The 126744-nt window shown below is 48.8% G+C and overlaps 1 protein-coding gene across 1 annotated transcript; it reads left to right on the top strand.

Moving 5' to 3' along the window:
* The first annotated feature begins 16328 nt into the window (after window positions 1–16328).
* Window positions 16329–92067, top strand: LOC106498557 (gamma-aminobutyric acid type A receptor subunit alpha3). The gene is made up of 10 exons (XM_067303893.1): window positions 16329–16365; window positions 26214–26341; window positions 30941–31062; window positions 59718–59785; window positions 63945–64165; window positions 73202–73284; window positions 77653–77796; window positions 79471–79623; window positions 83218–83429; window positions 91578–92067. The coding sequence occupies exons 2-10, from the start codon at window positions 26223–26225 to the stop codon at window positions 91905–91907; spliced, it is 1452 nt and encodes a 483-aa protein (XP_067159994.1). The 5' UTR covers window positions 16329–16365; window positions 26214–26222; the 3' UTR covers window positions 91908–92067.
* Window positions 92068–126744: the final 34677 nt, after the last annotated feature.

Here is a 126744-nt window from a genome sequence, read left to right as displayed (position 1 = left end):
GAGGCAGCATGGAGGGTGTTGGAGCTGGGATATCTCTTTGGGCAGGGACCCGCTAGAGATGTGGACATGGGCAGCATCTATTGCAGTGAGCCCAGGACTGAGGGAGAAGGGGTGTGGGATTTTTTTTCCTCTGAAAAACAGACCTTGCAGCCCCAAGCTAGTCTGTCTGTGCAGTGATGATGAGGAAAAGGTCTGCTTCTCCCTTGCAGGCAGCCCTGTGGCTTGTTGACCCCAGGCTGCCCTAGGATTGGGACAAAGTCCTGTCCCTGGGTGTGGAGACAGGATGGCAACCAGCAAGGGCTGTGGGGTAGAGCCTGAGCACTGGCAGAAGCAATGCAAAAGAAAGGTAAGCAGGGGGGAAACTTCGTGCTGCTCTTGGATGTGTTGCAACCCCCTGGGCTTCCCTGCCTGTACTGCTCCCTCCCTATGTGTTGGCCAGGCCCCTGGGGCGCTGCTTCTCGGCCCCGGGGCCGGCAGGCAGAGACTGGCCTGGGATTGCCTCTGGATGGAGCTTTTTTTCTCCAGAGTAGCTAACTCCAGCCTCACGTTGATTTCCATTTGAGTCGGACACCTTTCAAAAGCCCCAGAGGGAGCTTGCACAGCATCTGTATCTGCAGTTTTCAGAGCGAGTGTCTTGCCAAGTATCTCTGTGCCTCAACAGCTAAGGGAATCCCTCTGTAACCTGCTTTTTACAAATGCTGCTCTAGACTTTCTGAAACAGGGTCCTCCTATGCCATTTACTTCCAAAATATATATATAGTGACAAGTTTGACAGGTCCCTCTTCAAAAAAAGAGGCCTTGATCAGCACAACGTAATGCTGCCTCAGCTGTGGCTTTCCTTCCCTTCCCTCTGCATTTTAGGAAGGCTTGGTTGCTAGCTACTTCCTCCCAATATCTGAGTAACTTCTGGTGGTGTTCAATCCCTTCCTGAAACACTGCTTGCAGGTGGTGTGCCTCTTAGGCCCTGTCCCTGTGGCCAGAACCAGTACTGGGGGCTGTTCCTTGCAGCACAGCAATCAGTGCACCCCACTGCCTGGCTTTTGGGACCCTCGGTGTTTTCTGCAAGAGAGTGAGATCAGATTTTCTGTTTCTATAAATCACAGGGCTCTGTCCCACAAGGTTTAAAGACAAACTAATTGATATTAGTAGCCCTGGTAAAAATACACCTTTAGCAGCGAATGTTAAGCCCTCTTTTTCTTTAGGGGAAATCTTCTTGCACAAGAGTTGGAGCTAGTTCAAATGGGTGGTTTCTTGGTGAGAAATAGTCTTTCTTTGAAGTTTCTTATCCACTTTCACAAGACAAAAAGCTCTTCTGTTCTGGTTCTATTTTTTTATTTTGTACTCAGACTTATCAGGCTTTTAATCCTCCTCTCCACCCCTCATAACTTCTAGTTGGTAAAATAGGAGCAGAGGAAGGGACTAAGGGGGTAACTACTCAAAATTATTCTGACTTTTTGGCTTGGGTGAAGATAGAAGGATAAAAAGGGGGAGAGAAATGAGAAATGGTTCTTTTTCTCTGAAAGTTTCATCTTACTGCTTTTCTGGTTGGGGGAGAGATTGAGGTGGAAAATATAAGAACTTCAGAACAAAAAATGCTGGTTTTTGAAAACTTCATTTTATTTTTTCAGCCATTGATTTGCTGATTTTCAAAAAGGTGGACTTAAATCCAGAATAATCTGTTCTTAACTGAAAAAGTTGCTAGCAACAGATTTTTGTACCTTTGATTCTTGCTAACATGGCAATGCTGAAGCGTGGTGAGGCTTGCTTAGTTCTTGACAGTAGCTGCCTTGCCTCCTTGAAAGTAAAAACTAGCTGAAAAAATAGCTCAGTCATATCTCCCGTCATGGCAGGCAGGAAAGGCATCAGATAATTTACTTATAAAGGTGTTAAGCAGCATCCCTGAGTGCAAGCTTGAGTCTTCTCATGCTAGTGGCTAATGAGATACTCAGATGGAGGCAAAGAGCTGTTGTTAGAGACAACTCTGACTTGTGCTGCCATTTTGTAAGTGTGAACTGCTATTGGCTTTCATGAGATGAACCTTATATAGGAAGCAAAATATTGGAAGAGAAACTGAAGTCATGGGCAAGACCCTCTGATCCTGGGACTTGAGGTCAAACAGCTGGTAACAAATCAACCTGCCTGACAAAGAAATGGGTTGGGAAGGAGAGGAGTCTGACTGCTTGCAAGAGATTTGGAAGACAGACTAAATTTGATCTGCAAACCAAGAGTTGCAGGTGGTCCAGCCTGTCCTGCTGCAAGGGCTCAGGGGCTCCCCAGCACTGAAAAGCGCTGTGCCCAGCCCTGAGCCCAACCAGCTGGCTGCATAGGTGACCAGAAGCCAAAGTGTGGCTGCCTTATACTGCTTGCAATAAAAACATCACATGCAAACTAGTAGGGAAGGAAATCCATGTGGCTGGCAGTCTCCTTCCTTGGCCAACAGCAGTTTGCAACCTGTGGCCCTCAGATGTTCTCTCCCACGGAGAGGTTAGCAGTGGGAGAGGTTAGTGGTGCATCCCGAGCCTGCCATGCACAGCAAGAGGGATGCCTGGAGCCTCTCCAGTCTTGGCTTTCACAGATGGGCCTTCCCTGTCCCTAAAGGCTGTCCGTTTGAAGGGGCTGCCCTAGTGAGATGCTTGCAGGGACAAGTGTCTCTACTCATCTGAGATCCACATTCATCCCTGCTGGTGACTGTGAAGGATGCCTATAGACATTACCTATTGCTGTCAGTACGTTTTTCTTCCTGTTTACCCAAAAACATGCTCAGCTTTTGGGGTTATTTTGGCATATCTTCTTATCCCTCCTCTCCTGTGAGAGGGAGGGTGTGTGTTGGAGTAACCAGGCCCTTCATTTTCTCTTATTTAAACAAGAAGAAAACAACTGATAGAGGAAAAGAACATTTTGATTTTTTTTTGAATTCTTGAGCCTATTTCTCTTTAATGAAGTTTTGTGTCAGAAATCTCTAGAACTTCAGACAATGAGGTTTTCATAGACACCTCTCCTCCTCTTTCCTTTCCCTGACCACTCTCTACCCTTTTTTCTTTTACAACAGTAGTTTTTAGAGGAAATGAATTATCTTCTCTTAGAACAGCCTTTTCAAGCGGTCACACTTCCCTGTAAGCAGCAAAGTGAGTAGATTTCTAAGTGTTTTGCTTACTGAATGTTAAGGGTTTTTTTAAACCTGGTATTCTCTTCCTTAATTCCATTACAGTCTTTCTAGTGTGACTCTCTTGTTTTTCTATCTTCATCTTTAACCTTCTGCTCTTTACCAAGCTTATCTATCTGTACTATGCATGCTTGATGTTATTGAAATGTTCAAGCTGTGAAGTTGAATGTTCAAGAGTTTGGAGAGATAAGAATTAAATCTCCCTGTCTTACATTAAACACCTGCACTGCTTATACTGTGCATATGTATTGTGGCAGTCCAATTACCTGACCCCCCACATGGCTCTTCTCCAAAGCTCTTCTGCCTCATTCAGTGCACAGGATACCTTGTGCTCACATTCGTATGGCTCTTCAATAGGATTTTTTCTCTTTGTACCCATTGTAGGATCTGCTTCTTTGCCTATTCAGGTGCTGCACAGTAGTACTCATCACTATTGTATCAGATTGCTTCACACATGGTCATGAACTTTAATTTCACAACACCCCTACTGGAAGGCAGGTTATTTTTATCCTCTTTTTACATTTGTGAGAATTGACATGAAGAGCTTAAAGCAGAAAAGCAGTGAATGCTTTTGGCTGTTGATTTGAATATATCTATGGTCATAGTTTTGGAATATTTAACCCCAGAGGGCTGTCTGCAGTCCAGCTTCTCCTGCGTAACAGCAATGGGTGCTCAGTGTGTCCATAAGGCAGACCTAGGATCTCTCTTCTGCCTTAGGAAACTGAAGAGCACAGAATAAGTGGCTTCCTGTGGAAACGTGGGTTTGAGTGGCTTCTTGATATTGTGTAAGAGCTCAAAGGCAGAGGGAAAGCCTGATCCCACAGCATGCCTTCACTAGATGAGTATCCATCATCTTCCTGCAGCTTTCTATCTGTCCCTCACCTGCATCAAAGGAGGTCCCCATACACAAGAGCTGCTGGTACTTTACTGCACTAATTCACTCCTGAATAGGTGTGTCTGGCTCGCTGAAAGAGCTGGAGATCCTGTAGTGAAATGACTGGGACTTTGCAATTAAACAATACTGCAATTTGCTCTTCTGTCAGTATGTTAGGGCTATTCTGAACTCTGGCATTCCTGATTTGAGTACTTGACTCTGCAGCCTTGTAGTTATCACCTCTGGAGAGGTTTCACAGACTACTGGCAACACACTTGTGGCCACAGCATTTTTATGGACTTTGGTCCCCTCCCCACGTGCTTCAGCCACACATACTTAATAAGTGCTTATGCCCTTGCTCTTTGAAAGGGGTTCAGGAGGGTTGCTTGGGGGCTGAGCCAAGTGCAGCTCTCTGGAGCAGCACAGGAAATGTTCATTTTTGTTCGTCCTTTGTTTCAGCTAACGCTGATGTCAGCCAACACTGATGTTAACAATGGTGATGGGCAAGGCAAAGATAGTGACTTTAACCAGTATCGTGGGATTTTCTTTGTGGGAAGATGCTTGGTTTGGCTCAGCAACACAGCTACAGAGTGTGTGTATGAGCAGCAGAGCAATACATGGGATAGAAGAAAGGTGATAATTTCTGCTGGAGTGAGTGAGTAATCGCTATGCTGTGACTTGAATCCAGGGGTCTGAGAAATGTCCAGGACAGAGGTGGAATTAAGTGGCTGTGAATGTAATTTTAATAGCAACTCTGGGGCAGACCAGCCGGAATACCACCTTTGGACATTTGATATAATGTTCAACACAGTAATCTGCATTTTTAAAAAAGTATGTGTGGCAAGTTTGACACCTATAGCAAAGTTGGAAATGTTGCTTCTGCATTTGGGCAGAGGCCTATTGCATTGCAACCAGACAGAAGAGTGTCTTTTGCCTGTCTGAACTAGGGTAGTCATTCGGGCTCCCCGAGTATACCCCTGTCCTGGGCCAGGTGCTGGCATCACCTGGCTGGCCTGCCTCTCAGTGAGCACTTTTCTACAGAATGCCACCTCCTGGCTTTTCCCCCCTCTGAGGACTGTTTCACTAAAATCCTTTTTTTTTTTTTTTTTTGGTAGCTTTTGAACCTTTCTTAAAGAAAAAAAGGCAACATTTTTCATGCTTGGGGAGGAACAGTTTTGCAAGCAATTTTGTGCTGGGCTATGTGCAAGGTTGCAGTGCTGCACTTTATTGCCCTGCAGTGCAGTGAGAGACTGGAATTCATATGAATCTTTGCAGCTTCCCAAAATGGCCCTTGTCTCAAAGTGGGCAAAAGTTTCCCTTCTGTTTTGGGGACAAAGCTTCCATAGTTCCCTTCTGCTGGTAGTATTAAAGCAAGAAACTTGGAAGGAACTGTCTTCATATAGTGGCTTTCCAAAACACTTTCTCCCTGGGAGTTGCCTAGGCTTTGGATAAGGAAGCTGAGATAAGTAAGGGACTTCTTGGGGATAAGGGGGTTAAGCAGTCTTGAACATCCTTCTCCCCATCCTTCCTGTGTGCCTTTTTCCTGGCTGATGCGTTGTTCTGCTTTCTTCTCACCTGATTTTTCTTGCTCCTCTTTATATGATTTTTCTATTCTCCATGTTATTGGCAGCTCCTCTTTCTGATCCTCTTCACATTTAATTAATGTGCTGCTTATTCCCTCTCTTAGATCAGTAAGTATGATATTTAAGACCAGATCTAGTCCTGATATGTGCATTACCCCCCTCTCTACACCTTCCACTCTGAACACTTTCCAGCTTACATTACTGTAAGCTGTAATATAATGGCAATAGTGCATCAGTCCATGTGAGGAGGTCTCTACCAATCTGATCAGAATGGGTTTCTTTTCAAGAACAAAACTATATCGGACCTAGATAGAGACCCCTGCTTCTGCATTTAAATAGATGACCTGCTGTTAAACAGGAGTGGAAAGAAGTTGCTGTAGCGGTGCTGTTCTTAGTGCAGCTCCCAACAACTTGGATGGCTTCAGTTGTGAAATCCATGGGGTGAAGCTGGGTCTGCAGCTTCCGGCAAACTATGTGAGCCTGTGCCCTCTGTGTAAACTGATTGTGGGCTCCAGGAATTTAGCAAAGCTCTTTCTTTTCTTTCTGCATTCCTAATTATCATCTTTGCATCTGCAAATTATCAGGTTTCATCAAAATCTTGTGGTTTTGTATGTGGAGAAATTTCTGCTTATGAAAGAAAAAACATCTTATTGAAAACCTCTGGCTGGACACCTTTCAGATTTGCTCCAGAACATGTGCCCTCTTAAACACCACCTCCACGTCTTCCCTCCAGACAAGGGAAGCTGTCTGGAGGTTGTGTATCTAATGCCTAATATTTTCCACTGATCACTTACCCTTTTGTATAAGAAATATAACAAAGCATCCTGATTAACTGGGATTGAAGGAATTAAACCTGTGTTTGTGGAGATAACAATCAATGAGGTCTCTCAACATACTTGTTACTCTGGGTTTCCTTTGATTGGCATATCAGTGGCTGCACACTGTAAGTTACCTTGATGGATTCCCCCATGCATCCAAATTTAAGAGATGTGGCACAAGGTTATTTTAGTTAATATTCCAGTGTGTGATTTGCCAGGTCATTTGCAGGCTTCTGTCTTGACTCATAACCTCTGTGCTTTCCGTTCTGAAGTTTGGCTCTGGTTTTGGTGCCCCCTTTCTATGGAAATAACACTGCAGGCAGTCCTTGAACCTGCCTCCAGCTTTTCCGTAGCTACCATGACTCTTGGTCAAGAAACCTTTCTGCTGGGATCCTCCCTTAAATAGTGTGTGCTCATGATGCTTTGAAGAGGAAGCAAGGGCTGAGGGATAGATGAGGGACAGAGGCAATTTAATTATTGACACAGCTCTCTTGGCAGGAGCTGTCAGGTTCCCCCAGGCTGGGGCTACTGGCACCGGTCCTGGAGAGCATTAGCTGAAGAGGTGTTCCCAGAAGTATGTGGGTCCACAGCAGAAATTTTGGTGCTTCCCATTGCAGCCCATTAGTGGTGAAGTGAGAGGCTGCCTGCCTTGGATTAGAAAGCACTTGAGGATGTCATTTAGTCAGGCAAATTTCCCAGCTGACTGAGTATTCTTATTCCACTAATTACAAATCCAGAGGGTGGTGTGCACAGAGGTTTCCAGACAAGAGGTGCTTTCCTGCCTAATGGTTGGGCTGGTCGGGCCAAAAAAAGCAGAATGGATCCTGCTAACTTTGTTACCCTCTCCCCATCCTATGCAACCAGTGGGAACAAAGTAAAGCTTGCACAGGTAAATCCTGCAAAGTTTGGTGCTCAGATGCTGTAGCTGGTCCTTCTAACAGCCTGGATCTAAGTTCAGACCTGTGGCTGACGTGTATCACAACTGGGGGTGTAATTCAGAGCCAGGACCCTGGCTCAGACTGGCCTCTCCCTTGAACTCCCCTGAATAGCCAAGGACTGGGGGGCTGTGTGAAGGCAATGATTACCCTGAATGGTTGGCAGGAGTTGGACCAAGCCAATGTAGGACTGTTTTGTTCTGATGCTTTCAGCTTGTGTGGGAAGGAGAAGGCTTAGGCAAAGATGCTGTTGCAAAGCTGTGGGTAGTGGAAGCTGGGAGCAGCATCCGTGTTTGGGGCATGGGGCTGAGCAGAAGTGGTGATCCTCCATGGTCCAGCGGCCTCAGGGCGGCTCTGGGCCATGTGGGCTGGCCTGATCTCCAAGTGCTGCTGCTTTGGGGCAGTTACTGCATCCCACTTCTTGTCTTGCCTATCCTTTGATTCCCTGGTCCAGTGTTTCCCTTGTGGCTTTGGGCCTGATAGTGCTCCCCAAGGCTCTGCAGCCACTGCCAGGCAGCTGACAGCAGCAGCACAACATCTGCCTATCTCAGTGCCCTGAGGCTTCTCTTCCTGTGCACAGCTGCTCTACTCTGCCATGCACCTCCTATCAGCAAATGCACAACTCCTTGGTGCTCTTTTTTTTTTTTCTTTCTTTCTTTTTTTTCTTCAGTTAGCCCTCCTCAGGGAGAGCATTGCCTATCAGCGGTGCATTTGTAGTTGCAACCGGATGCTCCAAAGCCATGTGCCAGGGAGGATTCCCAGCCTTGCTGGAGTGCTGCCTGCCCTGGGATCTGCAGCTTCAAAGTCAGTCTTTGGGTCTCGCAGGCTGGGGTGTGTGTGTGTGTGTGGGGGGGGGGGGGGGTCATGATAAAGGGACATGAAGAAGACTGACAGGACCCAGTTCTTGGAGCACATGGGCTTATTTCAGCCTTGGTCAGCTTTGTTCTGGCAGTTTTCAACCGGAGATGTGCACATGTGGCTGAAGGTGTTTCTGAGAATAGGGCTCACAATCAATTGCAATACAGTTAGGGGATGGAGGGGACATGGTGAGCCAGTCCTCTAGGAGATGTCCGGCCCCGACACTGGATTGTGCAAGTGTAGGAGAAGCTGTTTGAGTGACCAGGAGACAGCCTTTGGGCATGCTTTGAACTGCCCCTTTTCTGGCACACCATCGAGCTCCAGGACAGGGCATGCACGTGAGCCATTTCCAAGCAGCGCCTCCTTTCATTAACTGCTTAGTTGGGGCTCAGTCCCGTGTTCCCCATACAGCTGCCTTCAGGAGCAAGAGACTGGATCACCCTGTCTCCCACTGCCACTGCTCGCCTTAATATCATGAAGAGCTCTTATTACCTGGCTCTCTGCTGTTTTGTTTCAGCCAATTAGAGTTAATGAGATTCACTGAGTGTTAGGCAGTCTGCTGTCCCTCCGCTTTCCGTTGTCCTTGTGAAGTTTACCAAATGCGGCAAGATATTAATCCTTTCAGGGACCATAGCACAGGTGATGTGGTGGCATTTAGAGCCCTTGTTAAAGTAGCAGGTTCACTCCTAATCCAGCTGATGTCTTTAGGACACTTCTGCTCTCCTGCTGGCAGGCTCTGGTTACAACCATACTGTGTAGCTGGCTTTCCTGCTTGATGGAGAGGATCTTAAACTTGCTGTTTCCATGGAAGTACAGCCAGCAAAATCCCCATGTTCTCCAAACTTGGTAGGTTCCCAAGTACACCAGAGTTCATGCTTCCCTTGGGGATTTATTCCCCTAATGGCCTTCGCACTCACAGCTCAGCAGTGTCTTTGGGACAGGAGGCTGGCTGCTGCTTGGTGTCCAGCTGCAAACTGAGCTCAGTTTATCAAGCTGTGATGAAACCAGGTTCTCCTTTCCCTTGACATAGGAAGCTGAGGAGAGCATTTGGAGGGGAAGGAGGATTTGGAATAAAGTATTCCATGTGATATGAACATAGGGCACTTTCCAAAATGCTCTGGCTAGTGTTGTCAACTGCAATTTTTTAGTGTGAATCTTCTGTTATTTGGCCCTGTTTCAAGCCCCAGGTGTTGGCTTCAGGTTGAGCATGCCATTCTCTCCACTTCCGTTTTAAAACAAATAAAAACTAACTAGTTCACACCTTTCTGGGTGCAGAGAAAAACACAAACCTAGAAGTTTCACAGATTAGGAAAAAAAAAAAGAAAAAAAAAAAAGCAGGACTCCCAAAGCTAGTCACCTTATGCAGCTGATTTAGATGAGTATTAGGTACCTAAATAGCTTAGGCATATTTGGACTTGACAAGCCTGCATGGTGTTAGAAATAAAAGTGCCAAGTCATCTAAAACCTCTTGACTCTACAGGGGGGGTTTTGAACTGATGCTGCTGTTGTAACTGTGGAAGAAGAGAGGAAAAATATGTGAACAGATTCTTTTCTCCAGGCTCATTTTTGCCCTTGCCAAGGGACTGCAGGACAAATACAATCTCTTTCAGGTCCATTGGTTTTTATGAATTTGTTCCACTGCCAGCTTGTAGGTTTTTGAAATTCAAGACAGTGAACTAGCCCTGCTAATGAAGAGCCCTGGTACTTCTCTGTGTAGTTGGAGTTGGCTACCAGAGATGTGGATTGCTGTGCTTTGTCATGGAACAAGACTCCAGCTGTTCACTCTGCCAGGATGTGCTGGGACACAGGCCTGGAGCTCAGCAATGTCCTGCAAAAAGATTTTTAGCTCTTAGAGTTGTTTGTGTGTGTGTACACATGCTGAGCGTATATATAACTTGGAGATATTTAGCCATCCCAGTGGCCACTTCTGGATTTCCTTGGGCATATCTAAGCTACAGGTAAAACCCCAAATATATTGGAGTCCTTATTTGAAACTGCATGGATCATGTGATGCTATATATAAAGTGTTGAGCCTCAAGCATCCCTTGGGATTATACATGCAGATCAGTACCTTTCAGGGAATGCAGAAAGGTGAGGAACAAATGATCTTTTGTACTAATGCATACTAGCCTTGAGGTCTGTTTTGTCATGGATTTGTTCTGCAATTTCAATGAGCCGTTTGCCTCCTGTGCCTTAGCCCCTGTCCCCCCAACCCAGCCCTGCAATCCCCCTGACCGTTACCAGATAATGCATCCGTTCTCACACACTTTTCCAGCCTTCTGCAGATTGTAAACTGCTAGTGGTGAGCGCCACCTTTGTGCATTTGAGTTTGTGAAATTTAGCCCCAAATATTAAGAGGCCTTGAAACGTACAGGGGAGTTCCTGCTATTGGCAATATGGCTGATGTGGCAAAGCAGCATGTACTGTGGGTTATGAAGTAAAAGCGCTCTGTTCTTACTAAGTGTGTAGTTTGGGGCTGGAGAGTTTCAGCAGTGTGAATGCATTTTTGTGTGTTTGAGAGGGTGGAAAAAGCAGTGTGTCCCAAAACCCATTGCTGGTGCCGCAAGGCAAGTGTGCGGGAAAGGCTGCTCCTCCCAGGGATTCCCACCAGACACCTGGTTTTACCTTGCCAAAATGCGCAAGTTGATGTCAACCTGTGGGTTTACTGGTGAAGTGGATGTCCAAAGGACAGTCCTGAGCAGAGAATACTTCGAAGGGGAGCCTTGTCTTTGTTCTGCACCAGGGTAAAGGTTACTCTTGGGCTGTTTCTGGAAACAAGGGGTTTCAGGTGTCTTTGTCCCCTCCCGGTAGGCTTTGGGGTCTCTGTTGTGGACTGGGAGGGCTGGTTTGCCCTTGCTGGAGTGGGGAGGGGGCAGCCAGGATGCTGCTGCTGCGTGCCTCAGCCCTGCAATGTGCGTGCTGGCCTGAGGCTGGCCCTGCTCCAGGAGCTGACGGGCATCTCGCCCCTCCTGCGTGCCGTGGGGCTGGAGCACCGGGGTCCCCTTGCTCCATGGCCTTGGCGACTGCACCTGCGCCCTGTCTGACGCCAGGCTGCAGCTCCCTGCCCAAAGGAGGAAGTGCACCGCTTCGTCGCTGGACAGCACGGGTGGCTTCGCTTTGCCTGGGAAGCGGGAAAACCAGAAGGTTTTGGGGCTGTTTCTTTGGATTGCTGCTAGGCTCCACTCCAGCAGCGGTGCAGAGGTGGTGCCATGGACGGCACCGTGCCCGCACGGGATGGGTCTGGCAGCGAGGCCGGGACAGCGGCCACGGGGCTCCTGGCGACGCAGGGTGAGGAGCGACCCCAGCTCTGACCGAGGCTGCAGGCAGGCAGCTGATTTACGGCCGCAGCGAAACAGGGGTCTCTCCGAGGTAAGCTGTAGGCGAGTTGCCATGGAGACTGGCTAATAAAGCACCAGGCAGCAGCCGTCTCTGACAAGGCGCCCCACTCGGCTGCCAGGAGCGGGCGGAGAGGAGGCAGGAGGGCCAGCGCAGGCAGGCTGGCGCTCTCCTCTGCAGGGCGAGCACGCTCCGGGTTGAGTTATGTGCGGGGAGAGCGGGCCCCCGCCCTGCCCGTGGGTGGGCAGTGGTGGGTGTCTGCGAGTGAGGCTCTGGGGACCTCTCTCCGCTGCAGCCCCGGTGCCCAAGAGCCTTGCTGGAGCAGGCACGTGATGGGCAGTGCCCTGGGACCCGCGTGGCACTGGGTGCATCACCCTTGGCATGCCGCTGCTCCTGCTGCCCAGCTGCTTAGCCAGTGTGACACCGCTGGTTCCCCAGGGTGCCGAGTTGGGCGGGATGAGCAGGAGCCAGCGTGGGCTGGTCTCCAGGCATGCCAGAGCAGCGCGGCATCTCCTGGAGCCCTCGTTCTGGCCGGCACCTGTGGAAAGGACTGTCCTATCTAAATCTTTTGCTAGACCAGGAGTTATTTAATCTGCAGTCTCATCCTGTTCAAGGGTACCTGTAGCATGGCCCCAAAACAAAGCTTACTTGTATTCTGGTTGCTTGAGCAGGGTGGTGGGAGGGAGAGGCTTAGCTAATTACTAGCAAGACATTCCTAGGCTGCTGTACTTGCATTTTGAGAGATTACCCTTCAGTTATAGGGTGACAGCCTTAAAGTTTAGTCTCGATCATGGTTAAGAAGGGTTCTGCCTCAAAGCCATCTCCCCCCGGCATGTGCCAGAGTTCAGGTGGGCGTTCCAGTAGGTAACGGAGAGTGAGGGAGGGGGCAGGAAGGGAGGTTACATATTTTAAGAAAGAAATAAAAAGCCTTATGATGGAGGAATACATTAAAAGACAATTGCTTACAGGATTCATGAGATGTTTTTATGTCTCTTAAACTGATGGATGTATCCACAGGGACTGTTGCACTTAGTGGAGGGCTACCTTTCCCTCCAGAGAGGGTAGAGATCAAGACAATTACAGCTAGCTTTTGCTAGCTATCAATAACACTTCCTCCCCTCCAAAAAGGTTGCTCAAAAGCTGGACTTACCAAGCTAGGTAATGCCTCTCTCCCTGGCCAGAGTCTCTCTCCACTGACAGCATCCCCTCTTGCTAGCAGCCATGTTGTACTACTGCTGAATAGTCCTTGTGCTTTTATTGACTGCATCACCATAAAGCACCCAGACACCAGGAGTACTTGCCTCCCTTACAAGTTAGTTGGCTTTCTCCGCTCACTGGGACAAGGGAAGACCTCTCAGAAACTGCCCTCCTGGTGCCTGCACAGTACCTGAGTCTCCCTTGCTGCTCTTGCAGCACTAGCTGGCAGAGGGAGCCAGCCAGCTCTTGGTGTTGCAGCCAGACTGTAAGGGGCAGAGCTCAAATGAAGCTTTGAAATCTGCCAGGAGCAGCCTCTGCAATCTAGGAGGGGAGATGACTGGGATTTGGCTAGCAGAGATTTTGGTTACTGCTCTTCGGCTGGCTAGAAGCAGGCCTTGCTATGGAGCACAGGCACCTGCTCTGCCAGATGTCTGAGTGCTCTGATTCGGCCTGGATCCAGTGCACCTGGAGGGGTGGCACAGAGGGAGGGGGTTGCAGTGTGCACATCCACTGACCTCCTCCTCATCTAGGGGGCTTGCAGGCACTGCATCCTGTGCTCTGTTAGCAGCAATATGCTGTTCGTGTGGCTACATCCATGTGATTCTTCAGCCTGTGCTTTCTGTCCTGTCTAATGCCATTTGAGGCCATTTGCCCCACCTTTGCAAGGGGGACTCAGTATTTGGTGTGGCTACGAGGGGAGGGATTTCATTTGATTTTGGATTCTTAGAGAAACTTTTCCAAGGAAAACTCCTCAGGGCTGCATACATCAAGAGCTGGGATGAAGTTTGTCGCTGCAAGGCCATGCCTGGGCTCTCTGCCCTGGGGCACCCCAGAGCTGTCTGGGATTTTGCAATTGTTTGGTGGCCCTGTAGGATAAGTAGATAAAATTTGGGCCTGGTGCCTGAGACTATTTCAGGCTGCTAGTCGTGTCAGAGGAGACCTAAGGCACTGAATGAGCAAAGGAGACAGTCTTTGGGGAGGGCATCTCTGACGGTGGAGTGAGATATGTTCTTCCTGGGGAACTCTGTACAGCTGTTGCTTATGGATGAACAGGCCTCAAGAGGACCATGGTTTCCATTGTCTGTGACTATTGTTAGCACTACTTAAATCTGTAAATCCTGGAATGTTTCTTGATAAGAGCCATTTAAAATCCTGAGTCATTTCTGTCTCCAGATATGCCTATCTTGTTGATTCTGTTTCATGCCTGTTCTCATACCCAAGGTGGTTCATTCCAGCAGCTGAGTCAGTTTGGAAAGGAGGGAGAACAAATACTAGGGCCACCTCTGCTTTGAGCCTTCAGGGAACCAATATTCTTGAGTTAGCCAGGTCCTATCTATAGTCCCACCTCTGTGCATTGTCACCTTGGTGATGTCTGATGGAGTGCCACTTCCTACAAGGAAAGCAGTGGACCAGAGTTGGGGCTTTTAGCTAAGTGAATGTCTGTACCCTGGGACTCCCTTTGGGCTCTCCCCTATTCCTTTCCTACTGCCCTCATGCTCACAAAGCTATATACCAGGAAAGGAAGGACAGGTGCCTTGGAAGAAACTTCGAAATAAGCAGAAACTCATCATGACTAAGTACGGCCAACCTGCGTTGCTCGTCAGGCCCTTTCTTGGATGACCCTGCCTTGAGCAGGAGGTTGGACTAGATATCTCCTGAGATGTCTTCCAGCCCCTGGATTTTCCTAAGATCCTATGATTTAGTACAACTGAGGAGAATAATAAAAAAGCTCCTTCTGCTGGCATATGCACACAGTTCCTTGCATGACATCTTTTTTTTGTTGTTGTTTTGTAAAAGGAGGAATCCAGTGCAGAAATAGACTTTTTTTTCCTGGGAACAGCCCCATACCATGTACTGGTTGCTGTCATTCATGCAGGAGCAGTCTAAGGGCAATGATAATGCCAGCTGTCCACACGGGTTCTCAAATGTAAGGTCTCTGCAGCTCAGACAAAATATCTTTTACAAATCAGAAAATATTTCTGATTGCTGCCATCCTCTGGGTGTTTCACTTCCTTCGGCTAGGGCTGGATGTGGTGTTGAGGGCTGGAGAAACTCATCTCAACCACTTATGGTTTGTGAAAGCCAAAAGGTGCCTCTAAGAGACCCAAGTGTTGTAATAACATTGAAGATTCCCCCTTCTCTGGTCTAAGAACTTGTTGGATTTGATTATGGTGGCACTGTGTTGGTCCAAGCTCAGTCCTTGCTGGCGATGTTGGTCTTGATCTGTGTGGTGAGGCCATGCAAGACCCATCAGCTCTTGCCTGTGGCCTCTATCCAGTAGAAGAAAGCAGAACCCTCCTGGCATTTGAACAGCTGCTAACAGGAAGTAATTCTGGATACTTGGATTAGCAAAGGCCATGCTGGGAACATAAACTGTTGAAATTTTGTTTTGAAAGAGAGCCCATGTTCTCTATTGTCCAGGAACAAGTAATGATGAATGCTCCTTTCTCATAACAGTTGGGATGATTTAGATCTGCAGGGATAAGGTGGGGTAGTCACTGCTCTAACTTTCTCCTAGAAGCAAGAACTGGGTCATGTTTCAGATACCAAAATGGAGAGAACAGATAGTTGGACTAGATTTAACCATTCTTGTCTCTCTCCTTCAGGGCCCCTGCTCTGAAGTGTGCCTGCATGCTATTTATAAGTACTCAAAAACAAGGGTATTTTAGAGGTATTTTTGAGGTGGTCAGAAGTGGTTAGAATTATAGCCCTTTTATCTCATCCCAAATCCTCAGTGATGGAGGAACAGTTATGTAGTGTGGAGTCACAGCTGCGGCTGAGTCTCGCAGTGCATGTTTCACAAGGAGAGCTCTGCAGGGACAGTATATTTTGAGTGTGCCTTGCTGTCAGCTTTCATCTTCCCAGCTCACCGCCATGCAGCTTGGCAAAACCTTCCCAGCCCAGACAGCTCTGGCTGGTGCGGCTCGCGTTACCTTTCCTCTAGGATCCCCACACCACCACGCTGAACGGTCCCTATTTTCACTGCTTATCCCTTGCTGCGTGTTAACCTCTCTTCCTCCTCCCTCCTTCTTCTGAATGTGTCTTTCTCTGCGTGCTGTTTTATTGCAACACAAACCTCGGCAATCCCAAGTTGCGGGCCAAACTTCGCAGCCCCGGGCTTCGGCCAGGCCGCACGGCCCGCTCTGCAGCGAGGTCTCTTGGCTGGGCTAGGGTGCAGCGCTGTTTTTTCGGGGGGTGCAAGGCAGCCCCCGGCCGAGCCCCAGCGCCGTGGGGAGCTTCTCCCTTCAACAGGTAGATGCCGGGAGCCGCCGCCGCGCTGCCTGCCCGCCGGGGCGGCAGCGCCCCGCTGCCCGCGCTGCGGGGAAGCAGCTCCGCACACGGCGGGCGGTTAAACCCTCCTCCGGAGCGCGCGGGGGGAGGGAGAGGAGGAGGAGGGAGGAGGAAGGCGGGGGGAAGCTGCTCCCCTCCCTCCCTCACTCCCTCCCTCACTCCGCGCCGCGGCCGGAGGAGCGCGCAGGCGGCGGCTGGCAGCCCGGCCCGGCGGCGGGCTCGGGGCGCGCAGCCCCGCGGTGCGGTGCGGTGCGGTGCGCGCAGCCCCGCGGCGCGGCGCGGGCCCCGGCCGCCCCCCGCTGGGGCAGCGGTGAGTGAGCGCGGGGCGCGGCGGGCGCGGGTTCGAGTCCCCGCTCCCCCCGGCTGCGGCGCGGGGAGCGGGAGCGGGGCGAGCTGTGCGCGCCCCCGGCAGCTGCGCGGAGTTGCGATAACCGCCCCGGCGGGGGCGGGCGATGGGGGCTGCAAGGGGCCGTGCGGACCCCGGCGGGCATCGGGCTACTGTGTGCTGCTGCGCCCCCTCCACCCCGCCCCCCCGGTTCGGCTATTGTCTGCGGAGCGGGGAACAATAGGGGGGCGCGGGGCGCTGGCCGGCCGGCCCCGGGGAGGGGGCTCTTCCCGCTTGCACCCCCAGCGGGGGCCCCGCCGCGGCGCCCCGGCCCCCGCACCTGCGGGAGGCGGCCGCGGTGCCCGAGCCCCTCCGCTCCCTCGCCGCAGCTCCGGGGCAGAGCGGGCTGCCCCAGAGCCGGGGGCCCGCTCGGTGCCTGCGGGGTAGGAAGAGGGGAGCCCCCGGGGCAGGCGCCCGGGCTCGCAACCTGTGCTGTGGTGGCAGTAGGTTAAGGAGTGGGAAGAGGTGTAAGAGGCTGTAATGGAAAATGCCTGGACGGGGATGATGCTGACCCCCGTTCCTAGAGCAGGATGGTAAATACAGGGGAAGGGTTTAGAGGGGAGAACAGCGTAGTAAAGCAAAGTCAAATTTCCCCCTGAATCCTGCAGCCAGGCCTGATGAGCACTGATGCTGAGGCGGGAGGTAAGGAACCCCCCTTTTCCTTTTCCCTTCCCTCCCAAAGGGACTTTCCAGAGCTGCAAGCTCTGAGGCTGGGAAGGAAGGAAGGGGAAAAGGGCTCCAGATGCTCCCCCTCCCCCGGAGTTACTGGGACTGTGATATGGATCTTTTAAAAGGAATAGTGTAATGCAATTAAGCATTAGATAGTCCCCACTGCAATATTTATCTGTTGTTCCTTGTTCTGCCTTCTGCCAAAGCAATTCTTGTCTGGACTAGAGAAGTATAATTGAACAAATAGTTCATTTTCCTGGCCGGTTACATTCTTAGTCTCTCCCCTGAATCTGCTGGCTGGCTGCAAATGCAGCAGCATCCCCAGGCAGAAACAGGGACCCTCTGGTGAGACCCGTGTTCTCATGGGCCAGCTGGCAAGAGCAGCTCTGAGTCACTGCTCACCTCAGTCATTTTTATAGTGGCAAAAGAGCAGGCTAGTTCCCTAACCTCTGGGTCATCTTATTTTCATAAGGGGAGTGTGAAGAAGAAATATAACAGGTGGTAAAGGCAGGTCCAGCCCACCACTAGTAGATGCTAGGTGCAGTTCAGGCAAGTTCCCTCTGTTGTCTCTTAACTTTGTCTTTACCCTGGAGGATAAAGGATCTCAGACTGTTTTGAGGTGATGCTGCTGTTCTGGCAGAGTTTGTTTGCTTGCCTGCCCTTCAAACTGTCCCTGTGGTGTTTGGGTCCCCTGCAACATGCACGTGCACAGAGGCAGGAGAGTGCAAACCCTACAGCCCTGCTTTTTTCCAAGAACAGAGCAGCTGGAGGGGTAGTGGCTGCACCTGGGTCCTGTCGCACATGCCTGCCTGGAGGCTGCATCCTCTCCCCAGGAATCTGCTCTGGATTTGTAGTGCACAGCAAGGAGCTCAGTGCGTGGGTATGCACAGATGCATTCTCTGCACCGCTGCGAGACTAGCTCAGCACTGGGAAATTGCTGCCTTTCCTTGTTTCTGGAGCTCTTTTTGTAAGTCTGCGTCATGCAGCTTTCCTTTTTCTGTTCCTTCTCCTTTCCTTTCTTCCTCTTTTTCTGTAGGCTGCCACCTGTCCCACTTCCCATTCATCTTCTCCTTCCCCTTTTCCTGCTTAATCCATTCTTTTTCATTAGTTTCTTGTTCTCTAAGTAGACCTTGTCCTCTTCAGTTTGCTCCCTCTCAGCACTAGAGAAGAAGCCCAGCCCCTCATCTCAGTAGGAGTATTCCTGCCAACTGTTTACAAAAAGTAGCACAATACCCAGACTGAATGCTGACATAATTACATACCCAGCCAGAGAGTGTAGTAAATAATCCTGCCTTTCAAGCATTTGCCCAGTGGTGAGTCTTTTGCCTTCTCCTTCGCCCCTGGGCTAAATGTATTATACTTGGCTTGCATTTACTTACATTCTGGAAACACTAAGTCAGCACAGTCAGTGCACATATACATGGTATCCAAGTGAACATATATTGATGACTGACACCGTATGTATGTACTGTGAATGCATGCGTTGCATGTCTGAATATGCATCATACAGTACTGTTCTTGTTCTGGCTTTAACAATAGTGCTTTGGAAATGCAAGGTCTGGGAAGGAATTATTGTTGAGTTGTAGATATTGTTCCATCAGCAAAGGAAACATAGTCATGGGGGTGAAGGTCAAGAACACCAGCAAAATGTGTGGGGTTGTTTAGCTGAATTTGCATGGTCAGGGTGCTGGATAGATTTCCAGGGTTTTGCATATGCACACATTATGATTGCAGACTGTGGGTTTTGCCAGCACTGTTGTATTTCCAGTTGTGCTTGTGAGCTTGAGTCTGTCTGCAGTTGCTTTGATTGTGAGTCAGTCTGTCTGCAGTTGCAGTAGCTGTGAATCAGTGTCTGCCTGTAATTATGTGGGTGAATCAGTGTTGGCTTGTTACACTTGTGAGTGCAAATGGTTTCCTGTAGCGGTTGTGGGTGTGAATCACTCTCCGCAGTCCCTCTGGATGTGTTTTCAAGTAGAGAGATGCAATACTGGGACTAGTTTTGTTTTGATGAGAGAAACTGTCAAGCAGCTTCTCATTTTGAAAAATTAAAGCTGGTTTTGAGTTGGGCACAGAGCTCGTTTAACTCTAGCATCAGCATTCTGCAGAAGAGATCCAGCTTAAGGTTTGCTCTCAAGATTTCTATGTTGCTCTGTTATTTCACTTGTGCCTCCTGTTTTGAGTGTCCTGTTCTCCTGGCATCTCTTGCAGAGCTGCAGACAAGGCATTTGGTAACGGTCACGTGGGCCTCATACCTTATTTGTGTGGCAGATCCTTGGGAGGGTTACTTATGGCATGTGCAGTGTGTTTTGGGGGACTAGTTGATGCGCCTCTCTCTGGTAGGAAAGCACAAACGTTTTTGTGCTAGTGAGTTGAAAGGAAGACTCTGGCTCTTCTGCCATGTGCCTCTTGCTGTGAGCTGGTGCTGCTTCTGTACTCAGACAGTAAACAGCAAGTTTGATTCTGGTAGATAGAGGTACTGCCGCCTGTTTCTTGTCCTCCGATTCTCATAAATGCTGTTGCAGCTTTGTCCTTCCAGGGTGCATCTACGCAGCACAAGGCAGTGCTAAACGGGGAGCCCAGTCCGAGACAGGTGGACTGTTTCAGGTGGTGGAAGCAGAATGCTTCCCTCGGTCCAGGCAGCAAACCAAGCTTTCCCCCTGCGTTTGCTGGTACCAGCAGTGTGGCTACGCTAGTGTGGCTGGATCGTGTCCAGTGCATGTGCCAGCTTGCATGTCCCCGCACCATATTGTGTGGTGTACATGTGCATTCCAGGGAATCTTAGAGCAAAGGGCAAGGAAGAACCAGCAGGCTGAGGGTCCTGCAAAACACCCGGGGTGCCTTATTCTGCCGTTTCCAGGCTGCCAGACAAACCAGGTCTGTTCATTGCTCCTCTTTCCCCCTAAATAAAAAGATAGCTTTGGTCCAAGTGACAGCCCTTTCTAGCTGAAATTATTGAGAACTGAAGCAAAACCTCCCCAAAGGGGAGAGAGCGCAGCATGTCCATCTCCTGCATTTATTGCTGCTGCAGCACTGAGCACTTGCTGGCTGCCCATCTCTGCAGAGAGCTTGGAGCTTTACCCAGAACAGGGACTGGAAGAGGTGTAGCTGTGATCACCACAAGGCTAGTATTTCCGCAGAGGATCGTGGTGGTGAGGCACAGTATCTTATAAAGGTGTTGCAAGTTGGACGATTTTGGAGTCCTTGAGAGATGTCAGAGGACCTATCTTGAAGCCTGGGACCTGTTTTGCAGAGGCTCCAGTGCAGTGAGGAAGGGCTTTAAGGAGCTGCTTGTGCTGCGCAAATGCACCTGACCTACAGGATGAGTATGCAGGCGCTGTGAAGTCACCTAGTGTGCTCTGCTTGGATGTGCCAGCGCGAAGGTGGGTGGATGTTCTTGGCACCTACTGCATCTGGATCTGCCTCCTCTCCCTGTGTGGAAGTGCTTGCATCTGGGGCTCTGGACTGAGGCTGCCTCTACTTCCAAGTCTGTTTTCCAGCTAGCATGCTAGCATCTAATTCCTCTCTGGACAGCCCTCCCAGAGATACCTGATTTGGCAATGATGCAGAGCACCTGCAGGCCCGGGGGCTGTGATGTTATGGGAGCTGTAGGTGCTTGGCACTCTTACAGCTGAGGCTGCTTCCACTGGTATTTGGCATGTGGGCACACTGGCCTGATCACGCTGTATGTACACAGCATTGCTGGTGCAGTAACAGGGGCAGATGAGTCCTTTGGGCCGCTGCTTCATGAATGCCACTTGCACCATGGGGCCATAACTAAGTGAATCAGATTGCTCCCTTGGCCACATATTTTTCAAAGGGGCAATAACGTGGGAGAGATGCAAATGTGACTCCCTCACAAATGCCCACATATGCCCCAGTGGATCTGTGAACCTCTATCTCTTCGTTCCCTTTCTATTGCTTGCAGTCTCCATCTCTCTGGGCTGGTCTCCCAGGTTTTTTGCAAGCCGTACCTTTCAGTCTCCACCTCCAGAGCTCTATCTGTCTTTCCCTTGTCAGCAGTAAGCCTGTGCTAATCACTCTTTCCTAGGAAGGCATTTCAGAATATTTAATGGCTTCTGGAATATGGATTTCTGGAAAGATCAAGCCCACTCTACAAAATCAGGATATACCCAATGTTCGTATAGTGACTAGGGGACCTTGCTGATCTAAAAGGTATCAGCACCTTTATGGTTCCCAAATCCTCATAGGAACAGAGATTGGAGTGTGTTTCTGCCTGGGGGAGGGAAGAAAGAGGCTTTTCCAGTTCTTCATTCCAAAACTGCACCTCAAGCAGGAAAGCTATATCTCTTGGAAGTGTTGTTTTGCTACGATGCTCCAGAGATTGGACAGACTACATGTGTTGGAGAGGACTGAGTATGTTTATGATGCCTTTAGGTATCTGATTATAAAGAGACCTGCCAAAATCTAGACTGCACCGAACTGTAAACTTCAACTATTGCTGAATTCCAGCTGCAAAGTGTTAGCAGGGCTCCTTAGAAAATCTGCATTTGATTCAGCTGTGGAGGTTACCAGCAACTGCAGAATTAGTGATGAATGCATGTGCTGCTAACTGTGCCATTAAGAAATGAGCAATGGGCAGATGGAGGAAGTGCGGAGTTGCTCTGAACGCGCACTATCCTGACAGACTCCATCTTGCGTAGGCATAGAAGGGACCCAGAAGTTATAGGGTGATGCTCTTAAACTTGCTTGTTAGAGGAGTCGGTCTAGGGAACTGTACCAATCTTCTCTGGTACAGAAATCTTAATCTTTGCATTCTGCTTTTTTCTTCACAGATACTATGCAGTTTCCTTTCAGTCAAGGCCTAATAAGAGATTTGGGGTCTTTTTTCTTCCTTGGGACTATTACCATCCAATTAACACTCCCAAACTCTTGCTCTGTTACATGCAGTTATAAATACACATTCCCTGCATCACCCCTGCATCCTTCCTTCCCTTAGAGGATCAGGGATTCCTGCAGGTATTTCAGATCAAGATGTTGACTGTTTTGGAGCCTTCCTGGATGGAAAACCGATGGCTGAATAGCATTTTGCTTAAGCATCTCCTGCCAGGGCGGCGCCAGTTCAGGCTGGAGATGCCCCAGCATTGCTTTTCCCGCAGACAGGCTCATGGGTGTTTCCGTTCCCTGCCTGTGCTGAAGAGATCTCGGCTGAGCGCTGAGGGGCTCCTCACTGCCTTATCTGCCTCCAGCAGTGGCTGTTCTGGGGCAGGGCCTCTCCAAGTGTGACTTTTGTGCTAAAACTGGGGAGCCCAGTTACTGGTCTGCTGAAACCGGGCCAGATATTAGCACACAGCCAGTCCAGAAGCCTTGCCACTGTTGAGGTTGTGCAGGCAGTAGCTACTAGGCTTATAGAGCATTTGAACCAGCTGAGGTTTTGCGTGGCCCTGCAGTTGGCAGAGGGAGCCCCAGAAATGGAGAGAGGCGGCGGTGGGAGCAGTTGTGTCATGGTGATCACTCAAGGCTTTGGCTAAGCTGCGTGTGCATGGGGAGATTTGAAAGATCCCCTAAACCATGTGAAAGGTGAAAAACACCTCATCTGCAAAGGCCTCCTTGTGCCCTCCGGAGTGTGCTGTAGGTGACCCTGCTTGAGCAGCGGGGTTGGACTAGATGATCTCCAGAGGTCCCTTCCAACCTCAGCAATTCTGTGATTTTTTGAGTCCGGGTGCGAGGGTGGTGAGCGGCACCGCTGGAAGGGCGGCCGTTCCCACAGAGGCTGCCCCAGGCAGCAGGCTGGCCGCAGCTCTCCCAGCGCTGTCAGGACAGCTCTCGCTCAGGGTCACAAGGCTGCCAGTCTTCATTGCTTTAACAGTTGTTAAAGCCCCTGCGTTAATCACAAATGTCAACCATGACCCTCAGGACTGGGTCTGCTTCTTGGTCCATCTCTGTCTTTAAGCAGAAGAATAAGAGAAGAGCGAGGTAGCTAAATGCAACATAGCCTCTTCTCTCTGGTTCACCCGGTAAAAATATGAAAGAAGAACCAAAGGAAAGAGGCAGAAAACAGTGCCAGGCTATTTTCCATGCTGTGCAGTCCTTCCTGAGTCCGTAAGAACAGCTTTCCCATAATGAACCATCCATCCATGTAGTCTCATGCCCTACCTTGCCGGCACCCTCTGTGCCAGAAAATGGAGCTGTGGCTGGCAAAGTAGCACCTGGGGCAAGGGGCAGAAGCCGCTTCTTTCCCAGGACCAGGTGTACAGAACTGCTTCCGATGTTTGACATGAGACTTAAGCACATATTTAACTTTATTCAGGCAGCCCTGTTATCCTTGGCTAGCACCTTCCTCAGCAGGACTGTGCAAATGCCAGATCAGCTGTTCACCTCCCTGTGATAACGAATGCAGGCAGCACGAATGAGGTTTGGTGGGACCATGATTGCTGTGAGCTTCTCAGTACAAACAGGCAGGTTAAACCAGAGAAGGGGCAAGCAACTCCTGCTTATGTCACTGTTCCTGGCCGTAACTCAGAATTACCCTGCCGCCTCATTGTCTGGCCCTCTTTTGTGTTAGCTGCTCTGTCCCGTTGTTGTCCCGGTCTTAAATCTGCGAAAGACAATCCAAGATGTCCCAGAGGACAGAAGAGCTTCTGAAGAGCCGGGAGGCACCTGCTGCAGAATGGGAGGGTCCTGGTTTGTATGCATATCGCTAGTTAAAAACTGCTGTCGGTGCAAATTCTGCCCAAACAAACAAATTCTTGAAATCAACAGTTGAATGGGAAAGTGTTGATTTCAATGAAACTTTTCAATGAGGGGGAGGAGAGGGGAGAGGGAAGACAGCAGTGTTTTTTGCTTTTGGCTAGTGTTTGAAATTGCCTGAGAAAAAATATTTTAATTAAATCGTATTGTACAATATGCAAGTTAAAGTGAATTGAAAGGATAAAGTTGAAAGGAAATCTGTTGAGGGAGCTGCTAATTGAAGGAGTTTTGAATTTGCCTTGTAAGAAACATCAACATTTTAGTTCTCCTTATTCTGATTTGGAATGAGTTTCCCCTAACTGTTGGAGTTTCCCACAGAGCAGATGTTCAGTTCCTAATTTGTCCTTTATCAGCAAATACTTCAGTTTCCAAGACTGTGTTCCTCCTTAGCTGGAGGAGCCAGCAAAGCCTTGGCGAGTCAGGGCTCGCCTCTTCCAGCGGTGTAGATATACCCATGCCCAGATGCTCCTACAGCCGCTGTTAGGAGTTTGCTCCTTTGGTGGTGTGAGGGCTGCACTTCCTTAGGTAACATCCTGATTAAATAAGCCCCCGAATCCCCCAATAAATGCTCACACATTAAATTAATCCATGCACTGATATTTGCTGAGGCTTTAAGTGAGTAATGGGGAAGAAAATAAAGGCAACGTACGCCTCTGAAATATGCTCTATGCAAAGGCAACGCTAGGGCCCAATGCAATTTTTTCTGTGCCTGCCACTAGCGAATAACTTGCCAGAAAAAAACCTGGGGTGGGTGAGTAAGAGCTTGCGGTGTCTGGCTTTTATTTTCTGCTTGCATGGCAGCTGACATATGTCCTCTTAGAGCCATACTGAGCTGAACAGCAGGGATTATGCACCACATCCAGGAGAACTGTAGGGCCATAGCATTGCAGGGCGATTGTGGAGTTGCTAAATGCAGAAATGCAATATAGCACACAGCATTTGGGTGATGCAGGAAAGCTGGTCAGTGGATGATCAGGTTTAGGAGCACTGGGAAGATGCTTCCCAGTTCTCTTTGCTCTGGCCAGCATGAGTAATGTATAAGTGTCTGCTGACACGGCGGGTTCGGCACGGATCGCTGTTTGGCCCAGGATGCGTTTGCAGAGGCGCGGAGCTGCCCGGCTGGTGAGACGACTCTCTGTCCCTGCAAAGACCGTAATCTGGATAGCGGTGTGTTTAGCGCAGTGCTCTTCTGCCCCTGCCGTGCGGCTGCTTCCCGGAGGCAGCGGGCTTTGTTCTCACCTTATCTATAGTTAGCGTGTTTGTACTGGAGCTCTTTGCACCTCTTGGCACACTGAGGGGAGGAAGAAAAAGATTTTTGGCAGCTCCTTTTCAGCCTTCTGCAATCAGCGGTTGGGGTAGTGAGCCCACTAGTTGGGCCTGGCCGCTGTGGTTTTGAGCCTCCTCCGGGCTGCATTGCCCAGGTGTGACCCACATGAGGTGTCATGGAGGAGATATGTCATGACAAGCTGCATTTGTGCTGGCTGCTGCTTGGCAGCACTATTCCAAGGTGCATCAACGTAATGAGATACATAAAAGAGAAAAGGCAGTTAAGTGTGCAATAACATCACAATAAAAGTAAAACTGAGCATTAATGAAAAATCTGAACATACTATAAATGTGGTGCAGTCAAACACTCCCACTACCTTGGGCCTCAGTATGCAAACTTAATAATTTCTGGTAGTGTCATCACAGGATGAAGTGAGGGCCTAACTGTCTGGAAAAAGGCACTTGGAAAATGTGGATTTGAGACTTCAGGAAAGCTTCTGCTGTGTGGGTGTCCCCAAGCCGGCATGGGCAGGGGAGCAGGGCAGGAGGTGATGGCCCCATGTGGCTGGGGGTCTCTGCGAGGCAAGGGCAGGCTGGGACGATGGCAGTCCCTTTGGAAGTGGATTTTTGCCATTGCTGGAAGGTGCTGAAGGCCCTTGGGAGCTGCTGGATGTGGTGTGGACGTGGGTGTGCATGTGTGTGTACATGCCTGTGCCATGCAAACCTTCCTGGCTCAATTTGTTGCCCTGTTGAGCTGCTCCTGCCACAGCAGCGTGGCTGGGAGCCCAGTTTGCAGCATCCCCACATGACTTAGCCAGCTACAGGCTTGCAACTGGGTGGGAAAGACCAGATCAGTGTCCATAAGGGGGGTAAAAGGTGTAGAGGTAGTTTATCTTGGATGCTTGGCTTTGCCCCTGCACTGCGAGCTCCGGGGCCAGTGGTGAGCAGAGGGTGCTGCTGCCTTTGGTCGCTCTGGGGTCTTTGGGATGTCGAACACTGGACCCCAGAAATGCTGACTTCTGGCTACCTGAACAGAATGCCATTTGGGTGACCTGCTGGGGAAAAAGTGGAACAAGTTGGTTGATTTCCTCCTAGTAAATAAAACCTCTTTTCTCCTCTGCCCCTGGCAGGTGCTGGAGATGCTGCTGCCCCACCCCCCCATGGAGGCCATGGCGCTGCAGCTCCCGGGACCGGCACCGCTCCCACTCGTCAGCCTGGGCGTCCTGCTCCTGGTCACTGCTCTCCCTGCCGACGCTGGGTAAGGTGGCAAGAGCCTGCGCCCTTCACCGGGGCCGGTGGTTTCCTGCTGAGCCAGGAGATCCCCGACAGGGGCCTGCCAGGCCCCAGCTTGGTCTGCTCGAAGCAGTCCAGGGTATAAATGCAGTCTTGTCCCCATTTCCTCCGAGATCTGCTGGTACTTTGCTTCAGCTTGCCTTTCCCAGGGATGCAGGAGTGGGAGGAGCGGTGGCCGCAACTCCCTGCTGGTGAGGCTCCCGCATCTCTGGTGGCCATGAAACGTGACATGTGGCCCTCCTCCCTGTCCCCGTGCCTCTCGCCTGGGGACGGTGCGCTCCCTTGCCATGGAGCTCACTGATGTACGTTGGCATTATTTGAGGTGCTGTGGAGGCAGGTGCTATACACTGAGGGAGACATGCAAATAATACATGACTTCTGTTAAAAAAAAAAAAAAAATTTAAACCTTGAGTATGCCAGGTGCATACTCAAGACAGAAACTGTCTGCTGAGTACATGTCCAGCAGCAATCAAGGATTTTAGTGTACGAAAAAGTGTCTGTGCTGCCCCTCTCCCTTAACTGTGCACCCTTCTGCATGCACTCGTCCATCCAGGTGCGCCCTCCGGCCAGATCTCACCAGCCCTCCTTCCTCTGCTTGCACCTATTGGTGCACAAGCAAATGTTTTGCATGAGCAAATGCATCCTGGGCGCAGCTGTACATGGCTCCGGTCTCGCGCCGTCCCTGCCACCCCTGCAGCAGCACATGGCTGGGGTCCGCTGCCCGAGCTGCGTACCTGGGTCCGGTTCCCGCCGCACCAGCGGCAGGGGTTGCCCCGCGTGCGGCTGCGTGTCCCGTCCTGGGTGCCGTGCTGCCTGCCAGGCAGCCCGCTGCTCCTGCCAGCCCCGCCACGGCTCTGCCAGCTCATCCCTCCCCCAGCTCCGATCTCTCGTCACGCAGGGAAAGCCCTGGTCGGCTCTGGGATTCATTTCCTTAATTGAACACGAGGAGACCCTTGCTCAGAGGTTAATGCACCGCTGTGGGAGCCGGCTCCCTGAAGAGCGTGTGCGCAGGGGGCGGATGGAGAGGTAATGACTTCTGCCTGAGCCTCTCCTAATTAAATTCATTGCAAACCTCTTCCTTAACTGAAATTAAAAGCCTAAAGGCTTTTAATTATTTTAAAACCATGAGCCACATATAACTACATATAACTTTGCAGTTCCTTTGACTTTGCTGGGGCTTTGCCAGGGATAAATGAGACCCATTTTCCCCCTTGCTAAAGGGCAGTTTTAGCTTTATGTTAAGATGAAGTGAGCCCCTCCAGGCTTCAGCTGGACCAAGGAAGTGCCATAAATCAGTGTAGGTGGAGATGCTGCTGGCTCTTCCCTGTTGTAGCCATTCCCTCTCCCTGCTTGTACTGCTTTTCCCTGGTCCCTTCTGAGCAAATCCCATGGTGCTCATGCTGAAGTTGAAATCTCAATGCGGGGCTAAGTAAAACAGCTTTGAAATTTGTAAACTTGTTTCCCCCATTGCTGCTGAGCCTCCACCAGGAGTTCCTTCACAAAAATCTGTCCTCTTGCTCTTTATATTACAGGAAATTTCTAAAGAAAGCTTATAAAACATTAACGAGTGAGCTTTCATGAGCAAGCTAGGTATTTGTAAGTTATAGACTTTTGCATACCCATCATCAGACACTGGTACTGATCGCTTTTATCCATGGTGTCGTTGAACACTGGTACAGTGCAAACTTCACCAGCTCCAGTCAACATTTGTTGGCATTCCTCAGAATTGTACTTCTCCGCAGAGAGTTGAGATGTTTTCAGTTTGTTTTGCACTCAGTGCCAGAGGGAAAGCCAAAATCACCCATTGTTCTGAATGGGTGGTCTCAAAAGCTGTGATGCGGTTCGTAATACTGAAGTGTTTTGATGTTTAAGAGCTGCCATATTGCCTTGGAGCTGGAGGTTGGTGTTTTCTCCGCCGTGCCTTATGGCAGCTCTAGTTTGAGCACTTCATGCCCTCATTCGGCTTTTGTCGGCTGAGCTTCCTGGCCTGACCACTTCTCCCGTGACAGCAGGGGTTGTCTGGCTAAAAATCGGAGAAGGCTAATGAGAAGTGGGATCTGATCCCTGGAGAAATGGACCTCAAGCACCTGAAATACAATCTACTAAAGTGTTTGGTCACCAATACAGACACAAATTAATGCCAAACTTGCCCCAAATGAAATATTTTAATTAGGTTCAGCATGCTGAATAGTATTGATTCAGTCTGACACTAAAAATACCCACAGCCTTCCCCTCTTCCAATTTTTTCTAGTAGAAAAAAAATATATTTTTTTTTCTTTAGAGGCTGGATTTTCTGTTGGGAAAACATGTGGATAGAAACCTCTGAGCCAGCTCTGCTACTTCTCACCTCTACTAACCCTTCACAGAGTGTTTACAAATAGCCCTGTAATAAGGGTAACTAGTCTGACTAGAGGGGATGCTGCGGGATTAAGTGTTGACCTGCTTAACTGATATTCCCCCTTCCTTTTCTCCCCATTCAATTGTTTCCTGGTTTCCGACTTTTCTTGCTCATAAACTTCAAAATATGACACAACAAAGACTTTTTTTTATATACGTAATCAGATGAGTGCCTCTTGAGAGAACATTTCCTGTGAAATTTTTGGATCGCGACTCCCACAGCTGTAATTTGTGGTGACCCGGAGGTTCAGAGAGACCTTCGCTTTCTAGAAACATGCCCAAATCCTCGTGAGCCCGTCCAGTCACTCTGAGCTGTGACAGCGGGGATTTTGCTGGGCAAGAAGTCATTGCCCCGCGCCAGTGGCTCGTCCAGTGTGCTCAGCAGAGCTGTCGGAGAGGGAAGTGACGGGCCAGAGCGCAGCCCCGCGCCGGGAGCACGGCGCTCCTGGGGCCGCCAGCGCCTCCCGAGCAGGCGCGTGGCGAGGGAGCGAGCCGCATGGATGCCCGGGTTCAGTCATGATGTCCTTCGTCGTGCTCTCCGCGCCGCGGGAGGGAAGTGCCCTTTGCACGGAGCAGTGCTAATATGGCACAGTGCGTGTGCACGCGCATCTGTGCACGGATCAACGGGAGCAAGAGAGGCTCAGGGCAGGGGGATGAGAGGGATGGAAAAGTTAGAAAGCGATGATTTAGCACAACTCTGGGTCACTGTTTGACAGGCTGTGGGGAGTGGGATCCTGCTTGAAAGGGTTGTAGGGCCCTGGTTGGCCGTCACCCCCATGCCTTATACCACCTCTATTGCTGGCACTGGTGCCTCTATGGTTTTTGCTGCGTTTGCTCGTGTTAATCAAGGCAATGCTCCCCTGCCATTTATTTCCCTGGTAGCAGCACGGTGCGGGCCCGCCAGCCCTGCTGCCCCCGACCCGAGGAGGTCCCTGAGCCGCTGCTGGCAAGCCGGCAGCCCTGGCAGCCTTTCGTCCTACCTGGCTCAGTTTCTGCAGCCGACGTGCTGCCCGTCTGTGCTGCTTCATCTTTTTTGCCTTTGTTGGCGTCTCTTTCTTTCCCTTTTCCATCTTTCCTGTGGTGTCTCTAGATTTTTCTTCTGGTTTTCTCTGTTACTTAATCTGCTGCCCGTTCCATCTGGTTTGGTCCTAACAGCTATTTCTGCTGGGGAAAGCTGTGGTTGGAGGCGCAGGACTTTCCAAGAGGCTTTATAATTGCGCAGCGCAGGTACTCTGGGCTGTCGAAATTCTCCTAGCCTCTTCTCTTAGAGACAGCTGGTTTCCACAGGATTTGTAGGCTCCTGTCTAGTTGATTGAAAGGGAGATGCAAAATGCAAATGTGTTATTTGAACCTCTTGGGCTTGCAAAATTGCTTCGGAGATTTTGTTTGGTGAGATGAGTTTTGTTTGAGAAATTTGCTACTTATTTTGTTCCACCTGGGGCAGAAAATACTCTGAGGAAATCATCTTATTTGGGGGCTTCCAGGCTTCTTGCATTGAACAGAGATAGGAATATGAAAACTCATTTGATTTTATAAAGAAGGAAGGTTCACAAACTACAGAAATGGTTCATAGGGAGTTTTAACGGTGGATTCAAGCTCCCAGCCTGCTTTACTTATTTCCTATTTTTCTGCCTGCCTCCCCTCCTCCCAGGAGCAGGGTATTTGAGAATTACTTGATATGGTAAATAACTGGCCCGGTAAATGACTGGCATCATTTATGCCAAGTCTCCTACAAGGAGAAGCTGATACTGGAATAACTCTGAGGTTTGCAAAGCCTCTGGCTCCTAAAATTTCCTCTCTCAGGGTGCTGGCTGAGGGATCCTGGGTCAGGGGAAGGGTGTCTTTAAAAACAGGGCTCCGAGACCGTTCCCTGTGGTGCTGCTCGTGCTGAGCATGGGAGCTTGGGGATAGGAGCTGCAGGACCCTTCAGCCTTCTCCGTGGTGGCCAAGGCAGGGACAGGGTAGATTTGGGGCTCCCTGCGGCAAGTCTCATACACCCATCACTCTGCCGCAGGCGTGCTGCATCCTGCAGTCCAAGGCCACGCCGCAGCGGCAGGCCGTGGCGTGAACAGGCATCCTTTTATTTTCAGTTAAGTGCTCAGAGCGTGTAAAGAATAGGTTTCTCTTCTGATTGTATTTTTTCTCTCCTTTTTCCCTTGTGTGCCAGGCTTTCGCAGAAGCATGTTTCAGACGTTGTTGATGACAGCAAAGATAACATCACCATTTTCACCCGCATCTTGGACAGGCTCTTGGATGGATACGACAACCGCCTGAGGCCTGGGCTCGGAGGTCAGTTGAGTGGAGGGGATGATATTTTCTACTGCACAGCTTTAGAAATGGGTGTCTACACAGACGAGACTTGGAGGCGTTTTTAACGAGTCTGATTCTGCGGCGAGGAGAGGCTGTTTCAGTGTCACAGCCACTCTGTTGCTGAGTTCTCCGTTTTCAGTCCATGCTATCTCATGCTTTGATATTTTGTGATAAGAGAGGTGCAAGTCTCTACAACTGTTGTGGCCTTCTGAGATGTTACATTGATAGGCTTGTAGGTGGAGCAAATATAATATTTATTTCCACTACTTTTATGGGGTTTAGCATTTCAAAAATTTTGACACCCCCAGTTTGCAAGACCTTCAACTCGTGTTGGCGTTTCTCTTACTGAAGGACAGCAGTGGGATTTGCTGCAGAGCTTTACTCTTAATGTCTGTTCAGCTATTTCCTATTTAGCAGTTACCTGGGAAATCGTTCTCTGCGTGTGGATGTGGGTACTGGCCAGTCAGTCTGGCTTCGGTGTGTCCTGAGGTGACTTTAACGTCCCCACCACTATTGCTACTGCTGCTAAGTTTCTCTGCAAGCACCCACAGATGTGTAAGGTGCTTTAAAAAGGCAAGCAAAACCACAGTAGTCACCTTCCTTTCCTTCCTTTCAGTGCTTGTGATGTGCACGTAGCATGAGATAAGGAGGTGGAAGCAACAGGGGGATGTGTGAGGAAGATGAACATAAGCTTTCTTGGTGAGATGAGTGAGTTACTCAGTGAGGCTTGGGCATGCTCAGTTATCTTGGTGTTTTCTTTCCCTGGGGCATTGCCCTAAAATGCCCTTCCCTCTTCCCAGCTCCTTGCCCACTCGTGTGCTGTGGCCTGCTGCCTCTTGTCTGTCTAGGAGTGCTTTAGCCCCAAGCAGACACTATGCAAAATCTAAGCAAGGAAGGTTTCTCCAGTGAGCATCCTTACCCCTGACAGCCTGCCAAGCTGCAGGGCCCGGAAGGGAGGGGGTTACTGTATCTGCATAGGCCATCCATCAGGTTTATTGCTTTTGTTGCTTGTTTCTTTCCCCCAGAATTAACTGCGGTCCTACTAATAGCTTTGCTTCCTCAAGTCTCCCCGATGGCTGTACTGATTTAACTGAAACGAGTGCTGAAAGGGGACTGAGGGGCATTTATGTTCACTCTAGGCTCGGTTGCAGACAACCCTCCCTCCCCACCCCCTATGCAAAGTATTAACAGGAGGACTCCCAGGAGCCCCCTTGCTGGGGAAGTTAAAACCTTCCTTGGAACATCTCTGCTCTGATGCTTTAGATCCTTTAATGGTGTGCTTAACATAATAAATTGCCTTTGCCTGAACCAGACCTCCTGTGTTCAGTCAAAGACTGCTTTCACCTCTCTCTCCTCTCATGGAGGACTCTTGCAGCAGCACCAGGTGGGAGGTTTGGACAGAGGCTGGGGGGACTCTGGGCTGGCAATGAGTTGTCCTCAGTATGTGAGTGTGTATGGAGGAGCTCGGGTAGCCAGGCTTCCTCCACCCTTAGCTGGACCTGCTTCCTCCCTGGGTCTGGGTTCTCGTTCCTTGGAAGTCTATCAGGGACCACTGCCAACACTGTCAGGACAGGCATCAGAGAGACCTCTCACACTGCCTCTGGTGACCTGAGAGGCAGAAATGATTCTATTGCAGACTACAGAGAGACTTAGCGGTTAATCAAATATTTTGGGGTAATGGTCAGAAAAGATGGGCTCCTGTTGTTCCAGGTTAGCTGAGCACTGTGAAAGGGATTGGTTTGCTTCTGTTTAAATTAGTGACTGCACTACTAGTTGATTCAGTGACTTACACGTACTTTGGTTTACTGGTGAGATAGCAATGCGCAGTCCCTGCAGACCTGCCACTGGCTCTCCCCATATTCCCTCAGGAATATCTTCCCCTTGCTTTTCTTTCTCAGATGTCAGCAGAGAGCATTCATTGGTGTCTGTGAAAAGGGACGATGTCATGGTGTTACTGTGCCCATGCACGGGCTGACTGGAAGACGGCCTGACTGAAATAGTGGGTAACTGGAAAGCAGGATGTGCAGGCTCTCTCCTTAGCCTCAGCTTCCCAGTTTTGTAAATGGAAGAAAATGGTGCCTGTCCCCTAGGTCATGGTAATGTGCAGCTGCTGTATGTTGAGAATTTAAAAATTCTCCCAAAAAAGTCAATAAAGTAGTACAGAGTAGTAATTATTCATTATCATTGGAAACATAAATGGACAAATAGGCGGATCTCCAAGTTTTGGCCTCTGAAAAGCTATTTTGAATGTAAGCAGTGGCCCATTAATAAAAATTGAAATCTCATTACAGTGCCCATGGACAAGGGGATAAGTCAACCTTTTTAAAAAGGCCTTTGGAGCCCCGAGTTCACAACCTGGCCACGTGGTGCGGTGCGGTAGCCACTGGGGCTGCGGTAATTGGGACGCGCTGTGCAGGGTCGCTGCCTGGAGGGACCGGGGGCAGGAGGGCTGGCCCAGCACCCGGGGGGACGGAGATGGCTGCATGGAGGGCTCAGCCCAGGACTGCTGGAGTGATGGCTGGATAGCAAAACCAGCAGGAAAGTAGTGCGTGGTCTGCCTGTGGCTCCTGCAGAGCAGGAGCTGGAGGAGTGAAAGGGAAGGAAGTCAGAGCAAGGCAGTGGTGCCACCATCTGATTTTTAGCATCGTGTGAAATGTTTGCAAACTCCCTGCAAAGATGTAGAGGTCCACTTGAAAAACGTTTGGTCAGGATATGAAGCAGCAAGCATGGTGCAAGGCCACAGGCCACCTCTCCCTGCGGCACAGCGCCTCGTGCGCCTGGGCTGCCCGTCTCCCACATTTGGCAGAGCCTTTTGCTTGCATGCCTGGAACCGAGCAATGTTTGTTTAGGCTTTGGGGAAAGAGATTGTGTAAGCAACAGAGTGTTGATGTGGCGACTTCTCCCCTCAAGATAGCCTCTTTGTATTTATTTCCTTATCCCCTCTGGTTTCACCATCTGCTGCCACCCACTTTAATAGCTCCCATGCCAGAGCTCCTCTTCCTACTGGGATGCCGCCGAAGCAAGCTGAAGCAAACCAGTGCCGAGGCTGCTCACGAGTGCCCGGCGCTGCAGAGCCAGCCCCAGGGTGGCAGCTCTGTGCTGGGCTGCCGCTTCTGTCCGCGGACGTGGCTCTGGCGTCCTCTCGAGTGTGCAGCCCGTGGTTGCGTCTTTGCGGTCTCGACGGCACATGGAGGTGTGGGAGTGCTCTTGGTGCCGGGTTACAGAAAGGAAAGGCTGTTTCCTGGCAGAGAGTGGGACAGTGTTTGCCAGCCCCCTTCTTCTGCAGGGCAGGAGAGGACGGAGCCACGTGGCCCATGGCAGCCGGCTCGGCACCGGGAGTGCCGCCTAAGCACCAGCAGCTGTCCTTCCTGCGGAGGGCAGGTCCTGGCCATGCAAGCCTGTCTGAGCTGGGGCTAGCACGGCAGGGAAATCGCATCGGGAAACCTTCTCTCCTCCTTGGATCCCTTGCTGCCCAAGCCCAGGGGCCTCGCTGTCTGTCGTCGCCCACAGGACCCAATGACGAGGGAATGGCCATGTTGTGGGGCTGTGGGAGAACCTCCCACAGAAGAATAAAGCCTGGGTATGTGAAAACTTTGCTATGTGGGCTGAGGTGAGCTGTTCCTGTATGGAGCCTTGCAGTGCGCCCTTCAGATCCTGGATCATGCGCTTGCTATAAAGTGCCTTTCCGTGCTTTCTAGTGCAGAACGTGCTCTGTGTCAGTGGGGGACACAACTCTTTATGTCACTAAGGAGAGGTTTTCAGTGGGTTGGTGTGAGACTTTCCCTCTGCCATCACCTCTTCAGGTGTCTCTTCTGTCTTTGCCAGCTCAGGAGGGAGCTGGCTAGCTCTGAGGGACAAAGTTGGGTCTTCTGCTGTGGTGGAAGGGCCCCATGACCACTGAAATGCAGTTTGGGCTTGGAAAGAGGTAGCTGAATAAATAGATCATGTTATGGGACTCAGATGGAGTGGGGAGGAGAGGAAGGAGCTGTCAGTGGATAACCTGTGTTTCCCCTGGGAAAGCACAGTGCAGATTGATTTTTAAGTCAGAAGAGGAACAGAAATGGACCCTGAGGGAATGGAGGCATCTGTTGTAATGGCCAGTCTTGCAGAATAAAAAAATTCTCCCACTGAGAGCATTTTTATGGACAGTCCTAGCCTCTTCTCCTAGTCTGGGGCTGTGAGATCATGCAGATCTTCTGACCTGCCCCATGGCAGCACGGCCTGAAGGGGCTGTGGTGAGGGGCAAATCTATTTATAGATCACAAATCCTCTTTGCTGCTGGGGCTCCCTGCAGATCTAGCAAGCAGAGGGCTTCCTTTTGAATGTGGAGGTTGCCTTGCTTGCAAGAGTCAGAGAGGAGATGTGGCTAGAGAATGAGGTAAAACTGATCGAGAAAGGGGGAGACATCGTGTACCCAAAAGGAAGGATGTTCAGGAAGTGGGACATGAGCGGTGGGACCCAGAGTGGCCATCAGAGAATGACTGACACGCAACCCCCCATGTAGTCTTGTGCTGCTTCCTATAAAGAGTACCTGGAGTTTTTGCAGCCCTTACACAGCTGTTGGGGTGCCTTGCACCGTTATGCTGAGAGGAGATGCAGTGCCAGTGACTGGGTTGTTGGGAGTTTGTTGTTGGTCCTCATGCAGCTTTCCCTCTTGAGCCTTATTTCTTAGATGGGGAAGTTTGGGTCCGTTGTGCTGCAGCCTAAACACAACCAGCTTGTAAATGTTCAGGAAGGGATGCGAGGGAAGATTTGCCAGACTTGTCTTAGACTTCCTTATGGTCTTGAGAATCCTTTAAACACACCTTGGAGATGCAAAGCTGTTGAGTGTTTTGATGTTTCTTCTCTTCCCTTTGCAATCAGGGAACAACTTACCTGGGAGAAGGCATGCAGGGATTTTCTGTGTCTCTTCTTTGCAAAACAGGATAGGGATTTTTTCCATCTCAGCCTGCTGTCTGCTTCGAGGTGCTCTGAGATGCCGTTTGGTATGAGGGTGAGGTATCCAGAGAGCACGTGGAGCTGTGCTGGACAAAGTCTCTGCACCAGCCCCTCTTCCAGGGCTGCCAAGGGGGAAAAGGTTTTGCTGCTAGAAAGAGAGAGTAGGCTGTTTGCAGTTATTTAGAAGATGGGCTTTAAACTTTCTAAATGAGCTGATTTCTCTAATTGCAATTAAAAAGTAATTTGTACCATGTTAAGCAGATAGACCAGTATTGATTGTTGTGCTCCCTCCTGGATGCAGCATTGCTTACGAGGTAACTCTTAGTATTTTCTTGAAGAGTCCTACCATGTCTCTCTAGAGTCTCTGAATGGCTGACTCTGCCCTGACTGGTGGAGTGGTCACTGGGCAAGTGTCCTGCGCTTCAGTGTCCACTGGATGTGTTTCTTTCTGGACGGATGAGGGTTAGGAGCATACTGATGTCTTCAGAGCACACTGGGGCCAGTAAACACAGACGGATGGTTACAACTGGATTAAAGCAATGCAATTTTTAAACAGAACATGGCACTTGGCCCTTTGGCCTCTTCCCCTTCAGGGATGGGGTATGGCACCCCTTTCTCCTCCTCAGGATCGGCACCAAGAGACTCCAGTGGGACAGAGGGGAAGCCCCGGGTTGTACTTGAACAGCTGGGGGTATCCGGAGCACGGAAGCTACCAGGGCTCATGGCTGCCTCCTCTTCCTCCCCCCCTCCGGGTCGCTCTTCATGTCTTGGTGCCAGCATCCTGCTGCCCCATCCCTCTCTGCAGACTCCCCTCAACTGGGGCAGGCTGCAGTGCTGCCAGCTGGTGCTGCCTCTCGCAGAGCACAGTTCAGACCTTGTAGCAATAGGGCTCAAATCCAGGATGCCTGACACAGGCCTATGGTGCCTTTTATCTGGCCTTGCTATGTCAGCTCTACCCAGCTAATGATTTTGATCTATAGCCACTTGTTAATATTTATCTTGCTGATATATTCCCTTTATTCTTTTGTAAGTGAAGTGCACCTCAGTTGGAGTTTTTCTTGTCTCTTCTTTCCAAGGTGTAGTGTTTCTTCCTGTTTTTTTTAGTGATACTGTAGTTTGGCAGGATGGCTTCTAAGCAAGTAAGAAACTTCTGTATTGCTGCCTTGCTGTTTATATTTCACTGATTCAGTGCCGATGTCCAAAGTTTGGGTTTTGGTCTTGGGTTCACAGCGGCTCCCTTTAAGTTGAGATGTTCCCCTGAGATGCTTGGTGCTCAGGGTGTCACACCTCGGTGCATCTGTTGTCCCATCCTCTACCCTGCAGGTAAGAGCTTGTCAGTTATTTTGTAGCCATCAGGGCAGAAGGGTTGAAATAGTCACAATAATACAATTATGAGACTGCCCTCTGTCAAACGTGTTGAAGCTGAAACCGTTAGTGAGGCCCTCTCTGCCTGGCAAGATCCGAGAGGAAAACATTCATTTACAGTGGGAGTAGCCTTGGCCATGATAGCAGTAGAAGTTGTTAAGTTGTCGAAACTGAAATTTCGAGAACTTTTTTTTCCTAAATTCTGGATGGAATGTCAAAACTCTTCCTTCCACTATGGATGGGTTACAAAATGCTGGAGTTTCCTGTGGGACAGATGCTCACAAGCTCTCTGTATAAGCTGAAGGCGGTGGGGTGCTGCGGGCCACCTCTGTGGTGTCTGTGGCAGGCCGAGGGCTGGGGTAGGGCAGCTGCTCGTCCCTCAGCAGAAGCAGCAGGCACTTTCTGCCTCAGCTCGCTGCAGGGACCCGTGAATGGCCTCACAAAAATGCTGTTTTTAGCCTGTGCATCATGAAGCTACCCATGGCCTGTATCATAAGCATTACCTAAATCTACTATGTGTGTGCTAGAAACAGTGGATGACAAACCCAGTTGTCCCTTGTGTTTTGTTATCACTTCCCAGATTTTGGGACTGTGTGTTTTATCTGTTTTTCTGGCTTAATGTTCCACCTTTCCTAACTTCTCATCTTTTCTTTCTGATCTGACTTCATGTGTTATATTGATTACTCCAGGGAGGAATTTGCCTCTTTCTTAGAGAAAATCCATGTCTTATCTCAGATTTTTGTCTTTTTGTGGGATTCCTTGATGAGTTTAATTTGAAGCCGAGGCATTGTCTGAACAGCATTTTTTTTCTATTTACTTTTCAGGGCAATAGGGACCCTGCTCTGTCTCATCAAAAAGCTGAAGTTAAGATCTATGAACAAATAGAAAAAGGTTGTCTTCCCCTGGGGTACAGCTCTCTGATGGCAGCTTTGCCATGGCATTGCATGGACCCTGATGCTCTCCTCTCTTATATGGAAATCCCAGTTGTGCTTCTGCTTAAACCCACATTGTACGGGGCGAGGGAGTTTTGTGGAAAAGGCATGTACACATCAGAAGGCATGTGAGCAATGCAGGCTTGACAGCTATGCCTAAGGGTGAAAGTCTTCTCTTAAATAAGTTATGAATTTGCTTAGGGAACGAGCTTGTATGAAAGCTTTGGGGATATCACAAGCACTCTGAGGGGTGAGAAACCCGTTGTGAAAGAGATTCATTGCTTTTGGCATGATGCAGCACCTGGGCCTCAGGTCCCCGCAATATCCCTCGGGGACAGTGGCACCGCCGGGCAAGCTTGTGTCCTGACAGGGTCTGCGGCAGTGTGAGAGGGGCTGTGGGCACTGCCCAGCCTTCGGGAGGCAGTTGCGCAGCCCAAGCAGGTCATCAAAGACAAAGTTGTCCTTGGACTCTGCTCTCCTGGGACCTCCAGAGGGGCCGTATCCAAGCCTCCGGGGCTGCAGGGATTGGGAAGGGGAAGGTGTTTCTTGCACTCCTTTGGATGCTTTTCTTTAGATAATACTTAATTTGCTGTGTGTGTTTCCAGTGAACACTGGAACCTTATATCTGTGTATATAGATAAGAAGTAAGATTTTCCCAAAGGGTGAGAAATTGTTCAAGGAGAGTGAACTGATTTGAAGGAATTTTTATGTCAGTAATTTGTAGCATCTCGGAGCTTTAATCCTAAACCAGACGCCTGTGCTGGACCAGTGTAAGCATTGTGCAGCTCATGTCTGCTCCAAGGGGAATATGGTGGGTACGGGCTAGAGACAGGATGATGGCATTTGTTTATGAGTTTGGAAGGTGTTAGCTGATATTTAAGCATGTTGAACATGTGTTAGATGGTTGTAAGAACATTAGTAGATGGTGTCCTAGACGCCTATAAGCTGCTTGCAAGGATGTCTTCACTGATCTGTTGGACTATGGCAACTATCCATTTATGAGAATTTCCCTTTGTTTAGTCCCATGTAAAGGATTTATAATGTCTTTAACACAGACTGTGAAGGAAGACTTCTTTTTTTTTCTCCAATTGTTTTATTAGGTATTACTGAGTTTAAGAACAGCTTTAGTTCATTCTGGGGAGCTAGTAGAGAAACAACTGGTCAAATAATGAGGAAACAGCAGTTATTTTATCCATTGAGCAAGACCATGAAATGTTTACAGCAGTTCATGGACGTATATAGATGCACTGATCATGTCTGTTGAGGTGGAGTCATTGACTGTGTTGGTGAATTTTAGACCCATTCCCTCTGGAAGGAGAGATCAAATCGCATCTACTTGGGTCCCCGCTGCAGGGGGATTAATGCTGCTGATCCAGACCTGTTAGAGTGTTAATGTTGTTTCATACAGTTAAAGCTTATTGTTTGATTAAATAAAAGCATTGAAATCTTAGTGAGGGTCTGGAAGGTGCACAGGGCTTTGGGGAGGGAACTGCTGCAGGACTACGCAGGCTGGATCCTACAGGATCCCTTAAAGAAATACCATTAAAAGTAGGAGTGAAATTATCACCCTGTTGAGGTCAATGGCAAAACTCTCACCGAGTCTGGGGCCAAGAATTTGCTCTAATGATTTATTTGTCTGTATATACTAACCTTTTATCAACTTTAAAAAATGTGCCTTTTGAAGGACACACAGCTAATGTTTAGAAAAAAAAAAGTAGTGTTTTTGTGAAGTACTGGGAAAGGCAAGCACAGAGCATAGCCTAGAGAGAGTTTTTAATGTGCAATTTGCAATGTGGGAAAAGGACACCCTGTTCACTTTACCTTCTGGGAGAACATAATTCAAACCAAAGTGATAAGAACACAGGCTTGGAAAAAGCTTGTTTTGGGGTGTGGGGAGGGGTTCCCCTAACCTGCTGGAAACTGGTGAAAAAGTTCAGACTGAATCAGTCATTGGGATGATTCATGACTGAAGCAAAGTAAATTGTGTGTGAAAATTAAGAGACACTATTTCAACCTTGTAAGAGTCGTTTCAGATACCTCCTTGTTGGAAAGATCAGTTGCAATTCTGATATGAGAAACTGTCAAGGAAAGGATTTGATGACCATAAAAATAAAACCCTGGCAATTTGCAAAGGGGAAAGTAGCAAAGGCTCTGCACAAGGCTTGCTGCTGTTGCCTGAACCCATGTTGAGAAAGTTGTTAGTATCCATACAGAATAGATCAGATTTTTGCAGTTGTGTATTCCAATTTACTCACCAAAGACATGTCTCTGGTACAGCTGTGAATGTCACTTTAGCCAGTGAAGGCCACTGCCCTGTATTTAAAAAAAAAAAAAAAGTGCAAGCTTCTCTTTTCACATGAGTCGTCCTGTTCTCTGCAAAGGGACTGTGCACATGTGGAAACTGAAGTGCGAGCATGTTTGAAAGATTGGAGCTCTCTCGTTTGAGGAGATGCACCTGATCTCAGCATTGAGAATTTGGAGAAGCCTTTTCCTAGACAAAGATCCTGTCTCCTTGCATGTGGAAGGCTTAAAGAACAAAAGCACAGAACCTTGTCTCTTTTTTCCTCATCAATCTCCCTGACATTATGAGAGAAGCTTTCTGATCAGTTCTTTTTATGTCATGTAATGTTAATACCATTAAGTCTACTTTGGCAAGAAAAGTTACATATAATTAATTTGAAAATCAGAAAAGTAGATGTGATTTTTATACAGAAGAGTGTTTTCAGCTACAGAAGGTAATGCTCTGGCATGGCAACACTGCAGATGGGACCTCCTCATCTCTGGGTAGGCAGGAGCAGAAGAGGAAGGAGGTCCTCCTCTAGTGTGTTCCTTCCAGTGGTGCTGGAGGTCCCTCACTGGGACCAGTTTCCCTGTGCACTCAGCACAGAGCAAGAGGTGCACGTCCCAAGTTGCTGCCAGCCAGAAGTGGGACTGAATATAATCACCAAGAAATGGGGGACAAGGTGGGGCAGGTATAAGGTTAGGATATGCAAGTGCCTCTTAATACATGCAAAGCAAGTTGGTTGAGCCAGGCAAAAGTATTTTTAAGCCTCTGCCTCCATCCACTGTTCTTTTTTAAAACCTTACCTCCATTAGAGTTGTTATTATTTTGATGCAAAATGCATTAAAAAGAAAAAGAAAAAAAGCCCAAACCCTATCCTGACTGATTTGTTCCCAGAAAGATGTTTAATTTTGTATGTATAATTGAAAGAGGCTAAATATAGCTGTATTAATATTAATGGGCCTTCTGTTGGAGTCAATACAAGAGTTGCTGTTCAAGGCAATTAAGCTTTACCTTTTCACATCTAGGATTTCAGTGTTTAGAGATGGCATTAGTTGTGTGACCTGCATCCAAGATAGAATAAACTAAAAGCATGCCATTATCTGTCCAGTATGATACCCCATATATTTAATGCTGTTTGCTGACAGGCAGTTTGTCTCCAGCAAGGGTGATCTCTCTCAGAAGCGGGACTGCTGTTTTAATAGAGGAGAAATCAGATCCAAGCTGGAAAGTGTAGAATATATGTGCACAGATACATGCACATTCTTGCTTAACTTCTGTGTGTAGGTATCAGAGAAAGAAAATGTATTTGCCCCATGGACCTGTTATTTGTAGCTGTGTCAGATACCAAACCAAAATGAATAATCGCAGTAAGGTAAGGTTCTGCAGCCAATCGGGGCCAGTTTCAGGAGGCTCAGAGGTTTGCAGGAGGACTGTCCCCCTGTTCTGTGTCTTTGGAGGAACCAAGTGACTAGAGTATCTTCTTGTTGCGTTCAGAAGGTGGGCATCTCCCATTTCTACTGCATTGTTAGCTGCTGGGGACAAGGGGAAGTGATTATGGTGGCCCTTCAGGGGCCCTGTTGTTCTTCACACCATCTCCATCCTGAAGTTGGGCACGAGAAACATGACTGTCACTAGCTCATGTGCAGAGGCGTGTGGGGCAGAGTGCTCTTTGCACCCTTTTCCTGGGCCAACCCTCTCTGCACGCATCTGCAGGGCTAGTCAGAACCTTCACGTCATTAAAGCACTGCAAAGCACAGGGAAAGCAAATCCTGTCCAGAGATCTGAGCCGCTGTAGGGAGCGTGTGCGTGGGGAATTAGGTTGACGCTTTAAAGATGAAAACAAGTCAGTTTGTGTTAATAACAAAGGCAAAATGATGATGCGCTTGATTTCTAAAGCACTCCCTTTCAGGAGAAGGCTATCACTAGGATAACATGACAAGAGTCCTGACAGTGGTTAAATTGCCCTGCATTGCTGCTTTTTGGAAGCTGCAGATCCTCACTGCTCCAGTTAACAAAGAAGCTGTTAGACGCTCTAAAATCTCTCACTGATAAGGGCTGTCTGAATCCTGCCTTTCCACTAAATGTGATCATTGTGTCAGATTTTACTTTCTTCCATCTGGACACTAATGACTGCCTTTGAGAAGGAGCATTTGAGTAAGGAGCCACGATCGCTACTCCTCGTCACTCTCCTCCAGGAGCAGGGGTTAACCTGCACCGTTGTTATCCCTCCCCTAGGGCAGGTGGTCAAAGCCAGGGCTGCAAAAAGCAGTTCCCAGACCTCAGAGGGAGCTTGGCTCTGCTGGGGTGAGTTTGGGCTCGCCTGTTCTCCTAGGACAGGAGTTTCCCATAAATTTTGAAGCTTTGAGTGGGTCTTTCTCCAATGCATTAAACGTTTTGGTTGCTGGAAGCCCTTTACTCCCCTGGAATAAGCATCCAGGGAAGGGGGGAAGAGTTTTCAGTGGTTTTCATTTGTTTTTGCTGTTGAACCTCAACATCTTAGACAGGGAAGGATAAGATGAAATCAAATGGCATTCCCCACAATGGCAGAGATGGTGGCCACGTTCCTAACAGGTGTAAATGAGTTTTGAACTCCAAATGGCCCTTCTGAAGTCAGCCTTGGCTCTGTGGATTTACACCAGGTGACCCTGACCCCAGCAAACTCATATTTCCTATTATAGATGACAAGACCCTTGCAAAAAGCTGTTGGCTTGACAGCAAAGGATTGTTCCTTGGTACACTTGAGGGCCAGCCAACACTGGGCTGAGTCCCACCTAGTCTGTATTCATTGAACAAGGGCAAGCCAAGCTATATATTAAGGAACAAGGAAATTGCACAAGTTAAATTTAAAAAACTCATTTAGCTAAAGCAGCACAAGCCCCCATGAATATTCATCTGATGTTATGGAAGCATGTTGGACTCCCACCTACTTTATTAAATTGATTTTCAATAAAAATGCCTGTGGAAGACATTTGATTAATGGCTGGTGGGACGGTACAATTAACATGAAGTCTAGAGTCAGCAAGAAGTGTCCCCTGAGCTTGCGTGCCCTGCTGGAGGCTGGGCTAAGAAAGTGTTTAGAAACTTTCTCTGAGGTACAGCAGCAATGTTCATTCACTTGGTTTCCCTGGTGGGGTGAACACAAACTGCTCCCTTGCCGTTGTTTGGCTGGTGTGTGGTTTTATCAAGGGGCCTCCATCAGAAGCAGAAGGCTGAGGCGAGGTCCTGGCCCGGCCTTGCAGCTGGTGTGACTTTTGGTACCAGGACTCTCTGCCTTTTTCTGTGCTTTCACATGCACCTAGAAGGCTACACCTGGGAACTGAGTGAAGCAGACAGCTTTAGTGATGGTGCAGGGTTTGCCTCAGGCTCCCTGGGCCTTTGCATTTAAATGCACCTGGGATTAGCTCCATCAGCCTCTGGATTCACTCGGCTCCCAGCAATTTGCCTGGTTGGATTTGTCTCCTGAAGGAAGGCACTTTGAAACTCTAGTGTCACAGCTCTATTAAAAAGCTCTAGTGTAGTTTCCTGTTGGGCCAGGGCTGCGTCCCTGCAACGAGCAGCCTGGGAGCTCTCGTGGGAGCTGAGCACAGCGCAGCTGAGGGTCACGCAAGCCGCAGTACCCAGGGCACTGCAATGTGCGACTGAGCCTGGGGAGCGTGGGAATGCCTCGCGTGCGAGGAGCAAACCCCGCTTAGCGCTCCCCGGCAGGGTTGGGGGCTGCCTGCGTGTTCAGGTTGGAAGGAAACAGCCCCAGGCATGTTAGGAGATGTGTCCGTGCATGCATCTGTATGTGAGGTCGGAGAGGTACCGGAAGGCAATGCAGCGCTGCCCCGGGGGTTCCCCCAGTGCTGGTGACGGAGCCCCCCACGTGACACCTTTCCCCAATCCTGGTGTCCCCTCGCTTGCTGCGCCTGTGCCTGGAGGAGGCAGGAGCCAGGCTGTGGAGCCACCGCCAGGCTTGTCTGGGGTCCCCTCGCATGGGGCCCAGACCTGATGGCATCTCTACTGGCAGAGAGTGCGCTGAGTTGGATGGTGCTTCCCTCGCTGTGGTTGCATTGCCAGGGAGCTGGGCTGAGACTGGACGTGGTACGGGAAGTAATAGGAACAGAAAGGGAGGGAAAAAGAGCAGATGCTGGCCAGTATTTACATGGTAGAAAAAAATAGAGAGGTCTGGTTGAAAACAGAAGCTGAGAAAAGGCAGCTTGGCAGCCAGCATATTTCTGGAGACAGCTTTCTTCTCAGCAGGCTGTGGATCGGTTAAGAAACCTGTCAATAAAGCACACTTGCATTCACTTTCTCTAATAAATACATGTTTAAGAGAGAGAGGGAGAGAGAGAGAGAGAGAGGTTTCTTGAAAACTTCTGCTAGGAGATGTCTAATTTTGAAGGGATGGGATGGAAAATGACATCAGAAATGGAAGCAGAGAGTTGCCATGGGAACTGGAACGCTTTGAATGCATGTCTCTAAAACAAGAAAACATCCCCAGCAGAGGAAATTAAAAATTACGTCTGGAGGTATCTGCCCTCTGCTCATCTCTGATGGGAGCATCAGAGCATTATGCAGCATATCATAATTCATGTAGTGGGCAGAACTGAAAACTTGGTATTTATTGCCCTGCATAACAGCGATAAACAAAGAACCTCGCTGTCTGCAGGACAGACAATGCTATTGTCTGAAAATTGCTGTGGAGTGGAAGATTTAGAGTCATAATGGAGTTTCCTCTAAAAGGGTTTTTGCTCACTCAGGGATAAAACAACAGCCCAAGCACACAAATAAGCCTGTCTAACAGCGTTTGGATTATCCGGCTATTCCTAACAGATGCAAGCGCCCTGTTTGCTAGCCAAGGACTTTCCTAGGAGTGACAGGGAAGCGAGACAAGGAGGAATGCAACGGGAGGGCGCATGTCCAGGGATTTATCTTGCATTTTGGAGACTCTGTTTATTCTTGCAGCTCTAGGACAGAAACCAAAAGATGAGTTATCCGGTGCAAGGGACAGGGAGGATGTCTCAGTCTGGGCTGGACAGGTGCTCTCTACCATATTCCCCGGTGCATGGGCACATGGACAACGTACACAGAGGTGACGCTAGGAGCCAGGTTGGTCAGGGCTGGGCAGGGCTGCGAGGAGTGCGTGACAGGGCTCCAGCATCAGAGGAAATGCTAAACTGGCCATTGCAAGGCCACGCAAGTCAAAGGAATTTATTTGTACGATGTGTTGGCGCTGCTGAAGTCTAAATGAGCAGTGACCATGCAGGCCAATGACCTGTGTATCACAGGGGAGAGACAGTTCAGTGGAAACCTTGGCTCTGTGCACAGCCCAGCAGTCAAAAAGGCAAAGAAAACCCTGGGGTTCGTGAGGAAGGGAAAACATCTGTCTGCCATTGCCCAGAGGGGAGATGAAGGATGCCAGAAGTGTCACCAGTGGCACATGGTTTCCAGAGCTGATTAAGTTCCCCCGCTGAAGGAAACGCCAGCCAGGAGCTGAAGGAAGCAATAAGGGAACCACAGTGCAAATTACTGCGATGCTCCTGGCAATGGTTTTCTTGTATCTTCATCTCAGAACCTGGCATTGGTCTCAGGGGACAGGCTTGAGAATTAGACAGGCTCCTGCTCTCAGCTCTACAGCAAGCCCCATGAGGTTTTTCTGGTTTGGTTGGTTTTTTTTGTTGTTGTTTTTTTTTTCCACACTACAGTCCACCATGCAGTTTGGCAATCCCCAGCCTGCAGAGCAGCCTGGAACAAGAACCATGCCCAAGATACATGGGAAAGCAGGGCTGAGGCCAAAAGGCATATGTGGAAACTGAGGCATGGCAGAACTGCCTTGCACACACAGTTCCATAGTGTGGCTCAGCACTGGTGGTGAGGCTGGAGCCCAGAGCTCAGCCTGCAATCCACACACCCTAGTGCTTTTGTTTATTCTCCCTCCCCTGTGATGACACATAATAAATGCAATGCAGCATGTCTCTCTATTTGACTTTTCTTGCATTCCTTGCTTCCTTTCCAGCTTTTCTGTTGTTTCCTATGTATCAGCAATTCTTAGGTTAGATACACAACTTTTGTATTGGCTCTTGTTATCTTTCTTCCTGGGGATCTGTGTTGAGTTCAGATGAATCTCAGAACAGGATAATTGCTTTACAAATGCTAAGGATTTTACTGGCAGTGATCTGAAGCTTTTGCAGTTCCTATTCAAGCAGGTGAGTGGCCTATCGGGACTTCAGAGGTGATGTTTTGAGCTACAGAAAGCCTTACTGAGAATGAGTTAAGAAAGCTTCAGTGTTTTTAGGAAAGGGATTGTGTGATAACCTGCTAGGACCACTATACCTGCTCCTTGATGGAGATGCTTCAGAAATGCATGGTGTTTATGCATGTTTTGAGTAAGCATGGTCTAATGTTTGAGTCTTTCTCAGTTGAGGTATATATGATGTGAAGGGATACAGCAAAGTCTGGTTTGTTCTGATGCCTTACCTCTATTCTGTATATGTGACTCCAGCAACAGTGCTGGGGCATGTCCTTCCTTGAGGGTGCTCTTCACTGAGATCCTGTGATGTGGTCACCAGGAATATCACCACTGACTCTTACTGAGAGAAATAAAATTAACATGGGATCAGGAAAGTAGCCCCAAACTAAAACACAAAATGTTTTGCAAGTAACATGGAAAATTTTAGGTGCAGCTTGCCTAATGCTAAAGTATCAGTCTGGCTTTTTTGCCCACACCTCATTACTCCCCCCATACATGTAGGCACCCTGCAGGACTGTGCTCAGCAAAAATGTCCTGGCTTCATTAGGGCCTCAGCCGTTCGTACCAGCTGGCAATGCAGCGTTGTCTGTACACTCTTCCCCAGTCCACTGGGACTGGCAGGGATTCCCTTCCCCGAGTGTCTCTAGCTTAGCAATCAAGGACAGACTTTAATACTGAATGTGTTAAATTATATATGCTAATTTATATTCACACATTTTCTCATTGTATTTATAATATATAATAAACATGTTTATGTAGCATCTCTTTTCTATTACCATAGGGTCTCAAAGCACTGCAGAAGCTCAAAAAGCATGCTCATACATACGTATTCCTCTTCTGTCTTCATAGCATCTGAGGGTGTCCTAAGTCCTTAAAATAGTAACTACAGTAGCTTTGTTCATTCCTCCTTTTCTGTCGGTAGCAAAAATAGCTCAGCTAATTTGTAGTCTCTGTTTGTAGTCTGTGTATGTGAGAATGAGGGGTGTGTGTAATGCCTCCATGACTGCACATCCTCTCATGTTTGCTTCTTTTGCCTCTCTCTTCTGTTCCGCCTGAACTTTATGCTTATCAGTGATCTGCACCATATCCTGATTTTAACCTCTGGATATGTACTGAATGTCACTCCACTTAACGCAGTAATAAGACTATGTGCATGTCTGCATGGAGCAAGGAAGGAAAGCTAAGTTAAACTATTTGAGCTACATGAGTCTCCTGGTAGTTTTTTTGCCTGGGCTTCTGAAGGAGTGAGGCTTATCACATCTTTCTTTCTGCCTTTCATCTTCTCAAAGATTTTAAGTCCCTGCAAGATTTGTGAAATTATGCAGCTGAGTAGGAAAAGACCCAAAGTAGAGTGAGATTGCTGTATGGGATCAAGCAGTTTTAGACATCAGAACAACCACGCAGGAGGTACCAATCTGCAGGAAAGCCAGCTTCGCTGGCTCTGCTGCGATGGAGCAACACCTCTCCTAGGCTGAGTTCCACAGACTAGAGCCTCTGTCTTGCCAGCATCCCCCACTCTTGGTAAACCTGGAAAAAAACCCTTTCTCGAGTATGGGAGGGTGTGAAATCCCCATAGCACCTTCTACAGAAGCATATGGACCTATGAACAGGACCTGGTAAGTCTGGAATCCCTTTACCATTGCCTGCGGAGACAAAGGGGCAGTGTAACGTGTTCTGTATGGCTGTATGGAGAGAGTTCAGACCAGGAATCTGGGCTACCCTATGCCATTATTTCTGTGAAACAGCTAGGAAGGGAGCACTGTTTCTCATCCAAAATGGATGAGCAGGTGCCCTGCACCCCTATTAATGCTGTGCTGGGACACTGGCTCACTGCTCACATGAATGTAAGTCATCACTTGACTCATCTGCTTTCATCAGTAGTTAAGCTTTGATCCAAACTCTGCAGCCAATATAACTTTGGCATGGAGAGAGCTGTGACCTGGGTCAGAGCCATGAGCTCATGTGTAGTGCATTTGGAGTCTGCTTAGTGATTTCCTATCCAAGAACGGAGCCGATATTTCCCTACTTAACTTGAGGAGCTTGTGCCCCAGGTGTCAGTAGGGACCACCTGGGAATTAGACGTCCATCCAGGAGCTACAGCATGCTGTAAATCCTAGACTAGCCATGCCCAAGCACTAGTTAGGTTACTTCCTGGTCCTGCATCTAGTTCTGGTGGAGGACACTGGATACAGCTCAGTTAGAAAGCTCTGTATGCTGCATTCTGTGTATGATAGGGAATAAATCTCTTCATTGCATCAGCTCACCTGTGGCCCTGCTAAGCAAGAGAGCCAGGGCAGCAGACTGTCTCTTGGAGGGATTTAACAGACACCATTTCACTTCACCTGGGCTGAAAAATTAACGACATGTAATTGTAGAACATGCTGATATCTCTCATTGTGTGTAACAGACTTCATTGTCAATTGTCTCTTGAGACACCTCCTGAAATTCTTTTTAACTTCTTGCTTCTCTTCTGCTGAAATATCCAAGTTGGGGGAAGAAAGGAGAGAGAGAGCACAGCTGACAGTGGTAACACATGCATATCTGTGTTTACAGACTTGATCATTCTCTCCAGTCTGCCTGGAGGACATGCAATTCTAGACACTGATGTGCCATCACACCAGAGAGAAGGTTGTGATTAATCATTGCAGCTCACAGTGCAGCTTCTTGAGAACTGGCTATACTGTAATAATGTTGGCAGTCCAAGGGGATTCTTCCAGCAGCTGTGGGTGATAAGCTAACCTCTGTGAAAAGATGCCTGGGCACCCCAGGACTGGAGGGACAGGCCTGATTTTTTCCCTAAGAGCAGCACATAGCTTTGTTCCCTATGTAAATGTGATGCCTTTTTGATCATAAGTCCTCAGAAGTCACTGGAAGCATAACTGGGGGAGTGGGTCAGATCCGTTATACAGACTGAGTTATTCCAGCCATATTAGTGACACAGGGTGACTTCTTCTGGAAACTAGCAAATAGCCACCAAGCAAAACTGCATTGGACAAATAGTTCATGATACATAGGCAGAGCTAGATCAGGATCTGATCCAAAGGTCTCATTGGTAATCCCCTGGAGGCTTTTACTCACCCTTGCTTTTGCTGAGACAAGGCATTTATTTCACACATTTATATTGTTTCCTTCCTCTCCGCATGGTTAATTCTGCAGGGTACAAATTTACCAGTGCACAGTCCTCGGCTGACCCCACTTCACAGTGTACACGTATCCTGTCATCTTTAACCCTGGCATCCTGCTTGCCCTTTACAGGTGGGAGCTGGGAGGCCAAGGCCAGCTCTCATCCTTGGGACCCTGGTCACTCTCCATTCCCTCTATGCTCAGCAGAGAAAGTGAGATGTGACCAGAGGGGGGTTCAGTTCCGGCCTCCTGGAGTCCTCCCTCTCCACGCGCAATGTGGGAGCCTGAAGTGCCTCTATTGTGTCTCAGTTCTTCCACCCACGTAACACTTCCTGAAAGCCTGTTGGTGTCACGTGGGTTGGGAAATTGAGTCTGACTCTACCATTTGCTCTGTGTGGCTGGCGATGGACTTGGCCAGCTGCCAGATGCTGTGGGCTCTGATCACTGCCTGAGGGCATGGAGCTCTGCAGGTTGGCTGGATGGTGTGCTACCAAAATCCTTCACTGCGTGCTGTTTCAACTGGTTCAATTCTATATAACATCTCTTACAAGAACATTGTAAGTGAGTACATGGTGAGTAGACCTGCCCTGCCTACCTCTCCGTATCCTTCTGCACCTCTGGTCTTTTCATGGTAGGGCCTGCTCTGCTGACCACCGTTTGGCACCACAGACAAAGGCACGCTGCCACTTCGATGGCATGATTAGTCACAAAGTACTGCCATGTCTGTGGTTTTTGTGCAGGCAGTTATAACTGGTTCCCATGTAGGGGACTTTTAAACATAACTGAAGGCTGCTGGCATGACCAAAACAATCTATGTATATTCTGGATTATTTTTCTCACATACCTGTGCACACTGCAGTCCATTTTCGGGAAAGAAATGCAGACTGAACTTGTCAAAGCTGGGTGAGTCTCTGTGATGTGAGGTTTTTGCTTCTAAACAAGTAGTTTCATGTTCAAGGATGTTGAGGCTCTAAAGCAGCCAATTAACATCTGAAAATGCATATTTTGCCTCTAACTTTGGGTCTGGGAGTTTGAAGATGTTGACTGTGACCTCTCTATGTGTTGGTTTCTCATCTGGGATGCAGGGACACATGCCCTCTTGGGAAAGTTTTTGGAGGGCTGGCAGTGAAAGGACCTGTTAAACAATTATTTATTTTAATTAGTGGGCTGCATTCATGGGTCTGTGTTCTGCCACTGTCTGTGTGAGGTTGCTGGCCTGCAAGCAGTGGTTGCAGGTCAGGACGGACACACAGCTATGCCTGTCTGAAGTGGCTCATGACATTGTTCCCTCCTTGAGCCTACAAATTGTCCTGTGATGTGGCATTGCCTCCAGAGTGCCTTCCTGCTCTGCTGCTTGTGTGGGTTAGGAAGCTGTTTAATTACCTAACATTTTTCTGCTAAACAAAGAGGGCAAGTAGGGTGAATTTAAGCCAATGGTCCCCTGCTAACATATACTAAGGAAATGGCCCACAGATTCCATTGAATTATGGTGCTGAATTGATTCCCAGAGACCTTTCCTTGCAGGGTCCTGTGGCTGATCTGAATGCTTTTCCCCTGTGTCCATGCCTGCTTGTTAACCTATGTCTTCCCTCTCGCAGCATGAGTCGGAAAGAGAGAGGAGCTCTGAAACGCATTGTAGTTGTTACGCACAGGCACACAGGGCAAGAGCAGAAAAGATCCCCAAGTCAAAACTGATTGAGGAGAGGGAAGATGCAGCCCTGAGAGCTCCAGCTCTGCTTTCCCTTTTGCAGATGCTGGTTTGTTGCTAGAGCAAATACCATTTGTTTTTTTTTTTTTTTTTTCCCCTCTCTCTCTGTTTCCCAGCCTTCCCCTCCAAGACCTGTGCACTACCTCTGTTCCCAGGATGCTTGGTGAAAAAGTTACTCCCTGGTGCAGCTGGGATGCTCCTGGCATTAGCAGTAGTTCATGCTGGTTCATGGGCTTGGGTGGTTGGAGCTCCATGAGTCTGTGTCCTCTAGGGTCAGCTTTATCCTCTGGCTGGGCTGGACAAACCTGGGAGGCATTACCAGCATTGCAGTAGTGTTCACTAAAATGATTCCTTCTGTGCTGCTATTCCGGAGCTCTCTGGCAAAAAATACAAGAAAAGCATCTCTAAGATATGTGGGAGAGTCTCACTGGCCCCACAGCGGGAGGACAGCAGTGAAGGCAACATCAAGGATTTCTTGTGTGCAGCAGTGGTGTAGGAAACAACACATCTCCCTTCCTGCAGCTCTCGCACAGGACAAGGGAGGGTTTGGGGGGAGGCAAGGCTCCCGTCACCTCTGTGCACCCGCCCTCTCTGACTGTGCCTCTCTGTCCTCTCCCTGCACTGCAGTGGCAGGCCCAAGGCCAAAGTTGTGGATGGGGTACCCTGTGCCAAACTATCTGGAGACGTGTCCTCCCTTCTCCAATGCCTTTGGCAGTGGTAGATTGCTTTCTTCTTATTGAAAGGAGATTTGCAGATCTGGCCTTTGGACAGTGGTTGACCTGTGTGGCTTGGCTGCCTGGGCTGTTGCTCACAGCTTACTGGTGCTGTGGTAAACTGTGGGTGGAAGGAAAGGAAAGGTAGGAGATGGCAAAAGCAGCAGCACTGGTGAAATGGGATTGACTTGTCAGAGAGAGAGAGGAGGGATCTGAGGGTGGAGTTTCTTGGCTGGGGGCTGTAGCGCCTCCTCCAAAGGAAGAGCACTGCCCCATGTTTCCCTTGTGCTTTGTAGTGCAATCTCAGCTCTGGGAAGGCTCTGACATGCTCATTGGAGGTTGTTCTCCTGGGGCTGCAGCAAAGGTCGCAGAAGGAAGAGATGTTTCTATTCTTCTTTTGTTCCAGAGGCTAAAATTGGAAGGAAATTAAATCCACACAGTGAGAGGCTGAGAAAATGAAGAATGAGACACCCAGAAAGCTTCTGTGTGCAGCTGCAAAAATTACCTTCTGCTGCTTATTAATTAGCATGGCAAGGGCTTGAAAGAAGGCAGGAGCTGGAAGTTGGTAATACAAACTCCTCTTCCCATGTTTCTCCTCCTGTGGATGCTGGATTAGTTGTAAAGCACCATCCTGTGCCATGTGCTTGCTCTGGGTCATGTGACACAGCAACAGCCCGGTGCTTGTTTGCAGGGATGCTGCGTCAGGCTGTTACCTGCATGTCATGGCCCTCCTCCAGCACCACCAGTAAGAGAGCCCAGGTCAGCATCCTTCCCGGAGGATGGTCATGAGCTTAGGGGGAGACTGGACAGGTACTTGGAAGATGGTCACTGAGAGTAGAAGGATCTCATCAAGCCAAGAAACTCTTGAGCTGATACTAATCCCAGTCTGGAGAGAGCTAAGGGGTGTTATCAGCCTGTTCTTACCTTTTTAGGTTGTGGCCATGGTTGAAGACATGATATTGGGCGAGCTGGAGCCCTGCTGTGAACCAGTAAAGCTGTGCTTAGGAGCCTGGTGCAGAAACATTTATCTCCAGAAACTAGCCCTGGCACAGACTTAGGGTTCATACTGAGGCACGACAAAGCCTGAACAGCACTTTCTAGTCTTTTCTGGGCCTTCATCTCAGGAACTCCAGTACAGTCAGTCTTGTCCCCCTCTGTGAGACAGACACAGTCTCACCTGGAGCTTCCCTCCCTGGGTTGCTTCAGCTCACACTGGCTGTCTCGCACAGCACCCAGGCTTGGGCACAGCCTTGGGCTGGTGCCTTCTTCACAAGCCTGCCTCCGTCCTGTGCTGCCTGAGCCCCCTGAGAGCATGGCCTCAACCCCGCTCTTCGGTGCAGGGTGGGGGCCTCTGCCAGCCCAGCCAGGACCAAGGGGCACTGGCATGGGGACAAAGCTGGCTGAGATCCTGTGGGTCCCAGCTCAGCAGAGGGCTGAGTGGGACCACTGCTACCCACAGCACACCCTCGGGGAGGTCCCTGTCCCCTAGCGTATCCAGCTTATCTATGAGATAAGACTATGTAGCCTGTCCGACGTCAGCACAGTCACCAGGAATCCCCTGGTTTTGCCCCTGTTTTAATAGCGTGCATCATCTGGGAACCTCCAGTGCTTAGATGCAGGCACATCATTTCTGCTCGTTTACAGCATAGCCTCTGGGAACCCCATCTGGGAAACGTGACTGTGTTCAGTACATCCACAAACCTCAAGAGCTGAAACACAACCGGCCGCGTAGATTATATTATGGCTGAGATTCTTAAATAAACAGCACTTGATGAGTGCAGCGGGATGTTTAATAAGAGCCTTCTCATCCTCCCGTGCCCCCTGCCTCCTGTAATCACTTGTAGAGGCAGCCCTGCAATCGGCAGCCAGAGCAGGGAGAGGAGAGAGGCAGGGTAATTTGTATTCCAGCTCTGCCACTGCTCCTAGTGCTTCCAAGAAGCAAGTAAAAATAGCACTCAGTCATTTTGTAAATAATAGCTATCTCCTTGCTGGCCCAGGGAGTCATGAGCACTTAAAAGGGAGATTGCAGGAACCGGGGGGATGTCTGCCTCTCCATCATGCAAAGGGCTGCAGGCAGCCAGCGCCCGGGGAGAAGGGGCACTGGGACGTGGAGGAGCTGCTCATAGCAGTGGAGGCCAGGGGAGAGCAAGTCTGCAGCCTTCTCTGTGAGGCATGTCCCCAGATGCTGCGAAATGGAAACCCCGAAGCATCCTGGCAGCTGCTGCTGCTTTACACCTTCTGCAAGTGAAAGGGAGGCAACTGGCTCTGCTTGCATTGGAGTCAAGGCAGCAGGATCTGACCCTCCACACAGCACTAATAGGGGCGTTATTGCCTGTACAAGCAGCCAGAGCTGGCGTAGCAAATCCTTGGAGAAGAAGGGTAGCTTTTAAAGAGCAGGCAGGTGTAGGGAGTGCCATGGTAACACTAGGGGAATGGATGTTACAGCTTTTGTTTTACATTTGCATTGCAGATTTGCCCAGCTGTGGGGGATTTCTGCACACAGGAGTGAAGCAGCATTGCCTGGTTTGCAGGGACAGGCTGGCAAAGAGCTCTCTGCGCCATGTGGGAGAAGGGGCAGCTCTGCTCAACCCGCAGAGCCTTGCCCCTGCTCACAGGCTTGCTACAGATGGTGTTAGAAGCTCAAGTACACTGAGGCTTGAGAGTAAACTAAGCCTGTAATAATAAGTGGGATGGGAATCACCCTTGCACAAATGATCTAGGATTGTAACACAACATTTAGATGCCTAAATTCTGTCTATGTTTAAATGTTGATCCTGAAAATCCCTTGCTCTTCTAGTTTTACTAAGTGCCTCATGGTCTTTTCTCTTTCCCAGACCTCAGCAGCTGGGGGCATGGTGAGTCTCCACAGCCTAGCTGGAGGTGCTTTTGCAATATGCCAAGAGCAATATTGGATCCTCCACTGGGCCCCTGTGAACCAGCATGGGTCATTGCTCTAGAGCTGGGCTCTGCTCCTTGCTCTGCGCCAGCCTCCTACCTCAAGCAGGTCTCTCCTATCTCGTTCCCCACCTGTAAAACAGGACTAGCAGCATCCGCCTGCCCCTCAGGAGGCTGGCTCAGTTCACTTGTGCGTGTAAAAATCTTTGAGATACAGGGAAGGAAGGTGCTAGGGAAGGAGAAGTGCTATTTAATGTTCTGTAACAGGTCTAGGGAAAATGCCTAGCCCTCTGCAGTACAGTCCTCGGCTATTAATTCTTTGGTGAGAACTGGGCAAGATGGCCAGGGTACAGCACACAGATGTTCGGATCTGCAGATGAGGAAGAGGATAAGGACTTCTCTGCCATGTCTCCTGGACTTAGGCAGAAAAGGCTCCTCTCTTAGTTTTCCTGTGTTGCAAAAATAGGTGCAGTTTCTTCCTATTTGGGCTAAGGTGTGTACATATGACGGTAAGAAGGAGGGAAGCTGCCTGAGTAGCCCATGACTTCTCTCATGAGGAACGTCTCACTGTCACAGAGCCAATGGGCTCCTGCGATGCCGTGAGCAATGTGGAAGCTTGGACTCATGTAATGCTGCTACAGGATCACATGGGAAGCCCATCTCTAAGGCTATAGCTCGCTCTGTTCTGCTTGTGTTTTACTGGTTGCTGGATTTCCCTGCTCTGCTGGAATCCTTGCTTGCACAGTAATAATTTAATTCCAGAAATCCCTCCAGATCCCACCCAGATCCTGCCCTGCCTTGGGAGCACAAAATAACTGGGAAAGTTCAGTCTCACTTTTGGCATCAAGGGTGTAAGGAGCCTGTCTGCTTAAGTGCTGTGCCCTGAAGTAGGAGTAGAAAAAGTGACCTGGGAGAGGACTTGAGCCAGCCTTCTGGTGCTTGTCCCCAGCTGGAGCTGCCCTTGCATGCACGAGTTATCTTGCTGATTTCAGTGGGTCAACGTGACCTGGCCTGAGCAGCACATCTGTCCACTGGGAAGGCAGGAGAGAGTGGCAGCCTGGAGTCAGGAAATGGGAGATCTCTCCAGACATCTGTGTTGTTCTCTTCAGACCTGTGTTGTTAGGATGAAGAGGTGAGAAATAAGGTGGGTTTTATTCTGTGATCTGGGAAGAGCAAATCTGACCTCTGTTTCTCTTGCTTCCAAAAAGGACAGTAGCTGAAGGAGGATGTTCCTACTGAGCTTGTTCTCTGTGGCTGATCAGGCGTAGGAAATGCTGTTTTGTGGTCCCCCATGCTGAAAGATAGGCGAGCACTGCTACCATGACAGATTAAAGGGGATTTGGATAGAGATGTCTCAGGGAAACAGACTGCATAACTGCTGTGGCCCTGTACACTGCCAAGTCTCTCTATTAAAACCTCTCCTAAGAGTTAGGGACAACTGAAGATTTTTTAGAAGTAGCTTTGGTAGCCAGGCTGATGTCCCAGCCGCCCCTGGGCTGAGGACCTTGCAGGTGTCTATACTAGATTTAACTCTATCATCTAACTCCTGTGATGGCACGAAGTATAGCTCAGTCCCAGCTGAGGACGTTGCACAGCACTTTACCTAATGCCATTTGAATGATGTTTCCCAGGTTGAATTAAATGGATGCCCTCCACGGTCCCCGGGTTATGTTGGTGGATGGCAATGGCTGCATGTTGTGATGGTTGATTCTGTCTGTCTCTGTTATTATTTGCTTTGCCATCATTGGCACAGTGAAAGTATTGATCACTCCAGGCACTATTAATACACATTATTTGTGCAAAGAGATGGGAAGGAGCATGCCCAGGACAAGGAGTACCTCTTGGTCCTGAGAGCTCATATTGCAAAGTTGGAAATGAAGTGTTTCCAAGTGGGCTTGGTCCCTTCTTCGCTGGGCTCCTGAAAGGCTCCCATGAACAGGGTATCTCACTTCCTCTGCTGTGCTGTGCAGGAGTGTATGCACGAGTGAATCACTGTGAGCAGTCTGTTGGTCTTCGTCAGAGCAATGTGGCAGGCACTGGATGCGTGACTCCATCCTGTGTTGCAGGTCCCCACGAGCAATGGTCAATAGGGATTTAACAGAACAGGAGAAGCTACATCAAGTTTTTCTAACACAGGACAATAAATGCTATTGTCTTTGATTAGATTTGCCAGGAGGTTGTGGGGAGGAAGGGGTCTCTGGAGCTCCATGACTGGTAGTTTACAATATGCTGCATTGGGACAGAAAACAGGATGAGATCAGACCCATCCAGGGTTAAATCATAACCAGCTAACTTTCCCTCAATTCTTGCTGTTCTGCTTCATAAGAATACAGTGACAATATCTTTCCCTAGTGCCATTGCTTTTCTAAGAAGTGTCAGCAAAAAACAACCAACCACCCCCCCTTTTTTTAAAATTAAACTTGTACATTCTCCATTTTCTTGGGTTTATGCCAAATGCCAGCTAACAAATGAAAAGAGCAGCGTCATATAAAAGGGTGTCCAAAATTAGTTCTGCCTTTTCACCTGCTCACCGCTTCCTGAATCACTTCTCCAATGCTTGGAGCCTGCAGGTCATGTCATATAGCACAGGTGCTTTCATGGACCCCTCTGTCCCTCTTTCCAGCTCAGTTCCCCTTGGATTCACAAGGTAATTTATTCTGCGTGTCACAAGGACTGACTTCACTGGTCACGGGTGGCCACATATCCTGATCTGATATCTATTGCTGTATATTATTTATGTTAGACAATCTAAACACTCAAAAAGGGAGAAGGAGAGGGGAGTGGAGAGAGAGTTTGTTTTTTCTCTAAAACACAGTTAGTTTTCTCTAACTGCATGTGTTAAAGAACCTCGCTTCACTAGAATTGTCTTCTCTGCTGTATATCTCATTTGGGGGCTTGCTTCGAGGGACACAGAGAGAATAACCTGAGTGTTTAAGTCTTACCAAAGTATCTCGTTTTGTTTAAAAAGCTGCCTCGCTGACTGCTGTGTGTTTCAGAAAGTGTACTGCATACATACTTCTCTTTAACCTTCTTTTTATTGCATCAAGACAAGATCAAGGGTTACTTATATAGCACAATAATATCAGCCACAGGCTGTGTCAGAAGCTCTCCAACCATAATAACTGAAGACATGTATATGTATGTTTTAGCCATTAAGGAGAAAATTCTGCCAGAATGCAGAATGCATTATCTTATTTTTGGATACAAAACTTTGAAACACAAGACTAAGCTTCATGATATTGCAAAATAACTGTCAGGGACACAAGAATTTCCATAACTGAATTGAGCAATGGGCCATCCAGGCTAGTAACATAGCTGCTTCAGTGGCCAAAATGGGATGCTACTGATAAAACACAAACTTTTTTTGGAGCTCTACGCAGCTCTGAGCCAATTAACAACATTCAAAAGGAACACAATCATATGATCTATCCCTAAAGTAATGAAGATTTATGGTAACGCAGTGCTAAACTCAAGGCACCTCATTTGGCTCTTTTAGTATGTCCTAGCGGGCAGAGTACTCTCTGACAGGTGACCACGGCAAGTCACCCCATCCTCCTGTGCCTCTATTTCCTTGCAAAACAGGGCCATGACAGAGACCTCTTTTAGGAGGCATGCTGAGATGATAATGATGGAAGTCATAATGAGAGCTGCATGTGCTATTCAGCATGAATAATACCTGATGATAGCCACGTTCTGGAAAGCACTTCAGTTTATCGTTACCTGGAGGCATAGGATTAAAATTGCCCATGAACTTTAGTGCTTAGGGCAGGAATTGAGGTTTCCTGATTTTGTTGGGGCAGTGTCCGGAGGGAGACTGTTTTTCAGCATCTGCAAGGGGAGCGTAGTCTGGCTGTAGATGAATATAGGATGCAAATAAATACCACCTCTGCAAGAGCAGCTGCTCTTCAGGAGTTGAGGCACTTAGAAAAGCAGCAAACATGATGGGAGTAAAAAGCAATCAGAATATTGATTCTTTTATGTACAGATAAGCATGAAGCTGTAACAAAACCCGTGTTTTGTAAAACTGTTGGAACATTGCTAGGCTATTTATCAGTCTGGAAGACACAAAGGGATTTCAGATTAAAGAGAATTTCACAATTTCAGGGTTTACCTCTGTATTGAAGATATGTGGATCTGTACAACATTATGTATTGTATAGCTGCATATAATTTATAAATACACATAGTCTGAATATGTCAGGACATATTCATCTGTGGTGTAAGTGTGGAAAGCAGTATAGCTACATCAAAGATGAATTTGCTCAACTATAAATGATAAAATCAGCTATTGTTTAGGGTACACTGCTGAGCACAATACCAGCTTGTTGAGGGTTTCACCAGGGAGGCACCTGACATGAAAAAACAGCACGCAAAAAAATGCTAAAGCCTTTCCTGTACAAATGCATTCAGTTCTCTAATTGCTTTTTTCTCTTTTTATGTCCCAGACAGCGTAACTGAAGTCAAGACAGACATTTACGTGACGAGTTTCGGCCCTGTCTCAGACACGGATATGGTAGGTGCTATGGGCCAGGAAGGTGTGCCTCCAAGGGGATGGGTGGTGTGTCTGGCAATGGTGGCAGCAGTGTCCCACTCTCAGCCCTGACCGATCTGGGCAAAAACAGGACTTTCCTAAAGACAGGAACATGACCAAGCATCCTTTCTGTATGGGCAGGAATGTGCCTGGTTATCTTCTCTTGATGCAGGCAATAGAAACAAATTGTTTATTAGATGTGTTTTAACTTTTGGAAACTAAATGATAATGCCAAATGCAAACTTAGAGAGTCAACACCTTTGCATCATTTGAGCAGTCTGAAGGCTTTAGGGTCTTTTTGTTTCCTGTAAGTGCAACCTGAGGCAATGAAATGGGGAGGCAGGCCCAAGAGACCAAAACCAGTATGTAGTACACTCACATGCCTTGAGAAGCGCCTTCATTGTAGCCAGTCTTCCTCAGTCAGACTGCATGGAGGAAGGAAGGTGCTTCATGGGCAGTGTCTGAATCTGGCCTGTTTTGATGGCAGTGCCAAGAGAGAGCAATTCCCACCCACAAATTGTCCTGAGTCCTTCAACCAGAAAGGAGGCAAAAGAGAGGAAAGAAAAAGACTGAACTGATTGGAATATTTTGACAAGTTCAGGGAAAATTATTAATGAAAAGGCCTGAGGTCTGAATCTAGGCTTGTATTCCCACAACAGTTTGTCTTCTAATTAAAACAGGACTGTGGAGCATAATTAATAGTGAGCTTTCTCAAAAGCATTTCTTGCAACTTGTATTCCACATGCACCCAGACCCACACAAAAGAGTTGACTGGTTGTGGTTGCTTTACATTTCAAGGCTGCCGCATGAGGCTAGTCACGCGTTAGGGGCTGAGGCCCTCCTGCTTGCCCAGCCCTGGAGGTTACATGGTGCTGCGGTACCCTCGGACACGCCAAGGAGAGTTTGGAGCTGGAGGGATCCCATCCGAGGCAGGGAGCTTGCATTGCTCTCGCAGGCAGGAGCAATGTCCTGAAGTCTCCTCCAGCCCCTCGGAGGCTGGGAGGGTTTCATTTGCTGTGCTCTCTTGGCCATGAACATCTCTCCAACTGCCCCACTGACAGTCCTATGCTAGCGAGCGAAGGAGTTGGAAGAGAATTAAATGCATTTCATGCTGCCGCTAGCCCCATCACACGATCCCATATTGCTTTAGAAAGACCACTCCCTCCAGGGTTAAAAGTTAACTTACTGTCACTGTAGCCAAGAGTATTAATCTCATCTGAGTTCTCTCTCTATCTCACTTTCTTTCATACCACAGTGGAGACACATAATATATTCAGCAATCTCAGCCCTTGGGGAGTATCTGATAATTACTTCCAAGGTGGAGCATATTTGATTAAGGGAGTGTGTATAATGAACTGTGAAGAAGAAATATGAGGTATTGAAAAGAGGAAGGTATTCTCTGCAATGTGATTTGACAAAATGAATTTAAAATTAGGAAGACAGTTAAAGAATAATAAATTATTTCCCCCCTTGCGTGCTTTAGTTCCGTGTATTTTACAAATGCATAGCAAATGTGTTTTAGCATGCAGTCCTGGTGTTAAATGCAGTCAGAAATGTGAGAGGGAGAAACCTCATCTCCTTGGGAAGCGTGGGGAGACCCCGCTCTTCTGTTGTGGTTCCTTTTATCTCAGGAAGTGGGAAAGTCCCTCCTTCCACTCTCACATCTGCCTGATGATCTTGCTCCCGTCCCTCCCACAGCCATTACTCATTGCGATGGAAAGCCTTTCTTGTGCAACTTGATGCAGACAGAGGCTGTAATTATGATGATGGAAGAGAGGCAGGTAAAGTTGCTGCGGAGAATGGAGGAGAGCAGCTGGTTACTAACCATGGAGGAGAACATGCGGACCTTTTCCCCAAGATGCTCCAAGGACTTCTAATCTCGCTTTCCATTTGACTCTTAAAGTCGAGCCTGATTGGACCTGACATATGCCCAAATGTTGAGTAGTGAGCTTTTCAGCTTTGCCTTAGTTCCCAGGAAATGGAAAAAAAAAAAAAAGTCAAGGGAATTTTATGCTTTGGAGGGCAGACTCCGAAGGAGGACTGAGTCTTGATGGGTTTGGTTATTTCCATAGAGGGAAGACAAACATGACCTAGAGCTAGGCATGTTCCTTGGAAGCTGGGACTTGGAATTGATGCTCTCCTGGAAAGAAGGCTAGAGAAGAGGGGTAGGATCTCAACACGATTTCTCTTTCCTTCAGGAATGATTCCTTAACATAAAAGAAGAAAAACAGGACCTAGGAAGGTGTTATAAAAGGTTTTTTGTTTGTTTCATTGGTTGTTTTTTTTAATAAGAGCAGAAGGTTCTGAAAAAGATAGCTCTTCTCCTGATAAGGGCTTTTCCCAAACCTGCCTCCTGCAGCTGCACACAGACTCAGTCTTTTGTTTTGGTTTCTTTACTGAGCTTAAAACCCCAAGGGGAGGATGATCTTCCATGAGGGAGCAGAGTATCTTGTACAGGACAGAGTCTGTGGGACAGTAGGATCTTCTCTTTCCTTTCCCCAAGCCAGAATCCAGAAACCTCACATTTGGGCAGGAGCGCCTGTGTGGCCGGGGAGCAGGAATGAGTTTCTTCACTTAGATGCTTTCACTTAGCTACCATCTGCTGCAAAATCTTGCAGAAATTTCTATGACCTATAGGAAACTGATGTGCTGCAGCTCTTAAATGCTGCCGAGAAGAGCTGCAGGAAAGAAATCATTCACAGAGATAAGTTTAGTTAGTCCTGCAGCCTCCAGGAACCCATAAATAACAACTATGAATCCACAGCGGCATTGCAACAAGAACTGGAACAGATTTTCCAAAGTCCCCATCTTTCTCTGCCAGCCTCATGAGCTAATGAGCCCTGCTTCATTAGCAAGCTGAGGTGCATGTAGCTTGGGCGAGCGGCTGCAGGCTGCCTTCCTGCCCGGACAGTGGTGAAGTTGATGCCAACTGACTCGTGCAGTTCCCTCAGGTGATGCCAGCCTTGAGCGGGTACAGGCTGGTTTGGGTTAGTGGGAATGGTGCTCCCATACGCCACACACATTAATTTAGTTTTGCCCTGGCATGGCTTTGGTGCCTTTGGCACAGCTCCCCTTTGGAGAGAAGCAAGCAGCTCGGCGGGACATGGTCACCCAACAGCCCTCAGCTCCTAATCACAGGTGAATCTGCAGAGCCAGTGGTGCCGGTGCTTCAGTGTCCTGCCCCTGCCCCAAGGCTGGGGCTGCGCTGCTGCCGGGGCATGGGAGGGAGAGCTGGGGTTCATGGGTGTCCCAACAGTGGGAGAGGGGCAAAGGCGGGGAGCAACGTGCTGAAGACCAGCTGTTTTGCCCACTCCTGGCCCATGGTGTTATGTTGTTCCCATCAGTTCAGGTGTGACTTTTTTTTTTTTTTTTTTGGCCTTTTTGCCTTTTTGCTTTTCTGCTCGGATGGCAAAAATCAAATTTGTCAGCAGCACTGCTGGAAGCTGGCCCTGGCTGCGGGATTGCAAAGAGGTGACATCTGATCACCCCAATTGGAGTTTGGGCTCATAAATAGGTTTTTATGCTTATGCAGGCTTAAAAAAAAAAAAAGAAGTCACAGGATCTTGTAATGACAAGTTTGTGAAGGCCTTGATTCAGTGCTTCACTTAAAGGAGATGTGTGGAGATGGCTGAGGGAAGCACATCATTAAAATAGTGTCCTGAAACTTTGTTTTAGGTGTAAGGGTGGAGTTATCAGTATCCTGCCCAATTTCCATCTTCGGTAACTTGATTTTTGCCTGTTCAAATTCTTGTGCAGTTGCATACCACAGTTCCCTCTCCTGCGAGGTCTGTATAAAGACAGTGGTGTGGCACGGAGAAGCAGGGCTACCCCAGAAATGGCCACTTTCCACTGTAGGCTATGTTGCAGCATGTCTGCAGTCTGTCAGAAACACCGAGATGCAAATTTTGGTGTTGTGTTAAAGTCATCATACAAAAGACAGCAAATGTCCTTTATCCTCCACAATTTTCTCTGCTGTTGTTAATCCCGAGTTCTTGTTGCATCATGCTTCATTATCAACCAGAGAGTGCCAAATACAGTATACCCAGTGACTGAAGACATTTATTATTTCTTCAACCACCTTGCTTGCAATGAAGAGCTAGGTTTTTACCTAGAGTTATTTTTCTCTCCTCTCTCCACAAAGGAATACACCATTGATGTCTTTTTCCGGCAGTCCTGGAGAGATGAGAGGCTGAAGTTTGATGGGCCCATGAAGATACTTCCCCTGAACAACCTGCTGGCCAGTAAGATCTGGACTCCTGATACCTTCTTCCACAATGGCAAGAAGTCTGTAGCCCATAACATGACAACACCCAACAAGCTGCTGCGCCTGGTGGACAATGGCACCCTCTTGTACACTATGAGGTAAGCTTGTTTCTCCTGGGCCAGGGTCTTCCAGGTCCCTGCATACATACACTAGTCAGATGTTCCTGTATGCTTGAAAGCTATCCACCCATGTAGATAATGTTTGCCACTTGGGGTTGCTGTGCTAATTTACCTTCCAAGGTAAGCAGACCTATAAATGAAACAACAAGCTACTAATAGACACAAGAGAAAGATATTGAGGTGTTTATAGAGAGGTGTAAATCTTTGTTTTCAAAAATTGTTTTCTGTGCATCCATCTCCAAGCAGATCCTAACTAATAACACACTTCATTGAGGATTCTGTGTACTAAGATGCTGCACAGTCACCTGCTTTTAAGGACCAGACAGAATTTCCTCTCTTCATAGCAGAGCTGGCTGTGAATCTGCATCATGTCAGCAAGTTTGCAAGCTATCGCTAATAAACAACACTGCGTTTGTGCAGCAGTTCTCTGATGTGAGCTAATCCTGCCAGCACCCTGGAGGCCTAGGTCTCCAAACATCAGTGATCTCACGTTACAGATAAGGGCACTGAGGCATATGGGGTAAATGAAGGGGGAAGCCCATTTTAGCTGAAGGGCTCAGTACTGCTCCTGGCTGTCTGGCCCTTAGTCACCTGTGGGTGACTAAAACTCCCCACCGTCTGTATCATTGTCTAATGGTAAAATCCTATAGGAGCTATTAGTATAAGGCAGCAAAAAAGGACCTTGTGTTAGGCCTTTTATGTCATTTCACTTGTTCTTTATTCAACAAACAACCATTAGATTCAGCAAATGTTGCCTGGCTGAGAAAGTATTGGATTTGCTCTTGCACTTAGAGCTGGGCAGTAACACTGGAAGGTGTTGGGATGGCAGCATCAATAGACTGTTGGGAATGAACCTCTTGAAGGAAGTGAAGTTACAGGATTTTTAAATCAATTCAACAAACCCTTCAGTTTAGCCCCCTGCTAAGGAACAGATGGATGAAGGAGAGTCTGGGCCTGTGTGTCTGCTGTTGCGCCCCTTAAATGCAAGGTAATCAGGGAGGTAACTTTTCCGTAGATACCTCTAAGGCTTTGCAAGTAGCTAAGAGCCCACACAGAGATACCCAAAGCTGGAGATGCAGTTAGTCCTGGCCAGACAGGAAAGCACAGCCCACCGCACCAGATAGTGTGTCAGGGACGGCACAGGGCTCCGCAAGGTTTCCTGTCTGAGACATCCAGAACAGGCATATCTGATGGTTGCTCTTCTCCATGCTGCCAAAGGAGATGCCTGCCCTGGGACACGCAATTTTTTGGCAGGTTTTTTGGATGGGGGTCCAGAAGGAAGAAGATATAAGGACATGGACTGGATGATCCAGGGCTGTGTATCAGACTGAAGCTCAGAGACCAGGGTCCCATCTGTCTTTGCCACTGGTTTGGCACACTGTCTTGCTGACTAGGGAGTTTTGAGGCAAGTTTGGACCTCTGTCAGATTTTCCCTGTGCTGGTAGGACCATGTGCTGCGCCTTTTCCAGGCTGTGCCTTGCAGGTTCAGTCTAGACTGGTACGTTGCCATGCAGTTTGACTCCTGATACATTTCCCACTCCTTTACCTTGTACTGGGCAATACCCTTGAGGGATCAGCTCTGCTGATGAGCAATTAGAGGCACATCTCTTGCTATTTATCATGCTGTGAAAGCCAACTTCTCTTAGTCAAGGTTTGCATTTATAGATGAAGTTGCTCTGGTGAAACAGCAACTCTGACACAGGCATCCAGCAAAATTACACCTGTGTGACAATATTTGTAGCTCCTGGAGAAAGCCTCTTTATCACTGACCTGAGCTTCAAGGAGTTACAAGCCAGCTGTAGCTGAGCATCCAAGGATTTCTTTTTGTCACAACACAACCTTCTTGCAGATTGGTGTAACCTCACAGTGCAAACTTCTGATCGCTGACTCAGGCCTTGGCACCTGGGTGACAAGATGGCCGTTGTGACTGCAGCAGAAAATCGTATTTCTCTATTCTACTCCCTCCGGCTGCTTAGTAATGGACAGGTTTACTGTTCCCTCTGCCTCTTCCCTGCTATTCTGCATGCCTTAGAGGGTCAGGGGAAGAACACAGTTTTATTATGTAGCCCTGCCTCTGCAGTCTTGTTTTTGGAGCTTCTACAAGATCTGAGTAGTTCGCAAAAGCCCTGATAGGGCCTCGACACTCTGGTGTCAGAGCTGAGTGCAACGAACTGGGAATTGCTTGTGGATTTACTTAAGGTACAGACAAAAACTCAGCTGCTGCAGCAATCTCTGGATGAAATCTCTGGCTCAAATTGTGTGAAGGACATAGATAATCTCCTGGTTCTTCCTGGCCTTGAAACACATGAAAACAGTGAAAGCTTGGTGCTGTACCAATGGGATTCAGCTTTGTGAATCTAGGCTTTAAAGAGCTCTTCTGCTCTTCACAGCGACTGTCGGAATGGCATGTTGAGGCTTCATGGTTATTGTCAGAGTGGTTCCCAGACAATATTTGCTCAAGTTATGCACTCAAAGTATGTTTTCTCTAACTGCTGGGCTGACGCATTCAACTGCATGCCCAAAGACTTTACCTTAAGAACCTGTTTTACTGAAGACAAAGTGAAGTCCTCAGCAGCAGTGTGTGAGGACTTGAAAAGGACAGCCGGTGAACCCCTTGCTGAGGTGAAGGCAGGACAGTGGAGAAGGCTTGGCACAAAGGTGCCCAGACTCTGCCCAGCATAACAGCATCATGCAGGCAGCCCCACTGGTGCCATTACACCCCTGGCAGCAAGTCCTGTACCTGCTGCAGCATGCTCAGGAGTTTGTGATCTCCAGGCTTCTCTTTGAAATCCCAGGGCCTTGTTGGGTCTCTGCTACCAAAGGCTCTGGGATGCCTTTACTACCTGGTGTCTTCACTCCTGGGCACCTGGGGATAGCTGGAGGCTGCAGCATGCAAAACCATCCACATGATGGAGGGGGCTGTAAACTTGAGGTGCAACCATAATTCAGTTTTTGCAAGAATACCAGCTCGAACATCCCTGCACCAGCTTCTTGGTAATGTGGACAGACAGCTAGTTTGGCTTGAGCCTGCATTGGGGTTAGTTCTAGACAACAATGTAAATGAACCTGAGCAAACCAAAGCTAGCATGCTAACCACATGAGCATTTGAATATATAAGATGTGCACAGCCAGTTTGAAGCTTTTTTCTGCCATACAGTTTCCAGAGTGGGTCCAGAGGCAGAAATGACCTATTTTCTAGGTTTGGTTTTATGCAGGCAAACTCTTGTAAAGAAGCCATCCCAGGAGGCACAAATCTTCAGAGATCACCTTATCTCCCTGCAGAGATCTCCTTATCTGCCATCATGGGCTGAAATCTCCTGGGCCTGGGGGAGGATGTAATGAGAATTCAGTGCTGTCAGATCCAGACAGAGAGGGATCCTAGAAGCAATTTGGCTTCAAACTCAAACCTGAGCAATTAAACCTAACCTAGATTTGCACACAGTCTAAACCGTAAACACTACCTATTTGACCTGACTGTGATTATCAACGAACCTCCTAGAGGAAAAATCAGGACAAGACTCGAGCAATATCCTTGGCATAAACAAAGTCAGTTCTGCTGTGCAGGGTGCTGTCATGTTTTTGTACCACATATACACCAAGGGATTATTACATTTGCATCCCAAAAATTGGACTGAGACTCTAGCTTATCCTGCAGCACGACGCAGGTAACGACAGGGGCTCTAATGACACATCAAAGGCTTTGCTAAGCTCCTGGTAACCATGAGAACGAAGCTGAAGAGGTTTGTTGTACTGTCAGCCCTGGGAGAGGTATGTTTAGCCTGATTCACGCTTCTTGCCATTGTGTTGAGCAGTTCAAAGGACTTCCTATGACTTTAAAGAGAAAAGCATGGGTTCTTTCCTGGATGTTCCACTTTTGGCGCAGTTGTGCCAGCAAAGCAATGAGAGAGCACAAGGAGTTTGCAGTCTGATTTCAAGACAGTTCTGAATTAGTTATTGCTAGTGAGTGGGACAGATGAGCCGAAGGATAGAACAGCTGGATTATGCGATTGTTGGCAGCGTGGCCATTTTTCACATGCTGTTTAGGCTTTAAAATGACATTTCAGGGCTCAGATGTCTGGACTTGAACAGCATGTCAGAGTAATGAAGCAAACCTCTGAGGTTACCTGGCCATAAGCTCCCTTGTATAGGGTCGGGGTAAAGAGCATTTCTGCAACAGGCTCTTTTACCCGTATGCTGCAGAGGCTGTGGTAATTGCCTGGGAAGTGAGATGCATTCCTCTTAGTCTGACATTTTGACATTTCATTAGGCAAAGCATATGGTGCTGAGGACTTCTTAGCCAGAAACAGGCTGGTGCAGGAAAGGCTGGAAGTAAAGCAGAAGGGGGGGTGATGTGTATGCTCCTGAGCAGCGACTGATTTCGCAACCCCCATAAATATCTCTGCTATTTAGTGCTCTGAAAGCTGAGTGTGTGTAAGAAGGGCTGGAGGAGAAGGACCCGGGGAGGGGCAGTAGATAGCCGAGGGGTGTCAGGGACTGAGGACCACAGAGGAACGAGCAGCAGCACACAGCAGTGGAGCCATGGGAAAGACATCTCGGAGAGCCAGCGCGCCCTGCACACGTGAGGCCATGGCAAAAGGAGCGCGGGCAAGGGAGAACATCCGAGAGAGGGAATGCCTGTATGCCTTTCCCCTTCGGCAAGAAAGCTCACTCTCTTCACAAGTTATCTGTAAATGTGCTGACTTCTGACCAGCCAAAATTGCTGAACAGACTCATTGTGCTGGAGTGATTTGGCTGTTCCTTTTTTATTTAATTTCAGGAGACTTAAAAACTCCTTCAGTTTGTGGAGAAGGTGGCAGATTAAGTTGCTTTTTCAGTGGTTTGTTGATGGATTTATTGTGTTTTTGTCATTGTTTACTGGTTCAGCTAACAAAACATACTTTAGTTTTAAAATTGTGACTACTACTTTCCCACACAACTCTTTCCCTTGACAGCACTTACTCTTGTAAACTCCATGGCCTGGAGCAGGCGGGAAGGCATGGCCAGGGCTGGCTTGTGCCCAGCTGATTTCTGCTGCTGTCCTGGCCTTGGTGAGGGCAGAGCCAGGCCAAAGGCCTTGGTGGCGTTTCTGGCAACATTAAATGGTACTCTAGCACTGGACCTGCAGCCTGGCACCTTTGAGCTGTCTGTGTTCAGCCTTTCCCAGGGGCTGTTAATTACAGCCAAAACTTGCAACTGGTCCAGTGGATGAAAAAGACCTTTCGGGTTTTGGGGAATTTGGAACTTGTCAGAAGAAAAGCGCAGATCAGGAGGTGAGGTCCTTTGGAAAGACTGACTTTGGGGACACCCAGCTAAGATCCTTTTGAAACAATAAAGCAATCAGTGAAGCCAAGGAAGGAAAAGGAAGGTTAAAAGGAAAAGGCTTGCATGACCTCCTGAGGGAGGCAGGGGAAATGCTGAATTTTGTGCGCAAAGGCACCAACATTATCTTTATGCCAATACAGTGACAAATATTAGAAGCAAAAAAATCCATTGCACTTGGAAAGGAAACAGGAAGAATTGAACAGTGAGATTGTGAGGACATGCTCAAAGTGCTTACAAACGATGAAGTTCCCCAAATAAGTTTCTAGCTGACAGAAGAAAGCATTACGCAAGGAACAGAACAGAAGGAGCAAAGCTGCCTCATCTGCTGTTTGCTGCCAGGTTTTTATACCTGCTTCTTGAAATCCTAATCTTCATCCAGATTACAAAAGAGAGGCATCAAATGGAAGGAGCAGTTGGTTGGTGGTGGCATTTGAGTCCCCAGGAGAAAATCATTTCAGCAGTGTGATTGTAGGCTTGTGGAAATCACTGTCAGTCTTTCCATTGACTTCAGTGGATTTTGGATGAGATCCTAAGTGATCATCTCTGCTTCTGTGTTGTGGAAAACAGGTACACTAGGTCCAGAGGTGAAGAATAGCACAAGTCAGAAGGAGCAATTTGTTTCCAAGGAAGTTACTTTGAACCACATGGTGGGTCTCTGGCAGGCTGAGAAAGCCAAGCTGGGGCAGGCCGTAATGCAGGCAGAAATTTGTTGTCAGCTCTTGGTCAGTAGAACAATTCCCACAGGGCAGGGTGGTTGCTAGCTGTATACATGGGTTTAGAAAGGATTTGTCAGACTCAGAGAAGGGAAGGCCCTTGGTCTCCAGAGCACGCAGTAGTCTGGATGCAGCCTTGAATCACGGAAACTGTAAGCCATTGGGTGCTCGGAGAGAAGAGCAAGGAGCAGACTGCTCTGAATGCACCTGGATCTTCTACTCCTCTGTAAGCACCCAGTGGTCTCTATCACAGGTGGAGACTGCCTCTGTAGACCCGTTAAACTTGCTTTGATTACCCTGGCCAGAGTACGAAGCACTGCTTCAGCCATGGCCGGGTTGGTTGAGAGCCCTTGGGACCCAAGAGTGAATGGTGACTTAACAGCCAACCCCTCGGGGCTTCCATGTAGCTAGTCCCTGGGGGGACTGTGGGACCATGTCTTGCTGCTGCTGAATAGTTAGGAGCTGTTTACCAGAACTGAGCCTGTCCTGATCGCGGAGTTGTTTTTTTCCAGCTCTCTCCGTGTGGGGTAGCTCCCAATGCGCAGTGGTGCCTGTTCTCCCTGTGGGGTGGATGTACCCAGTGGAGACAGGTCAGTGGTGTCTGGCTTTGAAAAGAGCAGAAATGAACATTTACCTCTGTTGCATTAAGAGACAGGGAGGTATCACTGAAGCACAGTGGGGAAGGGTTCAGAAGGCTTATGGGAAACTGTACTTTCCTCTTTCCTTTGCCAAGCTTGTACAAGAATAGGTCTTAGATTTCCCCATGGTATAATCTGCTCTGCTGCGCTCTACCCCTGTGACCACTGCAAGGGGATGGCATGCTTCAGCTCTCCAACATTGTGAAGGCAAATTCACTGAGGCACAGTCTGGATTTTAAACCTCTACTGTGGGTGCTCCTGGTCATGCAGGAGGGTTTGGCCCCAATGAAGTTATGGCAGCTTCCAGCTCTTCTTCTCTGCTTCTTCATGTAATGTCTCTGCCTGTCCGTTGTAGGGAGGTCTGGTCAGGGATGCCAGCTCTCACAGATCCTTTAAAAGAAGCAGGTGTGTCTTCAAGTCTTACAGATTTGACGAGATGAAAGGGAGACATGGAGGACTGGAGAAAGTTAGGTTTCTCTGGTGGTACATCCCATGTTGTGCGCTTTCCTGGGACCCACCGAAAAGCAGCTGAGGGAAGTGCAGGAGCAGGGATGCTCCAAAGCTCTTTCCAGGAGTGTATCTTAGCCCTGAAGGAAGATAAGGATTCCTGGGGGTTAAAGCTGCCATGACCTTCAGGTTGGATGTGGGTCAATACCCAGCTCTGAAATCGCAAGGTTCACGTCCTCACCTGCCAGAGCAAACTTCCTAGCTGGTGGGGAGTTTCCAGCACAGTCTCTTCAGTGCACTCACAGCCAGCAGCAAGCGGTTGTGCAGCTGCTTTTCTTGTGCCTTGCACAGAGCACGGGTCCTGCTTGTCACAGCACCATCTGCCGCTCTGCAACAACCATCGCTGCAGCATCTATCCTCACAGGGCCCAAGCTGGGCAGGCTGGCCGGGCACGAGGCAGCTGGCAGGCGCCCAGCCTGTGTGGCCGCAGAGACCCCCATAGCCCCCATACCACATTGCTTCTATTTTATTTTCCCAAAGAGATTTCTTAGAGTGATTTGGGATGTGCTTGTTTTTGGCCATCAAAACTCTTTGATGCCAACTTTAAAAAACAACTTCTTTTCCAGAATCATTTAAGGTTTGTCCACATGAAAGAAACCCAAATTTTACTTTTTCTGCTTAAACAAAATCTGAATCCTTTATTTTTTTGCAGGGTTTGTTTTGTATTCACCTAAGCCTGAGTTTTTCTCTGTGCAGAATAACTTACCTGAAACTTTTCAGTTTGTTAAAAGGCTATTTTTCAGTTAGAGGAAAGTGGCTCAATAGAAGCTTTCCCCTATTCCTCTTGACCTGACTTTTCCACAAGCCACCTTCAGCCTTAGTTCTGTTCGCTTGCCCTTTGCATCTGTCTGTTGCTCCTGCCACATTTTATTTGTTACTTTGCTGAGCCATCAGAAGTGGTTTCCTTTACTGACCAAACAGATCCTTTAGAGATCATATTTGACATGTCCTGCTCCCCTTCCAAAGCTGCAGGTTTTACAGTACTCCAAGAAAGACCATGAGTTTAGAGCTACTCTTTATTAGAGCCTTTTGCAACAGATCCTTTTATATCTGGCCCTATGTTCTCTAGCTTGCTCTTATCATAGTTGTGCCTCCCTCAAGCAACCACTTCATGACAAGGTATCCCACAGAGATTTGGTGGATGTGTAACGTGCACAAGCTGTCCTACACTCCTCCAGATAGCACCAGAACACACAGTTGTGCATTTTCCTGCATGCATCCTCTGCAGTGCCATGAGCGAAAGGGAAGAGCTGGGGAGAGAGGCTAAGCTGCTTCTCTCCCACCAGCCCCCATGCTCAGAGGTGCAACAGCTGTGACTTCATGACTCTGTTTTCCTCCAGTGGTTAACTTTGTTCAACAAGCCCAGCAACAGTGTGGTTTCCTGACTAAATAATCTATCAGCCCTCGGCTCCTTCCAACCATCTGGAAGAAAAGGCCATGTTCTGTGTCACTGGAAGCCCTTGCTCTTTGCTTTCCAGCCTGGTCCATGAGTTGTCCCCTGGCACAGGTTGCACCAGGCATTAATGAGCTCTTTGTGCACAGTGCATAAGCAAACAGAAGTCCTGGGCTTTGGCAGATTTTCTGATTGCACTGAGTGAATAAAGATGAACTCTGTCAATAGGGTTGAGTTTATAAAATGGGAAAGGTGGCCAGATCTGCATGCCTGCTGTTCTCTCCACAGCTGATGGCCTGCTGCCCAGAGACCCACAGTTAGTGACCACATTGAAGCTTTTGTCGCCTTTGACAGATGCAGGGCAATGATGCCATGGCAGAAGGGCCAGGTGGGAGCCTCCATGGCCATGTGTTTTTGATCATGCCTGTTCTTTGTGTTGTAGGCTAACGATTCACGCAGAGTGCCCCATGCACCTGGAGGACTTCCCAATGGATGTGCATGCTTGCCCGCTGAAATTTGGGAGCTGTAAGTACCCTGATCAGCCCCTGCGAGGAGGTGTGTACAGAGCTAAAGAACAGTCCTTTGTGTGGCTAGTGTCTTCTGGTATTTTATTAACAGTGTTATTAATGATGGCATTATTGTTAATGATAACACGACCAAAGTATTTCATACATGCAATTTCTGGCATCATCAGGAATGGACAGAGAGCATACCTATGGGTGGTTCAGACTCACAGGATGGGTTACGCACCTGTGGTTTTTCTGTAAGTTTATTAGATAAGTAAGTGGGAAGAGCAGCTTCCCATTGCCCTCCCGGTCTTCAGTAGGTAATGCTGCCTCTTCAGCACTGCCTCAGCAGGACCTGCATTGGTGGAGAACTCAGAGATGCTTTTCATTCATCACCAGATGATTCCTGGGGCGTGGGACTCAAATTTGGGAAGACAGCGGTGGTGTCTGCTGCCAGGTGTCCTGTCCTGCTTCCTTGCGCCACTCCTGCCGATCTGCTGGGAGTCTGAAAGCTCTGGTTTCTCTGACTGCAGGCTCCTGTGGATCTGGCAAACTCTAGTCTGTAAGGCAGGCCACATGCAAGCAAAAGACTTGGACACTCTGGTCCTGGACTTAACACCCAAGGGTCCTGGTTTAGGGAGGATTTGCAGGCTTATGGCAAACTGAAAACAGCTCTCAGCTTTCCAGATTTGCTGCTGCTTGTCTGTCTGGGCTTCCCCATATCTTGCCTGGGAACAAGGTACCCTCCTCTTCCCTGTGTGCAAATTACATTTCTTTTCTTTTGGTTTTGATCCAAAGGGAGTGAGAGCCAAATTCCAAACTACTGAAGTTCACCATAATGTGGAAATAATTTCCCAGTTCAGCTCTGCAGGTCCTATGAACTAAGCACCACTCTCAACCTACATCTGCGTTAGATGGAATAGTTGCCTACTTCCAGCTAAATAAGCTGAATGAGCCCCCACCACTGATCTCCCTTCTGGACTCTGAGAAAACAGACAAAGCACAGCCTTTCTACACTGATACCTCTTATCCTATAACCATTTCGGATTTGTAGTTAACTAAGGAGAAAGCTGAAAAGTTTGAATGACACCAAGGGAGATCATGTTTATCATGTGCATCTGCTCTCTGCCTCATGACACAAGGCATCCGTGAAGCTGGATTATTCAAAACTACTAAAAGGAAGTAATTTCTTATGCAGCATCTAATTAAATGTGGAACTCATTGCCACAAGACATCACCAAGGCCAGTAAATTAGCAAGCCTTAGAGAAGGATGAATTATTAATGTTAATTGACCTTGTGAGAAGGGATGTTAAACCTCATACCTCAGGCCTAAACTCTGGGATTATTATAAGACTTTCATGAAGGCAGATTACTGCATATCTACTTGCTTATAATGTTTCTTGGTGAGGAAAAGAGATTAATATGTGTATTTCTGCTGAAACATCCCTTGGGGTTCTTCTGGGTATTTTTATTTATTCAGCCTTTGAATGATGGAAGTTTTGACAAAAGCATCTCAAAAAGCTGCCCTTGATTAATATTTGCATGGGTATTTCTAGAGTCCATCAGAATAGCATCTGAGCACACTTCTGGTATAATGGAGTAGGATTAAAATAGTGTACACATTGAAAAGCCCTCCACAATGAGGAGCTGCTCATTTGCAAGAAGTTTATGGTGGGTTAGATTTGTACATAGAAGGGCAGTGCCAGTGTGCCTCTACTTCATCACACGTGTTCTTCGAAGGATAGCTGAATTTGCCTCAGTGACCGCTTTCCAGCGATCCCAGCAAGCTGAATGGCTCCTCAGTGGTGTCCTGACCCCGGGCCACGGTGGTAGCCACACAGAAAGGGAAGGCAGAGAGCTCACGGGGGAAGTAAGGGGGCCAGGCACTTGAAACAGCTTCAGCTGCCCACTTACAGGCCTTGTGCTCACACTGTTCCTTGAACCAGAGGTGCAGTGGACGTGACGGCTTTATCGACCTCCATACTCCCTAGGAGGTGGATGTACACAGCAGAGAGCCACTCTTTCTGAGCCAGTCGTAGACGTTTGTACAGCAACTGTCTGACACTAGGGCAGCAGCAGATGTTGCTGGAATTATCTCTACTAAATGTCAAGGAACTGTCCCTGTTTGGATTGTACTAGACTGCATTGCAAGCTTAGGCATTAAGCAGAACCAAATAGCTTTGAATTCAAGTTCCCATGCCTTGGCTAGGTAACACCAGAGACACTTCTGTCACAGAGGACCAGATTAATAGACTACAGTATTTTCAGGCGTGGTGACAAAGTGGCCAGCAGCAAAACTGTGGGTACATTTCCTCTGTTGACTGAGGTTGGCCATGGGTGAACCATGATTTGTATGGCAGAGGGTGCTACCCATCAGAGTGGAGGTGCATTGGCACAGCTGTATGAACAAAGCCTGAAGGAGAAAGGAGTTCTCCAGGACTATCTGGAGAGCTGGAAAGAGAGGCTGGAAAAGTGTTGCACATCAAGTGAGAAGTGCTGGCCTGCATCAGAAGTGCTTAGGCAGCGCTGTGGCATGCTCAGAAATATTGGCTGATCATCAAAACCACTCACCCCATTTTTCACAGTGCCCGCTTAGCATTTGACAGATTTACCAAAACCTACAGTGTAGGGATAACAATGATTGTTTTAACAATTTCAGAGCAATCTGTTTGTCCCCAGAAACAATATTCCACAAAACAGGATGTGAGAGATTTCCTGAGCTGAACAGACCTCTTGCTAAACCAAACAGATAATACCTTAATGTCTTAATAGGAGAACCTGGTGGAATAAATGAATGAAAAGCTTCTTGAACTTTGAACGGTGAATTTTGTTCCTGCCTAAAAAGGTGGTACAGAGTGGACATGAGGCTTGGACTTTATGGGGAATCCGTAGCTCCTAACAGAGTCTGGAGAGATCCTATTTCTGAACAGCATAAGGCTGGCAGTACAGAGAGCATGCGGGTGGCATTGGGAAAGGGAGTGGATACAGGGACAAGCAGGGGTTTGGCCACAAATGCTTGTGAATGCTATTGTAAATGTGTATTTTAGAGGTCTTTGCGTATGGCGAGCTGGGGAAGCGGGGTAGAGGGGGGAACTTGCAAGTCCCGGGAGAGCTGCCTCAGCTCTGGGCCCAGCACTGCCTCTTGCAGCAGCTCGGCGGCTCTTGCGTGCTGTCGCTGCAGCAACGTGCAGGCAGGCTCGTCTCAGCGCTTTGCTGCCTGGCGGACTGGCCTGCAGGCTGGCAAGCGGAGGGGCATGCAGGGGCATGCGAAAAGTATACTGGTGGAAGGGAACGCTGCCTCCGAGGCTGAGCAGCTTGGGAGAGGATTGCTTCTGAGCAAGGGTAAAGACTTTTAACTTTGTCTCCTTATCTAAACAGCCTAAAATTAAACCCTGCTTGTGTTTAACCTTTAGTGGATGCATCTCACAGACTTGTTGCTTATTAAGTGAATTAGCCTGACCAAAACAGGAGTGACAGGGACTGGAGACCCTCGGAGGAGCAGTTGCATAGGGGCAGAGCAGCACAGGGAGCAGGCACACATTGGTGCTGGATGCAGGCTGCCTCCCTGGGGAAGAAAGTCCAGGAGCAGAAGGAAGGTGAGTTTCTTTGCGAGGAAGAGAGTGAGGCTTCTGGTTTTAATTCAGTTATGAGTGGGACTTTCCAAAAGACGAAGGGAGTTGGGAGCCTGCGGTCTCCAGAAACAGATTGCTAATCCTCAGGCTTCTTCTTTGGGCAAACCCAAGGATCTCAGCTATCTGGGTTGGCATTCTGCCTGTGACATTGCACCCGAAGCCCAAAGGAGAATGCTGGAGCTGGGGGAGGCCTACCACCATGGGCATTCGGGTGCATACAAAAGGCAGCATGCAGGGAGCTGAAGTTGGAGGGGGAGTCCCATTGCCTCAGGGGAATGGGAGGGCATGGAGACAGCCCTCTGCTTCTTCTGGGAGGACCCATCTACGTGGAGCATCCTTTACCCTGACTCTGATGTTTCTCTTGCCAGCAGCTGCTAGCATGGATCTCCTGGGCTCTGGCCAGGCAGGACTGTGACTGTCTTGCTCCCTTGCAGCCTGCTAGCCTGGACAGCTTCCTGTTTTGCCTCTGCTTGGAGCCAGTCCTTGTAGTGTTAGCCTGTCCAGGGGATGGCATTGCTCTCTACAACATAGCTCTGCCCCTCTCTTCCTTCCAGCTCCCTTCCGAAAACTCCAGCTCCTTCTTGCTCATTTGATTAACATTTTCTAAACTGCCTTTGTCTCTGGCCATGCTTGGCTGTGCTCATCCATGTGGCTCTGAGGAGTACACAGCAGGATTTAATTTGGCTGCAGGCTAATTTTGGTATATTTTAGATCAGCCAGAAGCATGAACCACTTTCTTCTTTCTGCTCTGCAGATGCCTACACAAAGACAGAGGTGATCTACACCTGGACACTGGGGAAGGATAAATCAGTAGAAGTAGCAAAGGGTGGATCACGGCTGAACCAGTACGATCTGCTGGGCCATGTTGTTGGCACAGAGATGGTTCGATCCAGCACAGGTACTGGTAGGACCACAAAGGGATGCCTGGGCTGAGTGCTCTGTCAGGTGGGATGGACCCATGGGCTTTTAATGCCACAATTTGGCATAAATGTAGAGGCAGTGCCTGTAGGCAATGAAACACTGCAATACTTCCCAAGCCACATGCTCTTGGAGAATATAGTTGGGGATGTCTGGGGTAGTCACCAAGAGGCAGTAAAGTGCTTAGCTTTCTGTGGCTTCCACTGGGAGAGCCTTATTGCCTATACCCTCTGGAAAATTATGGTTTCAAACATCAAAAAATGATTTGTGGTGTGGAAAATTTGCCCCATCTTGCCCAGCTGGTTCTCAGTACCAGGGGTTCATTTATCTTGGATCTCTTTTCAGTCCCTCAGGAGAGTTTTGCAGCAGGGGAGGTGAATGTAACATGTTGTTCAATATGATTTTCACTGCATCTTCTTGGACAAATATTATCATAGCTAATAGAAGATTCTCCCAAACAAATGTTTCCTCTGATTAATGACCAATATTAATCATCTTTCTCTCCCATCTGCTGCTCCTCCCTTTTCCTCTGAATCCAGGTACTGGTAGCTTCTGTTATCTTGTGTATTTCTCATCTTTTTTTTTTTTTTCTTCTGTATGCACCAGTAGTTCTTTCATTTGAGGATATTTCCTCTCTGGTACACTTGATTTTAATAGTGTCTGTCTGTAACAACTCATATCACCTCCCTTGGGGAAATGTGGGGAGTCCAGGGAACTAACCATCATAATATCTGGCCCGTCTCTGACTTAAGTTGTAGCAAAATGTACAGATGAATAACCTGAAATGGCAAGAAAGCTGCTAAAGGCTCCTGTGCATAATGACTTAGCGGAGCCATGCTCACAACAAAAAGGCACAATAATCCAACAAAATATCCAAAGCTTCAGTGCATCATTCTGAGTGGAGGAATAGGGCAGTGAAGGAAAACAGGGACAGCTGGTCCTTTGGTTTACAGCTCAAACCTTTAATACAGAGCCTGTCCTGATTTTTGAGACAGTTAAAGTGAGGAAGGGTGGCATATTTGCAGAATTGTCATAGAAAACAAAATCCTTTGTCCTGAAAGCCTATTGACACAATGTTAAGATCTCTCTAGGTTTAAGGGCCTTACCCATGATGTGGCCACCTGGGCTGGAGGAGAAAAGGGAGGGGAAGCTGCGTCAGGAGCAAACCCGAGAGGCGCATCTCATACCAGGGCGGAAAAGGGAAGGCCTATGCGTCTTTGTTCATTGGCGTTGACCTGCCTGTGTTTTACCACCATTGGCAGCAAATTAAAGAAGTTCCCAGAAAAGTGCTTTGAAAGTACTAATGCTCTGCCCTCCCAGCTGGTGGAAGCCAGCGTGGGCTTACGCCCAGGCAGGCACCTGGCCCAGCACAGCCCTTGTGCACGCGGCGTGTGCAGTTTAGCCCCAGCAACATGCTGCAGCATGTGTCCCTCTTCCGTACAGCTGTGCAGGCAGCCAGCAGTACCATAAGGTCCTGGGACACACCAGCCAGTGCTAATGTGATGCACAAGCTGCAATTTCATCTCGTACAGATCCAGAGGGCTTGAGAGTTTGCTCAAGACAGACCTTAGCACTCTGGAGATGGGTTGGTGTTCAGCTGGCCCCATTCTGGGAAATAACCACTGTCCTGCTGCTGTGACCCACTGTCTCGCAGGGGAATATGTGGTCATGACTACGCACTTCCACCTCAAGAGGAAGATCGGGTACTTTGTGATCCAGACGTACCTGCCCTGCATCATGACGGTCATCCTGTCGCAGGTCTCCTTCTGGCTTAACAGGGAGTCTGTTCCTGCCCGAACCGTTTTTGGTGAGTCTGTGAGCATGGTAGTATCCTGTCGGGTAGGGAAACAGAGGCACCACAAACCACAGGAAAATGGTGTTTCACCTCAAATTGTAGCACTGAGCAATTCAGTGCATGCAGTGGGCTCTGCTTCCCGGTCCGATCTGTGCCTCCATCATCCTCTGGCACCTGGGCACTCACCGGCAAGTTCACCACCCCCAAAGTCAGCTTGGCCCTCTTGGCCACCTGCATGGCTTGCAGGGCAGTTTGCGCATGCTGCATGGGGCGGTGACAGCTGGGGACAGTGTCAGCGCTGAAAGGCAGCCGGTGGTGTGCACCCTGTGGTGAGGGGGGCGAGGAGCTCATGTGCTGCACCTTGCAGTGACTTCACTGGCTTGTGCTCCTGAGGGTTGTTCATCCTTCCGTGAACGTAGCTGGCAGCAAAGCCAAATGTTCAAGAGCCCTGATCTCCAACACAGACTGGCTAGGCGCATCCTGCTTGGAGCAGGGCTGGAAAGGGGAAGAGCCTGTGAGAAGAGAAAGGCCGAGGAAAGAGACCGGCTCCAGGGAGTGACTACAAGACAAGGAGCAGACACCAGAGCTGGTAATCTCTAGGCCTTGGCTGGCGTCAGTGAACCTGCCAGCCACTTCCCAAAATAGCACCCTGTGTCCTCCTTGTGCTCCTGCTTCCCCTAAACTGCTGCAGAAACACACCTGTGCATGTTCCTGCTACAAGCCCAGCCATAAATATTAATAGTAATCAAGGTGTCGATCATCTGATTGTATGCATTTGGCCATGTCTGCTTATCTCTGTTGGCTTTTGAGCTAGTAATAGGGTAGGCGTGTGGGGAAGCATTTAAGGATCTCCCTTTGAAACCACTGATACGCCTCTGGTCAGACCTCCTCATAACAAATTCCTGGGTTGAGGCGATACTACTGCATTTTGAATATATTGTTGTTTTCTTCAGCTGGTTTCAGATTCCACTCTGAGGCTGGCATTGCACATGTTAATAGCTGTATAGATGTTTGATAACAGAATTCCTCTGTGCTCTCCTGCCAAGGCCCTGAATTCAGGATCTTTGCCCCCGACACTCCTCTGCCAGAGCCTGTGCACGACATTGGTGTAGGGAAACAGGAGGGTGCAGACCAGCACATCAGAAACACCAAGGCAGAGGAGGCAGTTAATTCTCTCATATCCATGGCAGATTCATATCCACAGCAGATGATTGCAGGTTCTGGCTGTGGCCTTGTTTCTCCATCCCAATACTCTGCTCTGCTGATGCCAGGCAGGAATGTGTTTCCTGGAAGTAATAGTGCCCTGGAGATACCACTTAACAGAGAGTATATTGGGTGAAAGTTATCAGGCAGAGAGGGGATATATGTGGCCACCTGCTAATGTTTTTGAATAAGGCAGAAAGTGGTGTAAAAGATCCTAAAGCATTTTCTCTGTGGCAAGAGTCATAATAGAAATATTCCCACAAAATCCAACAAAGGTGATGTCCTTCCTTCTTGACCCCATAATGTGGCTCTTCTCTGCAGGCCTGGGCCTTGTCCCCAGGCAAGGACTTGGAACCAGGACACAGGGAGGGTTGCAGGTTGTTTTGCACCCTCCTAAATAGATTAAAATGGAAACATGACCATTTCCATGTTTATTACTGCTGTGCAGTGTAGGTAGCGAACAAGCTTTAAAATTTGCAATGCACCCCATCTTTGCCATGCCAGCATTGGGCTGCCCTCCCTTCCCCAGTCAGGGGAAATCTGACAGCAATTCCCAGGGCCAAGTGCAGCTGCAGAGTAGGTTGGCCCATGTTTGCATGATCCAGACCCTGAGAACTTCATTGAACAGTGTTAACAGTGGAGAAGAGGTGGGTACAGCCCCTTTAGCACCTATTTTTTGGTCTTTTCATCCAGCAGAATGAAAAAGGGGAGCTCAGACAGAAGTCATATGGGAAACAGGACTAGCTCAGTCATACAGAGGCTCACCAGTGAACTTTCCATGCTTGCCTCTCCATGCATCCTTTGCAACATCACCCCACACAGCTCACACCCCAGCCCCAGTCTGTCCAAGCCCCAGGCAGGCTCCTGCACCAGTTCTGGATGTCCATGCACTCCTGATGCCTGGAGCGAGCCCTTCGTCAAGCATATTTGATTGCCTCTTGTGTTATCCTGATATTTTCAATTAGACAAGTTTCTTCAAGTAGCAGCTCAGGTTCAGCAGGAAAGAGCTGATTGAAAAATTAAAACCTACCTTTGTGAAAAATATGTAAGTTCCCAAATTGGCTTGCTTTGGAGTTCTCGTTATTTTTTTAATAGCAGTTGCTTATTCCATTTTTTCTCCTCAGAAAGTATTATCAACAATATTGCTGAAACTCTTCAATTACCAGGAGTATGGCTTGAAGGAAGTGAAAATTAGTCAATATTTTTATAATGTTTTTAATGCATTTTTAATTGAAAAGTACATTATTAGGGAAAATGGATAGCAATGGTTGCTTGCTTTAACAAAAAAGCTTTAAAAGGTGTTTTTCAACAGATCATTTTTTTAGAGAATTATTGTGACACCCATTCTGGCAGCTTGGGCCACTCACTTGCGCCTGGTCATGCTGGCAGGACAGGAGGTCCTGCTGTCCATCTAGGTAGTTCACAAAACATGATTTTCAAAATGTTCTGAGAACCACATTGTGTGACAGACTAGTTTCTGCTCCTCTGTGAAGATTGCAAACTCCTCTGACTGTCCCTTCAGCCATTATTTTATTAGTATTATTTTACCATAGTAGCAAGCAGAGGCTTCTCCATACCAGACTCCATGGGAGGGAGCTGGATCTAGCTTCAGGGAACTTTCACTACTAGCGGACGAGGCGTTAGACTCCCCTGATTAATTGCAGGTGTCTGCCTCGGAGCTACGACTCCTTTACAGTGAGCTGAGATATAGTTGATGGAGTTTAGGGCCCATTCACCTCATCCTAATGTGGGTGTTTGTCATTGGTCATATGAATAGGAGTTATTCAAAACGCTGCTGGACAAGCCCTGATTTGAGCCAGGGCTGGACTAGTTGCTGTCTGGTGTTCCCTTCCGACCTGAACTATTTTGTGATTCTATGAACTGCACCACGGACTCATGTTGAGTAGGGCTCCCTTTATGACAGTGGGAACATGGGTCACATAGCTTAGGGGTCGGCACCTACAGTTAGATGACAGAAATGCCAACCAAGTGGTCTGAGGAGAAACTGAGGCACAAAGATGTGACTTGCCAAAGGCTATCTTGCATGTCAGTGACAGAGAAGGGAACAGAATCCAGTTTTAATCCTGGCCTGCATCCTGCCCTCTTATCCTTGGCAATTTTTGTCTCGTGTGTCCCTGTCATGGACATATCATCTCTGACATAGGTGGGGGTCCACACGCAGTGAAGCCCCTGGGCCAGAGGCCTGCCCATACTTCTTGCATCTTTGGCCATGTGTGTGGTGGCGTCTCCTCCTTTGGGGAGGACACAGCTGTGGGCCAGGCCAGTGTGACCCATGACAAATTTGCTTGCTGGCTCTGCCTCAGTAAAGGCAGAAGACAGACATGGTGGGGGGATGATGTGTGTGAGATTTGTCAGCATCCTTGTTTCCCACTGTTTCCACAGGTGTCACCACTGTCCTCACCATGACCACTCTAAGCATCAGCGCAAGAAACTCCTTACCTAAAGTGGCGTACGCGACGGCCATGGACTGGTTCATAGCCGTCTGTTATGCCTTTGTGTTTTCTGCGCTGATTGAATTTGCCACTGTCAACTATTTCACCAAGCGCAGCTGGGCTTGGGATGGCAAGAAGGTGCTGGAGGCCCAAGAGTTGAAGGTGAGCGACATGGCTGAGGCCAGGGAGGGAGGGGGCGGTGAAGAAACGCCGCACAAGAGAGCTGCACTGGGACCAGGAGTGGGTAGCATGCAGCCCTGCAGCACTCCAGGAGGCTGGATGCTACTTACTGGGGTCCTCAGCTCAGGTCTCAACTGCAGCGGTTCTTGAGGGCCAAGGGAGGGAGGGCTTGGAGGGATGGTTGCTGCAGTTAGTTGGAGGGAAAAAAAACAGTCCTGACCGCTCATTTTTTCCTCTGTCCTTCTGCATGACCATTGGCTAGTGGAAACGTGCATGCAGCTCTGCCTATCTTTGGCTTGCTCCATCGGTGGTCTTCTCTCTCCTTTCTTCTCCCTGTAACCTGTAAATGCTCCACTCCACCTTGCTAGCACGCTGCACAAGCCCAGACATGCTGCGGAATGCCAGTCTTGCTGATGAAAACAGTCCCACTCCTCTGTGCCCCTGGCGGCGGGCAGCCCCCACCATCGGTCTCCCCAGGCACGGGGCAGCAAGGGAGGGGGTGCCGCTCGTGCTGCGTTACCCACAGCTGCCGGCAGCTGCTGCTTTGTGCACTCGGGCAAAGAGGGTGGGTGGGAAGTGAGCAATCGGAAACAGCAACTGGCAGTAAATTAGTGCCTGGCATCACCCACGTTTTCCCTTCTGGCTTGGGATCAGCCTTTCTGGCAGCTTCCTTCCTGACAGCCACCACTACCCCATGCTCATGCCCCCTCCCGCTGAGCTGATTTAATCTAGGCTGCATGGAGAAATTGCTTACTGTAGCATGCTGCTCCTTGTTTGTATTTATTGAATCAATTTGAAAATCAGCTTTGTCCTTTTCTGGGTTCTGGAGCCTTTATATTTTTCTCCCTTTAAAATTGTTGTGGGACTGTATGCAAATATCTGGCAGAATTGCAGTGCCTTTTGGGAGGACAACACCCTGTCATCACTGGTATGGAGGTCACAGCAGGCGAGCAGAGGCCTAACGGAGAACCACAGCCATCATCGGGTGTTGAATGCCTCTGTCTTATTTTTTGGACTCTCTCTACCTGTTTGCTTTTGCAGCTGTGGTCTGAGCACCAGGCTCATGGCAGAAGGGCTCCAGAGGAGGCCGGCTGATGGTCTTCCACCTTCATCATGAACAATAGCACTAATCTGGTCCCTAGAGAGATCAGAGGACTGTTTCCCAGGTCATTGGCATGAGCGAAGGATCAGAGCAGGTCCTCAAAGTGACTATGTCCTTTTCAGGGACAGGCAAATCAGCACAAAGTCAGGATTCACATAGCCTTGGACAGTTAGGTGAACAGAGCCCAGCTGAAAAAATACCAGAGGCTCAAGTTTCAGTTTATCATTAAAAAAAAACCACACACCTTAATTTAGTCCTTTTCCCAGTACTGCAAAACTAAAAGTACTGAACCAATAGGGTAAGACCGTGCAGAAAGCTGGCACTCATGGCAATTGAACAAGAAGAGAAAACAGAAATGGAAATGGAAGAACTCCTTGTAAGAGTATGCTGGAATTGGAGTCAGGCTGGAGAATCAGTCAGGACTCCAAATCTGTGGACACCTTTTCAAACCAACACTGATCTTTATCAGGCCCAAACTGAGGCTAACCCACCTTTGATGTCTCTGCAACTTGGGAATTCTGACTATTCCCCATTCTCTCCATCACTTGTTTTATATCCGCTGCCAATAGTCCTGCCTGGAAGTACCCACTCAAGGAGAACTCCCCGAAGAGTAGTGGGCTTTCAGGGAGTTTGCAGATATGATGTGTCACCATATTTGCCCTTCATATTTATTGCATTGAATATTTCCAGACAGAGAATTTGCTATGCAATGAAGGTGCCTCATTGGCTCTGTTTCAGCCTCTAATTAGCTCTTGAAACAATTGACAAGCCAGGTGGTTGAAACCACAAAAGAAAGAGGAGGAAGAAGAATAGCTATTGGCATTTTTAAGTGTATGTGCCAGCAGTAAAACTACCAGTGACAAGCCCAGGTTGGGCTCCTGGAGAGCTATCCTTCTAGCCAAAAGGAATGCTCCTTATTGACGTGATGGCAAGGATACTTACTTCAGGTTTGATTGCTTGCTTGCATGAACAAGAAAAAAATCAGCAGGCATCCCCTCACCTCAAATGTAGGCAGCAGCGATGCTTCCCATCACATTTAAGAGAAATGGCTACCTTGCAAAAGCTGCTGGTCACTGGAAGGCGTTCCTGCAGTGTTCGCTCTATCAGGGCTTGTTCCATCCTTTCCTTCTCCCCTTCATCCACCCCTCCATTTAGACAGGGGATTCTATCGGGCAGAGCTGTTTTGGGGGTAGAATCTAACATGATGGGTTGATCTGGATCACAGATCTCTGCATCAGAATTGATCGTCCTGGCTACAGGCAGTTGATCTATTGGGATCTGGCTGGGAACCACTCTACCCTTTTTCTGCAGTTCTTCTTTAATAAAAGCCAGGCAGATATCACCATAGATCTTACTACAAAGTTCTTCTAGCCCTCACTCTAATAAGGTTTGACTAATGCTTCTTGGAGAATTTCTAAGCCTTTCTTGCCTGCCATCACTAAATCTAAGAGTGGATGAAAGATTTTCCTTTGTTTTTGTGAGACAGAGTGGCTGTGACCAGCTTAGAGGTACAGATCAAACTGGAAGGAAGTGTCTGGGTGCAATGCAGAAAACTTGTTAGTAAAGATGATTTTAAAAAATCATCACCAGGCAGCAGGTGGGAGGTGGTGGTAGTTCAGGGAGGAGTGAGAGGCCAAAGTGAACCAAAGATGACTGGTTTAAGTAGCCAACAAATCTCCATATGTCCAGCATCCTCAAAGGATCCCATTAAAAGGATCCTCTCAGCTGACATCTGGAGGAACTGTTCAGCTAAGAGAGCCACTGGGAAGCTGCCAGCTTACCTCTCAGGAGAGCTTCACTACCAGATGCAGAGCTTCCGACAGAGGGACTGTGTCCAAATGGAGTGAGGCCCTATTGAATCCCATCCATCCCATGCATAGGAATGGCCATCTCTGGAGCCAACAAGGTCATTTCCCAGATGGCTGTTACAGCTGTGATCCAGAGAGATAACCCTTAACAGTATCTTTCCCACTGGAAACTCATGAAACCTGCAGGGATGACATTTACCAGGGAAATTTCCCTGCAAAAAAGTCATGTCTGTTCCTCAGAATGAAGCGTCTTTGGAAGATGCCAACCTAAACCCACTTTCATCTGCAGTGTCATGGCTGTGCATAAAATCTGAGTTAGCTCTGTATCTGTGCTTGTAGGACATTACCCTGAAATTCTGGGAGGTGTAAGATCCAACCAAAAAAAAAAAAATAGAAATAGCTGCAAACAGACACATGAGAACAAGGAAGAACACACTTTGGATGGAGGAATAGTCCTGGATCTTTACCTTTCTCATCTTCAAGACAATAGTCCTGTAGGACACGGTGAGAAGGTTAGGTCCAGGCTTTTCATATACTTTTCACATGTGTTTTCGCCAAGCGGAAGTCACCAAAGGGCATCCTCCAGACCTCTCAACTGATACAGTCATCTTAGTTTGCTTTCTTGTGTTTTGGAAATGATAGACATGCTCACCATTTGCACTATGTACCTTTTCTGCTGACTGTGTTAAGCCAAGCTTTTTGTCCCACCTACTCATCAGTAATTCTGAAATTTGCCCCCTGGTCCAGGTGACTTGGGAATCATTCTTCTTTCTCTTTTGTTTCTTTCCTTTTGTGGCATCTTTGTTTCACTCCCCTCCTTGCCAGTGGAGAAGAAACAGAAGAAACCATCACAGGCCACCATTTTCAACCAGTTTGAAGTGTTACAGACTCACAGAGCGGTTCAGACCCATCTCTTTTTTTTCTGCCTCACTATGGTAAATACGTGTTTGCTGGGACTCTTTCCCTTGACGATAGTGCTCTGCAGGCCAATGTCTCCTTTGTCCCACTGTACCTGCCGTTACCTGTGGCTCCTCATAGCACTACAAGTGATTTATATTCTCAGCATCCTCACAAGACCCCATGTATCATTCTTTGACACCATTTCATCCTCTTTCTTCCAACCCTTGCAGTACGGTGTGTTGGACTTATTGACTCCTTCCAACCTCTGAGTCTTCATCTGGAGATCCAGGCAGCATGAGATCATTGGGCTGAGTTCCACATAATCACAATGAAGAAAAGATGGGAGGGATGAGGGATGCCAAAGGTCACACTAGCAGTGACAGTAATCTGGCATCGATGTAGCCAGCTTGTTAATGCAAGATTGCATTGTTCTGAGCCCTTGGCTCTGCTCCAGGTACATGCATCTCAGTGTAAAACACTTCACTCTTTTTTAATAGGACCAAGCCTTTGGCATGCTGCAGAGGGTAACTTTGGTTGGCATGAGGAAGAAATGACATGTTTGTTGGAACAGCAACTGCAGTTGCTGGGTTTTGAATTATAGGACAAAAGTATGTCAGAGAATAGAGCTGCTTAGAGGACATTAAGGTGACTTTAAAGAATGGCAAGTGGCAGATACCTTGCATTTCTCAGTGCAACCTATGACCCACAGATATTAGTGATGGTGACCCTCAGAGTGCCCTGTCAGAGGGAAAGCGCTTCCAACCGCCTTTTCTGACCAGGGAACAGGCGCAGAGAGAGAAATCTCCAATAGATCATAAGCCAAACCAGTAGTTCCCATAGCTTTAGATGTTTGGACTTCAGCTCTTTGACAGCGGAGCTTGAAGACGAAAAGATTTAACAAAAATACTGTTGTACTTCAGTACGTGTATTTGTGAAAGAACTTCTGTCAGACCTACATCATCCAGGGAACATATGCATCTCTAGACCAGCTTTCACACCCTTCCCCCTTGGAGAGCAGCGCAGGAAGAAGCTTTGTGCAGTGGCTTGGTCTTCCTGGGCCCAAAGGGGGCCATAAACGCAGGACGTGCTATTCAACATAACCATGTTTTAAATGGGACAAGTTTTTGAATGCAAATGTGAGATTTCCTCCTGATTTTCAGCTCTTTCCTTCAGTTTCAGTAGGAAGTGGAGCCCCTCCCAGGTAAACTTGCTGAGGGAAGGCTGAGGGGTACTTCGTAGCTGACAGCAATAAACATGTTTTCCTTTGATTGTAGCAATCTTGCCTGAAACATTTCATTTATAAAGCACAGCCCAGTAAACTTCAGGCCAAACCATTTCTTCTGACATTTCAGGAGCTTGTTTCCTTGCACATGTGTGCCTTGGTAGGCTGGGGGTCCTCTGGATGCTTTCCAAAGGCTATCCAGGCTCCCAGCTCTGAACAGAGCAGAAAACATCTGTAGGCAGCTAGAAAAAGTCCTTGGCTCTAGCTTCCCAAACCTGTACACTGCTTCCAGAGAAGCCCAAGCTGATGCAGAGACTCTGAATCACACTAATAGGAGCAGTCGCTTGCTATAGCCACATACAGCATTCACATTTGCCTGACTTTCCCCCATTTCAGTCTTCTGTTTTTAAATGCCTTTGGCCCAGCAGGACAGATTCATATTCCAAGCTCTGGGGCAGAAACCTAGCCAGGTTGAAAATGTCATGTCACTGTAGTCATCTTATTCATGTAATGTGACTGATTAATACTAAAATTATCATAGTACACTTCAAATTACATTCTGCAAACAGCAAACAATCTGTTTTTAATTTCATTACCAATTATTAATTATTTTATTACCTCCTATAGCTATGTTAATAAGTAATCATACTTAAGCATACTTAAATATTTTAGAAGGTGAAACATTTTTAGTCCTTTATTTGCTTCTTGTTAGCTATTTAGCAGGAAAAGTTCACCTTCTGTGCAGGGGGTACAAGTTAACATGGCTCTAATGATTGCAGAAATCAGTCACTCAGTTAATCATTAAAGATCATAACAACCCTTCCTGCCTTGCCCGTAAAAGACTGTGAATATGGTCTGATCAATGGTTTAGTCTGATCTGGAGTTTAAAGACATTTCAACCTCCTTCTAACAGCAGGTTAATTTCTGTAATTGCCGGAATTATAATGAGACTGCAGGCCTAGCAATGAGGTTATTGGACAGGGTTTTAAAGACTGCACAAAAGTTGTTTTTAGTGCCCCACTGAAAATCATTGTGGAAAATTCATTTCCTAAGGCAACCAGAAATATCCATGGTGATTGCAGACACATTTGAAGTGGAAGTACAGCATGAAAACTAAAGCCCTGAAGTAACTCTGCTGGGCAGACTGGATGAATTGGGCTTTCCGGCTCCCAGTGCTACCCAGAGATACTTCCTGCAACTAATTCCCAGGTGAGGGTGTGGGATGGCAAGATCCTGCTGGCTGCCCACTCTCCCCTTCTCCAGGCTGAAGCATCACTTTGCACGTGGTTCCCTCTGCACATGCCCCGTGAAGTGCTTCGTCTTGCAGACTTCGGCCAGGCACCAGCCAGCAGGATGGCTCACTCAGAGGTTGTTCTGAGCTGCCACCTTTGCCAGAGCGCCAGGCTCCTGTGGTACCTGGTGATGATTAGACTGGGTCAGACATCCCCAGGGAGCTGGCAGCAGTCTCACCCGCACGTTCATATACATGCAGAACCATGTAAAGCACCCCTGGGAGATGCCTGGCTGAGTCTTACCTTGTGTTTCAGTTGCTTTTGAATAGAAAATGAGATCCAAAGTTACACCTTGTTTTGAGTTTAGGTTTTAGTTTCCCGTCATGAGTCATCGCTGTGTCTAACTCTGGCTCTTGGCAAGGTAATTGCAGTGGACACAGTTTGGAGTACACAGGTGCAGGGATGTGTAGGGTGCCTGTTTTCTGCATATAAATAGATTTGATTTGATGGGCTTCTCTCAGAAGACCTGGATTGATTTATACAATATAGCAGCTGGTCTCAAGTTCCTGACAGCACCAGAAAGATCCCCAGAATGGAAGCAATATCTATTATGACTTCCTAGCCCCTGTCTTCCTGTCCACTCATCTTCATTAACACCTGAACCATCTGTCTTAAGCATCCTCCGTCTTCTGTCAGTACATCATGTCTAATGCATAACTAGTACATCTTTTCCATTTGCTATACAAGCTCTTCTACCTTCAGCATGGGCAGCATGGTTGTCCCCAGAGCCTTGTGGGAAGTGTACATTACCTCCCTTTATTTGAAGCAACCCTTAAATACAAAGGATGAAAGGCTTCCCTCTCTCCTAAAATGCCATGTTGAGCAATCCTGAAATCCAGAGCTAGTGGAAATGTCCTCAGTCTGTTCTGTATCTTACCTAGATAGGTCATGAGATGTTCTAAAGGGGCCCAGAGGCATTTTTGTTGTTGTGGTGTTATATTCTGCATCACTATATGAGGTATTCAGGGCACTGAGGCAGGGTAGGATATTGCCTTATAATATCATGGTCCAAAAATATTGTGATGTTGTTACCCACGTTCTTAAGGCTACTGTCTTTCTCCTACCAAAAAAAAAATATAATCCTCTCCGATGTCTCTCCCTCTCATGTGACCCAGGAAGCAGGCTGGCTAAGCAGAAAATCAAGTTCTTCCCCCAGGCTGACCACACTGTGTCTCATTCTTCTCTAAAGACTACATGCCTGCATCACCTTGCCATGTCTGAACCTTATGTGCAACAGAACACTTTGTCCAGTCGAGGGAGGGACCAAGGAGTGTGTATATCTCTTGAGCCTGCTTTCACTTACACTGACATAGCAATATACTAGCATATGGTATGCCTGCACTTTGCCAGTCAAGGAGTGACCCGTTTTGGGCAGCTACTGCTCAAATGCAGCCGCACACACCCTTTTATACCACTGGTCTGATCTAAGGGGTCGCAACGACGCTACAAATCAGGCTGGTTGGCTTCAGTTATTTCACTTGTGGCAGGGCCTAGCACCTACCTGCCAGGCCAGGACCTCTTTATACTACGTGCTGCCTACCAGGCTTGCATGGATTAGCTGGTGTAATTAAGGAGACCAGCAAATCCCTCTGCTCTGGCAGCCGACATGTGGCAGCAATGTCACAGGTTCTGGCCATCTTCTCACTTCATCTTCCTTCCCTTCCACAATGGCTTCTTGAGCTTTTGCTCCTTGCACCTTTCTCCATCTTCTCATCCAGGCAGGCAGGTAAACTCAGAAGATTAAATGTTTTCGGTGCAGTTCTGCAGTCACCTCATCTCTTATGTTTTTTCTTCCACCTTCCCTAGAAAAAAGAGCCTGTGGCATTAGCAAAGAAAACCAACAACACCTACAACATCGTTGGCACCACATATGCCCTCAACATTGCTAAGGACCCTGGCCTGCCCACCATCTCCAAGAGCGCTGCTGCCACTGCTACTGCCACCAACGTACCCCCCAAGATGCCCCGCTTAGAGGAGAAGCTCCCGGAGAGTAAGAAAACATACAACAGCGTCAGCAAGGTAGACAAGATGTCTCGCATCGTCTTTCCAGTCCTCTTTGCCATTTTCAACTTAGTCTACTGGGCCACATACGTAAACCGGGAGTCAGCTATCAAGGGAATGATCCCCAAACAGTAAAACCAGTCACACAAACCTTCCATCAGTGAGCACCATCCAGGCAGGAATTCTCCAGGGCTTTCTTCTTTCCTGTTTTGTTTTATTATTATCGTTCATTTGATATTATTATTATTATTACTATTAGATCGTTCTTTTTAATGTAAACAAAACTGTGATTTTAATTTAGTCTCATATACATATAGTTTCATTTTATTTTGTCTCTGATGATGAAAAGAAAACAAGGATCATAACAAGTTGCCTCTAACATCATGAGTCTGGTGTTCCCCAACCATCCAGGTCACCTTTGCTTCCATCTCTCCTCCTCCACCTCGTGCCATACAACTTGCCTGCATGCCACCCATTCCCATTCCACGCTACACTCTGCCGAGGCCTGCTGGTGTGACTTGCCTCCCTCCTCCTCTTCTGTGATGGACTGCCCTAATGTGGTGGATGCTCCTGGTGGCTTGAGCTCAAGGATGTGGAGGCCTCCAAAGTTGGCTTGTCACCTGGGCTGGTCTTCAGCGTCTGGCGCTTTACACCAGGTTTTACTCCCTGGGCAGCATCTGTGGTTGCAGGTGAGCTGGGCTTTGTTCAGGGAGCTGCGCTGCACATGCCGGCATGTAGCCAAGTGCCCGCTGTGGGCAATCCAGCAACTGTCAGGTGTGGTGGAGCCCTTGCAAGGGTGGAGCAGGGTGGCAGTGTCTTACAGGCATCTACAGGGCTTCCTCCTCTCTGTCTTCACCAAACCTAGCTGCAGGTTTCTTCCATCTCTCTACCCAAACAAGAACAGGTGAGGAAGGTCATGTCTGTCTGCCATCCTGGACTCTTGGGGCAATTCATGTTAGAGGACGGGGTGATTCCTACCAGAGAAATATTTTTTTCAGGGTCAGTCAGTGACAGAAGTTCAAGATGGGAGCTTTCCATTGCCTGGGAGATAATATAAGCTGTGAGGGTGCATGCATTCAGGGTCAGGGCTGGAAGACATAGAGTTCATGTTCTGATGGGTGGTTTTTTGCTTTCTTTTGGCCATATCCACTTGTCCTTCTTGATATCTCTTCTCTGCCTCAGTCTCCTCTTCTACCTTCCCATTCATCTTCCTTCCTGTGGCTGCTCAGCAGTCCTCGGTACTAATCTCACTGCTTGCAGGTACATGTAGACAGTGAAGCACCTGGCCTCTAAGATTAGCCACACTGGTGGGGAGGAGCGCAGCCCCAGCGAAGTTCAGCTCACAGAGCATTTTTGCTCTGGATCCCTGGAGCAGCAGTGATGTTGGTACAGGCTAGGAAAGACATAGGCTCTTTCCAGCCTGGGGGACAGGGACAACCTAGGGGCCACTGTGCTGCCAGTAAGGGATGAGAGAGGGATGGGCGGTCCCAAAGACCTGCCTGCACCTGGTGAACCTAATGCAGCTGAGCATCTTCTGTGCCATGACATGACAGGAGAAGGGGCTCTTTTAACCAGGAGGGTGAGTCTGCTGTCCCTAAGAGCCACATAAGCCAGGTGCCATCCCACAAAGCCACTGAGATGAGACCCAGGTCTAAAACCTGCAAACTCTTCCCAGAAAAGCCCTCCAGTGCCTTGGAGAGAGGCTTTTTCTCCCTTCACAGCCACCACATTGCTGGGACTTGAACCAGCAGTGCCCCCTTCCAGGTGCAGCACTGGGACAGAGGGATCCAGGCTGTCTGCCCTCCTCCCTCCCTCACCGGTGCCTGGACCCAGGGACACAGTGTCCTGCCACAGGGAATTACGTGCTGCATCTGGTGAGCGCTTGTCCCAGCCCACAGGCAGTGCTGGTCCTCCTGTGTCACCTCTCTGAGTCTCGGCTGCCCTGTGAGCTCTCCCAGCATATTTTGGGTGCCTGCAGCCAGCCCGGGACCCCAGCACCCCCAAGGTGGCATCTTGGGCATAGCTCTGAGCCCCCACACCAGGCTCAGTTTCACCCTTCCCGTAGGGAAGCAGGACAGAGCGTGAGGCATGAGATTTGCCCCAGCTGGAGCATCCATGCGGATGGCACATGGAAGGCTGGGCGCCAAGTCCTCCCACGAGGATGATATTCATGTGTGTCCTGCTGTCTCTTACCTCTCTCGCTGGCTCAGCAGCAGTGCAGCCACCCTCCCTGCCTCTTGCTGCCGTGAGGAGCAGGGCTGGGAGACTCTTAGCTCTGACCCACCACTGTGTCCGATCTGAGAGCACGTCCGCACCAGCAGGCAACACCGGGCGAGCGGGGGCAACACCGGGCGAGCGGGGGCAACCCCCCACAAGCTAAAGTAACGAGCTACCCTCACCCCATCTCCCCATCGCCTCCCCTTGCATCCGCAACCCAAACTGCCCATGACATTTCTTCAGTGCCTTTCACCGGGGGCTCCTGCAAGAGCTCGCCAACCCCCTGTGCGCAGTGAGGAGGGCTGGGGAGCTCTGCCCTGCATGCCGCAGCACGGGCAACGCAGGTCCGAAAAGCAGAGAGAGGGTGGTGGTCCCCGGCAGCAAGCCTCCAAGCAGTCCCCCGGGTGGGGGTCACACCACTGCTTTGCAGCCTGGGGTGTTTGGACCTCCTGGCACTGGCCCCCGCTGCTGCTGCAGCCACCCCGTGCCGCCGTCCACCGGCACCAGCACGGCTCCCCGGCACCGAGTCCCGTGCATCAGCACCCCATCCCCCTCCAGGAGCGAAGGCTATCGCTGCCGCCGTCTGGCTTCGGGGGCTCTCCGGGCAGTAACCGCTACACTTACCAGCCACGAGACAGTTTGTTTCGGAAACTACTAGGATGTCATTTTCTTAAATAACCTAGATGAAGTGTATCTCATAAAACATTCATGTCACTATAATACTCAGGCCTAAGTGAATGAAATAGAAACCCTATAAAAAGCAAAACAAACACAATAAAATGGTAACAAAGGGTATATTGTGTTTACTAACAGAATTATATCAAATGCAAGTCTAAAGATGGGATCCCGTGACTTAGCTGACTTGCACAGGCCTTGGAGCAGAGGCAGTCTCCTCTGCTAGCCTGGCCATTCCCCAAAATCCCCTCCGACTCGAGGCCAAGTTCTGCCGTGCATTGCCTCGCCATGTGCATGCCTGCCGCTGCCAGCGGTACCTGCTGCAGGTGTCTTTTGATGCCTGCTTGGCAGAGCCCCCCCCCTTATTAGCAGGTCTTCCCGGTTGCTGCCCAGCAGCCCAGGTGTGCCCTGCTCCTGGGTGCTGCTCTCCTGCCCAACCAGGGCCAGAGCAGGACCGGTGCCAAGTGCCTCTCGGTGGAGATGCTGGGAGAGCCCTGGGGCTGGGTCTTTCTGCAAGGTGTCAGGGCACGTTCCCAGGACAGATTTTGAGCAGTCTCCCTAACTATGGGTGATCTTTGCTGTTTCACTCAGAGCTGTCAGGGTAAATTTCCTACCTGTCTCTTACACTCAACCTTTTCTTCTGGTGTTTTCAAGCTCCAGGACAGTTATTCCTCCCCATAGCACAGCCACCTACCTGGCTTGCTGGTGATATGCATCTGCTGTCTCTTCTTTGCTCTCCCTGACTCTGAAGACACTGCTCTCTGCCTGATAAAAGGCTCACTTCCTGGATCTGTGCTAGCACTAATTGAAAGTCGAGTCTATTCCCACCAAAGCCTGGCACTGGCTCTGAGCCTTTTTGCCAGCTGGAAGCAGAAATACTGGCATCCTTTGGTTAGAAACAACAAACCAAACAGGATTTGTAGTTTGGCTTCCAAACAGGGAAGCATTTCGGGAAGATAGTTATAAATAAATGATTTAACATCTCCTGCCAGCAGAAATCACAGAGAAGATAATGTTCTTTTTTTTTTTTAATCTGACAGAGGCTCAAATTGGGACATTTTCTTTCCAGCTAACACTAGGCTGTTGATGGGCTTTTTTTCTAAGGGAACTCTGGGTCAGCACTAACCTAGCATAAGTTACTGCTGTTTATGCCTTGTTATGATAGTATTTAAGGGCTCCATTTTTGTAATTGGTACTATATATGAATAGATCTGTACACAGCCGTTGTTGAGAAGGGTTGATAGTCTAAGCCACAGACAGCCAGCTGTGCAGAGAGTGGGCATTTCATTTCCCCATGAACCTCGATACTCCAATGTTTGTTTTTGTTCTGACAAGGTCCAAAGACTTCCGGACTTTATGAGATTCTCCTGGAAAAGAATTAGAAGTCTTTGAGGGTGATCAAAATGATCTGTTCAGTCTGCACTCCTATATTTTAACGTCTACTGTCTGAGCAAGCACAGTCCAAAAACAAAGTTGCATTCTAATTCCCTGGAACAGAAAACAGTGCTGAAAGGAAAAGTTGGAATGTTTCCTTCTGAAAATGTCAAATGGCCATTTTGGCATTGGCAGCCTGCCTCTTCCTTCCTCTGAAACAGCACACTGGCAAGAGCAGTGGCACGGAGGGCTTTGCTTTTGGGAGCTCTGTGCTTCCGGGGAGGTGGGGCACAGTTCAGCTGATGCTCTCCTAGCAGACAGGGAAGGCAGCATGTGGTGGCTGCAAGCGCCATGTTAGTGCTGTGATATTTCTGAGGGGTGACAGGAGAGGAGCAGTCCCAGAATCACACAGAATCACAGAATGGTTGAGGTTGGAAGGGACCTCTGGAGATCATCTAGTCCAACCCCCTGCTCAAGCAGGGTCACCTAGAGCAAGTTGCACAGGATCGTGTCCAGGCGGGTTTTGAATATCTCCAGAGAAGGAGACTCCACAACCTCTCTGGACAACCTGTTCCAGTGCTCTGTCACCCTCACAGTGAAGAAGTTTTTCCTCATGTTCAGATGGAATTGTCTGTGTTTCAGTTTGTGCCCGTTGCCTCTTGTCCTGTCACTGGGCACCACTGAGAAAAGTCTGGCCCCATCCTCTTGACACCCTCCCTTTAGATATTTGTATACATAGATAAGATCCCCTCTCCTCAGCCTTCTCTTCTCCAGGCTAAACAGGCCCAGCTCTCTCAGTCTTTCCTCATAGGAGAGATGCTCCAGTCCCCTAATCATCCTAGTAGCCCTCCGCTGGACTCTCTCCAGTAGTGCCACATCCCTCTTGTACTGGGGAGCCCAGAACTGGACGCAGTACTCCAGATGTGGCCTCATCAGGGCTGAGTGAAGGGGGAGAATCACCTCCCTTGACCTGCTGGCAACACTTCCTAATGCACCCCAGGATACCATTGGCCTTCTTGGCCACAAGGGCACATTGCTGGCTCATGTCCCTTAGTGCCACCCTTTCTTCTAAAGGGCTCATTAAGTTATCCCTCCCCACCTCCATGCAACTTCTCTGAAAAGGCTTCTTGAATGTCACAGAGCAGGGCTTCATCACCCAAGGCAGAGCTTTCCATTTCTCCTCCATACTCACCACACTCAACATGAGCAAAGCCAGTTTTGCCACTACCGAGGTTTTACAAAGAAGTGTCATGGCCAGAACATCTCACCCCAGTCCTGATCCCCACCAGCTTTGTGGCACTGGAGGGGAACCTCCTCCGTTTGCTATAGGACCTTCCCCCATGCAAGCAGACCCCACACTTGCTGTTCACAGACATAAGCCAGGCATGCAGACAAGGGCTCAAACCAGTCTATTTCTGCAAGCAGCACATCCTATGGATGCACGAGACATTCATTTCTCATCTGCTGCCTTGACTTCTGTTGTCTGCATCTTGGATTCTTTTTGGCTGTCCCCTAGGGAGGATTATAAGGCTGCATCAGATATCAGGAAAGTGTTTCTCTTGCTCCAGATCATCTTGAGTGGGAAGACCCTCCATTCTGCTAAGAACCTCTCCCGAAATCTTCAGAAACCTGGAGCTTTGCCTCTCAGAGCAGCCCAAGCCAAGCTGGGAGAGCTGGTGAGAGGAGAGGAAGGACTGATAAAGGCACTTTCCAGGGGATATACACCTGCTTTCTGAACAGATAGAAAGGCAGAACTATGCAAAGGGTAGCAGTGCTGTAAAAATGGCCTCTTTGCAATACTAGGTGTGCATAAGGCAGTTGGAGGAACAGAGCAATTTAATATACAATACTGTTAAAGGAAGGAATACATTCAAAGGAGAGCGGCTGCTTAAGACAGCAACGGCACTTGGCCAGCTTGCTGGGTGATGCTGTTAGCGGGAAAGGTGAGGGACAGGGTGGCTCCCAGTGGCCTGGCTCTGGGAAGGGCTGGCAGGTGCTTACTATCCGTCCCCCTCTGCCTGTGTGGCCCCATGGGGAGTGGTGGAGAGGCTGGTGTGGGCTGTGGGACCAGACTGCCAAGGCACACAGCTGCAAATTCTGCAAATTTTATGTGTCCCTGGGGCCATGCTTTATCCCCGTCCCCAAATATCTGTGTATTTTGCAGGATGGAGAGGAGGGAAGCAGCAGTTCCCTGCACCCTTGGTGGTCACTGGGGGTGGGGAGAGCTCAGCCAAGGCGAAAGGCTTGTTCATGCAAATGTAAATGCTCTATTAATGCCAACATAGGGGAAAACAACCCAAACAGCAACGATTCACCAGTCCTCTCTCCATATCAAGCTAAACTGCTCCTGAAGGCATTTTTGGCAAGAGGCCACTGCACAAATGAGTTTGATGGCTTCAAGGTATAAATATTTACCATTTGACCTTGTTATTGTTCAGTCAGCCAAGGGTTTTTACGTGTGTGTGTGTGTGTGTGTGTGTGTGTGTGTGTGTGTGTGTGTTTATGCTCACAAACCTTTTATATCTAAAAATCAAGCTGTTTTCTCTTTGGAAGAGAAAATGGTCACTTTTAATTATTCTACTTGCCTCTTATTCTCCTTGCTAAATCATCTGGAAAGAGGTGTCTCCTTCTCAGCAGCTTCTCTCCCTCTGAGCTGGCTTTCAAACTGCTTTGGGGGCCACTGGCAGTGAGGGAGCAAGGGAGAAGAGGTACAATGGTACCTGACAGTGGCTTGCTGCCCGGAACTAAGGTCGCTGCTGGCAGCGCTACCGAGCAGCTCTTAGAAAATGTAGTGGCGCGTGCCGCAGCTTTTCCTGACACTGCCCGTTTGTCCCTGCCCTGGACACTAGGATGTTCCCTGGGAGGCAGCGTGACTTTCGAGTGCCTTGAATGCCATAAGTAACTAGCCTTTGTGTGCAGCTGAGCGTTGCAAAGAGCTTTTAGCCCGCAGTGGCAGGCTGGGTTTCCACCCTGTGCCCATTTCAGGAGGGAACAGAGCACCTCACTGGATCTGTTTCAGCCTCCACGTCACCGGAGAAATGCCGCAGCTAGGGCCAGGGCTGGCGCTTGGGCTCTTCTGCACGGGACAACGAAAGGGAAATGCTGGCACAATTTCCTTGGCCACAGTTCCTCCAGGTACAGCTCATCCAGGTGTGGCATGCCGGTGGTAGCTACACTTACAAGCTGGTGTGCTTCTTCTGCACATGGCTTTACAGCTGGTCAGTCACCGGCATGCCTGGGCAGTACCTGAGCCCTATGGAGAGGGGCTACTCCCAATCCAGCAGCACACTTTTCCTCCCATGTACATGGGGAGCAGCATGTAATGCTACAATTGCTGCCTGCAAAGGTGTCCGGGAACAGGCAAACACCTAGATCGGACAGACAGTGAGACAGGAGCAGCCCAAGCGGCTGTGTGGCAGCAGCCTGCCAGTCCCCAGGCACCCCAAAGCGATCCCTCCCGCACTGCAGCCGGGCTAGCTCTGAGCCACACCTCTGATTCCTGGGTTCATGGCCTGTTTCTGCTGGCCTTCTGCAAGGACTGGTGGTTTCTGAAATCTGCTCTACTCCAAGAACTGTTTGCCTTGTCCCCCCAGCCTCCTTCAGACCCCAGGTCTTCTCTTCTTCATCCTTTTCTGTTCCTCAATTTAACCTCCACTTGTTCCTGCACCCATTTTCCCCCTCCCCATTTAGTATGCCTTTGTTAATCCAGATTGACCCATTCATTTGTTCATCGTTTCTCTCCCTCAGCAACAGCCCACCCCACCCCCTGCAAGACCCTGACCTGACTCCAGGGTGGTCTGTGACACCACTTCTCTGAGGCCCTCAAGACAAGTGAGCCTTGCAGCCCCCAGGGTTTGAGGAAGGAGGAGAGAGTTGGGAAGGGAGGTTGCTAGGGAAAAGGATGGGGGACCTTGCAGGACCCCTTCCAGCACTGTTCTGGATGATTTGATGGTGCTTTTACAGCTGCATGGACCCAAGCACCTCTGGCTGCTCCATGGGGAGGCAGAAGGGGTTGTGCAGGCTGTCTGGAGGAACAGGAGAGGTGCAGGAAGCAACTCTCCATCTTGGCCCAGTGGTGCCTCTGTGCCACTGCACAGCATGCTTGTGCTGCTGTGCGCTAGCCAGCACTCTAATCCATGCCAGCTCTTGGTTATAGAAATGAATTGGATACAAACTGATGTGCTGATTATGGGAAGGGTCAGCAAAAGCATAAGCCTTTGCTGACATTGTCTCCTGGACCCACATCTGATCTCACTTCAGTGCAAGCAGTGCCAAAGCTAGATGTCAGCACCTGCACGGCCACGCTGAGTAGTGAGCGTGCAGTCGCCTAGCAATGGCACCCAGCTCTGCTCCCATAACTTCCCCTTCATCTTCTCCCGTCTTAGGGGAAACGGTTAGACAGTGGCACTACACCTGCACTCATAGCTTCTATGTTCCCTCATTTTCTCCTGAAGGAAGGCTGTTGTATTCAATGGCGATCACCTCCTGTGTCTCATGGTGTTCCACACATCAGAATGAAGAGCATCACCATCCACAGACAAATGAAGCTGGCTTTTTTCCCAGGTCTGCATGTGCCTCTGCCCCCCATGAGAGTCTGTGCTGCTTTACAAAGCAGAGATCTTTAGGCTTAGACTAGCCCTAACATTTGACCTGTAAGCTTTAATCACCACAACATGGATTATGCTGGTTTTTATTCAGAAGGCTCTAGGCCAAAATATGTTTTTTTTCCAAACACGCTTTTCTGTTCACCCCTGTCACAGCCCCCACCAGTGCAGATCTCTTCTTGCACAGCTTTAAGGATCTGGTCTGCTTAGAGAGGGAAGCCTGGTCCCAGCTTTGCTAAAGTGAGCCAGGATGCTCCCACTGTCTTCGAAGGCTCTTGGCTCTTCACTGCTGCTTGAAGGTCCTGTCAACTTGAAGAGTCCATTGGCTCATTTTATACTGCTGGCAGCACTCTGTTTCCTCTTAAATGTCTGTCAGTTCCTCCTGTCTGTTTGCAGGGGACCCAGCAACTGTAAAGACAATTATATATTGCATAATTTGATTTTGCAGTCACTAAAAAGTAGGAATAGAGTTCTGAAACCTGAGTCATTGCCACATCCCCTTTGTCAGGTCGTGTTCTGAGTTGAAGGATTCCTCTCTGCAGGCACAAGAGAGACTCTGAACCCTCCAAACCCCATTCGGGCCACACGTTGAGTGGCCACACATATCCTTACATCAGTTAGACTCTCCCAGTTGACTGTCTCTGGGTTATCTGCAGGCAAATATCTGATCTGAAGATGATGGCACCAGCCATTTCTTTAGCTGCAGTCCTGGTGTCCCATGCTGGGAAAGTTGCTTGAGCAAACCCTAGGGCAGGCCATCGCAGGGAAGAACACACTGCAACAAAATGCCAGAGAACATGCTCATTCCACTGCCTTGGGCTGAATCTGTGCCCATGTTATCTGTGACAACGTCTTCTGTTTTCTTTTCCATCTTGTGAGACCTCTCTTCACTCCACTATGAGAAAGAATCTAGCCGGCAGCAGTTTAATGCATGACAATCCTGTTACTACACCTGTAAATAATTAACAACTAGAGAAAACTGCATTTTCTAATTTTTGTTGACTTTATTTTCTCTATTGACTAGCTGTTAGCCACTTTCTTAAGGGATTTCTCATGGAAACTGTGACCTTTCTCTCTCTTTCTCGCTTTTTTCCTCCCTCTCTCTTTTTCTCACTCTTTCTCTCTCTCTCTCTGAGGCTAGTGTTTCAAATGCTTTTTGGTGCAATGTTCAATGCCTGTTTGTATTTTTGAATCGTATTTTTCAACCTTTGCTGGCAAAAAAAAAAAAATTGCCCATTCTAATTGGCAGGATTTTGAGTCCTGCAATTTTTTTCAGCTTTTAGCATTTTCAGTAAGTTAAAGCAAGAAAAAAAGTCTCAAAAATTACAGTGAAGTTCTGAAGAGAGATTAGAAAATATCAGAAACAAGAACTACATGAATGAGCTGAACAAGCTGAGTGGACAAGGAGGACTCTTCTGACCACCTGTTAACCTTCTGATCTAACACATAAGGCGGGTCTAGACCTCTTCACTGAATTAAATCACTCTGCTTTTCCACTCTACCCACTCTCTTGAACTCTGATCAAAACAAATAAAAATTCATATTTTAAAAAAGCTCTGCGCCATTATTTTTTCTAGGGTCTTATATTCAAAGCCAAAGGACATTGTTACACAGAGGGATGGGGAGCCAGGAGGACCAGTCCTCTGGCCTTTAGGCTACCTGTGCACCTGGAGAGTTTGTCCCATTGATGAGCAAACAAGATACCTGTGGGAAAAAAAAATATTCCAGGGGGAAATAAAAGAGCTTGAAACTATTCCATTACTTCCATCATATCATGTTTAAAATGCATTTCCCTCAAATGGCAGGGAAGGGGAGGGCACAAGAAATGTTCAAGGCAGCTAGTCTAGGGAGTTTGGGACTAACTCAGAGATAGGAAGGTGGTGGCTGGCTGGATGGTCATGAAGGCTCATCTGAAAGGTTAGCAACCCTGATAGGTTCGCTCCCGCTCAGAGTGTGGCCCATGGTTAGACTTTGCTTTTCCAGGACAGCTCTTCGGCATTTCTTCACGTACATGAACTTTCTGCTTTCTGAGCTTTCTGCCATTCTAGGGGCAATGAGAACAGACCTTGACTGGGTTGCTGGGTTGTCCAAGCCCTTTGCCTATTGTACAAAGGGGAAGGTGCCTGGTTCTTCTTATGTTCACATTCCCTTTTAGAAAGACTTGCTTTTCTTGCAATGCTCAGACTTCGGGATCTGTAGACTGGCAACTGGGGCCACTTTATGGCAATTCTCCTCCAAGGATCTTCCCCCTGCTCTCAGGCCGTCTCACAGGTCAGACCCACCAAATGCACTTTTCCAGCTGAATCACACTCAGCCTTAAAGAGACATTGGGTGGGGAGAAGGACGTTTGGGCCCTTAGCCCAAATGTCTTTGACTACGTGGTAAAACAAACCAAGGAAAGGCTGTGGGCAGTTCTACCCACTCTGCTGTATTGTCTAGCTGTTACAATGACCTCCAGCATCACTTTGGTCCACAAAAATTAACACCTTCCTAAACAGCTTCCAGGCATGATCCAGGATCTACCATGGCCCAGAGGCCATAGTGGTAGGTAGTTTTCATTGTGGATTTCCTGGTTTTGGAGATTTAATGGTGTGTAGCTGGCCATGCTGTGTCACTCAGCCAGTGGCAACATATGTCCAGGTGATTGTGGTGTCTGCTAGCATGGAAGTTCAAGGGACTGGGGCTTCTTTTGGACACTTCAATTGCATCTCCCTTATTAGCAACTAATATGAAGAACTTTTCTTTCCTCCCTGGATAGGAGGGTCTGGAGTGGAGTAAACCTCTGCAAATGTGAAAGCAGAAGAAAAATCATTTGCAAGAAATGCTGAAGTTGTTCCTATTTTAGAAAGTTTGAAACTGCCCGTGTCCCACTCTGTGATGTTTTTCTACACTTTTTGGCTATTTTTTCCTAGAAATGTTTATCATTTACCTAAATCCCACCTTGTCAATAAGGATTTTTTTTCCAATTACCTTTGGGAAATAGCAGGAGAAGGAAATAACTCCAGGGACATGAGCAGTTGTTGCCCACTCCAGAAGAAGGAGCAAAGTTCCCTCCCTCTTTCCTGGATACCATCTGGATGCTGCACCAGGGACTGGCTGGCAGTACAATATCTCCAAACATATTGCAACCTTGAACAGAAAAGTTACACATTTGAATTTGCTGTATTCAGCTGAATCCTCCTTCTTGCTCGGAGATTCGGATGACAGAAGAGGCTTGGGAGCGCCGGGGCTCGCAGCTGCTGTGACAGATGGATAGTTACCACAGGTCTTAGAGTTACAGGCTGCATACTTATGTCTTTTCGAGAAAGGAGCATGGTTTGTGACCTCAGCAAGAACAGCCAGGAGAGGAACCCACCATGTTTTATATGAAAAAAAGCTGGAAACAGAAGTTTTCACTCCTTTCCCCTTGCCCCAAAGCCTTCCCCAGTTGAAACCACACAGGATTGGGCCTATCCTGAGAAGCTCTTCCTGACTCAGAATACAAAAATAAACAGCAATGTATAAAGCTTCCCTGCATTATCACTTCTCTGTTTGAACCTGGAACAAGGGCCCTGAAGAGGAACAGAGTGTAATAATTGCAGTGTCCACAGAAAAGAAATGCTAATGAAAACAGGCAGAGCCAGGAGAATTCATGAAGAGGAGGCATAACAGAGCAAGCATGTATTACCCTGGCACTTAGCGCTCAGCCTGACAGGTGTCTCAGGAAAGCAACAGCCAGGTTTTATTATTAGGTGCTTATACTGCAGCAGCGCTTGGAGGGGGAATCGCCGGTGTGGGGCTCTTGGGGTGCGCGGGGTTTGGGAACAGATGGATGTGCCCCTGTGTCGCGTGGCCCCGGGGCTGGCACAGCCCCATGGCCCAGAGTGGGAGCCTGGGGACCCAGGGCACCGGCATGGTCTGCTGCCCCAGCCCCAGGCCTCCTTGGTGCCCCCGGGCAGGCGTCCACATGAGTGGCCGAGCGAAGACACCGTGCTGTAAGTGACAGGGTGAGCAGGAGAGGTCACTCCAGAGGTTTTAAGTGAAATAGCACAGCCTCAGCCCCGAAGAGTTTGCAGGCTAAGGTGATGGCCACACTTGGAGCTGGACAGGTAGGCAGTGGAAGAAGAGACAAGAAATAATGGGTGCGTGACAGGTTAAAACTGAGCTTGGTTCCCTTTAGTTGGCAACTAGAAAACTCCTAAGAAGAAGTGGCAAAGTCCTAGAGGAAAGGCTGTATTGTGAGCCTTTCCATCACTGCAGAAACCACTCCTGCAGACCCCCTCCTCATGCAGCGGATGGGCATCTCAGGCCAGGCCACAAGCACGGGCTCGCGCCTGGGGCGGCAAGATCTGAAACTGCAGCAGCAAGCCTGACTGCCGCTCTGGTCCCCACTCCCGCAAGCCGAGCAGGTCTCATGCTGTGCCCGCCCTGCTCACAGGGCTCTGCTCAGGCCCGCCACTGCACTAGCTGCCCGCGAACAAATGGTGCTTTCGGTGCTTTCTTCTGCAAAGCCTGATTTCTCCTGACTGAGCTCATTCATCAGCAGCATGTCAGCAGGAACACAACCTGACGCTTTGCAGGCACCCCACTCCACCGAGAACAGCCTCACTTGATGGATTTGTGGCTTGCTGCATTTCCCTCTCCCTTAATTTGCTCAGGATTTCACGCGCACAAAGGGATCCCAGGCTTCTTCCCCAGGAGCACACATTCACTGAGACCGGAGGTGACAGAAAAGTGGCTGTGACTTTTCTCCTGCCCCCCACCACTGTCCCTTTTCACACCTGGAGGACGGGTGTGCATTAACCAAAGCCACCAGGATGAGGGATTGCCTGCTGGCACAGGCTCTCCCGGCTCCCGTGGATCCCCATTTTCCTTCATGCAGAAAAAGACGTGATCCCGAGTGAGGATCGGGCGACCAGTGTGAAGCTGTGGGGTGGGTTTCACCCACAGGGAAGTTCCCTTATCCCCAGCCCTTTGGCTCCAAGGATGTGACAGCAGAGCCAGCGCCTGTTGTAAACAACCCTGGGTGCTTTTCTTTGGAAGGGGAGGCAAGTAAGAGCTAGCTGAGTATTAGAAATTTTATAAAAGCACTTTGGGATCCTTGATAAATAGCAATCTAGGAATTGACAGCAGCAGTTTTAGTAGAGGCAGTATTGCGGCCGTGATAATCTAAGGACATAAGCGAGGCAAGGCTGGCTGGAAGAAGCAGTAATTTTTTATTACACTGATAGCACAGCTGGGGAGAAGAAGCCGAGCTCTCAAGCCTGCACACTCTTCTTTGGATCTGATGCCACAAACTCCAGGCTGAGGCTTGGGAAGGACTGGCCTGGGCCAGCTTCATTAACGAAGCAATAAGAGACAAGGTTCCTAGCTCCTGTGCAGCGGGGCAAGTTGCTTGTAAGGGGAAAGCTACTTCTTAGTCTTTTATGAAAAAGGGGAGAAAACAGGAGGCAAAATAACATTCCTGACTTTACAGAAAGAATGGAAAGCATGCAGCAATTAGGATTTTAAAAGCAATAAAAATGCTTATAATACAGGCAGAGATCCCATCAAGAATCACTGCAAAATTTTTCAGCACATGCAGGTTGTACTTTTGCACAGAAGCCCGGGACCAGTAAATCTCCAGTTCTGACCCAGCCCTGTTATACATAAGCCCAGGCCGGTGCTGGAAATGACCATAACTCACTGGCCCATCTCCTGCATTTGAGGGAAGATGTCTGGGCTCCTCTTAATTTCTCTTTGCTGTTGTGAATCCATTAGATACCTGCACCAGGCTGTAATCCCCGGGTTGACTGTAAAGCTAGCATTTGCCTTCACACTGCCTTATTAAACTCAGCTTAAACTATGAGGGGCAGTGAGACAGGGTTGATAAGGGTTTATTAAACTTGAAAGATCATCTATAGGATTGGAGCACTGAGCTCTCTCCCTCCTGTGAAAAAACAGCTGCTGCTAGAAAACACCCCTTTTCAAGTGTGAACCCTCAAGCCACAGACGGCCTCGGTCAGGGACCTCATTCCCCTGCCTGGGCTGCTGGGAGGACGGGATTGGGTTCACCTGGCAGCACTTATAAAGGGAGGCCTCCCCAGGCAGCTGGGTTGCAGGGTGCTGGTTTGGGGGGAATGGGAAGCTTGCAGCCTTGCAGACTGTCCTGGTGGTGGGTGCTCCCTCTGCACCCCTGCAGGGGTGTTTAGAGGAGCTTGGCCTTTTTGGTACAGTTTTTAAAGAATTAGTGATTGGGGTTTGGGTGATGTTTTTCTTCCTTTGCTAAGTTTAGAGTGTAATTGTGCTGCTTGTTTGGACTTTTTGTAGTCCTGCTGTCTGAGGAGCTCATTTGCATAATCTTGTTGGGACCTGGCTAATAATGACATCACTTAAAAACAATTCATTCTGCTGGCCAGAGAGTGGGGTTTGTTGTCATGGTAACCTTTGATTTGGAGACTTGCGGGAAGGAGACAGGTAAGTGCTTGAAATTGCTGTATTTCAGCATGGTTTCAAATGCCTGGAAAGTCTAAGGATGATTTTTGGTAAACAAAATTTGAAATCTTGTTGAAATACTTTGTAAACAAAATTCATTTATTGCCTGGAGAAAATGGAATGGAATTTCATTGGGAAAAATACTTAAGAAACTAAGGTTTCATGAAGCACTCTACAACATAATGTTAAATGCAATCTGGCTGTGCTAGCACCACCTTGTTCCCTAAATGCAGCCCTGGTGAGATGAGCTCCTTTCCCTGGGGGGACACAGCCCAGTAGCCTTCACGGCTGGCCTGAGCGAGGGGACTTCTCCGAGCACTAGGCTTGGTCGGAGCCCAAGAGGGCTTGGTATGGAGAGGGGGAAGGGGGTCTGGTGAGAGCAATCTTTCATACTTTTCAAATGTATCCCCCACAACATGTTGTGCCGTGCCTAGTCTGGATCAAAGGACTTGTCTCTACCAAAATTTGGGTCTCTGTATATTACACTAGCCCAAATACTCCAGAGGGCTTGCTCAGGGCTAGATGTCTGCATGCTAATTTGGAGAGCTGAGTAGTCTGATCATGCATACACATGGCTTTTGTGAAAGTCAAGCCTGGGTGGTATTAGCCCAGTGAGGGGATATGAGTTTGAGCCAGGATTGTCAGGAGATGTTTCCAACTGGAAATCCTTGGGTTTCTGAATGGAGATTCCTAGCTTGGAGAAACTAGCAGAAAGTTGTGTAATGGTGTCCTCACTTTAAAATGAAAGTTGGATGAAAACCAAGGGCGTGCCACAAAATGTAAATGCTGCCAGCCAGCATTTGGGTCCAGATATCGCTTGGATCAGGGGTCTCTGAATCTGCAACCCTAAGTGCTTTCCAAGAGGATGTGCAGGGATTTGCAAGGGAAGTTGTTTGAACTGGCCACAGTGTGTAAGGAGAAGCAGGTGTGTTAGTATTAGCAGGGTATCGGTTCCAGTATTTATCCAAGCACTCTTCAGTGTGACTGATATCTCCCTGAAATGCTGCACCTCTTCTTTGCCTGAAATGTGGTTGCTGTTTTCAGGAAATTCCCTCCAAAGTTAAAAATCATTTGGCACTTTAACTCATGTATACAAAATGCCACCTTCTTCAAGGCACACTAGAAAGGAAGCTGTCTCAACCCAGCTGCAACTGGTGGGATTTGGGGGGAGGGGGCAGAAATTATTGGAGAAGGGGGGGGGGAAAGAAAAACAGGTGAGCCTGTAAAAATAGACTGCCCAGGTGGCAGCTTGCTGAACCCTGTAATCAGGCTTCCCCAGGAAGCAGAGGCATCACACAGACCAATTAGCCCATGGCTGAAGCCGATGGGGGTGAAGCCTGGTGAGGACAGGAGCTGGCATGGGGACAGGGACAGAGCAGGGGTCTGCTGGTGCCCCTTTGGGGACCGGCTTTGGCCCCATGGGCATTGGAAGTGGCTCCTGCTGCCTGCGCTAGCCCTGATAAAGAGAGAGCAGGTTCCCACAGCAGATTGAAGCATGGTGCTGGTGAGGGAGCTCATGGGGTGCAAGCCCAGCGTGGGCAGGGAGTTGAGTCTGTGCTTCTCATGCCTGCAGGGAGCATATAGCTGGTGAATATAGGCAGTCCCTGAAATGGAAACATTTTGGAAATAGCAAAAAAGGAGCATTTCAGAAAGACTCTAACCCTTGTGACTTGCTCAATCCTTCAGAGTGTTTGTTGCTTTTTTTGGTGGTGGAAGCTATTCAGGGAATTTGACCTGAATTTTCACATCACTTTGGATGCCTGGAAATTGCATTTATTTAAAGCAAATAAATCATTTGCTGAAAAATCGTTCCCCATGCTCTGAGCATGCGGAAGGCAGGTATTCCTAAAATTAACCCAGCTTTGGTGCAAACATTTGCTGGTCTCACAGTCTGCAGGTATGGAAGAACAGTTATACCAGGAGAGCCTAAAAAGGCTTGTCTAAATGGTGCCCTGTCTCTGAGAGCAGCCAAACAGCAGATGCCTGAGAAAGACATAGTGTAAGATTATAGGAAGCATCTTGCAGTACTTCCCCAGGGTACTTTCCCAACCTCCAGCAATCTGTGGCTCAGGGACTTGCCAGTAAAAGCCACATCTTTGTGTTTAATAGCCCTCAGTGGATTTTTTTTGCTCTGTGATCTTGTCCAGCTGCTCCTTGAACTCATACCAACTTTGTGTCCATAACGTCCTGCAGAAAGGAGTTACCCAGCTAAATTATTGTATGAAGAACCACTTCCTTTAGGTCTTCCAAGCTATGTTTTTCCCCTGTCGTTGGATGTCCCCTGGTACTTGCATTAGAAGAGGTAAGCCCTTGATCTCTGTCCATCTTCTCCCTGCCTCTCATGCATTTATACACTTGGGCTTAATTCACTGTATTTCCATCCAACTTTCTCTTTCTGCTGGAAGAGTTGCAGTCTGGGGGCTAGCTGGGCTCTGGGAGGCAGGGGGTCTGCATAGCTGTGGGATGCACAGACAGACCAGTCCAAGCAAGGTGGGTGGAGGAGCAGCATTTCCCTTCCTCCCAACTCCAAGTAAAGCCACACCTGAGTGAAGGCTGAGGGCTGGGGAGCTGCAGCATGGCATGTGGGTGGATGGTGCCCACGGAGGCAGGGTTAATGCAATACCTGCTCTGTGTTATTGAGCTGGAAGTCCAGTGCTTGAGTCTGACTTCATGTTTGGGCTTCCTAGAGTCCCTTTGGCTGTGGTTTTCTCCAAATGGAGCATCCAAGTTTTGTGAGTAGTGTGCAATGCTCCTGTTGGAGCACACCAGAGTACTATTTTTTGTGCCCTAGGGCAGTATTTCCAAAAATGGGTTTGCATCAGCCTGGGCAACCCTGAATTTTGGTGGAAGTCAACAGTAGCCTTTCCTCTGAGATCTCTCCTCTCTCTGCTATCTCATGGTATAGAGAAGCACAACCCGTTGCGTTTCAGTGCTCTCCATCCCCTAGAAGGAGCTATGGAGGAAGAGCAGAGCCTGTTTTGCAAGGTGGTGCTTTTTCCAGAAGCCAATTGACTGAGCACTGTCATGCTGCAGCTCTTTCTGCTGTTTGCAGTGTTGGAGGTAAATGAGTCTTATGGAAGTGGGGGGCTGATGAGAGCTACATGGGGCAGTGGTGGCGCATGGAGATGCGGTCCCTGAGCCTCCCTCTGCAGCTCCATAGCAGACCTCTGCCCTGACCTCGGCTCTCTTGCTATTCTGGTTCGGGCTGCTAATGCTGCTGTCAGCAGCTCTGACGAGGCACCTCTGTCCTCCTCGGCACCCCCAGCTACTCCAGTCCTCTCTTCGCCCTTGCTCCACGCAGCAGGGGCACTTCAATCTCAGACTGAAGGGCTTTTACGGTTTTGCTCCTGGCTGCTGACTGCCAGTCATGCCCGACAATAGCAGGGAGCTTTAATGATGTAGATAAATATTTCTTGAGAGCACAGAGCTTGCTTTATTAGTGATCAGGACAGCTTTTCAGGGACAAAACATGGATTTAGAGCTTAATCCCTGGCTCTTGCTGTGTTGCAAGCACTCTCTAAAATCTTTGTGGACACCAAGGCCATTTTTGAGTTTCAAAGTTAAACAATCTCTCTCCACTTCTCCTTGTAAATGCCAGGGGGAGGATTGGAGAATCAAAGCCCCAGATGTGAATATATTCTGGCTTTTAAGGTGTGTCCCTGCGTTGAACCTGCTTATATGGCACATCTCCAAATCTTCCTACTTTATTTCCTTTGTTAAGGGCTAGAGCTGGTCAAAAGTTTAAAATAATCACAGCCCCTCTGAAGCAAGAATATTTTACAAATAAAAGCGATGGTGAATTTTAGCATAAATAAATATTAATCTGATTTTTTTGCAATATTTCATTTATTTGCCATCTGTGATTCTCCTGATTGAAAATCATCCCATCATCCAATCAAGGACAGGAAAGGACTAGCTGGGGCTTGGCTGGCTGATCCCGCAGCACAGAGCTCACCTTGTAGACAAATGAACCAAATGGTTAATCTGTGGCTGGCAGGCTGAAAATTGCTCATCAAAAGTACTGGGCAGAGTTAAAAATTTGCCAGGACTGAATTAAACTGATGCTGCCCATCTCCAGTATGGAGTTAATGCCCCCTTAAAAGTCTGGGTTGGTATCAAGAAAGCCCTGGTTTTGAATTACATTCTTCTGGCCACCCCCAAACTTCTTGAAATGTTCTCCAAACTAAGTAATAAGATGCTTGGAAAGAGAGGGGAATGTGAAAGGTAACCAATAAAATAATCTGCAAGGGGAAAAAAAAAAAAAAAAGCAGTGGACAAAAGGCTTTGCTTTGCCAGCAGTCACACCATTCAGGCAGCCACAATAGTGTGCTCCCTTCCTATTCTTTGCACCCCAGCCCTGTACATTTGTGGTTATTATCTTGCCTGGACCAGACTGGTGTTGACAAACAAAAATCCAGGTAGCTGTGATTTTCTTTGTGTGCACGGTCAAAGGAAAGGAGTTGTCTGTCCTTCAGTGTCTGATTTCCATTGTCCTCACACTGCTTTATTCCCTCTGAGCCATAGCATGGAACAAAGACCTGAACTATGGCAGAAGATGAATGAAGTCTTTGGAAAAACTATTAGGACAATTAGGCACTGAGGTACAGCGTGGGGGAAGAGCAGAGGGGTCACCATTTCAAGGGTTTGAGAGCTCGAGTTTTGGCAACATTTGGGTGGGTTGAGGAGCAGCTCCTGGAGAGGAAGCGAAAGAGGAAAATGGGGAGAAAAACCTGCAGTGGTGGCAACTGCTGCCCTCCCCTGTTCTGTGACCAGCCAGCTAGCCAAGGTGGCCTGACAGCAGTTAAAATCTGAGCTGCAGCCCTGGGACTGCTATGTGTGTGCTGTGCTTGGCTCCTCCAAACCCCATGGCACACTGAGGGATCTGAGTTGAGGGAAAGCAATTACCAGCCATGTTAAGGGACAGGGAGGAGCAAGAGCCTGGAAAAGCAGGGTGAGAGCAGGGCAATAGTGACTTATTAGAGACAGCTTGCTGAAATGTGGAGGGTCCCCCAGGTAAGGGAGGAATAGCCCTTACTTATACCAGCCCCCTTTCCTTAGCGCCTCTGGGCAGCTGTGGGAGATGGGACACTGGGCTACCCTTGGTCTGACCCACTGTGGCCTCTTCTAAAATGTCCCATCATTGGGCAGTTCTCCTTCCCATGCATTTGGAAAGGAAACTTCTGAGCTAACAAAAGTGGTTACAAACAATAGGAACCTGGTGTTCCTCAGTGCTTAAGGCAAGCGGTAAAGATCAGGACTGTTTCTTCCTTTACACAGCTGGGGAAATTGGGCACCAGGATATCTCCTGCAGGCTCCAAGCAAGTCAGCCTCAGAGCTGCAAACAGCCCTAGACCATGATGTTTTTCAGTGGATGATGCTTCTTCACATGATGGGAGGAGGGTCTAACAATCTGGTGCCTATTTAGGTGGTGAGCAATGCAGAGCCACCCAAGGGCAGTGGGGCTGGGGGAGCAGAAACAAAGACACAGAGTCAAATCACTGCCAGAAAAAATGCAGTGTGGGTGAAAAGTGAACAATCCTATTGCAGCACTGCTCTTGATTTAATCTTCATTAGGTGTGATGGCAGGTGGAACTGCACATAGCTTTCCCTTCTGTGTTATTCTCCCCAGTGCTCAGCCCTTTATCCTCTAGTCCAGGCTTGGAGGAGAGATTTTATTCCCCCAAAATCATACTTTGTGGCAATGGAAAACAAGACCATGATTCTCCTGTTGGAAGAGTTGTGTGAAACAATGGTAAATTTAAAAATAGTGATTAAAAAAAAAATCTGGACTCACTTGGCAGATTTTATTTACTTTTCCTAGCAAAGGGAGAAAGAAACTGCAGCTGAAGTCTCAGGTTGGCTTCCCAAGATACTACTGTGACATTTTAATGATCTAATTCCCCCTCAGAGGTGGCATTCTCACTTGTTCCCCTGACCTATCACTGTATATTCGGTGTGAAACAAACTATGCTGCTATCAGTCCTGACAACTCAGGCCCAGAGAAAAAATAAGGCTGTGATACTAATGTAATGAATGGACTCTTCACTCTGTAATTCTTACGAGGATGGAGCTGGCTGTCTTTGTGCACTTTGGGGCCATGGGCTCTTCAGGAGCAAGCCAGTGTAACGTTGTTCACCTTTGCAACTCCCCCCGGCAGGGACTGTGACTCAGGGTGCCTCTATGTGATGTTTGCGGTCCCATTTACGCTCTGCTCCTGCAAGGCTAAAGGTGATGTTTGTGCTAGTGAGCCCCTTTTCTTGCTCCGTAGCGCAGTTCAGTCCTGTTTGGAGGAGTTGCTCCAAGCCGATGTGCTGTTAGCAGCAGGCAAAGTTTGTGTGCAGCCCCTTTCTTTGTGGCCTAGCACCTCTGAAACCTCCCCAGCAATACCTGAGGTGATCAGCTGAGGACCTGGCTTATGGGATGTCCTGCCTAGCAGCTGGTGTCTGATCTCCATTCTCCTGAGATAAACTAGTTTATGCTAACAGTGTAAAATACGTGCAATGAATAAAACAATTACAGCAAAACAGTTTATGCAAAACACTGATGTGGGAGAAGTTTCATAAGAGGTTTCATACCTCAAAAAAGCATTTTGTCAGAAATAGAAGTGTGGGTTTTTTTGTTTTTTTGTTTTTTTTGTTAGAGAAAACTCAAACGTCTCTTGCACAGATACACTGCTGTACTAGTGCTCTTCCTGGCTGCCTCAGAGACCCTCTTTTCTCTGATGGTGGCAGATCCTGTTTTGGTCCTTTTCCAAGCAGGACAGAAAGCACAACCAACCCTTCAGGGAGTGACCTCGGTGGGGACACCAGCAGCCACCCACCAGGGCAGTTGGCCCTACGGCAGAACCTGCTTAGGGCTAAATTTGGTGTTGGAGAGGTTGCCCTGGAGCTGGCTGGTCACAAGGCAGGAGCAGGATACTGCTCTGGGAGGCAGTATGCAGGAAATGGAGACCCCAGGGACAGGAGACAGGACTGACCTGCGAGGTAGCAGAGTGCCTGGGAATGCTGGCCGGGAAATGATGTGCGCAAAAACATCCGCCTCCATGTTAAGACTGAGTCAAGGCAAAGGAGCTCTGCATATGTTCTGCTAAACAAGCACGTAATTGCTGGGGTCCAGCAAGAATTTTTTTCCACCTGCTAGAAGCAAATAAGAACACAGCAAAGCCCCAAATACCCTGCACTGTGGTGATCCAGGACCAAAGGGGCAGCATGGTTGCAGTGACAAGGAGAATCTAGGCAGAGAAACCAGGCCATGGAAATCAAGGCAATGACTTTGATCACAGAGTTTCAAGCCCATTTGCTCTGTAGAAAGCACAACTGTCAGCAGGGATAGGCGGTGAAAGGGGTGGGATCTCACAGCTTGCTAGATGAAATGTAAAAGGTGGTAGATGTGATTTTTTTCTAGCTTCAGAGAGGATGTTAACTCTAATAGGGTAACTCCAAGAAGCACTTAGCATCTCTTTAATGGACCAAAGACGGATCATTTCAAGCCCCTACCCCTAAACTTCTGTTGCTGTAAGTGGCCGCACGATGAACAGCAACGCAATGAGCAGCGCTGGCACCGCCTTGACACGGCGTGGGGTCAGCAAGAGACATTACCAGGAGGTGCAGGCAGGAGAGGGCAAGCACCGGCCTGGCAGCCCGGGCCTTAATGAAATGCCTTGTCCTCATCCACGAAAAGACTTGGCACAGCAGAGGCCTGAGCTGATCCCCTTGGAGCAACCCAGCCGTCCAGCAAATTGCAAGATGATGGGATGGCGGCTTGCTGCCAGCCCTGCTCCATGCAGCAGGAGGCGGCAGGGCACGGTGGGCGCCGGAGCACCTCCGCGAGCCAAAGCAGGCAGCGCAGGGGGGGAAATCACTGCCTGCAAGCAGGCGCTGAGCTGTGATAACAGGGTACAGCTGCAGCAGGAGCTGGGGAAAGCTCTCCCCAGGGAGGGCTTGCTTTGAGAAAAGCTCCAGTTGTGTCAGTAACGATCATTTCCAAGCGTTTTTAAAAAGAAATCCCTTTGGGGCAGGGACTCTGTTTTCATTCAGAGCTGCACACGATGGGTTGTGTGCCTTGGCTTGCTTTTGAGTGCCGAGCTGTTGTTATAGGTTAATTATCATTAGTAATTAATCATCACTGTTCACAGAAAGGCTTTTCCCTGCTGGTCAGGAGTTGCACTGAGCATTAACAGCTTTTTCCCCTTTTCCCCGGGACTTCTCTGGCCCTGGACCTGAGCGGATGTTATGGAGAACGAGTGCCTGAACCCCCGTGCATGCTTGGAGGTCACATGGAGGGAGTCTGGTCTGTCCTAGATGAGGACTTTTTTTTGATGTAAATATTCACTGCTAGTTAAAATCCCTCCATGCTCATGCAAAGCTTTGCATGGGGTCTCCTAGGCCAAGTCTTGTTGACTTTGTCCTCCTTTTAATGAGTTTCTCATCCAGTTAAGCAGCTGGAAAAAATCCAGTAGCATGTCCAGTGGTAACACATCAGTCCTCAAAGATGTATCTGGAATGGCTAATAGCTGTAGTTTTTGCTTTTGCTGTACTAAAAAACAAAACAAAACAGTGGTAAGGAGAACACCTCTTGCCCTTAAACCTCCCCCTGCGTTGCGCGGATGCTGCCAGCGCTCTTCCCTGTTGGACTTGGCTCTTCCAACAGCAGCTCCTCTCAGCACTTCGGCTTCTTTCAGGTGGATCCAGCCGCCAGATCCTAAAATGGGCCAGGCATATGGGACCTTGCCATGAGGGAATTTGGCTGGCTGGAGTTCAGGTTTATAAGAAACTCGGTTGCCTTTTTATCTTTCCCCAAAATAACAATCTCAAACATAAATTATGTGAACCAGGCGCTTCCTGGAGTCTGCAGCTGCTCAGCAAAATTGACTTTTTCGTCAGCGCTCCGGCTCCTCGCGCAAACCTGCCAGCTGAGTGCCGGACCCAGTTGGAGCCCCGCTTTTAGATTCAGCAAAAGTTCAGCCAACTTGGAGCATTTCAGACTCAGCGAATTATTTTCTGACAAAATGGTGGTTTATTGGGAAATTTCCGGCTGGCTCTAATTGGGACAGCTGTTAAGGCGGCAGTTTTCACAAGAACTAAAAGTCGCTTTCAGATGAGTACAGCTCTTAAAATGGCTGTTGCTTTGATAGCTGCTCATTGCCTTTCTCCTCTGATTATTGAGCTTAGTATGTCCCTGCAAGCTTAAAAAAAAAATCCACTTTGACTGTCTGATCTTTCCCTTTTCTTTACTAAATATTATCTTCTGCCCTGCCTTTTCCTTCAAGGAGAATCTGTCACTTCAAATTTAACCCTAAATTTGAGCTTTGGAAAAATTAACATGTACAGCATTTCAGATTAAGAGAGGAATTTCTCTATTTTTTTGCCCAAGCTTCCAAGGTTTCAAAAACACCGTTGAAAAGTCTAAGCAAATATTTGCATTGTTATTTTAACATGAGAGATCCTGCCAAGAAAATTAATGGGACCTATCTACATAAAGGAAAGAAACTCATCTAATTCTGTTGGTGGTATTGAGAGATGTGCAGCTTGCTAGCTTTCTGTAATGACTTTTTTAAATTTAATTATTTTTCCACTTTAATCCCCCATACGTTTTCACCACCAAAGTAAGGAAATTGGATAAAGCATATGAAAGTTTCTCCATAGCTTGTGCAGTGCCAGAGTTTATGAGCTGGAAATCATGAGCCGGATGATGCCCTGGGTGGGCAGGAAGGTGCGAGGCGCTGGACTCTGCTCCGCGATGCCACGTCTCCCACTGGTGCCCCAAGAGCTCAGCGCTGCCGGGCAAGCCCATGGCCCCCGGCCTCTCAGGACACCTCGGGTTGCTCCTACGGGTCCCACCTCCAGCTCCTGCCTGCTGTCGCTCCCCGGCAGAGTATCTCCCCCAGTCCCTCCTCTCTGCCCTTGGCCTTTTCGCTATTTAGGGATCTTAATTTCTGCAGGAGCTTCACCACCACTGGTCACTATTTCTCGTGCAAAGCCAGCCCCATGCCAGGTACCAGTTTGCTGCAAGCACTCTGCTGAGCAGCTCAAACAAAACTGGCCAAGTGTTGCTTGAAACTCCGACTCCGACCGTTTGCTCCGAGAGAGAGAGCACCGAGCTGTGGCTACAGCGAGACTCAACTCTCAGGGGAATACACATTGCAGACATGGAAATTGCACTAAGGCAGAGTGAAGAATGGATTAAATTTGGTTTAGATTGAATCATAACTTTTTTTTTCAGGCTTTCCAGTGAAAAGGAAAAATGAAAAAAATTCATCTTGTCATTTCAGTATTTTGTTCAAACCAAAACAGTGGTTCTTTTTCTACCCTTTTTGTCTAAGGAAGGTCAGGTTTTAAATGAACAATGGTGTGTTGAAGTGGAGAAAACTTGAAGCATTTAATTTAGAAAACAGGTTGATGAAACATTTTGGCATTTTTAAGCAAAACATTTCATTTCAAAACAAGTTGAAAAAAGTGTTTTGATTGCTCCTGCTCTTTCTTGAATTGTGGTTTTGTTTGTTTTTCTTCTAGTTTAAACTAATTGCTAATTTTTTCCTAAATTTGCAAATTGCTTGGATCCCTCAAGCCTCTGCTGTGCACCAGATTTGTGGTTCGTTGGAAATAAGAAATGTTTGGCTACTAATAACACATGTGCAAGAAGCTAACAGGAGACCACTCACTTTTGGGGTTAAAACCCTGCAATGCCAACATCAGCCCGGGCGCAGCAGGGCAGCCCACGAACCCCCCTGCTGCTGCGCAGCCCCTTCCCGCAGGAAAGGAGCTGGGGAGCCTCTCTGGGGTCCCTGGGCAAGCCCGCGGGACCCGCAAGACGCGTACAGCGCCTTGCACCTGGCTGTCGACGCCGGTCCTGCCCCTTGGCGACAGAGGGAAGGAATTTCAATCGAAAGGAGCACGGTTTATATTTAGAACAGGAGGATGTTCCTTCATCAGATTACGACAGTTTTAAGTAGGTCAGGCTGGAGACCTAAGATATTCAAGTCCCTTCAAAGGCATCCGTCCGTCACTTATTATTCCAGGCATTCGTCTTTCGCGCTGCCTGCCTCTCGCAGCCAGGGCTCGTGCCGCGCTTCCCAGCACCGGCTCCTTTCACTCCCTTCACCCCGTTCCCCCGCGGACTGGGGACGGGACCGGGGCGCCGCGTCCCCGCGGGGCCGGGGTGCTCCTGGCCGCGGCGCTGGGGCTCGCCTGCACCCGGGGCTGTGGGATGGGCTGGGGGTGGGGGCACTCTCCTCCCAGCATCGCATCCCCCCTTGCCTTTTCAGTGTTTTTAACCCTAACTGAAGCTTCTTTAGGCAAAAGCAAACAGCAATAGCAATAAAACCCCCCAAAATGCAAAAGAATTCACCAAACTTCTCCGTTTAACCCTTTGATGATGGGAAAATAGCTGTCTGTATGCTCTCAGTAGCGTTGCAATCTGCCTTGATGAGCCTGAGACCTCCTGCCTGTCCCCCGGTGGTGTCCTTCCCCAGGCAGCGGCAGTCAGGCCTCCTTTCCAGCCTCCTCCCCTCTAATCAGTCCTAACGATGAAGGCTCTGAGCGCCTTCAGGACGCTCCACTCGGGCTCCCTGGCTGCCTTGCCAGCGAACGCGCAGCAAGGAGGCAAGCAGCTTGCTGGGGTCTCATGCAAGGCCATTAAATGCAGCTCTGTCGTCTTCATTGCCTGGAAAGACTTAACTCCCCTCGGATGAGGCACGGGCAAATCTCACAGGGGAGAAGGTTTGGCAGGGAGAGGCCCCAAGGCCCCGTTCTCCAGCCGCGGGGCCCGAGGGCCCCCTGTCCAGCGCACGTGGAGTCGTTTTTCTGACCTGAATAGGATCATTCAAGTGCTTGTGATTACAGGCTTTGTTGGGCCACGGCAGGGGATCCCGGTGCCTGGGAGAAGCAGGATTTTGCTGCCTATGGGAAGGAACCTGCTGGCGGGTCGGGAAGGTGAGCAGGTCCCCGGGCCGCTCCAGTGGGGAGGCTTCGTGCCAGCCGGTCCGCAGTCAGGGACACGCCGGGCCCTTCTGGCAGCTGCGACAGCACCAGCAATACCCACTTGTTTTTATCTACCCATTTTCTTTCCTCTCTCTGAGCCTGTTACATTTTCTCAACTCTCGGTGGGATTTTTTTTATTTTTTTTTTTAACTCAAGGCCTCCTTCGAGCTGATCACAAGGGAACGTTGAGTGCTTGTTTTTTAATATTCTGACAGGTGCTATTTTGCTATTTGCTTGTGATGATTCAGGACATTTGCATCTCTTTGTCCTTAATTAAAAAGCACTTCACCCTTGCTGCAGGGGTATGGCAGCTTTCTCTCGAGCTATTCATTTGGGGGGATTTTTAATCAACGGATCTACTCTATCAGTGCGGGTGCATTTCTGACAAGGGGGTGAAGCTTAGCACGGAGTGTGGAGAGCTGTGTGGGCGTAATTATGGCTTGCCTTTTGTGTGTGTGTGTGTGTGTGTGTGTGTGTGTGAATTTGACTGCTGTTGAAAGGCATTCTCTAAGAGCCGCCTAAAAGACGGGAGTCCCCTGTCCAGCAAACACACGGGCAATGATGAGGTGCCAATTTGCTGCAATGGCTCAAGCCGGGCCAGCAAATCCCCTTGCTGGTGTTTTGCCTCCCTGCCTTCAGCCCCAGCCAGCCCCCGAGCCTGCTGCCCGGGGCCCGCCAGGACCGTGCTCGCGTCGCTGCTCGCTGCGCAGATGCAGCCCGGGTCGGATTAGCTGGCAGGGCGGCTGAGCAGGTCGGGGGCAGCGGTGCGCGGCACCCGGCATCGCCCACCCTCGGCTCCAAACCTGCCCAGGGGCCCCGGGGCACCAGGGCAGCCGCCCCCCAGGGCCACATCCATGGGAACCCAGCGTGTCCTGCTCCTCCGGCAGCTGCTGTCGCCCCTGTGCCACAGCCGAGCAGGAGGAAAAGGGGAATAGGAGAGGGGACAGGCGGCGGAGGGGAAACGCAGCCCCAGGCAGGGTGGCAGGAGCAAGGGCTGCCCCGGCACCTTGGCCCGAGAGCCCGGACGATGGGGTGCAAACGCCCACCCTGGACATAGGCAGAGACCATCTGCCCAGACAGCTCCTTCCACCTCCCGGCCCACGCTGTGCCCTTGCGGCCGTCCCCACACCACATGGTCCTGCCCTGCTCCTTGCAGGTGCGACCGCAGGAGGGACACCAGGGAGCTCCTTAGGGACCTCCCTGAGAAAAGCGTCCACCCCCGTGCTCTGCCGCTCCCCAGCAAGGACGGACACGTCAGGGAGGGCCCGCAGGCCCTGCCTCGGGACTGAGCCCCCGACAGCACTGGCCCTGGGGCTGAGGCTCTGGGAGCCGCAGGGAAGGGGCCCGAGCAGAGGGTGCTCGTTTCCCATAAGCGCTTTTTAAAATTCCAGCCTCAAATCTTCTGTCTCCTCCCATGAAATATCAGACTAAAAAACAAGCCCTGCAAAGCTCTGGCTGCCGTTCTTGCTGTTTATCTGTTCAGCTCTTCCAGGCCCCGGCGTATAGGCTTGTGGGAACCTTTGAAGATTATTTCTCTTCAGTTTCCTGAGGAGACTTCAGTCTCCACTTGAATCTTTATTTCACCTCCTTTCAACACATTGGCCCGATTTCTCTGAGACTTAACAGCGATGAATAAGATTAAGATTGGAGCTTAGCAAGTATTAGGAGATGATCTCTCATTCCTGACATGCTGGCAATTACCAGATCCTAGCAGCAGCATCTCTCTTTCGGAGAGGCTCTGTGTGTGCATGTGCGGGCATTTCTGCTTCGATTAGTTTTGGAGCGCAGAACCTAGAGGGCACCAAGTGTGAAAGCCAGGGCTCACGGTGTTGCCTCCTCTGCGCGTCAGCTGCGGCTGATTGCTTTTGGCAGCCAGAGGGGCTGGGACACAGGGCGAGGAGCAAGGTGGGTTCTGCGTCCTGTGCTGTGGGCTGCAGTGGCCCAACAGGGTCCTGATTTCCACCTGACAAGCTGTGAGGACCATTCAGTGGGAGAGTAAAAACCCAACAAATGGGGATATGTGAACAGGGTCTGCCGTGCCCAGCAGCCCCAGCAGCACAGGCTGAACTCACACGCTGCGCAGGGCTGATCTAGGTCAGTGTTTCGTGGGAGATCCTGGAGTGGAAGATGAGAGCAATGTTGGCATTTCTTGTGGTGCTTTGGAGGGCATGGTACGGAGGAGCATCATGGATGCTTACGAGGGTGCAGAGGTGAAAGCGGTGCAAACAGCAGTGTCAGCTGGGGAGAGCAACTGGCTGCTGGATGGAGCCTGGAAAGGGAGCACAGTCCGGCTCTGCTGTGGATTCAAAGGCACCCTGGTGGCATTACCAAGGGGGGGCTCCTGGGGCTCCTGGGGGACAGGTTGTGTCCCACCTGAGCTAAGAGGAGATGGAAGAAGAGGCAATCCCATAGCTTGCCTACAGCTGGGAGTGGGTGATGAAACAGGGAGGGATGCTCTCATCTCCCTGAACGGATGATACTTTTGGTAGTCGTGGAAGAGCGGGGCTGTCAGGCTGGTGCAGAAGAGGAGGACGAGCTGCCCCTGCACAGAGCAGACGTGTGTTGGGAGGGCTGGCCATGTGCACCAAGGTGTGCTAAGCCCGTTCTCAGCTGGGGTCAGTGCTCTTGCTCGGCACGGGGCAGAGGGCAGCCTGACTCACTGGTGAGCTGTCCCTAACACAACCCTGTTTGGGCAGCACCTTGGACCACAGTGAAACAGTCCCAATCCCTGCCTCCCTACACCACGACAAAAACAGCCCTTTCAAAATATGTCCCTCAAGTTCAGGCTCTTGGGAAAGAAGAACATTCCCCCATGCTAGGGGAGACACCAGAGAGTCACAGGGAAGGAAAATGAAACAAAGGGGTCCTGCAAAAGCCTTGTAGCTTCCAAAAAGGAAAGCAGTATGAGAGTATGGGTTCACTGTCAGCATGTGTCCTGAGGCATCCGAGCCAGTCCCATGCAATAGACCAGGAGGCCAATTTTCAGGCAGGTATCCAAATTATATCCAGTCTCACACGTGCTAAAGCCAGAAGTGATCCATCTTCAGGAGGGGCAGGGCTGCAGATGAACCCTCCCCACGGCAGGGAAGCAGGTAAGTCCCACTCACCAGGCAGCAAAGCAGCAGCTTTGGGGCACACAGCCCGGGTGTCCTTCCAGCCACCCAGCATCTGCTGCACTAAGGGGGAGCTTTCTGCATCAGCTCTGGGAGGAGAACTTCTGCCACATGTTCCTCCATCTGTCGGTCACCCTCAGTAAATCTCAGCCTGGCGAAACATCAAACCCCACCAGGCTCACCGCTGGAGAGCACCCTGCTCCAAGCCGGGACGGGAGAGAAAGCGCAGCTTGGGACTCAGGCCCAGCTCCTGGCAACTGCTGTAATTGCAACAGTTAAACTCAGCCACAGGTGAGCAGTTAACATTATTTACTACTCAATAAACATTCCCAAGCCAGCATAGAGAGAAGTCATCAAAATTCCCACATCTCTGGACAGAAATGCATCAGGGTATTAATAAAAGGAGGCAATTGTGCTTCCCTCCCTCCCTGTCCTAAATCTTGCTAGTGCAGGCAAGGGATGAGGGTGCCCTCAGCTATGCTGTCAGAGCTGTGGGATTGAAAAGGCCAGGCAGGGTTAGTGCTGCCAACATCTCTCCATGGGATTTGGTCATGAGCACCATCTTCAGCATGTGCAGGCTCTGGTCTGAGCCCTGGTGTGTCCTTTGGAAAGCCCCAAGCCCAGGGGCTTTTCGCAGTTATTGAAGAGTCTTGGTAGGAATCAGTGTCAAATGTAAATTGCAGCCCAGTGCCAGCTTTCTTTGTCTCCTTAACCTTCCTGGTTCCTTTTGCCTTATCCTGAACGATTGTGGTGCAGGTTGACAAGAAGCTGGTGTGTTTCAGTCCAGAGGCAGTTGCATTTCTGCAGTGAAGGGGAGCAACTGCTCCTGTTCCTGCAGCTTGCATGTCCCAAAAGTTTGTGGCAGCAGTCATACTGTATTTAGAATAGGGGCTTACTATTCAGGAGGTTTTCTGAGAGCTATACACCAAGCTATCCGCTCATGGTCCTGTACTGGACATATGACATCAGATGTATGGATGGCATAGCTGTGAACTCCTATTTGGAAAAAGCTTTGAAACACCTGGTGCTCAGTTTGCTTGGAATTTTCCCCTTTTTCCCCAAATCTCTGCCAGTTCTCTTTCCCTCCTCACCCTTTCCCATGTACTTTTTCTCTTTTCAGATATTTTTTCCTAGGAGGAATGTTACCTTTTAAGCACTGAGCTTTGGGGAAAGCAGAAAAGCAGAAATGTTAAAAAGTAGGAAATGGCATCTTTCCCATCCTCAGGACAATATCAAGAACCAATTTGACACCCAAGATTACTTATCAGCTCTCCCACTAATAAACTAATTTTAACGAGGGACTGTCCCCAGTGAAAGAGGACGTGGAGACGACTTCAGGCCTGGCCTGATGCAGTAGCAGATGCTGAAAGTAAAGGTCTTGTTTCCATTAACACTCCTGTCACCCTCTGGGACAACTCGCACCAGCTCTTGCTACGGCCTGGGCTGTCCTCCCACACCCTTCATTCTCCTTGGAAAATGTTCACGTCACATTTGTTCAGGCTCCAAACACATTTTTTCTATCTGTCAGCACTGCAAGCTCAGTCCAGAACCTAAAAATCAAACTGTGTCCTGTCTGCTTCATATATCATTGCTGTCCGTAATGGTGGGACGCCAGAGCCCAGCTGGAACAATTATTGATGTCGCGTGAGCCCAGATGCAGCATCTGCTGCTGTGCCTGGCCTGTCCGGTGAGCCTGAAAAGACAAAACCCCAGCTATGTTGAACAAGTGTCCTGGTAGAGGAAACAAATGTTTCTATTGTAGAGGACATGCTCAACCTTGGAGAAGAGTGTTCAGGCTTCCACAGGGTTTTTCATCCGCAGAGTCTTCCAAAGGGACCCTGTAAGCTGCTTCTCCTTAGGTGTCCTTCACCACTCCCGCCTCAGCCACATCAGCATGCTCAGCCCCGATGGCTGCGGCTGTGGGAGACCCGTGGTCTGGCTGGCTGCACCCTCCATCAGACCCAGCTCTTGGCGCAGGAAGGAATCCATGGGAAACCTTGGCATGGGAACCCACCTTGCTCCCAGAGGACACATTGGCTTGATAACAGCACGAGCCCTGGTTTGTCACCGAGAGGAGAGTGAGCGTCAAGGACAGTAGCTCTCACCGTGCTGTGTCCTCAGACAGAGATGACGTGGAGCAACAACAGGAGGAGGGGAAGGCAGCTGACTGCTGCCCTGCAAACTCACCTCCATGCAGCCCTTGCGAGCTGTCTGCCATGGCTCTGGCAGTGTCTGTCCTGCAGACACCCCGATTACCCCTTGCCCAGTGTCCCCGGCTCTGCTGTTAGCGCTCTGGAGCATGACCCATCCTTGTAGAGCTCTGAGGGACTGCCTCTGCCCAGGGGCCTCCGCTCCTGCCCTGGGGAGGACTCTACCACTGAAAGACCTTTCTGAAAAGGTCAAAAACCTGATCTTCCTCAGAACCTAGCTCCTAACCCCTTTGCGTTGTTAATCCTCTCCACTTGCATCAATTTTCCCCTCAGTATAGCACTCCTGACACAGCCCAGGAGAAAAGCAGTCACCTTAGAGCAATTACTATGCCCTTGTGGACAAGAGACTTGTGGCTTTGACACTGCTTAAGACAGGGAGTGACCAGGTCCTTGCACAAGGAAGAGGAGGGCAGAGCTTTGCTGCCTGCTGCCTTCACCTTCTGCTCTGTCCTGCAGTTGTAAACACCACCCACCAACAGTGGAACAGCCAGCACAGATTTCACGACTGACACCGCAAAAGAGCTTTTGAGAGAAAACAGCAGGATTCAGAGAGGGTTGCAGATGTGCCCAGGCTCACCCAGGACTCTCTGGGTACAGGATAGCTCCCTTTTTGAAAGCACTGCCAACCTTATGAGGTTTGAGGGATCCTGGGCCAGGGCTGGAAGAGTCTTTTCTTCTCCCAGGGCCAAATTCTGCAGCCCTTATGCAGGCCAGCAGTATGGATTGCATGAGCAAACCCTCATTTATCATGGCAGCAGGGTCCTCCAGGTTCTGTGCTCATGAGGACTCTGTAAATAATTGATTCTATCACTTTGCTGGTTAAACTGAAATACCAGGAGGGAGAAAAAGCATCTTGAATGAAACATGTCATCTCCTGTTTAAGTTTGGAGAATTCCATGGCAGTAGACCTCAAAACAAACATCTCTTCAAAGTGAAGATGGGGAATGCTTCCTCCAAAAACATTACATTTTGTCTTTCTCAACATTTGGGATGAGAGGGTTTTTTTTCCCTAGCCAAAATCATTCACTGTGAATTTGGAAAGCATTTCTCTCAACCTGAGCCGGCACTGTTGGTAAATAAGTTGTTTGGCTGGAAAACAGTGCTCTACCCTTGCTCTCCTACACACACCACAAACACAATTCATTCCTATCCTTGGTTCAAGCAAAAGCCTTAGGACCAGTTGCAACAAGAAACTACTTTAGATGAAGGAAGAGACCAGGGACAACAGCTGCTCCTGGTGGGTACAACTGCCTGGAAGGTGTCCCCAAAACAGCATCTTTTATGATGCTGTGACTCCCTAACACTGCTCCAACTGTCTCCAGCTCTCCAAGCACCACTCGTCCCTCAGATCTCTCGGTTCTCAGCTAGCAGAATGGGTCAAAAGAAATCAGTCCCATGAGTTTCCCCATGCACCACATGACATCCTGCATCTTGAGGGGGAGCCGAGAGCACATGTACAAACCCTTGCATTTTCTGTGAACTGTCTAAGACCACAACCTTTTGACAGCTACATCCTCCCTGTGGTTGCTGTTGCATCTTTCCCAACTTCAATTTCTCCAGAGAGCTTCTGGGGAAATCCAGTGGCTTGCTCTGAAGCTTAAAGGTTCTTTCCACCTTCACTGCTGCTTTGATTTTCATTATTTACTCTTTCTGACACATGCTTCCTGCAAACCCTGTCATCCCAGAGCTGGCTTCTGTGCACACACTAAAAGAAACATAATCTGCAGCTGCTTCATGCAAGGAAATTCCATCTTGGAGCTGCAGTGCCTGCAGCTGGGCTCCTACGGTTTCCACACAACGCAAATCTCAAGCTTGAGGGCGCAGGGTGATCACTGCAAGAATCAGCAAGGGAGGCCCTGTGTAGGAAGAGCCTTGAGAAATCTCCCAGGTGTGCTGCTATTATTTATTGCTTGCACTCCTGTTGCATTCCTAGTCCCCACAGAGATCAGTCCTGCGTGTCAGGCACTAAACATGCATAGTGACAGGGCAGCTCCTCATGCTGCCAAGCTGAGCAAATGAGACGATGGTTACCAGCATGCTGCAAATCAGAGCAAGGAACTGATTTGCCTACCTCATGTGGGGAAGGCTGTGGCAGAGACAGGAGAGCCAGTTGCACATGGTCCCACTCCAGTACCAAAGGGATGACACCAAATCCCCATTTATGATCAGTGTTATTGGATTTCCCTGGGAGAGGTAGGACCAGGCCCCTTGGGGAACAGGCTCCTGCAACTCATGCAGCATGACCAGATGATGAAGGATAATTATTTGCACAGCATGTAGCCGTAACAAACTTGTTTCCCAGTAACTCCCATCCAAAACTTCCCAAGAAGGAATCCTTTATTCCTGTT

Source organism: Apteryx mantelli, chromosome 13, assembly GCF_036417845.1.
Source record: "Apteryx mantelli isolate bAptMan1 chromosome 13, bAptMan1.hap1, whole genome shotgun sequence".
Lineage (NCBI taxonomy): Eukaryota > Metazoa > Chordata > Aves > Apterygiformes > Apterygidae > Apteryx > Apteryx mantelli.
The sequence above is the reverse complement of the archived record's forward strand: the minus strand, read 5'-3'. Positions and strand labels throughout refer to the sequence as shown.

Coding starts and splice junctions, on each gene's coding strand:
- LOC106498557 (XM_067303893.1), top strand. CDS start 26,223: ATGCTGCTGCCCCACCCCCCCATGGAGGCCATGGCGCTGCAGCTCCCG. Junction 26,342..30,940: donor GCTCTCCCTGCCGACGCTGG/GTAAGGTGGCAA, acceptor CTTGTGTGCCAG/GCTTTCGCAGAAGCATGTTT. Junction 79,624..83,217: donor TCCTGCCCGAACCGTTTTTG/GTGAGTCTGTGA, acceptor CTGTTTCCACAG/GTGTCACCACTGTCCTCACC.